The following is a 144,179-nucleotide window of genomic DNA, read 5'->3' on the forward strand; positions in this document are numbered from 1 at the left end:
TGAGTGGGGGATATTTCCCATGCACCTCGTAAAAAAAATAAATAGAAAAGAGCCCTTTGTGTAGAAGAGGTAGTCCTACAGAATCATAATGCTCACAGTATTTCACTTCCTCTCAGTAATTAACCTGGTTAATGAATAGAGATGCTTGAACTGAGAACAAAAATTAGCACTTGTCAGGACAAACGCATCACTAGAGCAAAACATTTGTTTAAATTAATGACAGCCCCTCCCTGTGTGGCAGGAGTTCTGAAAAAATTCATATTTTTGAAACAATAACTTTTAGTTATGCTATTTCTCTAAGTTTTGCTTTTCTTTTTGTTTTTTTTTCTTAGCAAAAGAAAGATAGGAAAGTGAAAATACTGCAAAACAGGTTAACTTATGTTTTTCCCATAATTGTTTTTATGATGGCACTTGAATAATTGCCTTGCTTTTCTTTAGTTTTGCTTATGGAAACATGTCTATGTTTAGAGGAGTTGAGCTTATTTTTGTGAGCAGTTGTAGGTAATTTTAGAAGCAAGCTTGTGAGTTGTGTAAGTAGAAATTCTCGTATTCCTCAAAAAAAAACACTCAACTTGAAACACAAGCTGCGTAAAATGAGAAGAGTAGATGCTTTTCCTTAGCCTTTGTTTTCATTGTCATCAATCCTCACTGGATTTAGCTGCAGTAATCATGCTACTGGCTGCTTCATGCGGGGTCTTTGATCTGGCCATTTTTGTGTTTTTATGTAATTGAAGTGGATGACATTTTTAAAGCATTTTTAAACTAATGAAGTCCTGGTTATTAGTTGGATTTTTCTATCATCCACTCGGATTTTGCCTAAATAGAGATTTATAGAGTAGGAGCCTGCTACATGAGTTGCATTCCTTTGAATTCTCAATGTGCAACTGAATTGATAATTGAATTTAGAAACTTGTCAGTTTGTTTTATAAGGTTATCCTCGCACCTGAGGAAGCGGTGAAGCAGTAGAGTTCCAATTGAAATAAATTGAAAAGCATATTTGATGCTTCAAGGTGCAGCAGCATTGCCAAAAGGAAACACGGTTTCAATAAACCCAGACCTTGTTTGGAGCACCTTTTTCTGTTTTCTGTGTGTGTTCTATTTCGTCTGATTCTGTTTCACTCCTTTAATACTTGGAAATGTGATAAAATTGAATGGAATAGAATGGAGCAAAGCTGAATAGCTGAAATCTACCCGAATGTGCCTGTTTCTTCAAAGAATAACCTGTTTTTTCTAAACCTTGTCAAAATAGTTTGGCTTATGCAAGTGATCTGGATGACAGGAGCTGCCCATGTTAGCTGCTTTTCCTGCACCGGTGCAGTCTATAGTCACTTCCTCACTCAGCAATTCATTTATTCCTTAGTTTAAATGATGCTAGACTTAATACAAGGTTAATCCTGGAGTGCTCAACAGCATCAAGACCTTACAGAAAAGGTGAGAAGCACTTTTGGACAAAAAAACACGTATCTCATTTGTGTTTGTTTATGTGCTCTGAAAATGTCTTTCTTCCACATGCAGCACATCTCAACCCATTGCTTTGTAACAGATGCTCACCACTATAAATTACCACAGACGCACTTTGCTGTGCTGCAATGATGAGAACCAAAGTGAACGTATTGTAGTTACGATCAAAACACGTTGCCCTCTTTGTGGCCTTGAAGCACAGCTCATAGGAGATTGCTTTATTTATATAAGACTAAACGCGTTACTTCTTGTCTAATTAGCAAGTCCAAAAGTGTGTTTTACTGAAGAATTCATTCAAGCTACTGTGAATCAAAGTGGCATCTGCGTTCTGTCTGAATTTGAACAAGTGAACAAATTATCTGTACTTTGACTGCAACTTAAGGGCCCTTCAGACAAATGTCATGTACAGCTACATACTTCCATATGTAACCAAATAAAAGAACATAGACGTGGCACACTGGAGATCAAAGAGCCTCCTGCCATAGCTGCTGCATTCAAAATACTCTAATTTATTTGATTTTGATCCAACTTTATCAAAGACAGTTTAGAATTAGGACGATTTTCAAGAATATAGTGGGATTATCAATCACACTAAGAGAAAAACTAGCACAAAACTGATGAAGGACTGGCTTTTCAAAAGTAATGAACGATTCCATATGAAGCTGTGGCCCTGCTTTGGAAAGAAGTATTTGTCCAGCTAATCACTCAGAATTGGCTGCTTAAAGCCAAACTTTAACCCCTCAGTCTTGCTTAAGAGAAAATTTCACGTCCTAGTAGCTTACTTCAGAGCAGCTATATAACAGTAATTCCAATAATTCTAGGAAGCATTTCTAGAAAGACATTTTTACTTAAAAAAGAAAGTCATCTGATGAGCTCTTTTTCCAGCTGCCCTTTTCTCACTTTTGCTTTGAATTTAAGACCAGAGTGCGCTAATTGTTTGTTTGCTGCACCATGAAGAATTACACATTCCTGCTCTGAGGCTCTGTTCTTTCCTTTCCAAGATTGATGTTACAGCTAATTGAGACAAGTCACTGAAGGAGAAACAGAAGGATGTTGTTTTGCCGTGCTAAGCAGTTCAGCTGACAAACTTCAGTGAAGAGCTATGCTTAAAGTACGTGCAGCCTATGCAGTCATCCCTTGTGGACTCAGAGATAACATGTCTGGGGGGTTTGCAGACACAGTATTTGAGTTATTTGTGGTTGCCAGCTCTGTGTCATTGCTGTTTCAGCTTAGCTGCGTCACTTACTTTTGTTCCAAATCACTTCAACTCTCCTAAGTAGTACATGTGCAGCAATGTTTTTTGTCAGTGTGGTGAGGTATAGGAGGATCTCACTGTTCCCCTGTTACCTCATGCAGTGTTTCACTCCTTTTATATTATTTTATTACCATTTGCTTCATCCAATACCTTTATGTGATATGGAAAGCTCCAGTCTGGGTGATTAAAGAGATTTCAATGCCATACATGCAAACAATGATGGAAAGCTGTTCTCTCTGTGCTCCTCTATTTACATTTTGGAAATAAATAACTACAGTGGTGTACTTTCTGATGCTTCTGCCATTTTGTAAATATGTAATTTTCCTTCTGGAACTTGCTCCAGCAAATCTATGATAAATAAATACAGAAAAGACACATGCAGGCTTTATTGAAAGCTTTGCTAGATGCAGTCATTTCCTTTGATAAAGTAACCAAAAAGTCAAAAGGTACCTTCTGACAGTTGCAGAATTGCACCTGACCTGTTTTTGATGGGTCAGATTATAGTCTGGAAGAATGAAGAATGACGGAAGCAGACAGTTTGGAAACGGTTCTTTTCTGATGGGCTTGAGTTTATACTCTGTATAGTCAGATCGAAGTATTCCCTCAGCCATCACAGTGAATGTGCAGTGTGGATGAGCTAGATAGGTTCAGAAAGCCAATGCACTCACACCTAGAGGTGAAATGTGCAATCACTCTCCTCTGCTTCCAGTGTCCTTCCTTCAAGTGCAAGCCAGACTTCACTACTGCCAGCTGAGCTGATACCAAGGAGTGGGCAGATAGTGAGACCACTTTGAGTAATGGGGCAAAGGAGCCAAGCTCTCCTACCCTGTGTGATATTTCCTTTCCCTTTGCATGGTCAGTGGCATATGACCCTTACAGCAAATCATTCTGAATGTTATTTGTATTCTTGGAAGCAGGCCCTGTAAAGGAACTTTACTGATTCCTGTGCGATTCCCTGATTGCCTTGTGATTACATCTGTGAGAAAAGGATGGGTGAGCTACCTGTAAGGTCCACCCAGAAGGTATACTAGAACTGAGCAGGTTGTTTACTGCTGGCAAAAGGCAGATACTAAGGGTTGTCACCAGGAGGCACGTTGTCTTGTGTTGCTGACATGCCAGCACTGCTGCCACGAGGGTGAGGAAAAAAAATAGGAAAGATTTCTCCATGAGATGTATGCTGAGAAATTCAGAGGTCTCACAACGAGCAGAAGGTGACAGAGATGTAAAGGACTTTAAAATGTGAGGATTTTTGGTGTGTATGTTTTTGTTCGTTTTTGTTGTTTTTTTTTTTCCTCTTTAAAGATTAACTCTAGGGAAAGATACGAAATAATTCCTCTCTCTGCCTAGCTGCAATTGGGGCTGGACGGGGCAGGATGGGGCTGCCCATCAGGTGGCACCAGCATGGCTGCAATCAGCATGGCAGCTACAAGGGATGAGGTGAGGAGGAGCTGCCTCCCTGCTGCCTGTGGGTGCTGGGGAAGCTCCTGCTGTGCTGGGTTGGTTGTAAACCCGGGTCCTGTGTGAGGTGGAGGTGCAGAGGTGGGAGCCACGGTCTGGCTGTTGCTCGGTGGAAGCAGAGAAGGGGCTGAAGGCTGGCACGTTTCCCTCTGTGCTGCTGCTGCAGGGTATGGCAGGGCTGGAGCAGGGGAAGCCACCTCTCTTCTCCTCCCTTGCTAGCAGCACTCAGGCAGTTGTGGATCATCTCTCATGAAGCATGGGTGAGAGTAGAAGAATGTCTGAAAAATGCAAAGGAAAAGAATTGCTGTCTGTTTGGAACTGAAAGGCAACAAGATACAAGAAGTAAGACTTCTAATTGCTTAGACAAACATGGGCATTAAAAAGGTCAATTCATCAGTTTAATCCTGCAACTTAGGCTGGCTAAAACAAGATACGCTGCAAATGTATTGTAATAAATAGATTCATCGTATCCTGATTTATCTTTCCATTCTGTGAGTTCAAAGTGAGATATAACCCATATCTATTTAATCCATATTTCTACCGCTCTGCAATGCTATCTCTAAAATTCTAGGAAACAGCCAGAAAAAGAAATCGTCCTCTTCTCCTCTAGCACCAAGGCTTATTTCCTTGGAACCTCCATCCCTCCCACCAGAATACTGTGAGAGTTGGTTTATGTGTGGAGCTACTGATGTACCATCCTGTGAGCAGCAAATGCTTCTTCCTTTGCTGGAAATTCAGAAACTCACAGAAATGTTTTGCAGTTGCGTTGTATTTTGGTGAATCCATACAGACTGGCATTGCCAAATGAGGCTTTTCATGGTTTCAGTCGGAAAAGCTCACAAGTCCTTTTCTTCCCAGTACTTGAGGCTTAAACATTTCTCCACTGATGACAGCACAGTTTTCACTGTGACCCCACCAAGTCGTCTTAAATTGGTCACTTTCAACCAGTCACAGAGTTTCTGTGAAAAGCTGAGGGCTGAGGAGATGATGGATTTGCTCTCCTCAGAAGAAATGTGTGTGGGAAACACTGCAGGCTTATTTCCTGCAAGATAATGGAGCCATAAGTACCTCCTTTATTACTGACTGATAGCTTGACTTGAGTCAAACAAACCAAGGGGAAAGCAAAGCTTTTCCAGCCTTCAGCTTCTTTGCTGAGGCAAGAAGGATCTGCCATAGAGCGCTGAGCACACATAACTGCTAGTGAAGCCGTTTGGAGATCTGATTTGTAAATATTAATTTAAAACAGATGATGTAAAACTGCAGCCTGTAGGACTGGAGTAGGAGGATGAAGGCTCAGGAGGGTATAATGGAGATAATTTCATTGCCACACCTAAAGCAAACTCGCCGTGTGGCGTAGTGCTGAGTGAACACTGAGGGCAGCACATCTGAACAACACGAAGTGAAGGAGGTCTGTGGATGCATGCTGAACACTTAGGAGAAGATGAAATAATGACAATTTATCAAGGCAGGCTATTCTGTGTACTGTGTGAAATAAACATGTTTGTGGTAGTAATTCATTACGTTTTTATCGTATTACATCTGCATCGTATTAGATCTGCATGCAGGAAGAAAAAGTAAATTAATTGGCACATGCAACCTTAATTTTGGCTTGTTCTAGATTTGGAAGGATTAAGTTTGACACATCTGGGGCTTTTCCAGCATCTGGTCATACATATGATTGCATTCATATGCATTCACTGTGTTGTGCATTCACTAGCTGGCTATTGTGTCACTTCTAGACATTCTCCTGGCTTAAGATTTTAATTTGCAGTGCACTTATGCACTTTGTCCCCTCAATATACTTTGCTAAACACATTTTTTTGAAGATTTTGACAATTTGACTGGCTTTCCTGCTTTCTGGGTACAAAACCAATGCCTTGTCTATAAGCAGTTCCATGAGCTGGTGTTACTACCAAAAAGCAGTTCCATGAGCTGGTGTTACTTCCCTTTTACTGCCTTCTCTTCTGATTAGGTGTTTGTACAGCCACACTAGGACTGGTGCAGGATCTGATCTTGTTGCTGCAATTAAAGCTATCCAGGGTGAACACAGTGGTACTTTTTGGTATCAGCCCCTGCCTTTGCTGTTCTAAAGTGCAATGCAAGCATAGGAGTGAATGATGAGAGCAGGAGGTGAGAGAACTATGTACTGGACATCTTAGTGAGGCCAGTACTGGACACCCCGACAAACCAGAGTGATACCCTGAAGCCTGATGTATTAAGTGATGATCATAAAAAGTTGATGAGCATTTTATGACAGCTGATCACACTCATATTCAGAATTTTGGATTAAGAGAAGAAGGAGAAGTGCCTGGTAATTATGGTAAATATTAACTGCAGGGCACCACTTGTGCAGTCATCAGTTTTGCATACACATGCAAAGAGCAAGGGGGAGATGGGGCCGGATGATATCCATCCTAGGGCTCTGAAAGAGATGGCTGATGTGATTGCCGAGCCGCTCTCCATCATATTTGAAAAATTGTGGCTGTCTGGTGAAGTCCCCAGTGACTGGAAAAAGGGAAATGTTTCTCCTGTTTTTAAGAAAGAGAGAAAGGAAGACTTGGGGAACTACAGGCCAGTGAGCTTCACCTGGAAGCAGAAGAGCAGATCCTCCTAGAAGCTATGTTAAGGCGCATATGAGATAAAGAGGTGATTCAAGACAGCCAGCGTGGCTTCACCAAGGCCAGATCTTGCCTGACCAATCTGGTGACCTTCTATGATGAAGTGACAGCATTGGTGGATGGGGGAAGGGTGACGGGTGTCATCTATCTCGACTTCTGCAAGGACTTTGACATGGTCCCTCACCACATCTTTCTCTGTAGATTGGAGAGGTGCAGATTTGAAGGATGGACTGTTTGGGGGGGAATGGTTTTAAATTGAGATGGGAGGTTAGGTTGGATATTAAGAGGAAGTTTCTCACACAAAGGCTGGTGAGGCACTGGAACAGTTTGCCCAAGGAGGTTGTGGATGCCCCATCCCTGGAGGCATTCAAGGCTGGACGTGGCTCTGGGCAGCCTGGGCTGCTGGTTGGCAACCCTGCACATAGCTGGGGGCTTGAAACTCAATGCTCATTGTGGTCCTTTTCAACTCAGGCCATTCTATGATTGTATGATAACATGAGCTTGTTTTGTAGCATGAAGATGTCAGTGTCTGAGATACCTGTGTATTGTGCCTCGGTAGTTTTTTAAGCCTCCTTCCATGTTTCTTTGATATGAAGAGAATAGCACAAGTGGAAATCCTTGGTTTTCTTGTATGATTCTTTAAGGAAAATCTCAGAATGCATGAATAATTTAAAATAGTGAGAACGATTTTTGTGCTGCTAACAGTTAATGCTAGCAACACTGAAGAGCCAGGAAGAAAAACAAAGTGATTGAACCATGCCAGATCCAAGAGAAGCAAAGCTCTCCTGAGTTTGCACATCTTCAGTTTGAACAATCAGTGAAGAATGGGAGGGAATTTGGAATGAAATTGCTAGGAATTATGAACACGAGTCTTTTGACCCCAGTACCTGGTTTTATTTGATAAGAAAAGCAAGCAGGTTTTGCTCCACTGTGGGTACTTGCTAGCCCTGTCACAGAAGACAGGTCTTGGATCCAGTCCACTAAGTACCATCATCTCTAGTCTGAAAAGCCTGTCCTGGGACAAAAGGGTTTAAAATCAATAACTCCAGAGCTGTTAGCTTTTAGCAGTTGTGCTGGAAAAAAAAAGAAAGAGCAATCCACATTGAGTAGGTGGATCCATACCCTCCTGTTTCGCCGGAGAGAACTCTGGAGCCTGAAGGAGTTGCTGGAGTTTTGTACACATAGGTCACTCAGCTCCTAGAAACCCTGAATTACAGTGGCCTGGTTGAGAGCAAGGGTAGATGCTGAAATTGGTGTGCTGCCTGACAGCCCAGCATAGCATCTGTAAATCCACTGGGAATGAGACTTCATGCAGCAAAAATCCAGAATCACCGAGCTGGCTGCATGCACAACTTTAGCTTCAATCAAAAGGTAGTCAGCCATGGCTCTAAGTGACTTGGGTTTCAGGAGAACGTTTGATGTGTTGCAATCTATATAAATTGTGCCTGCTATAGGTCTTGAAAATTATGCTTAACTTCTTGTGCTTTTTCATATTATCTGTATCATATTTCCTCAGGAAACTTCAGAAACTGCTCTTTCCAGCGTAAAAGTACTTCCCTACGTCAAAGTACTGCCATTTGTATGCTGTATAACTAAATGAAATGCTAACACATGAACCTGAATTGAATTCTGACTCTAAGCAGAAAGGTAAAGATAATGGAATATTGCATTTCCAAAAATAGTCCATTTTTGTTTTTTCTTTGGATTTGGATTGATCTTAATTCTCCTTTCTCCCTGATTTTTAAATGCTCAAGGTAAACTAACTGAAAACAACTTTCTGCTGTCTGTAGACAGCAGCTCTTCTAAGCAGCTCTAAGCAGCTCTAAGCAGCTCTTCCTGTGTTCACTCTTTTGCACATATTGTTGAGCTTGTGTAGCAACAGTGAGTCACTGCCTCACTTGGAGGAATGCTGGTATATAAGCAAGACACCAAACAGGGGCTCTCTCTAGGAAAACAAACAAAGAAAACAAATAATTCCCGCAGTGTTTTGAATGCAAAACTGGCATGCCTACAGTTTTTACCCATAGTCTGGAAAAGCCACTCTTTTCTCCAGTGCTGCTGAGGACAAGAGGGTGAACCTGAAACCTGCAGCTGGGTGGTTCTCCTTGGTGTGATGCTGTTAACTGGGTACAAAGAAGGATGACTTGGTTGGGGGTTAAGCATACACTGATTCAGCAGGCTGGGAGTTACAGATCATAGCTGACATAAAAGCAAAGGAGCAAAGCTTTAATCCCAGCTGCCCCAATGACAAAAGCAGCCATTGGTAACTGCAGGTAACTGCAGCAAGATTGCTCCTGAATATTCATGCAGTTATGCCTCTAAGTGGTGGTGAGTTTGAGATCCTTCTCTGTCAGATGAAGAGACACCTTGCATGTGTGGGCACAGCCATGCTTGCACCCCTACTGCAAGATGGGGTGTTATGAACAGTGTCAAGAAGCCATTTTGGATCTTCCCAGTAAATTAAATGCAGTGTAAAGCCTTGAAGTGATGTAATTTAAGAGGAATTCAAAGTGTAGGCAAAGGTTACGCACTTCTCTTTCAGTAGTACTGTAAAGGAGAATTAAAAAGAAGCACATGAATAAAAAATGTGTGTGGCTGGATGAATAGAATGGCATTTTACAAAAGGACAAAGAATTGCTCTGAATAATATTTAAAGTTTAGTATTGCAAGTTGCTTGAATTAATAACAATGACATTTTTAAAAGGTCAGAGATTGGTTCAGAAAGGTATCTAGTATTCAAAGCTGACTAAAGGAATCCTTTTCCTTCTGCCACCTTTGCTGTGCCACCTGGGACCCTCTGCCAGCTGACGGTGGGGCAGTAGGACCTGCCCTCTTGCCCTGTGGGTTAAGGTGCACCAGCCTCAATGATGGCTTTTTTGGGATGGCCATTAGCAGAAATGATTGTGTCGGCTCAGCCAAAATCAGCAAGCATCTGGGAAAATCTGTCACTGCCACAAGAAAGGCTAAGGGAGAATGTCTGCACATCTGGCATAGATTGTAGTCCAGGCAGTAAAGCAAAAGAGTCTGCCCTAGCTAGCAGAGAAGGTCTACAAGATTTTCTATGGATACCTAATTAGCACTTTTTTTCTTCTGCCCTGCACGAAGCCTCTTAGTGAGGTGCTTTGAGTCACTCCTCTGTTGATGCTGTTGCATACAGCTCAGCTAATTGCATGCTATAGCTTCACTACATACCAGATCTTCAACCAAACTCTTCTGAAGCAAATTCTTAAGTGAGAGTGTGAGGATGGGGCCTGAGAGCTTGTAGTATGACCTTTAGTAACACAGTCAGCAGGCCGAAGTGGTATTTTGAAGTTCTCTGAAGCAGAGCCCTGCTGGCAATGGAGATACAACTGCAGTGGGGCAGCACCTGGCCTGCTTTGAATGCAAAAATGCCAGCAAGAAGAAGCACAACCTTCTCCAGAATTGTGATTCTTCCACCTTGTCTTTGTCCTTGTCTTGCTGCCAAAAAGAGCAAGCAAGCAAGCACAAAAATACCCAATCACCATCATTTGTGTCAAATGGAGCAAAGAGTTCCCTGCCTGTGAGCTGGGTGCTTATGGTGTGGACCCCTCTCCTCTGGAGTTCAACTTCCTGGTGGCAAAGTCTCCATCTCTCTTGGTCTGTTTCACTGGTCTATTGCATGTCGAGGGACTGTGTTGTGTGGAATGTGTTGTCTGTTGCTCTGACCCTGTGCTTCATATTGTCTTTTTATCAATTTGTGAAATTACGAGGCGCAGTTATCTAAGGGCTGAATAATCATTCTGCTGCTTTTAGTGCCTATTAAGTATAGTTATAGAGACAATATCAAACTCTGCTTCTCTAAACCTATTATACTCCTAAGGCCATTTTTGTCACCAACATTTTTGTTGATAAGTTTGAAAAGCAGAGCAGGCATCACCTGCATGCTTGTCCTTGGGTGGCAAGTTGTCAGAGGCTGCAGGTGGGGTGTGTTTGGTTAGCACTAGAGCAGGAGGATGAGGGAACAAGAAGGCTTTTCCTGGATTAACAAGAAAATTAGATAAGATAGTGTTTGTGATCTAATTGCAGTGCAATTGTTGCACTGTCAACGAACTGATGAGTTCACTGCTTAGTTCACTGGAATCTCCCAGACAATTCATGAGCTCTTTGGAAGACGGCAATTTTTTGTTCTAGTAACTTTGAATACCCATATATATCTCCAAAACCCAAATTCTCCATCCTCAGTGAATTTGTCCTTCAGGATTGACAGTGGGATGTTAGGTCAATGCAGTGAACTCATCACCAAATTTGTGTACTCTGGTCCAGTAACAGATGCATGCCGTTAAAAGTGAGATGGCTTACTTTGGGGGCAGAGTGAAGAGATATTGCATTTCTTGTGGAAGGAATGAAGCTGTTGAAACCAAAGAACAACAAATTGTGTGATTTTTTTGTGCGTGTGTTTGTTTGTTTTCATAACCAAGAGCTCAGCTCATGATTTAGATGCCTTTGGTTTGTACACACTATGGTCCTAAGAGTTGTTAAGTAAGTGTACTGGAAACAGCTTGTTGTGATGGAGGATGAAAAAAAGACTAGACAAACTTTATCATTCGGAGTTGAATGACATTTGGGAAATGCTGAATTAACCTTCAAAATGCCTCCAAATGTCTTGTTTGCAGAGGGGAGCGTGGTCAGACAGAAAGACAAAGACGTTCAATCTGGTTAACATTGACAGTGACTAGATGCATGCAAACAAAATCTCTTCAGCACTCATGAATGCATTTCCTCACCAATGGTGTTTCATCAAGTAATGAATAATTTCTGCATCTCTCTTACTGAACAAAAAATTCCAGGTAGCAGTATATTTAGAAGGAGCAATATAGATTTAACCTCGATGTAGCTTAATGCAGAGAGGTTATAAAAACAAAACCACACAAAACAAACAAACCCCCACCCTGAACTCTCATAGTATTACCTTCGTGTGTAAGGAAACTGTTAGATCACAGCCTGAGCCCCTGATTGCTCACCTGGGGCAAGCACTGAGTCAGCCATGGGAGCACAGGTGAAGGCGATTCAGCTGTGTGATGAAGGGTGGAGCCTGGCTGCACCTCTCCTAGCCCCCATTTAAGGGCTGGCTGCCACTGGGGAAGGGTCTCTTGCTGGAGATTCTTCCTTTGTGGGGTCTTTCCTGTGAACCTACATCTTTGGATACAGGTGAGCATTCCTTTGTTTGTTTCTTTTCTCATTTTCACCTTAATAATCTTTCCAGCTGTAACACTGTTTCAATAAGAGGAAAAGAAAAACCTTGTTCTTTATTGTTGTTGATAGTGCTACTTTGCAGTTGATTTTTGGGGTTCAAATTTTGGACTCTAAAATAATGAAATGAAAGTGCAATGAGAAATGTTTGTAGGTCAGCTGTCGTGAAGGCTATTGCCTGTCTACTTTTTACTCACAGGTGCCACGTTGGTAATCCCACATGTGAGTTACTGGTACATGTATTTTGCTTTCAGAGAGAGGCTCTCCCTTGGGCATGGCTCAAGCACGCTGAGGTCCTAGCATCTCTGGCCAGTTCATGGATAGGCTTTTCTCTTCTCGCTTAAGGCAGTGGTGTGCCATGTGCTGAGGTCCTTCTAAGAGGTATCCTCACCCATTGCTGCTTGGCTGCAGGTGTTCTGGCATTCAGACAAAGGCAGTTGTCAACTTGTTTCTGAAGCAGCACATCTCAATAATCACAATGGACCATGGGAACACACTGAAAAGAGTGCCTTCAGGGGGGATTAACACTCAGTAATCCTCCATTCAGGACAGAAAAGTCTCAGGTGTTTGCCAAGAATTTATGAGCCAGTTTTTTTTCTTTTTCTTTTTTCTTTTTTTCTTTTTTTTTAATAAATAAATCTTCTTGAGATTATGAAAGCAGACCAAAGCAATCGTAGTGACTCAGCTGTACAGCTATAAGCAATTCGCAGTGCAGATTAAATTTGTGGTAGGTAATATCATTTTGCTGCACACATGAAAATGAGAAATGATTCCTTCCATCTTTGCTCTGTGCAATGTGCCATATGCAAAATTTTATACCAAGCCAGAGCAGTTTCTAGAAGAGGAAAGAGAGGAAGAGACATTGATAATTTAAGAGACCATTCTCACCTGTGTCTTGCTGTAACAGTACAGTGGTCTGGGCTGGGTGTACCAGCAGAGAAACAAGAAGATATACCCAAAACAAATAAATGACAGGGCATTCATTCACAGCTGGATGTTGCAGGGAATGGGATTTTATTTCTTACCAAATTGTGGTAACTTTTGCCTGGAAATAAAACAATTTTTTTTTTTTTAAACTGTGACTCAACCAGAGTGACCAAAACTGCAGCTGCTGCTCCTGTGCAGTAAAGTATTGGAGAGTTCATACAAGGTTTAAACTGATTAAGCTTTAGCACAGAGTACTGAATTCCAAATACCAGTATGTTAATTAAAATATTACATTTACCATGATTGCTTGCAGGTTTGATTGCCTTTGTAATTGATATTTCTTCTTTGGTTATGGGACAAACTAAATAGGAGAGTCTAGCTTGCTCTGTCTCTCTGTTCTATGTACCTTATTGCTCTCCTTATAAGTCATTTGTCCCAGCAGTACATAAATGGTATCACTTTGTTGTCCAGATTCTGACTTTTTTCCAGGGATACAAAACAATGTCTGTGTGAATTCCTGGTTCATTTTGAAGTCAAAGGTAGAATTGACAGCAGGAAGCTGGAGCTCCTTCACAGCCTCAAAGCTTCCCCCTGCTACCCAGCTGTTGCTTTGTTAGCCCCATCTTTTAACATGCCCTGTTTTTACTGTGCTCTCCTGGGATGAGGTCAAGAATTGGCTTTATCCACGCTGCAAGTACCATATGCTGGTTTTTCTGTGCCACCACAACGTTACCTAAAAGATACCTGGACATTTTACTCATTTTCACTAGATATAAATAATAATAATAATAAATCAGTGCTTTGAGTTTGTTTCTACCCAAAAATATCAAAAATCAGGTTTGGGGGCTCCTAGAAACTAGTCAGCTTTTTTAATCTTTGGTTCTTACACTACTCAATGCAGATAACTATTGCTGGAAGAGTTCATGCAAAGCCATGCAGAAAGTAACTTTGATGTTTAAATATTTCAAAATGTGGAAGGGCTGTTAATTTCTGTTCATGAAATATAAGCAACTCAGCTTTGATTAAAAGGCATTGAAGATGAGCAATCCAGTATTTCTCATGGTGATTCCTTCCACTAGTTAAACATTTTCCCTATTAAAGTGAGATCCTTATGTCTGGTTTGATTTGTAGGTTTCAGCTTTATATTACTGATGCATCATGCCTTGCTCCACTCAATTTAATTTTTTGGCACTTTGTTTTTCTCCCTGTGAAAGTTCTTAGATGTTGCCACTGGTAATCTCTTTCTAAGCAAAATAGATTGATTCTGAAGATTCTTACTGCAGCTGATTTTCTTCCATCCTCAGACTTTTTTATTAATGCCTCTTTGCTGAGAAACTGCATAAGTTTTGTAATTGTGTTTGAGAAAGATATTATATCCACATCTGTTCTTCCCATTGCATATGGAAGGGTATCAAACAGCTTTCTTATTTTCCCTGATTTCATCTAAGCCTCCAATCATACTGAGAGCTCATGCTATGTTGCTAATTTGTTGTTATACTCTCTAATTCCTTTCTAGATTGGGTTTTCCAGCTGCAGAGCCACTATCCCTAGATAAAGGGGGCATGTTTTCCCCTTGATGCATAGGTTGGTAGTTGACTTTACTGAAATGCATTTTGTCAGTATAAGGCTAAGTTATGGAACACACATCTCCTGATCTTGTGAAGATTCAGCCCTCTTCTGCATTTATTTGTTTGGTGTTAGCACAACTTAGCAGAAGAGATTTCATTTGTATTTCCAAATGAGTGGTAAGTGTACAGAATTATGACTACCATGAAACATAAAAAGACAGTGAAATACAGCACTTCTACATGCCCTTTTTGGCCTCTCTACAGGCCTCAGGCTACCTAAGGTTGGTTGCAATGTGGCTGCTGGTGAAGGGGCTCTTGCTGAGGAGGAATTGCCCGGAGCCTGTGTGTCCTTTCTTAGTCCCCTTGTTCCCTCCTGAGATGTCTGTCCCCTTGTCTACTTAGCAAGTGGAGCAGAGGACAGAGTGGAAAGGACTGGATGACTATCAGGACACTATGCTCCAGGTGTACAACATCTTACAAGGAGGTGGTGGGAAATTTCTGATGTGCCCTAAGGGGTTTCTAAGGTCTGTAATAGAGTGGCAGAAGAAAGGCCTGTATGTGAGAGACAAAGGGGCTTAATATGTCCAAATGTCATGCTAAGACCTGTTGGTATCTGAAGTGCTCTGTAAACAAACTTTCCTTGGGGTCACTCTACATAAGAAACATCTTTTTTCTTCCCCTCTCCTGTTCTGTAATGCATGAAATGAGTTACAAGGCTCTTTAGAACAGAAGTGCCACCTTTGCCTCTGTTTGCAGATATCCCACCTAGAATAGTATGAGCCATAGATTACTTTAATAGATAGCAGCAGCAACTTCACAAATCCACGTGATTCAAACTTCAGAGGAAGCTAATGTAGCAATTCAGAGGAGGAGGATTGCAGTCATGCATTTTCTGATTGAAAAGATTATGAACTGAATTCAGGGGTGTCAGTCAATAGAGCAATGGTAATATGTTTAAAGGGATTAATGACTCTGCTCATGAAAGTCCTATAGCTTGATAATTACTTGTGCTTGAGTTAATCATCTGAGCTACGTTTGCTTTGTGAGGCAGTGATGAGAGGTGAGTGGCTTTTGTATGCCGTAGAAATACTAAAATAAGATTGCTGTATCACTAATCTCAAAAAAACAATGTCTTGGCAGGGGAAGTGCTTTCATTTTGCAGCTGGCCTTTTGCTTGTGTCTCTTGGACAACCAGCAAGACAATCAGGCGTGACAGGTCTTTTATCCAAAAGCCTTCACTTTGTTAAAAAGATAGACATCAGCCTTGATTTGACTGTGGCCTGACCATAAGCGTGGCACACATGCAGAGGAAGTGTCCAAGAATGCTGCGGGGTGTGGGAGCATGCAGAGCTGTCTAGACCAGCTCTAAATCCAAAGCAGAGTTGTCAGGATACTGTGGCCCCTGTCTTCCTGTCTGTTTCCACAACCCTACATGTGCACAAGGCTGCTATATGGATGGTTTCATAACTGATAGGCTTGGGTATGGATTTTCACTTGTGAGTAAATCTTTCCCAGACTTTCTCCCAGTCTGCTTCCCTCTCTCCCCAGGCTGGGATGTAGGCTGCAGTTTCCCTTGGTGCAATGAAAGAATGCAACAGTGACTCCTTGAACTCTTCATCAAGGCACTGGCACTGTGGAATACTCCAAAGTCAGATGGTTTTGATCATGGCCTGAGACCAAAGTAGTGAATTTTACTGACTCTAAGACTTTCTGTCTGTTAGGATCTTTGAAACAGATTCCCATGGTGTTTGTGCTGCTCAGTCCCAGTTAAGAGTGAAAAGAAGCAAAATTCATTGGAAATCTTATCTTGACTAGGAAGGCTTACTCTGTCCTTTAAATTGCTTATAGGAATCTATAGTCCCTATAGATATAATTCCAAGCATACTCAGTGAACCAGGAATTATGTTATTTCACTGCTGAGACTATAATGAAACCAAGAGCATTCAGGAAGTTGATGCAGTAGTCTTGTAGTACCCTATGTCCCCATAGTACCACTGAGTACTTGTTTCCAGGCTGCTAGTGCTTTATGATTTCCTGCTTGTAGCGTCACTTGAATCTTCCAAGTGCTTTCTTGGTATCAGGGCAATCTTTCAAGAAACAGGAATGACTTGTGCTTCTAGGAAATGTGTTACTTTTTCACTTCTCTCAATATTCAGGTGATATCTCCCAACCTATTTATTAGGTTTCTTAAATGATTCTGTGTCAGTGTGCAGTATTTCCTCTGTGTTTTGCTTGGCTGACCTGAAAAATCTCTGTGACCTGTTTTTAAAATGTCAGTTTGAATTGAGATGCCAGTTCAATTAGCTCAGTACTGAAATAGTAAGAGCAAACATGTTAAAGGGGTCTTGTGTTCTTGAACAAAGCCCCATCAACTCCTACTAGAAGCAAAAAAAGAATCTACCTGACCCGTGCTAAGTATGGGTCAGTCTATCACTGATATTCACTTGTCCCCTAACAGGCACCGTCTAGCATGTGAACTAAAGTTCATGTTGCTTTATCTAAGCAAATTAAACTGATTAAATAACTTTCAAAATATAGCAACCTATTTGCCTTCAGGCTTCTGCAAATATCCAACTGGGTAGAATAATGACCTTTTACAATTATTCTTATGAATTGACAATTATACCTGGTTTTGTATGGTTGCTGATAGCTCAGAATGATTCTCTTGTATGTTCCTTGATGCATGAATGTAGGCCTCATTAAAAAAACAAACAGGCATAGCTTCAACTGAAAGTTATAAAGCTGTGCTAAGACACAATAACTGACTCCTGGGTCAAACAATTTCTGTGAATGCTTTGAGTTATTTTTTAAGAATTCAGTTTTCCATCCTCGATGAGAAGTCCCAAGGCACACGAAAATCCTGTGGAAAGGAAGGTAGGCTGAGAAAGAGGGGAGAAACCAAAAAAGGATGAGAAAGCAAAAGCAGGCTCAGGAGTGGGTCCACTCCCTTGAATGTGGAGTCGCAAACTGAGCCTGGAGCTCTCACTACCTCAAGGGCCATGGACTTGCTGAGATGCCTCCCCCTTCTGTTTGGTCCCAGAGATGTTCTCTGCAGGGAAAAACCTTCAGAATCAAAGTTATCTCAAAAACAGCGATTTCCTGCAGGAGTTTGTCTGACAGTAAATGTTCCCAGATGACTCTATACCCTACCCCATAGCAATAACCACATTAACAGCCCATTCTCTGAGGGACACTCAGGGGAATTGCCAAGTATTCCCAAAAGAGCGAGTGCATTTATCTTTCCTCTACAAATTATCCTACATTCATGTCATTTCATAAACACTGCAAAACAAAGTCGCCTTTAAATTATTAATTTGGTGCCGTGTGAACATGTCTTTCACCTACTTGATGTCAGTGCATATCACTAATTCCCCTATCTAGATTTTTATAAAGACTCTTGGAGTAATCCTTCTTTCCCAAATAAGGAGATTAAGCTACAGGCTCCAAATGGGAGTCAGTGATATTTTCCCATTTGATCGCTTTAAAGCCTTTTCTCGCTCTATGATAGCTTCATAATGTACCTCTTAGCTTTTAGCATGACCAAGGGAGCCTGATTTCACTTTAACTTTCTGTGTAATGCATTCAAGGGACCCAAATCCTTTAAGTCAAGGACACTTTGTTAATTTACAGCTACGTGGATTTTTCCCTTTGGCATTACTCTGTACTGCCCAGGAAGTACAGTTTTCCAGTCATTTCATATGTAACTGCATGCCAGTTTATATGCTCTTAATTGCTTCTTTGTAGAACCATGAGCACACGTGAAGTTAGCTGAATGGCAACACAGCTGCTGGGAGCCGTGGAGCCAAGCAGTGTGAAAGCCTCCAGCATGGCTGTGGGCTGCTGTGTGAAGTTGAATTGTGTGAATCTCGGTGTCTTGGGTGAAGAGGAGAGGGATTAGGGTTCCGAAAGTAATGCTTGTATAACTGTGCTGTCGCTGGTGTGAGGCCCAACCTGAAAGCCTGAGTATCAGCTAAAAGGTCAGCTGCCACCTTGTGCTTTTCTCAAACCTGTGATGTGATCTGGGAGGGCATGCACGTGTCTGGAGGTTTGTATGCTTTCCCAGCTCCACCAGTTTAACTGCAGAAGACATGAGGTCTCAGAATAAATGTCACCCACAGTAGTGTTCACAGAAAACCTCCTCACTGTACCACTGCAAAAGTAGGGCCATTAACTTGATGCAAAACTAAAGGAATCAGCCACTTCCTCCCTTTCCCTTCTCCATAAAGCACAGAGAATTGTGCCTTACCTTGTTAAATCTCAGTAAACGGCCGTAACACAAAATAGGGTACATCTCTTACTCACAAGATCTTGTTGCTGATTCATGCAATATTGCTGAGTAAGCTGATTTGTGTCTCTAAAATATATTCAAATTTATTCACAGTAAGATTATTCCAGGGGGTGGCATTTGTTGCACAATCGTTATGCATTTTTAGTTGTCTCCTCTCTGTCCTTTCCCCATTCAATGTTCCTGATGTGCTAACTTCTCATTTTACTGGCCCCAAAAAACTATAACCTCAGGTTTCTTTGTTCCGTGTCTCTTTTTCTTTATGCAGAATGTTCTCAATGAAGGCTCACAATAATGCTATTGGAGCCTTAGGTCTTCTAATAAATGCATCAGCAGATGCACATTGGATTATATTAGCCCCTCACCCTGTGTTGTTGTCAATGACTGGGCATCATCTGACCTCTGGATACTCTCAGCACTTTCTCCTCCTCAGACCTCATTTCCAGCTGATGAGCTCCCAGTTTATAGTAGAATTTCTCATGATTGAAGTAACTGATTATTAGCACACAGTATTGTACATAATGTCATGTTTCTGCTAATATAGTTCTAAAGATCATTCAGTTCTTTATGAGAAATGTTCAACTGTCCTATTTTTTTTACTGAATTCATTAAAGATGCTGAATTTTAGTCCATTTGCAGTTGTTTCACTTGAGTTTAAATTAAGAGTTAGGCTTGTAATTATGTACCACTATAAGCAACTCAGTATGAGAATCCAGCAGTGCCTATTTGTAAACCCATGCCTGTGTTTGTACGTCTAACCCTCTACTTCATATTTTATGCGTACTCAGAATAAGATGCCATCAAATGTGACAAAAGATTACCTGATGAACCATTCAGCTCTAACGCTTATCTAAATTGAATGCTGTGCAAAATAAATTGCAGTTTGCTAAAAGAAAATGAAGCACGCGTTACCTTACAGTAAAAATTGCATCTACTCCCCAAATCAATCATTTTTCTGAAGGTTGATGAATAAATGGAAAACTCTGTAAACACTGGGCTCTTGGTTGGAAGATGAAGTCTGATAGATTCTACTGTAGTTTATTTTTATCGTGGAATTATTTCTCACTGGGGAAAAAAAGACACCCCAACAATGCATACATACATCCTTTTTTTCCTGTGCTTTCTGCAATTCCTGTTGTAGTTCTTCTGTTTTCATCAAGTGCTTCTGAAGAGTACATGCAGGGTAAGGTGAAGTGGCAGGTAGTGTTATGCCTTCTGGTTATTGTGTGAAACAAACCTGTACAAACAGCACAGTAATTCCTACTGAAGGTGCTCATAATTTGAGGTATATTGCCAACAAGTGTCTTCCCTGTTCAGAGAATGCCAAGAGGCTGTTCTCAGGAATGTCCGATTGGTGTTGCCCTAAAGCTCTCCTCCTCAGAAATTCTCTGCTGAAGTTGTGTTTAAAATGATCTTTTATTGAGCCATTTGTTCCTATGCTTGAAATAGAGGCCTTTGGTTTAGAAAGGATTTTGCTGTTTTTTCTGTGATGTCTTGTAGTGTCGTGAAAACATAAGGTCCTAACAACCATAAAACCTTCCTGTATTGAAGTACCAGAGTTTGAACTAAAATAAGTACTAGTTTCATGTGTACTTCTGCTTATGTGACCTTCTTAGGGACTTCAACCCGTATGGGTCTGATGCTTGCTATCCAGGATTATAAAACCATGTAAGCCTGTTTCTATAGCCTGATTTCCATTAAAACTATTCATATTTAGGTGTCTAGGTGACTTGTAGAACAGGGACCTTCACTCATTTATGCTTTCCATGTAAATCTTGCTTTTGTTCTGTGGGAGACAGATCGTTCTGTGCCATAGGACAAGTTTTTTTTCTGTGAAATATAGCTGTAAAGAAAAAGACAAGCATATAGAAAATAAATGGATCTCAGAGACAGAGATTTGGAATGGAATTTTATTCTAGAAAACATCTCTTGCCTAAAGAAATGCACTGAGCAGCTGTCGTGCACGGTACCCTGTGTGCACCTACTCCTTCCCAAAGGTAATCTGTTCCAGAAACTTAAGGTTGACATCTGCTTAACTGCAGGTACTACAGAATCCATTTGCTGCTACAAAAATGGAGTGCTGTGGCATTACACAAAATAGAAATGTTAGCTCTCCTGGGAACCCTGCATGGCAAGCACCATCAAATGTTCTGTGTCTCCTATCCTGAAAGCAGGCAGGAATAGGGATAGGGGGTGCCTGTCATCTCTTTTCCCAAGGGCATAAATTGTTGCAGAGGTGAGAGCATGGCCTGTGGTCGTGGGGTGCATGGGTTGATTCAGTGAAAGGAGTGTGTGGACCTTATGTGTTCAGATCCTTGAGATCTGCACAGAATCTGGCTCCATCAGCTACAGTGGATATCATTTTTCTTGACTAGCCCACCATTTTTCTTGGCTGATAACATCTGTGCCTCTAAGATCTCAGCCAGAAGTATGCAGGAGGATGCAAAATGCCTCAGGGTAGGCTTTCACTTCGTTATTCTTCCACAATTTCATTGTGGAGTACTGTACTCCATTACTAGATTATACCTACCCAGTGGTTTGGATCTTAAATTTTCTTGTCTGCATTAGCTTTTGTTCAAATTAAAATGTGAATGGAGTTTTCAAGGACTAAAACAACAATATGGACAAAATACCACTTTACACTTTTTCGCAACAGATGGAAATCTGGACTGGGAATTTAATTTTAAACTGCATCCAGAAATGAATGAAAGCTGAATAGCTTTCTCATTCATATTTTCTTTGTGCCTGTCATGGGGAAGATGTATTTCTTATTTGCTTGAATTACTTATTAGTTTGAAAGCTATACCAGTTTTAGGCTGTTTGGTGTGACTTGTCTGAGGGTTGAATATCTCATTTTCACGATTCCTAGGAATCTATGATCAGAAAGGACTTTAAAAACAGAAGGTATTCTACATCCCAGCAGGCATGCCTGTTGATAGTTACTGTGGGCATGTCGGAAGGATCTCTCAGCTGGGTCTTGAAGTGTCAGAGAAGATGCAACACACAACTCGCAGACTGTCACAGGCAACAACCCGACTGAGTGCCACATTCTTGTGTTCCAGACTCTATCTCTTGGCATCTGGACCCTGGCGTTGCCATTTATTACCTCTCCTGGTTACTCTGGGATCTTTCTTAACAATTGCATCGCAATTAAATCAACAGGTGAAGAGTGGGTTGTGGACACGAAATTAGAAATCCGTCAGAGTTAAATGAATGCCCCCGAATTATTCACTCATGAGACAAAGGACTATGAATGTATTCTGTGGGCTAATGGCAAAAATCAGTTTTTTTTTTAGTTTTTAAGTATAATGCACTCTATCTTCCAACAACAACAACAAAAAAGCATAATATCTTAGCAAACTTGCCTGTGCTACACAGGAAGGAAGCAGGAAGAAAATGAGAAAAATTATTTCTGAATACATGCTCGGAAGGGGTGCAGACAAGTGAAACACAGGAGGGTATTTAAAGAGAAATGTCTCCTAATGGAGAAGGGAATTGCAGTCAGGGCCCCAGGCAAAGTGACAGGAACAACATATAAATGGCACCTGACACAGTAATGCTTGAGAGATACCATCTCTTTGAAAAATAAGTGAGTAATGCCTCTATTCAAGGCTGGATTCCTGCATTTATTTATGAATATGTTTAATTTTGGTGGGCTAATCCATATGCTGACCAAATATATACATTTAGGGTGGGGGGGAGGGAGGTGTGGACGATGACTGAGGCATGTAAGTTTGCAAACCAAAGTACTAATAAAGAAATGTATCTGATTTCCAGGTATTAAGTCTGCAAACTGCATTGAATGCTCAAAAGTAGGCAAGTGGTGCAATTGTGTCAGATGAAAAATAGTACGGGGGGGGGGGGAAAATCCCAACATCATTATGAAGATTAAACCAAGCAGTCCACTTATGGAAATGTTATGAGATGCCTACAAAAAGTTTTCTGGTTCTTATAGACAGTCTATATACATAGGTAGGGGCTGCAAAGGGTGGTGTGGATTCATGGTTTTAATTAAGCTGGTTTTAACACCAACATTTATATGCGACAGAACTTCACAACAATAGAAAGAGAAACCCTACTCATTTTCCTAAGAACATAAAGCCACATGATTTTATATATCCTCTGCTTAGGAAAAAACATTTTCGTAACATAGGTAATGAAGTAAATTTTATTCAGTTCTTGTTTTGCAGGGAATAAACTCAGCGTGAAGCAGCAGCATCATAAAATAACAAAACAAACCTGTTTAAACAGACTCATGTAAGGATGCAAATTTTGCACAGGGAAAAGCAAAACTATGCTGTGCAGCTGGTTAGAGCACATCATCATGCAAACAATTTAAGCTGACCGACAGTAAAATAAGCATTGACGTTCATATCCTTCACCCAGTTGCTAAAACATTGAGAACATTTGTATTCAAACCCAAGGGTTTGAGGGAGGGGATGTCCAGCAGCTCAGGATACTGTGCCACCGAGCGCTGCCTGGTGCTCTGTGAACCCCACAATGAATTTATAAGACTGGAACATCAGCCAGTAATTTTTAAAAATATAATTTGAGTTTTACAATTTAACCCATGCTTTTCTCCAGCTTTGAGCTTCTCTGAAGATGTATACAGTTCCCTCTATGATTTAAGGGACATTAAAGAATTTTGTAGGGAGGGAAATACCTGTAGATATATCTCTTATGTAGAGAATCTAGAGCTATATATCATCTCTTATATAGACAGGGAGAAACACCTTTATGTTGTGGCAAGATTGATCTGCTCTGCTGGAGTGTCCGGTATGGCAAGTGTACCTATGTGGCATAAGCATAGAATCCCCCAAAGGCTGCTTGGGCTTTTGTCACAGGGATGTGAGCAGCAGAGCAGCTGAGGCACAATAGGATTTGGGCTCACATCTTATTATACAGTAGCCCAGAAGAAACTTATCACCCATATTTGTCATGGCAAGTAAAGGTAGGGGAGCCAAGATAAAATAGCAGGGAAGTTCTGCAAGGGGATGGGAGGATGAGCTACAGAGATGGTGTGTATGGGAGGATGGCATGGTGGGAGGGAGGCAACCATCCATCCCTACAGTCCCCTCTTTTCTGGTAGGGCATTGTCAGTGGTTGCACGTGAAGCCAAGACATAAACTTAGAGTGACAGGGGTGTATTCTCATTTGAAAAGTTCCTGGGTTCATTTTAAGCAGGGTACCCTCCTGTAACTACTTGTAAACACTTCACCAATTCTATGAGCTGCATGGTACTGGATGGCTGCAAGAGATTCTTGAAGAACAGAGAGAAGGCTTTGATTAGACACTGTTTACATTGCTTTTTGCCATTTGGAGTATGGATATGTTACATCTTGCTTGAAAACAGATGGCTAAAATGAGCCATCACAAAAGTAGCATGCAAAGCCCTTGTGGCTGGCTTGGTCCTGGCAGAGTGTGATAGCTGAAGGTGCAGTGCTGGTCCCAAGTGCTCGTGCTGTTCAACAGCAGCAAGGCACAGGTTCAGTCCAGTCAGTTCATGCTTGGTGTCTGTCTGTTCTTCGGGGAAACCTCTGCTCTCCTCAGCATGGGTCCTGCTGTGGTTCTGAGGGCATTACCTGTGCTAGATGTATTCTGGTTTGGACAGGACCTGCATCTCCTGCCCTCCATCACTCCGGTCCCGGAAAGTCCCCTCCAACCTTCGTGTTCTTCTCTCCCTAAGGAAAACAAGGAATGGTCAGGATTAAAATGGATGAAAATAGGGGATGAGTTCAGCAGCTGTGCTTATCTCTCCCCTCTGTTTGGGATAGTCAGGGTGAGAGTAAAGGGACGGTACTCAAAGGGGGTGCAGAGGTGGTTGCTGAAGAGGCAGTAGATGAGGGGATTGATGGCACTGTTCAGGGCCGGCAGGTTTTGAATTATCACGGATGCGTAGAAGCGCTCTTTGGTCTCGGGGAGGATGTTGAAGTTGTCCAGGATATCAAACAGAAAGTAGGGGCTCCAACAGAGAGCGAATGCTGCAGGAGAGACAGAAGAGCTTGACATTAGACAGTATGGTTATTTAGGGAGTTAATCACATACGCACAAATAGAGGCTGTCATAATACATAAGTATTTGTTCATGCAAGAGAAATTGCTCCCTACGCAGGGTCTTATTTAAGAGGATAGTTATTAAATTGTGTTTTTATTTGTCTTCATTTTTATTTTAATGCCCATAAAATACATTACGTGTGCTCCTTTAAGTGCTTAGAGTGCTCCCTCTAGATGTATTGAGGCACTTCTGTACGCTGCACACACATAAAGGGTAAATAGGTAGCCAGTTAGAGCATCATCACTTACAGAAAAGCGCTCTTTTAATGGTCCCCTGAGTGAGCAGCCAGTCTAAACGCAGACAGCACCAAAGTGCTGCTCTGTGACAGCCCTGCCTATCACAGCCGCCTATTAAGAAAAGGCTCTTAGGCACCCAGAAGCAAGGAATGACACTTTCACTCTGAATTACAGCAGGCTGACGTACCGTTTTGCATGCAGGATGGAGGTGCCCTGTAGTAAGGGAATGTAGGAAGACTCTACGATTCCTCTACTGCTATTGGAGAAACAAGTCTGAGAGGGCTGCGTCATTCGTAGCTTTTGTTAGGAGGTGGTAGAAAAAGAGGCCATGGGTTTCGCTTTTTTTGCAGGCATTCAGGAATAATTTGTCTCATAAATGCCTACGTCAACTGCTCTCACAAAGAGTGTTGAGCATGCTGGGGCAGGCAGTTCACTCAGCTAAGTTATAGGCACCTGGATAGCCAATGTGCTGGCTATGGAGCTGGGTGCTCAGTGAATGTGCAAGGAAGAAGTAAGCTCTCCTGTTTTCTGGAGTAACCAACCTAATAGTGTGCACACACAGGGGCCGTAGTAACAGCAGTGTGCCCTGTCAGTGCGTGGATCATAGCACTGGCTACAGATCCCCCACTATAGGTGGATTTATGGAAATCCATGAGCATTACGTGCCTTCACTTTCTTGCACAGTGAGAGATGCTGGGTGCCTGATATTATCAAGGTCCTCTGAAATACTGAGCACCTAGGTGAGCTCTTGCCATCTGGAGGCATTGTGGTAGTGACTGTTTCTGTGTTTCTTGCACAGTCTTTCTCTGATGGCCACACAGATGAGTTCAGATGCAGAGAAGGTGTCCTTGGATTTCTGAGAGCTGTGAATCACAGCAGCATCTCTCATGTCCAAGGACACTACAGCTAACCAGTGAACTAAGCACCTCTAGTAGTAGCTATTATCACAGTATCAATCAATCTGAGTTTTGTGTAGGACTGGGAAGAGGAGCGATCTCTCCTGCAGTGCCCTGGGGAGTAAATAGCTTCTGATATCTCCCTGTCTGTCTCCATCAGCTAATCACAAGTGCTGTGTGATGTTGCCTTTATTTATCGAGATTAAATGTCAGCCTCCTAATTCCATCAGGATAATGTCATCTCCCTGGGAGACGGAGGACACCTGCACTGAGTCATCTGCATCCTGGCTGGGCGAGGAGAGCTTGTTGTCCCCACCTCTGCAGGCAGTGTGCTTCTGACATCAAATTTAATTGCTCTGCTTCCCTTGCCTCTTCCTGTTCCTGCCATAATGAAACAGCCTGTATTCTCTAAACCTAAAAGACAACTCATTTGCCAGGTCTTTTAGCAGCTTGGCTGTGTGTATCACTGCATACATCAGGTGCCTAAAATAGGATCCTGTCAGTCATAGGAGGGCAGAGGACAAGGTCAGAAGGCAAGTCAGAGGTCTAAGTAAAACTCCTTTGCTGAATCACTTCATGCCCTTTATTTGCTGGTGATGAAGGGAGATCCCTAATTTCAGCATCTGCCCCAGCTGCAGGCTTTTTTTTTTCATACTTACCAAGAACAATTACAATGCTGTACTTGATGGCTTTCACTTTTGCTCTGGATATGAACCCACGACTGCTGTAGCCAGCAGAGGTTCTGCCATCTGGGGACAGAAGAGTAGAACCAGTGAAAGAGCAGGGCTGATGTATGCATTTCCTGCAATTCATATATTAGCAAGTTTTCTCCCATTAGGCACAAAAAACCTGAGCCCTCTAAAATCAGAAGTGGAAATATATGTATAGGAGATGTTTCTGAAGCACTGTAGCAGCTGCATATCCCTGAGTCTCCACACTTGGAATCGTAGGCAGGAGAAACATTGTAGGTAAACCCAACAATATCAGTTTAGCAAAAACCTCTGGTCATCACAGCTTCAAAAACACAACTGGAGTGGTGTTAGAAGAGATGTTTTCTGAAAGGATCTGGCAACTGTAATTAAAAAAAACAACATAGGATATAGTCTGGCAAAACAGACTACCTGTTCAGTTTTTAACTGCATTTCAATTAGGTGGGTTTTGAAAGCTACATACTCCATTCCCTTAACCTCTTTTTGATGCTTTAGATACAGTCATGCATTTTGCTCTTCTGTTGGACTCAGTAATAAAAGAAGAAAAGAAGAAATGCTGTTAGATTTGCTTTTCAGAAGTAAAATGTGGCTTGAATTGAGAAGCGAAGTCTATTCAGTTTCGCACTAAGGCTGGTTGATCTCATTTCCTCTGAAGTCACGCTAATGTCTCTGAGAACCAATCTCCACATTTCAATGGCAGTACCAGCGTGATTGTAATAATATGCTTGATTTCATTATTCATGACAATTTGCTGTTCACGTTGCCCTGTGAGAATAATTAAGTTCATCGTAGTGAACACACAAGAAGGTCATTTTTTATCAAAACATCTTTTGACTCTTGAAATCCGAGCTGAGATTGAATTTTAATGAATGTCATTGGAAATAACTATGTGTACATGACTTTTTTGCACCTCTTAGAAAAACAACATATCCAGGCTATGTAATCTGTGAGGAAAAAATATAAATAAAATTAATGAGAGCTTGTTATCAGTGAAATATTGTATAGAGAAACTTGAAAACAGTCCATACCTAATAGTACTGAAAATTCCTTGGTTTTTAGTGCAGAATCTATCTCTTGACTGAGAAGAATGACTTTTTTTTTTTTTTTTTTTTTTTTTCCCCAAGGTTTCTGTTCTTACCAAAATTCAAACTTCCCAAGGGCATTTGAAAACATTCTGAAATTTTTATCTGAGTGGCTGCTAGAAAACAAACCATTCTACATATGGACAAAATTCTTGGATTAAGGACTCTGAGTTCTAGAGTAAGGATTATTACCTTCTAATTCTTTTCTTGTAGATGTTTTCTATCCTTTCTCAAAAGGGTACTTAATGTCAAAGGAAAGAAGTATGGAACAGGTATGAAGGAGCAGTGGCAGATAACCCAATCCCGCCACAGTGATGGGGTCCCAACTCAACACCACATATGTGGGCATTCCCAGATTTGATGTGGCTCCCCAAATCTGAATCCTGCGTCTGGAGACACGTGGGTGTTGAGACTCACCAGTGCAGCTGGATATAATGACAGCCTGAGCTTTGCTCTTCATCCAGATGGTTCGAATCACGATTGAGTATATGACACTGCAGAAGGGAAAGAGTCATTGATACTGTGAGGCATGGTAAATTTAACTGACATCTCAGTCATTCGTTCTCTGTGAATATACTTGTCTACGTGTAAGAAGCCCATGGAGATGGCAGAACTTCATAAAAATGATAGCAATAATAATAGAAATAGTAAATTACATATGACTCTACCAAAATATTTCCAGGAGCAACCCAAAGAATTTTCACGTTGAAGTTTGTTACCACTGTCCAGGCTTCACAGATGTCGGCTTTGAAGTCAGAAGCAGAGACATGGTTTTGGCCAACCTCTCCTAGGCAAGAGCTTGTTGGGGATTTTGAGCTGTCTGAGGCCAAAACTGTCTGATTATCAGATCCTGGCAGGAGGCACCTCATCCTGCGCTAGGAAGTGCTTGTGAGTGCTTAATGTGGGAGCTGCAAGAAGGAAATTTGTCCTGAAATGGGGGAAGCAAGAAGAAGGAATTGTTTCAGCTGTATGTCTGGCTCTGTTCTGGTGTTACTTGGGGAATATGAAGCTGATGAATAAAATGGTAACTCAGGGAAGAGAATGGGGACACAACCCATGAAAACATAATGTACCTTAGTGCTCACTCAGCTCTTGAGGTCCTGGGAATCTAATCAAGGAGCACAGAAGTGCCAGGTAGATCGGAAGAATTAGGTAACTTAAAACCGGATTTGTTGCAGTTTGCGTATTTAGAAAGGAATATGCCTGTATCTTTGATGGTAAAGATAGAAAGTGCTCTAGTGCACAGTAACCATGGGTTGTTACAGCTTTTGCCTAGGTGATAAAAACTGTGGGATTCTATTTATTTGACATAGAATAGGTGAACATAATTCCTCTCAGCTGAAGAGATGTTTGAACACACATCTTGGATGAGGATGTTATCATAGAATGGCTTGGGTTAAAATGGACCACAGAGATCATCTGGTTTCAACCCCCTGCTGTGTGCAGGGTCGCCAACCAGCAGCCCAGGCTGCCCAGAGCCACATCCAGCCTGGCCTTGAATGCCTGCAGGGATGGAGCATCCACAGCCTCCTTGGGCAACCTGTGCCAGTGCCTCACCACCCTCTGGGTGAAAAACTTCCTCCTAATATCCAACCTAAACCTCCCCTGTCTCAGTTTAAAACCATTCCCCCTTGTCCTATCACTATCCATCCTCATAAACAGCCATTCCCTCACTTCCCTCAGCCTTTCTTCATAGGAGATGTGCTCCAGCCCTCTGATCATCTTAGTGGCCCTCCTCTGGACTCATTATGTTTGCAGCAACTGAAAGAAAAACAACACACAAGGCCTTGCTCTGACTTCCTCTTCCTCCAGAGAGTGGATAACATTATTATTACCAGAGCTTTCAGACTGATACACAAGCCTTTCCTATAGCACCTCAGCTCCTAGCCATGCTTCCAAAGGCAGCACTTGTGCATCCTGTAGGTATATTTTCTATACAGGTTTGAGAGCTCTGGTTCCCAGGCTTAGAAGGTGAGAGCTGGAAATTCAACACACAGACCAGGTTGTGCAGCAGAGCAGCACAGTTCTCACCCAGCAAGGATTTTGCGCGCCTCTTCCACAGACGTCAGCTTGCCTTCCTTAATCCCTTCAAAGGTCCAGCATGGCTCCCAGCTGACTCAAACATTTTCCTTTTATCTCCTGGCTTTTCAAGAGCCTGTTTATTTATCAGCTGGTTCACTTGAGAGTTTCTGTGTACTTTGCTCTGATAAAAGTCGAAAATTCATGCATCATTTCTCCTTTGATTGTTTCAGTGAATCAGAATGTATTATGATGATGACTGTTGTTATCATGAGAAAACTTCAGCCAGCTCCTGCAAGACTTGTCTCTATTTTATCTCCAGCCTGCTGTCTCTAGCCTGACCTTCTTTATTTGCCATTAGAACAGTGCCCCCTTTGATGCAGATCTTTCTGTGTGCCCAGAAGAACACATGCAGAGTTGCTCAAGTATCAGGATGAAGGAGCTTCGAATACTCAGTTTCCATCCTTCCATTCAAATGCTTCTGCTATTGAATTATGAACCCAGGCTCTTCACTTGCTTTCTGCTGAGGGCTTAAAGGATGGGAATAGATTCACACTTGATGGTAAACAAAGTGGCAGATGAGCAAAGAGTAGAGAGGGACAAACAGGATCTGATGTTCAGATGGTTGGGAAGTCCAGATGTTGTTGGGTTTCTTTGCCTGAATGTACTTAGTGTACTCGTCTTGCAACCCTGACTGTGACTTTTGGATGCCATGTAAGTGTGCTATGGTAGTAATACATACTACCATAATGAAATATTATATGAGTTGTTGTGGCTCATTATTTACAAGAAGGGCACTTATTGAAAGGGAAGAAGAGATCAGATGCAGTGGAAAATCTAGATGGAAAAAGAATTAAAACTTTTTTTTTCAGAAGGAGCCACTCAGGCTGTGATGAAGACCATAGGATAAAGTGGATATGCTGTTCATATGAAAATGCAGTGCTTCTTTTTCATAGCCCCAAGGAGATGCATACGTGTAGAAGTGTCAGGAAATTACAAGAACATAATTTAGTCTAGGGATGTAACTCAGCAAATTACATTCATTGCACCTCCAAAAGCAATTTAGATTGATCCAGATTCTGAAGAACTAAGATGCACGTTCATTGTAGCATGTTATTAGTTAATGGTGTTGGTTAATTTGACTCCATTGGTAATTTTGGCAGCCTTTGTCCTTGTGAATAACCAACTTGAGGTAGCTTCCTACCTCACTTTTGTTTTGGAAAACAAAATGCTTTCTGGTAAAGCTAGGTATTGATAAAAACATCCCTAAGATGCCAGCTCTTCAAGAATGGGAATTATGTTTTTGTTTTAAAATAAATGATGACATCATGTTAGCATCTCACCTGGGCACAGTCTTTACTAACAAAATGAGCCATTGCAATGGCAAAGGGTATACTGAAGCTCCCTGTTAATTGCTTGTATTTGTCCTCCAGCATTGTCTATTGTTTCTCATATTGTATTTGTGCAGAGGGCTGCAGCTGTCCTATGTTGTGTGGTGGCTGATTTGCAGCACTGTTTATCCAAAGACAAAATGTGCGTGTAACTTCATCCAGATGAATCAGTGCAGGCATACATAATGAGCAAGTGAATAGACAGGCAGATAGTAGAACGTACATACAAGGTCTAGAATTTCTTCCTTTGAAATGGAAATTGCAGGCAAAAATGACTGTTCTCTTTGAATCAAACTCAAAATCAGATCTTTGCAATTTTTATTAATACCTTTTTTTTTATTTGATTTGATTTAGTTCTGATAACTCATCTACTCACCATTTCATTATAGAGCTTATATTTCAATTCAATACATTTTCCTTATAGGTTAGGTGATTCTGTTTTGTTTTTTTTTCCCTTCTGACCAGTTTTTTGCTGCTCAACAGCAAATGTTCCCTTTGGAATTCTGATTTTAAACAGCAGATGGACTGTTTTTTTCCTCTGTACCTCAAGAGGAATTTTTTTTTTTTAACTTGTATTTGGAATTATATTAGATGAATGTTTATATATTGTATTCAAAAGGTTAAAACAGAGAAAATGCATCTGACAATCTTGAAGAACAGCTAAAAAGAACAAAACTTTACGAATTCCAAATTTCTGATATCCAGCTGACAGAATTCAATTATGGTGTGGCACAGAATAACAATGCAGGACAGAAAACCAGCAACTTTCATGTCTTTCCATCACAGGACCTGAGAGGTCAGGTGCAAATGCTTGCAGGAGGAACAACTGTAATCTTGATCTGGCCCCTGTTTAGCAGTGCCCCGAAGTATCTTCACCTATCACAGGTATCATTCAGAGATTCACTTGGCTTTATTCAGTGTAGCTGAAATGGCTTTTGTTGTAGCTGTGGATTCTCGTCCTGGAAGAACAAATCAGGAAGATTCCCTTTTCCTTTTTCTGTGCTCTTTGGAGTTTGGTAGGTTAACAATATCAGCTGCAGAAAAAGTGGTAGTGCAGCCCAAATGAGAAGAAAGAACAGGCCAAACCTTCAAGTGCTGCAAGGAAAAATGGGATGTGATGCAGGACACTTAGATCTCCCTGACCAGCACGAAGAAAGAGGAGGGGATCTTTAATAAGAAAACAACAAGTCTTCTTTCCATTTCTCAGCTTTCAAAGATAACCAGGCTTAGATTTAAGAGCCTTTATTCTCTTTCTGATATTTTGGTCTTGTTCATTTGTATTACAGTTGGGTAAAAAAATCACCATTTGTGCAAAGTGGCAGTGGAAACACATCTGTCTGGCATTGAAGTATTTTGTGGTTTTATAGATAGATTGCCTTTTTATGTAGACATTAACAAAATTGAAGAGCAGGTTATTTGCATGTTTTTGCCTGGTTTCCAGAGAATTTGCTCACATTGTGTCTGGAGGGTTTGCTCACCAACGGAAGGGCTTCCCAGGCTGACTGTGAGGGTTATCAGCTGAATTACATCATTTGTGCTGTGGTACTATGGACGATGCATCTCGTCTGAGTTACTTGTAGGCTGTATTGGGAACATGTGAAATCAGCTCTGAGTGCTGGAAGATGGATGACAGAAACTTAAAGACGATGGTATGTGGATTGTAGCAACTGAAAACTTTGCAGCCAGAATGGCAGATCAGAGCCGAATTAAGTTCTGCACCGGAAAAGCAAGATTTTATTCTTTGCATGAGCCATGCCAGAAAAAGTGCTTTCCTAGGTGAAGTGCTTTGCTCTGGATGTGAGGCTTCCTGCAGATGCAGGTGGCAGAACTAATCAAGAGTTAATTCAGGCAGCATCCCACATTGCTTTGGGCACCCACCATGCACTTAGGTTGGAGTGCTTCAGAGGAGAAAATAAAGAAGCTGCACAAGCAAAATGAGTCATTGCAGAAAAGGTCTTGGTCTTAATCTATGTGCTGCCTGCACTGTAAGGCTTGGCTGCTTTGGTGACCGTACTTTGCACCCCAGCTGCTGCTTTATTCATATTAAATTTGTATTTCATACAAGAATTCACTCCATATAGGAATTTAATACAAATAAATCCTTTTCATCCATACTACTATTTGAGTTTTCAGTCGCACATGTATGTATTGTCTCTCCATTGTTAAGTGGTGGTCTTTTTTTGGAACACCTTCACCTAAAAGCCACTAAAATCAGAAACCACACAATACCTTACTTCCTTGACTAAATAAAACCTCTCATTTTTGTAATTAATCTTTCAACTGAATGTCACACACCAGTTACATCTAGACATTGCATCTGTCCTCGCTCACCCTTCTGCAACAGTGTCTCACCAGTCCTGCAGAATGTCCAAAGGGACTTAGTGGAACGTGTCTTTTGAAGGGAAATAGAATCCCTGCAGGAATTACTGGCCATTCCTGGTGCTCTTTAGCTGCAAACTACCTATTAATATGCTGCAGCCACATGAGGTAGGTTAGATTCAACCTCCTGGACTGCCAAGAGGTGTTAAAGGAATAGGTGTTGTGCCTCGAGGCTGCATCGACAGAGGTCTGGCAGATGTGTCAGATGGGATGTTGCAACCTTCAGCTGTATACTTGACAATCCAAAACTTGAAAACATGGTTCAAAAACTAGACAGTTGTTTCCAAAGCATGGGGTATTTGTTCAGTGTGTCTACTGATTTTGTTCTAATGGTAATCTTCTTCTGTGGCTGTAGACATTCCTCTCTGTTATAAAGAAAATAGAATCATAGAGTAGCTCTGGTTGGAAGGGACCTTAAACCTCATTGAGCTCCAACTCCCCCGCCATGGGTAGGGCTGCCAGCTAATAAATGGCCATAAACTAATAAATGGCTCTTACTCATCCTTCCATGATCCACCCACCTCCCTCCTCCATGTGCCTGCCACCACTTTGGACCTGTCCAAAATTTGTCTTGAAGATGAGGTGGGAGCACTTGCACTACATACCCTGAAATGAGAAACTGTCCATGGTTTTAAGTTCCTGCCCTGGCATAAACTTTTTGTGTGAAAGTCACTTAAGGTTAAAGCCACGGAAATTTGAGGATGTTTTATTCATCTCTCAGCTGTCAGGGCAGTCTCATGAAATGCTGCCTTCACCGCCTTTCCCTATTCCCTCCTGTTCTCATTGCCTTCTTGCTTCTGGGGATTTGCTGTAAGTCAAGTCGCATAGTTTTGACAAGGAGGAGGGGAAACATAATGTCAGGAAACTGGAAAAGACTTTCTGTGTGTTTTTTTCTGTTGTCTGTAAACCTATTCATATTCCATGCGAAAAGGAATGGCTGAGCTGTCCTAGAAAATGTGTGGACATGTAAATTGGAGTATGAAGGGGAGGTTTTACACACCTGTGTGATTGATAAGTTGACAGGATACAGGCCTCTCCCCAGAAACACTTAAGGTGCTGGATAGAATTTCCTAATTGCTAACTATTCAAAAAATTCACAACAAATCTCTCCCAGAAACAGTAGCCAGGCTCAGTATTCTCTGAGATAATTTCTATTGCACAGTGAATTAATTTTGTCTGTTTATGTTTATTCTTTCTGCTGAGCTCCTTTTAATAGCAGATTTTATTGTGGACCACCTTTGTGGTCTCAGGCAAATCAATCTGAAATACTTGCAGTTCAAATTTTCCTTTGCAGTGTTTTTTTTTTTTTTTTTTTTATTATATATATTTTGGAAGTGCCTGACAGCTTCAAACAATTGGGAATTTCTTTTTGACCCTGATGAAGTAGCACTCCTCAAATACTATGAAGCTTGAGAGCACTTAAAATTAATTTTAGTTTAATTAGCGCTAAGTGTATTTTCTGTTCTTTTATTAAATTCACTTTTTATCGTATAAGCTAAACATTCATATTGCATTTATAAAGGTCTATTTAAAGCCTGAAGCTGCAGAGATAAGTGGACACACTTAGAGATGCACTCCTTGTTCAGAAATAATGTTCCTGGCTATTACTGCGTGGAGAGCACTGCAAGGCAAGCACAGCGACTCGTGTGCTGTGCAATATGAATCAAAGCCACCGTGAGACAGGTGTGGAAATGAAACCATAATGAGCGACTGAAATTAAAGCATTAAGCTGATTGCATGCTTGACAGCTTTCACCATGCACTTCCAATGGCAGGCTTACCTGATAATGATCAGAGGAATGAAGTACACAAGGAAAGCAACCACCGTCATGTAGGGGACCCAGTAGGAATCATCTGGCCACAGAGCCCAGCACTGCACTTCCCCATTGGAGAGCTGTCGTTTCCCAAAAATTATCAGAGTTGGTATTGAAAACAGGAAAGAGAGGCTCCAGGCCACTCCAATAAGAACTTTCGCCTGTCTTTCTGTTCAACAGATTCAAACAGACATTGTTAGCAGAGTAGGCAGTGGGATTGGCCCTTTGTAGCAGAACTGAGAGAGAGGTGGGGACGGTCTCTGAATAGTAAGTGCTGAGAAGACTGCAGAGGAGTGTGGGAATTTCATCTCTTTCTTGTCCCTCTTGCAAGGGACAACAGACCTGTCCTGCTGCACATTTGTACCTGGGCACAGCAACAAATCAGCTGGTATGGGAACAGATGGAAAAGAAAGAGCCCTTCAGATAGCAGAGAAGGGTTGAGACCAGGAAGGGTTACGTAAAACATAAATGGGTAGGAGGTGCTGAAAAGGAGAAATGACCTCCTTAGATGTTCAACATTTTGCTGCATCTTGTAGTGAGAAGACCTACAAAAGACTTAGGAAAAACTCATCAGCTCAGTGTTGAGTCAGAACTGCACATTCATCTGCCTTTAGCCCTATCTGCACTCCTCAGCATCCCACGCAGACCTTTGTGCTCCCAGAATGCTCAGAAATCTTTGCCAATTCCCAGTGATGCAGTGGGGACCAACCTCATCTCCAGCTGATGGGCATATGCTCAATGATGCTGAGGGTGAGCATCAATGAGGGTGAGGAAATCCTATGGTTGTGCTCAAAGTGCTGAGCAGTTTTAATTGCTGCAGCAGCCAGCAGCTACGAGATTCTTCCAGGCTGCCTGGTGAAGAATGGCAGTTCAAGGATCAAGAATAGGAGTTAAGCAGATTCGTGTTACTGCTTACACCTGGCTTATGGCCTCCTCGACAGATAGGGAGAGCTGGTAGATAACCAAATGATGCCATGTGGCACCTATGGGATGCTATAAAAATCAACTGGTTGGAGCAAACAGCCCTGAAGCTTTAGTTTTCATAAATATATATATCTTTTGACTAAAATCCATGTAGCTCTTGCTAAAAAGTGTGAGGAGGAGCAGCTGATCTGTGTTATACAAGTGATCCTCAGCAGTAGTTATGCCTTCTGAGCCAGATTGCTAGAGGAGCAGATGAGGACAGAGTTTTGAGAGATCTGAGAAGATTCAGCGTTGAAACTATTTACTGTCCAGCCTGCCTACAAAATACCTGCAGTGGCAGTGAAATAGAAAATCACTTTAAATTATGAATATGAAAAAGTACGACTTTCTTCCTTGAAGCTCAAAGAGCAATATGAAAGCATGTGGGAGAAGCATTTTAAAAGTAATTTTATGCTTTATAAAACATCAGTTGCAAATATTCATTTATCCTGCTCATCTTTAAATGCTGCCCACATTCAGCAAAATATAGTCCTTCTAATCTTGGGTTTAGGAGAGCTCTGATGACAACCACATAAGTGAGAGGGTTAGATTAAGTCTATAAATATTGCACTAGAAGAGGAAAACCATGAGGTTTCACAAAGCATAACAGAATAAACTTAGCAAAAGGAATATTAAGAGTTTCACAAAATACTTCCTGACAGAAAGGGCTTTAGATTGTGAGCAAGCTACTTGAACAGCATGCACACAAGCCTCGATGGGACCCACAAGTCTGTTTCTAAGGTGGAAAGGTCACTGTTAGATAACATACCTTACTTTTCGTACAACCTTAATTTGACAAGGAGTAGGCAGCTTGGGTTTGGCAATAGAGTTGTTTTATTTTTGTGTTTTATAAAATATTAACTGCAATGTTCACTGATTTTGGTTTTTAAATGTTCTGTGTGTTTGATAAAACATGGCCTTGCTAGTCCTAAGAGCTTTGCTGAGCAATGGTAGTATCTGGGTAGATTTTTATCTTAATGGATTAATGTTAATTGGCTGCCTCATAAGCAGTGTATTTATTCATTGTAAATGCTCTAAATGCTGGCAAATGATATAACTAGACCATATATGTTATAAATGGAATCAAATAAGTAACACGTTTCTAATACTCTGTATAACAATCTGCATAATATTCTATTTGCCCTGTGTTTTCCTTTCAAAATGATACTGAACTTTAAATTGGGAGTTTTCCATACTAGAATGTTCAAAACCAGCACCCAGCATTAGCAGGAATCTGCTGTCAGCTCTGGTTATTGGCTCTCATAACTGTCCTTTTCACAGAATCACAGAATAGCCTGGGTTGGAGGGGACCTTATAGCTCACCCAGTTCCAACTCCTAGCCATAAGCAGGGCTGCCACCCACCAGCTCAGGCTGTCCAGGGCTCCATTCAACCTGGCCTTTAATGCCCCCAGAGATGGGGCACCACAGCTTTTCAGGACAGACTGTGCCAGTGCTTCACTACCCTCTGTGTAAAGAATTTCTTCCTGACATCTAACCTAGACTTCCCCTCTTTTAGTTCACAACTGTTCAGCCTTGCCTATCTCTAGCAGACCATGTAAAAAGTCAGTCCCTCTCCTTTTTAAAACTCCCCTCAAGGTCTGGAATGCTACAGTGGGGTTTCCCAGGGGCCTTCTCCAGGCTGAACAAGCTCAGCTCCTGTTGCCCATCTTCATAGGAGAGGCAAAGAAGGAAACAATCAATTCTCTTGCCCTGTTGGCCACTCTCTTTGGATGCAGTCTTGGCCTCTTTTGTTTCTCTTCCTTCATCCACACTGTGACAACAGCTTTGTGTACCTTTGCCTGCCCCCAGCCACATCTGGTGGGGAGGCACCTCCCTGCTACTGTGAATGGCGGTGCTGTGCAATCCTTCCTCCAAAAAAATGCCTTTTTAAATCTGGAGAGAACCATTCCAGGATCTCAGTGATCTAATGGACCTCAGTGTTTGCACCCCAAAACAGCAAAAGGGACAGTTTCCATCTGTTCACATTTTGTCTTTTATTTAAGCAGTTCTATTGACTGCTGCTGGTCAGTTTGCACACTGGTCATACGTATCTTCTCAAAATGGTGAAATATTTATGTAATGCGTTCTGTTGCAACTTCTAAGTTTCTCTTTGAGCTTACAATCTTCACATTTTTTAATGATTTGGTTGGTTGGTGCCTCATAGAGCAGAAGTGCTGGCATTAAAAAGTATATATAGCATATAAAGTTCTTCTCCATCTTGCAATTTCTGTGGTCAATTAGGTATTTGCAAAGTGATTATGAAATATTTAACTGTCCAAGTCTATCTTCTTAGAAGCCTTTAAGAAAGCAGCTTCCTTCAAATGTTCTTTTTTTCAACATAACTCGTGTTTAGGAATTAAACATATAATTAAAAAAATAAAGTACAAATTGACATTTTCTAAAGAAAATGTTTGACCTTTTTTTTTTTTTTTTTTTTTTTCCAAAATAATATTTTCAAGGAATGTAATGTTTGAAACTTGAGACTCACCAAGGGAGATTTAGGCTGGATGTTAGGAAATACTGCTTTTCTGAAAGAGTGGTCAGGTGCTGGAATGGGCTGCCCAGGGAGGTGGTGGAGTCACCGACCCTGGGGGTGTTCAAGGAATGTTTGGATGTTGTGTTGAGGGACGTGGTGTAGTGAGAACTATTGGTGATGGGTGGATGGTTGGACTGGGTGACCCTGTGGGTCTTTTCCAACCTTGGTGATTCTGGTAAATGACTTGTGTGTTTCTTGACTGAAGGGTTTTGGAGGATGAGCATTTCATTCTGAAAAAAAACAATACGTGCTACTTGCCACTGATTCTCTCAGGGCTGTTTTGACAGTATCTGGGTTATCACCAGTGACAAAGTTTTGTAAATCATTTTGTTCTTCTACAAGACTCCTGAGAGCTGCACACAGGAAAGCTCTGCCAGGGACAGCTAAGTGCAAAAGGTTAACGTATGCATGTATGTATTCCAGGAAGTTTTAGTGCTGAACATGCCTTCTTAGGCATTCTTATGAATTTACCACTGCTTCCTTTTTCCCACTTGAACATACACAGCTGGTTGTACGATTCTGGCTCCATGAAAGACATCTCTCCATGGTACCAGCCCTGATGGAAGCAGGTGCTCATCAGGGTGCTCATCATGATGAGCATGCCACATCTTAGAAAAGCATCCTGAACCACTTGGGCTTCAGTAAATGTGATGAGGGGAAACAGATGTACTCCTTCAGCCATCTTAGACCCTGTGTTATACATTGAACTGCAGCTCAGCCTCTGGCCATCTTGTGTCAAGTGGTGGAGGAATGGTGTGCTTCTGCACACTGTAGGACAGATGAGGGGTAACATGCATTGTGGTGGAGAAGGATGAGTACTGAGATCTCTTAGGACTGAGATATTCTGCACCCCAACAAGTGTAGGAAGAGTTTAAAGGAGCCTGCATCACATAAAAGAAAGCACTCTTCCTGTGAGAGTAAAAAAAATATTGCATACAATTTGTTCTTTAAGCTAGCAAATTTTCCATAGCAACAAAAAAACAAAGCACTTATAGAGGTTTTTGTTGTTGTTGTTAACAACCTCTTTGCTAAGCCCAGTAGGTACTGTAAGGAAGAAATGTCATTTGGCCTGCTTGGCTCAAGGTGATTCGGGAACCCCAGGCTGGTGGGAGCTGCAGCATGCACTGCACACCCAAAAGCCTGCTCATAAAAGTTTGGTGGCAATCCTCCCACTCTGCAAAAGCCAGTCTGCGTGCTGGGGCTGAACTTCACATAAGCATTTGAAGCTTTCGGGCTTTAACATCTGCCAAGGATGCAACACTGCCTGGGTTGTGATGGATTCACAGCTTTCTGAGTCCAAAGAGGACCACTATTCTGAGCCCCTGAATAGAGCAGGCTGTCAATAGTCGTCATTTGTCCAAAGTAAGAACGATATTTCTCCCTGACTGAAGTGCATTTTTCAGCTGCCATCTCTTTTGTAACCGATCCCCTTCCCCCCTGCTGCTATTGCTATTTATTCCCCCTGTGCAACATACATAACTTCAGACTTTAAGCTGCGTAGGAAAGAAATCGTGTTCTTTAAATTGTGTCGCTAAGCATACAAGGTGTATTTGAGTGCTGCAAAAATGACAAATTGAAGAAATTTTAAGATAGAATCAATGTCCAAACTTAGTTGCTATAGTTTTTGAAGTTCACATCAAACTGTCATATCAATTCTCAATACTGCACTCTATCCAAATTATTTTTTCATGTGAATATACAGGTAATAAAGCCGTTGCTGCTCCTAGAGTCAGTATAGCTGTAAGGGATACCTTTTGCTCATAATAATTTTCTCAAAATGCTGGAAGATAATGAAAACCTCCGTGCCTTTAAAATGTCATTTCATTCTTTGCAAACACAATGCTTATAAAAACTGCTGAGGGCTAAGTGCAGTTTAATAAATCTGGAAATCACAGCTCCTTTGCCATTCAGAGAATGGTAACAGAATCCAGCAGGAATTAATAATTCACAGAACAGGATGAATAATTTTGAAACTTTTCTTAGCAAAATGAAGCTAGCCAATACTATCCATGGCAGTAGCAAGGTATGCAAATGCTCCTACCTCCTTGCATGAACTTCATGGGGTAAACTATGGCATGATACCGGTCTATGCTCAGTGACACGAGGACATAGGTTGAAGCATAGAGGAGGACCACCTAGAGCAGAAGATACAGAAGGAAGTAGTTGAGGCATGTTTACTGTAGAAATCAGTGCCAGATAAAACACTGCTCTAGGAATATTTGAAAACTTACACTACTTTAAAAAAAAAAAAAAGACTTACAGTTTAGACCTATATTTTCACCCAGACCTTTTTCCTTTTCCAGGTCTGCAAAAGGTAAAGGACTTAATATGTTTGAAATAAGATGTGTTTAAGTGTTAGATGACTACTGGCAGCATTTAGCAGTCCTGGTGGAAGCAAAGCATCTGTGCAGCATTTTGTTAGGGTGAGTTCAGGCATGCAGGAGAGCACGTGGTCCTGTACCTGTAAGTAGCGGACGACTCTGCAGACGATGTCAGGGGCCATGAAATCTCCTGTGTAGCGCCAGATGATATCAGTCATTATGTTTATGAGTCCTGTGAATGAATCTGCAAAGGAAAGCCACCGAATGTACATGAGAAGAAGTGCAGTTATGCTGCAGAGGCAGGCAGGGCCCTTGGATGTACCTCTCCTATCACCTGCAGGGGCAGCCCCTGTTGCTGGTAGCATAGGATGCTGAAGGAGCTGGAAAAGTCTCAGAGAGTGCTGGATAGCTGGACTTCTTTGATCTTGTTCATTTGGAGAGACAAGGTGAGATGAATGTACACTTAATGTATACCTGTGTACACCTTCATGCCTCCCCTTAGAGATGAGATTTGGTTCTTCAGCACGCCTGCAGCTTCTCCTCCAACTCCTTGCCTCCTGTTAAGGCCCTCAGCTTTCCCACCAGGAATGGATAAATTATAATCCTGGAGAAGAAGTAGGTGAGCGCCCAGGTACATCTGCTCCAAAAACTGAGATATCTAATGTCTGGTTTTCACTGCCTTTTGTTTCACTGCAAAAAGAAATGCATATCCCTTGAAAGCACCTGGGGTGAAATCCAGATGCTGCTCAAGTTAGCAGGAATTTTGTCAGGATTTTATACACATGCTTAGTTATTTAATAAGCAAACCCACCCTGTCAGCTTGAAGTTAACCTACTTATGCCTGGTCAATCCTGTACACCAAAGTGAACAGACCTCAGGCCATCTTTTATTCTTTGAGGAGATTGGAGAAGATATTCCAGTCTCCATTCTGCTACTTACTGAACAAATGAGCACTCACAGCAATGCGAGTTGTAGAAGGAGACTGCCAAAGCTGTTATTGCTCCTGTGCATGTGGGCAATATTAATTCATGTACCTGAAATCAAAATATTAAGAAAGCTCTTCCCCGTAGGATAGGAGAGTTATTTTGATGTCCATCAGTGTAGTGTTTTGCTGTTGAGATTAGCAGAGCACATTGGTCTTCTTGTACAGGTTACCACAAGGGAAGGGAGCAGGCTGGGAAAGAATTTTGTGCAATTTCTGAGGACAAAAAGCAAAATAACTTCAATTTAAAAAAAAAAATGTAGAGCAGTGAGATAAAATGCTTCATTCTGATGCCACCACTTTGCACGTTGTAAATTCGTCTGTAATATTTTCTGTGATAAAGACATTATAACTCCTGCATCAGAAAGTGTTGCTTTGAAAATGTGTGCTTTTGGAAAAAAGACATTTGAACAATTGGAAAACTATTTTTTTTTTTTTTGGTCAAGTAATAAATGATTGTGACCAGTGCTTTCATGCAAATAACTGTGATTTTGGCAGCGTTTGCTTATTTCAGTCTCTTTCACATTACAGACATTCCAGGTACTTCCAGATCGAATTTGATGCTTTGGAAGTATCAACCAGTTTTGTTTCATTAGAAAAATAGGCTTGGTTTTTTTCTGTATCATTAATCCTTTATCTCCTTTTTTCATCAAGGTTCAGTTCAAAATGAAATTAGAACAGCAATATTATTCCTGCTACAAGTACACCCAATGCTTCCCTACTTACATCTTTATCTCATGGCCATTATTTCAATTATTTCAATATCTTCCAATTATTGCCAGTTTGCACTTTTCTCTCCCAGTATTTCCCAACACAATTTTCTCTCTCTTCTCTCTTCCTCTGCCTCAAAAATGTCCTTCTAAGCAGCATTTCTGTGTTTTCTATTTTCACAGCCACTCAAGGCAACAGAAAATCCTGGTTTGAAGCCATATATTAAATTTTGCTTGTTGATTAGACTAATGGGGGCAAAGGATGATTTTAATTCTCTGATGAGTATTACTGGCTTTAGGACTTCATTGAAGAGACTGTAGGTGCCTGTAATTAAGGTGGTTTTTGAAGAAACCATAGAGTTTAAGTGCTTTAAAGTGAAATGTGTCTAGCAGTGGCTCAGCCCAGCTCTTTCCCTTTCCTTACTCCTGAATTATTGATTCATATTCTCTCTCTCCAGTAATGAAATATTCATTGATTCAAAGTAATACACATCAATAGAGCTTCAGCTCGGGGTATCTTCCAGCTTTTGACAATCTTAGCATCCTCCAAGCAGGCAGTAAGTGGGGGCTCATGATCCCTGGGGAAGAGAAGGATGCACAGTCTGCTCTTCCACCCACCCATCTCAGCGCACTCCAAGGAGAAGGGAGGCAGAAAGTAATGCCATCTTCTCATCTTCCTCTTCACACCAGCATTTTGTCATCCCTTCCTGATACCCTTGGGAAATTCCTTGGACATATGTGAAGGGTCAGTCATATCTGGGATGCTGGCTGTGCACCCAAAACCTCCCTTCCAGCCTGTGCCCATCTCAGTATTTTTGGTTTGTGTTTCAAATGCATTTTAAAACTGCAGTTGGTCTCCATTTCTCTGCCTCATGCCACGAAGCCAAGTGAATGAGCTTTCACTTCAAATGATGCTCGTCCCAGAACTTTTCTCCACTTCATGTGCCTTGCAGCTGTCAGCCAGTGCTGAGACACCATGGGGGCAGTCACTCATCTAATGCGACCCCCTCGAATGCATGGTGTGAATGCCAGCTCCATATCCCTCACTCTTCACTCCACTCTGCTCCAGCTGCACTACAACACCTGCCAGGATAGCTGTAGCTTTAGGTACATTCAGTCAGCTCAAAGCTCTCCTTCCCTTTAAAGCCCTTCTGTTTTTGGGTGAGTGCAGAGGCTTTTTTATACAAGTTTTAAACTTTGCAGCTGCATTGTGCTGGCAGCTGGAACTCTTGCTCCTGTCTGGTAGTGCAAATTTGGGTTTCTGAGTTTCTGGAAGCACTGGGCAGGCGCTCAGCAGAGTGTGTCCCCAGGCACAGCACAGCTCCGTGTGCCAAAGCAGATAAAGACAAATTAGATTTCTCAATTTCCTTTCATTATGGAAACACTCCTCCACACAACATCATGTCCATTGCACTATCATGTACCAGCCAGTTTTTTCCCTCATCTTTTGCACACTGCAGTTTCAGTGCCACACGTGAGACATGTCACATATCGTTGATACCTCTTATGATAAAAGTTGGTATTGAGGATCAGCTCAGCTGATACATTACCCTAAACCCCAGCATCCTGATTAATGCTAGTGTCTTCAGTTCTCCCCACTGAGCTGGGGGCTTGCATGTTAGGTACCAGTGTTCTTTCACCGATGTTTTGTTTCCAGGCCAAATGACACCACCTGCTTTCCTGAAAACAGCACTTATCAACCTTTGTTCATAACTACATGCTAGCTTGTCATTGCCATTGATTTTTTAATACTTTTTTAACCAGGATGTATTTTATGTGCTGCATTTCTTCGCCTGAATTGCTAGGCAACTGTGCGACTACAGGTTCATTTAATTCTTCAGAAAGAATAGTGGAAAAATCAATTAATTACTTACATTCATTTCTGACAGAAATTTAAAAAAATAAATGCAATCATGTGATAGCATGATCCAAAAGTGCGCTCAAAAACGATACAAAATAGTGATTCTTGGTTAAGGAGAAGACAGAAACACTAATATGATAGGAGCAGTGACAGTTTGCTTTTGAGAGGAGGTGGAGTTTCTAAAAATGTAATTTAAAAGAAGAAATCCACGAGACTTCAATAATAAGAAAAAGTAGAGGGAAGTAGGGAGCAAAGGTGGATTTGCCTGGGGTGCATGGGGAGAAAAAACAACTGATGGAGTCTGCATGAGCCAGGCAGCTCCGCAGCCCCTCTGTTCCTTTCTCATCCCCATCACAGCAACAACAGGTCTTCCAGGGCACAGCAAGTTCCTGGCCTTATGAATCCGCCACTGTTTCAAAATCACACATGCAGCTTTTTTAAACCAGCAGTTATTGAAAAGAGTGAGAAAAGGACTGAGAAGCAGCCTGTTCTGTAAGGAGTCTGAACCACACAGAGTATAGCACTGCAACATCTGGGTAATTTGGCAGGTGCTGAAAGCAGCTGTGAAAATCCTAAAAAAAAACCAGTACTTACCAAGTCTCCACTGTGCTCATTAAAATCCCTTTGGACTTTTTGGGGTATAAATGAGTGCAAGACCTTGACTCGTTTTGTTTGAGTACAGGATCCACTTGGTTCCAGGAGTGATTGCATGAGCTGGTGTGGTAGACACTGCCTCACAGGCTGAGGGCTGGAAAAATGGGAAAAAGACAGCATTGCCCTTGGAGGGACAAATGTGAATGTGCAGCAACTGCTGCAAGTGAGAAAAATGTTCATGGCAAAAAAAACTCCACTGAGATTGAAGTCCATTATGGAAAACAAATGGAGGTAATTAGTGATCTAGCATGGGAATACGGACATGTTACAACTGTCCCAGTTAATCTTTTTATAGAAATTCATTGACTTGATGGCATTTCCCAAGGGATGTATCTTGTGCAGACTTCAGGATATTTCTTTCATTATGACCAATGAGGTTCAAACAAAATTCTGTGCTAGCGATGCTGTGAAAAAAGCCCTCCATCATTTGATTATTAGTGCTGACACTGATGTTCCCTTAAGTCATTTCCCCTAAAGATGCTGAAGGTTTTTCCTGTTGGAAGCAAGGAGCAGATTGCTGATAAGCTGCCATGGGTTAAAAAGCTCCACATGTCATCTCATCCCCAGGTTGGTCTTTTTTCCCTCGATGAGAGCAGCCCTATTAAGCTGGACGTAGTGATCCATGACTTTCAGACAAAGCTGGTGGCTGGGGTCTCTTACTGAAATTTCATGCCTCTGTTCACGTAATTTACTGAGCATTCTCATTGTTAAGTGGGATGCCTTGTCTTGTTTTGTTGACTGCACCAGACTATGTGAGGCAAGGCTTGTAAGGCAAGTTCTTCTTCAGGGCTGAGCACCAGCTCGTGTTTCGGGGACATCACCAGGTGTTCCCATCACCTGGCTGTGTGCAAAGAGCACCAGAAGCAGCACATCAAAGACAAGACACCAGTTACATACCTAAAAATGCCATTTAAAGTGCCAACACTGTAGCTCTCAGAACAGTGTAGTGCCAAAGATGAGGGTGGAAGCTGGGCACAGCCCCTTCTCCTAGTGTTGTGGCTGCTCACAGCCCCTCTCAGCCCCTGCAGATCATCTGGGTGCAGGGCTGGAGTTGTGGTTGGGCAGCACTTTGAGCAGGCAATCAGCCGCAGCTCTGCAACGTGCACTGCTGACACGCTGTGCTCTGCAGCTGTGTGTTTTCTGCTTAAGGCCTGGAGCAGAACGCAAAATGTAAGAGATGAAACAAATCCCACTTGAAAACCTTTGAGAGGGAACCTGTTCAGTTCTCCTGTTACGGCTATACGGACTTTTTTAAGTGTCAGAAGTGACGTTTTTCCTTTTTTTTTTCCCCCTCTTTCTTCTTCTGGTTCATAGGAAGAGAGAAGTCTTGTTACAGTGGGTGAGCATTTTATATATTTATTGAATTTCTTACATTTCTGTGCTCAGGTCCCCCACCCCTGAGATGAATCAGGCAAGATGCTAACAGAATGGTCTGAGTGAGGCTCCAGCCTCACCTCAGAGCTCTCTAGCTTAAATAATGATGGGCTGAGACAACCTCATGCCACACAGCATCAACCTCTAAAGATGTAGCACTTACCAGGGAGCAAGAGATCAGATGCTTGACAGTTCATATGCAATGTGTTGCAGCTGCAAGGGGTATTAGGCCTTTGAGTAACCTGCCTTTGTTAATAAATCTCTTCCTAAGCACTCTTCCCCCTCCCCACTACCCCATACTCACAGAGAGCTGGACTAAGGGCTGCAAGGGGATTGTGTGGAGTAGGGCACCTGCTAAAACACTGGAGAGCACACAGGAAGGAGAACTTAGTTTATAGAATTGTTCATCCACATCAGCAGTGGTCTCAGGCTCCCAGAAAACCCTGTTCCTCCCACAAGGGTGAGGAGCTGAATGGAGAACTGAGTGGAGGACAAATGCTGTGGAGAGATGAGTTGATGGCAGTTCTGGGTATCCCCACTTCCCTTGTTTTACTTGCATGCAGAAGAGAGTGGCCTATGAGGTTATGCATTTTTTTATTCAGTGGGAAGTTTCTGCTCCAAGGAGAAATCTTCTGTGGAATGTAACTCCACTCAGGATTTGAACAGTAGACAACATTTCAGCAGCTGCTTAAGCAACAGGTAAAGGCAAACACTGCAAACACCATCCACAAGTTGTGTTGGATGCTTTGGAGGTGGCTGTGGGTTTTGAAATAGGAATCAAGCAAATCTAGGTATATGAACCTAAGTCTTATGCATGCCTAAATATCTAAATCAAAACTAAGAAAGAACAATAATCACTATTATTTGGCTGCTGGGAAAGTATATCTCAAATGCAACTCATTAATTAACTCCCCTTCTCTCCTTCAGGCAAAGCAGAACAGGTAGGAAGAATGAAAGCAGTACGAAGGAAAATTCTAGCACATAGGAAATTGGCCTCATTTAGTGTAAATGCAGCTTCTATAGATCAACAGAGACATGCCTCCTCAAAGGACAAAGAAATTACACAGTTTGTAATCCATTGCTTCTTGATTTATATAAAGTGATGCCTATGTCTCTAATATTTTTCAGGAGAAATATATTTTGTAGGATATCAACTACTAACAAGTCCACTTTAATTCTGTCCTTCCCCAGTGTTTTCTCCATAGATCCTTCTGTTATTTCCTCTGGGTCCTTCTTATTGATCCTTTTTGGCAACACTTTATCTCAAGCATTTTAAGATCTGGTTATCCTTATATTGGTCACAACAGCAGCTGCATGAATTTTCTCATATAAAAATTGTGCACTATTCATGTAAGAAGTTTCTATAATAATTCAGACATTCTGGTCATTATTGCTGTCACTGAGCACCAGCATTTATAATCTTTTCCTATTGTTTCAGATATTGTTGATGTAGCTACTTTAAGTTGATAGGTAAGAGTACAGTTTTTTTCCTCACTTCAAACTGTAAAGCAGATTGCCATGGTGTTCAAGCCATGATATTGCAAGCTGCAGCTCAGTGTTTGTCTAACTGTAGGCTGGCAATTACACAGCAGTAGGACAGCATCCATTCTCATTTTCATACCTGCTTTGTCTCCCTTGGTATTTGCAGATAACACAAATAAAATATACTGGTAAGATTCCCTGGAGGAATGCCTTGTAAAATCGTCACGTGGGAAATACAATACATGAAAATACATGCTGAACTTCTTTCCATGGAGTACACTGCAATGCCAGAATGCACTGAATATTATTTAGCATCTGGATTTCGCCTAAAACTGCCATAACCTATTTCTGAGCTTTTGATCTTATCAGATCATCTAGGTCTCCATCATAGCACGTTATATCATCCACAACAAGTTGTCCCTTTGGTTGGAAGGGACCTTAAAGCCCATCCAGTTCAAACACCACTGTACAAGATGCAGCTGCCCGGGGCCCCATCCAACCTGGCCTTGAATGCCTCCAGGGATGGAGCACCCAAAGCTTCTCTGGGTAGTCTGTCCCAGTGCATCACCCCTCAAGTAAAAACTTTCCTCCTACCATCTAACCTGTAGTACTGCAGATGGGACCTCATGAACATACAGACACATTCATGTTCATATCTTTCATGCAAAATCCAAAGTCCTTTAAAACCTTTGCAAACATTTGATACACAGCTATGCAATGAATTTGAAGGAAGTAACTGTAGAAAAAAAAACAAACTTTAGCACTCGTGATAGAGAGTAGCATGAATCAGAGGTAAGGAAGCATGGAACATGAAAATGCTGGGTGCTTTGTGTGCAGCAAGATGGAGAAAAGTCTGTCTAAAGACAGATTCAGAGTAATAAATGTCACTGCTTTAATATGCAAGAGGGGAACAGTAAAAATCCCTGCTTTCTTAATGTAGCTTTATGCTCTACGTGCTTTTTAGTGCATGCAAAGGTTCTTTCCATTATAGTTTTTTTAGATTGCAGTTAGAAATGCTGCTGTAGAGATGTTGGACTAAAAGGTGTTAATAATATATTTGTACGTCTAATGGCAAAAGTTGAAAGTCATGTCTGTTAACAAGAGCTAATGAGAACCTAAATGATGATTCTTAGGAAAGCATACTCATTAGAGCCACACTGCTGGCACCATGAAATGCAGCCTGTGCTCTGCAGTCATCTCTCCTAATGTCTGCTGCTGGCATATAAAGAGGCCAGGTAGAAAAATCAGCACACGTATCTTCCTTTAGCAACAGAAGCCAAACCTTCATGTAGAGTAACTGCAAAATTAGCATCCCCTCTGTCAGGTGACAATCCTGCTTGTTATTTCTGCAAGGAGTCAAACAGGAATCTGTATAATTTAGAGGCAACCTTTCCAAGGCAATTCAGAAAAAAATCCACTTTCTTCCTTAATGCTGAAACACGGGACCCAAAGGATTACACACCTTGGCTGCGAGCACCTTTCATTACAAACAAAAACAAATGCAGCACATCTGTCACTAGGATTTGAATGTCTAAAACAGGATGAAGGTAGGAAAACCATAATCAGTCCTTCAGGCCCACAGAACAATTTTGGAGCTGTCAAAACCAGAATTAAGTCTTCCAATAAACCAACAGAAATTGACACAGCGAAAGCAGATTGCTGCCAATGTAAAAAACACATCGTTCAGCCTGCTGGCAGCTGAGTGTATCTATAAGGCATACTCAGAACTGCCAATGGGACCTTTGAAAGACTGTCAAAGTATCAGCCATCCTAATGCCTGGTTTTGCTCTGGGGACCCAAAGAAAAGCCCAAGCCCACCTCTTGCCCTTCATGTTTCCACACTGAGTGCACTGCATGTGGCAGGAATATAAAAACAGCCCTTCTCCTTGTACTCTGCCTTGTCCAAAAGCTGGGCTGTTTTGAAGAATGTAATTTGTGAAAAGATGCAGTAAACAGGACCAACATTTTGTTATAGAGAATTACTGATGCTACTGCTCCCTTTTCCCAAACTTGTAACTAACTGAATGCTTCTGACACACATTCAGAAATAAGCTGAAACAGAATCAGTTTCCCACCAGCATCGAGATCCTTTGGATGAGATGTGATTTGTTGTTTGAGGGCTAGGCCCACCAGCAGCAGGTGAATTCACAGTCTCAGCCCAAAGTGACCCACTAGCATGCTACAAACATACAGGTAATAGTGTTTTCCAAATGTGCTGCTTCTCTTCCTGGCCAAAGTGTGATAGAGATGAATATCCAGAAAGTCGGGTTCTCCCTGCAGGTTGTTCAATGAGATCGATGAGCACAGAGACTGTAAACCAACAACACAATTAAAAAGTAAAATCAATTTACTTGTGCCTTTTCCACATCTTCCTAGTGCCATCCTGGAAAAGGTCCACTGAAATCTGAATGATTTCTGAAGTAGTGAATATAATTTGAACTTTCATATTTAGCTACAATTCACACAAGAAATGTAACAGTGGGAAAAGCTCTGTGCAGATCACAGTGGCTTTCCGTGGAGCAAAGAATGGTCAACCAAGGAGAGATGTGAACGTTTTTAGGTACCTACTAAGAATGAAAAGACATAACATAAGCAGCAGACCGTATCAATTCAGCAAGGCAGTGAATGTACAAAGTCACTATCTTTTTGAAAAACTTTTCTGCAAAGTATAAGAAGTGTTGTGGATGCATCATCTGCTGAAAGTGACATTAACCTGACAAAGTGCTTATTTGAAAATGCAACAGTGTATTAATGAGCGAGTGTTTAAGGATTTGGAAATATGATTGAAAATACACAATGCTATCTTGCAAGAGCAGGCAGTCCATTTGTTTGTGACATTTCAGGATGATCAAGTCAGTCCTGAGCAAGAGCGAAATAATTTGTTTTTAACGTTGCTCGCACATAATGAGGTCCAATAAAAGAACTCATAAACGTTTCCTTTTGCAGATCCTTTCACATTTACAGCGACATTATAAACCAAATAAGAGTTATTTATTAGCATACCTTCATGGGGTCTTGTTTTGGAAGCACTGCTCTGAGGCGAGGCTTTTTTTGTTTTATTTGTGTTTTGATGGATCCCGTTGAATTGATTTTTTCCAGTCTATTTGTATTAGCTGTGCAAATTGTTCACAGAAATGCAATTGTGTATTGTAATTTCACTTTGATCACAGTCATTTTCTCCCTTGCGTTATCCAAGCAGCCTTCTAAGAAATGCAGCAGTACTGGTATGCAGCGGTGGATATTGAACTGCTTGCAAATCACTCAGCCAGCTCATAAAAACATTATTAAAAGGCAAATGCCCTTTGTGCTCCTAAACTACGCACACTGAGGTGCTCTAATGCATCTCACGCACTGCAGTGTATTGAGACGTGCTGTGCTGGAGTCAGCATCACTGCTTTCCAGCTGACCGCTCGTCTCCACCTGTCAGTCACAGCTCGATCTGATTCTCACTGCAGTTCACAGTCAGATGTCTGAGCATGGTTTGCTGGGGGCTTTGGTGCTAGGCAGGTGGCACATAGTCTCACCCAACATCTGGCCACATCTCTTTCATTTCTGGATGTGTTGAAGAGCCATTCTCCCACCTCCCACGGTTAGTTTGTTCAGCAGTGTCCACAAACACAGTGTTCAAACCTTGTGTGAGCTTAATCCTTTACCTGAAGTACTGGGAGTAGGTCTGAGGACTTATATTCTCCCCAGACGAGACCCTGTGCGTGGGGCCTGTAGCTTTCCCCAAGTAAAGGAGAGCAGCAATAATTTATTGCCACAGCTTGTTGTCTGAATGAGCATTGCCAGACATCATAGCATGCTTAAGACTTTCCATCTGCAGTGGGTTCAGTACAGTTGTTTCCTTTTTTGTGCTTGTAGGGAGTGAGGAAGCTTCTCCTTGTATAAAGGACTTCATATTTCTTTCCCTAAAGATCCTGTCTGCTGGTGCTTCTTCAGAATATGAAATTTACATCATTTTCCAGGCTGATGTCCAAGAGGGCTGTCAATACCTATGTGAAAGAGCTGAGCTCATTTCTTAAACCACACAGCTTTCCAAAGCAAGCAGCTTTTTATCTGGAAGGTCACAGCACTGAATGAAAGGATGCTGGAAATTTCAGTAACAACCCTTATTCCCTTCTTTTTTCTATCTTGCCTACCTTTTCAAAGCTAAGAAAAAGTTTTATACTGTCTATAAGGTGCAGGTTTTGTAGCCTAAGAAGTTTGCATTTGTAAAGGTTGCAGAAGACATCCTAGTTTAGGCTGGATATCAGGAAAAACTTCTTTTCACAAAGGGTTGTTAAGCACTGGAATAGGCTCCCAGGGAGGTGGTTGAGTCACCATTCCTTAATGTGTTTACAAACCATTTGCTGTGCTCAGGGGCACGACTTAGCAGTGGGTTGCTAGAGGTAGGGTAGGATGGTTAGGTTATGATTGGACTCGATGATCTTTTCCAATCTGAACAATTCTATGATTCTTTGATTCAGAATATGGTGAAAATCTAAGACTACAAGGACTAATCTAGCTAGTATCAAACTGTCAACTTTTTTTTTTTTCTTCATTTAGCCTCAAGAGCTTCATCCCAAATAATAATTTCTGTATTTACATATGATTTCCCCTTACTGGCAAATCATTTTTTTTCTTCTTCTTTTGGTCCTTTAGTGGAAAACACTTCCCCTTTTGTAATGAGTAAATTTTACCTGCCTTTAGATATGGTATGCACTTACAGTAAACTAGTCCCTGAGAGCAATACGTGTTTGTAATACTACTGCTGACAGAAAATCCATATTTGAAGTAGCATGCTCTTATACTGCACCCTAGACACAGTGCAGAACACTTTCATGTTGGTTACTGTCAACCACCCATGTACTCCAAGGCCTCAGAAGATGACTGGTGACAATGTCCCCCCCACTCTACATCCAGATCCTTGGTACATAATGTGCTACGTGCCCACACTACTCAAAACTTCTGTTCTAACAAGTGTTCACTGCAGAATAGATATTAAAAAATAAATAAATAAATAAATAAATAAAACAAAACAAAAAAAGCACTTTGGGAAATACTTGAGTGTAAAAGATGCCACTTTTTAATCAGAAATTTTTCGTTAATTTAGTGCCTTGAAAGAAAATGGGTATTTGGGAGGTACTTGATGAAAACCTGTATGTGGTGAGTGGATGCTATTCCAGTTAACTTGACAATGGTGCAGCACTTACCACTGTTTTGTTCATTTTAGAAACTTTTGTGTTTGAGGGGTATGCTTGTGTAGCATAATATTATGAGAGGACCCTTCAGGGGAACTAATTTGATGTGCAGCTGATGCAGTTGGTCCTTAAGTATTAATATTAGATCAGATATTTTGCTTTGCAAAGGTTTCAAGTGGGTAGCTTTCTTTGCTGTGTTGCCTGCGGTGCATTAACATTTCATGAGAATTTCTGACACAGAGCAATGAGATTTGTCACTAAAAACACTTCGATAAAGAGAAACACATTTGATGTGTTGAGTTTTAGTACTGCAGAGCTGTAAAAATTCATCAGAAGATCAGCATGAAAATGCATGTGCTGCATACGAGTGCATCAGTGTTGCTGTGCAGAGTTGAGGGCTCTCACTCTTGATGCAGTCAGCACTGTGAGGCTTACTTCAAATGGGTGCCATCATGCCAGCCCAGTATTTTAATGTGTCAGACTTCTTGTCTGCCCGTGTGCACTTCTGCCAGGGAAATCCACATATTCAAATGTGAATTGATTGTGAAAATGAAAGATGGAAGAGGGGACATGCTATACTCCCTTTTGTAAGAGAAGCAAATCAAAACACCAAAGAAGTCTCATGCTTTCAAGGTTATGTACAAAGCTGGCCTCAGAATTGGTGATGCTCTTTAGATCCCAGGCTGAGGCTGAAAGAAAATGCTTGTTTTGCTTTTCATGTTTTAAGGGGGACCTGAAACTGAAGTCCATGGGCTTGCACTTCATTACATGCTGAGCACTGTCATTTAAACAACAGAGAATGACTCCTTGATTTTTAAGTACTTCACATGTTTCACAAAACAAAAAAGGCTGGGCAGGAACTGACATTTCTTGTACTGAATTACTTAGTGTACATCACTGGAGAGGTAAGTTCTTAAGGGGCAGTATGAAACAACAGTATTTAAGACAGTGTAACCTGTTTTGTGGGCTTAGCAGTAACATAGGAGTAACTCCACAATACTTTAGAATAGCAAGGTTTATTTGATCACTATCTCTGAGCGTGGGAAAGACATTCTAGGATCTCCAGCTCACTCACAGCACCAGTTCCAGTTTTTATTTCTGCATCTGTGAGCTAAATGTGGAAGTGGGTAGAAATCAGCCCCTTCACTCAAGACTAGAACACCTTTCATAGAAAAATATCATCCTAAAATGTAGACATGTGGTATTTGTCTCCTGAATTAAGGTTATATTAAAAACCCAGAGGATAATAAGCTGTCCTAGCACATCCAGTGAATGGCTTCTAATTTTTGCTTTTAAATTTATTTCCTAATTCATTAATGGCAATTAATTCATAAATGGCTTCATAAAAATACTTTCACATACTTCCAATATAATGATTTTAAATATATATGTATATATTTATATTTTTGTCGTGTTTCTTCAGGTTCACAGAGCTACAAAGCAATTCCCATGTGTTGATTCCCTCCTAGTAAATCATTCTAGTCTACAGGCTTTGGTCATGCTTGGATAATAGTTTGCCTATTGTTCTCTTTTGCTAATTTACAAAAAAAGTACAAATATCTTTGAAGGAAAACGTGTATCATCATCAGTAAACTCCTCAGCTAAGAAATCAGTATGATCAACCAATCACTTCTGCTTCTTAGTGTTGTTAGCCTTCTTTCTTAAGAAGCAGCAAAAATTCTGTCATGGAAGTGAAAAGCTTGGGGGTTTGTCCAGATGTAATTTCCATCCAGTTCTGAACACCCCTGTTCTTGTTAAGCAGATCTTCACCCTTTTCTCTCTCTAGCTATTTATTTACCACCTAGCTATTTATTTACCACCTGCTATTTATGCCCTCATGCTGAATAAGTCAAGTAGATGTGGATAAATGCATGACCTTCTTGCAAGTTTCTTCTACATTTCGAATGTTGTACTGTGAACCTCATTTTAGCACTGTAAAGTTTGTTTGTTTGTTTTCCTCTTGGTGTGCATTAATGTGTGCAGAAATAAGGTGAGCTGCTAAAATATGCCCATATCCACATCACAGCCTTCAGTAATTTCATGCTGTTCTTACTGCTTAGCGCACCAGAGCACAGCAGCTATTTTCTGCATCTATCTGCCTGCAGAGGTTCCACTTAGGTTAGTTGTGCAGCCACAACGTTACTGCACAGGTTTGGAATAACATTTAACGTTTCAGATACACTATTTTTTTTCCTTGATTCTTCTTGAATAAATTGCCTGTTGGTAAGAGGCCAAAAAAGTCTAGAGACGTTCCAGGTGGCTATTTAGAAATATAGATCAGCTGAAAATGATGTGTTTTCCTTCAGATAACATGTTGATATGCATTGCTGTGCATTTAAAAAAAAAAAAAAAGACAAAAATACTTTCTTTTGAAAGCTTTATATTTGCTGATGGCGTTTGATTCAGAGCCTTTGGAGGCCTTAGGCTTGCAGTAGAGGATTAGGTTCTTAGTTGTCAGAGAGGAACATTAATCTTGACGTATTTGATGATGTATGAATGTCAGAGGGATTTATATCGTCAACTTCAAGGGTCTAAATTAGGAACTGAATCCTTCTGTACAGCCAGAGAAACCTAAAGGCAGCTCAGAGAGCTTTCCTCTGTTGGCTACAGACAGATCATAGCAAAAGCAGCTTCCTATCTTACATACCTACAGCGAGGCGCCTAAAATAGATGGCATGAATAATCCCTACTATGAAAATCCGCGTGAAAGAATGCAGTAATGAAAATTAATCCAGCTATCTCTAGGATGGTTACAGCCCAGTGTGTTTCTCAGGACTGAAGTTCAGCCTCATGCTTTCCTCCGGCCCTAGTTTGCTATATGTGAAAAGAAGCTAAGAGATCAATTTATTACAGAATCACAGAATCACAAGGTTGGAAATGACCTGCAAGATCATCTAGTCCAACCACCCTCCCATTCCTATTAGTACCACAAGCACTAAACCATATCTCGTAGCACTAAACCATATCTCGTATTTCCCCTCTTCCTCATGATAATGATGCCTAATAAAGCTGAAGATGTGATGTCCCCAGTAACAGTAACTCCCTCAGGTGAAAAAGGTCACAGATTAAACTCTCTTTGGCTCATAGACTTGCAAACATGTATTATCACCAAAATATTACGCTGCCCAATTGTAAGAGAAAGAATGATATTACACTGCCCAATTGTAAGAGAAAGGATGTTTCTGGAGATATTTGCTTAAGTCACATTTCACGTGAGTAAATAACAAAGCTCCAAAGATCAGAAATTGTTTCAAATATGGTGTGGCTGCTGCAGCATACACAGCCAGCCCACTTTTTGCTCTCCGGCCCTCAAAAGTGCTGTAGTTGGCCAGGCAAACCTTTATGATCTCCAGGCACTCCTACCGTATCAGCAGAGCTGTGATGGCACAGCAATTTAGATGCATAGTGCAGGTTTCAGCACAGGGTTAGAGAAATCACGTTGGTGGTGAAAGAGAAAAAGATGCCACTAGCAAAAGCTGGCTGGAAGGAAATGCTTTCATTTTAGTCACACAAGCACGTAGTCAGGAACTGCATTTGTATGCAAGGTTCTGAATAAATGACAGCTCATTTTAAATAATATAAATGGTAAATGTGGCTCTCCTGCGTGGAAATCTGCAGGTGGGAAATGGAATCAAGTTTCAGCTTTGTGTATCTGTCGAAACGAGCAGACGGTGCCTTTGAATAAAGATAGGGCACCTGAGGTTCATTCATCATTTTTTAATCCTTTCAGAAATGACCTATTACCCAGGCAAAGCAAGGGAGTGACCAGTGGCACCACAGATTAAACACGATCTGAGGTGAATTTGGGGAAGCTGGATTATCACCAGGTGTTCCAGTAATTTTATCTTTTCCACTGTGGCAGTGCCCAAGAGCCCAGGCCTTTGGGATGGTATTTAAAGGCAATACTGGGTGACTTAGAAAGAGAAGTCTGGTGCCTGCTATGATTTAAGCATACATATACAAAGGAACAGTCACTGTGCATGGCACTGAATAGCTACAGGCATACTGGTGTCTGTTTTTCTCTGTGCTTCAGAGGCAGGGGGATTTGTGGGCTAAAGACTATTAAGCAGGAAAAGTTTGTTTATGGAAAGGCTTAAATTCTTTATAAAGGAATCCCAGCCTGTACTGAAAATGTGGTGTGGCTCCACTAAGTAGAAATTAAAAATGTCTTCTCTGACTTGAGAGTGTTACAGTGACTGATACACAGATGAGACACAGACAGCTCCTTTTCGTTGCCAGATTCTCAGGGTTCCAACTAGTCCTGTGTGACAGGAAAAAAGCCACCTTGACATACTTAAACTGGATGCAGTTTATATCAGCAGGCACTGCAAAAATACCACTCTGAGCACCTCTGGCTGACATGAACTACCCCCTGCCAGAGCAGTTTAGCACAGGGTATAGATGCTGTACATTGAGCAAATGGGGAAGAAGTTGTTTTGTTCAGGGCTGATCCTTGTCTGAAGGGCACTATGCCTCACGCAGGCTATGCTGCAGTGTGGTTTTTGCTACCTGCAATGGATCTGAGGACCACTGCTCAGACACAACAGCCTGAAAAATGCTGGTTTAAGGATGCCTGCTTAGTGGGTTGTGATTGCATTAATTACAAACCATGAATCACGGACATTTTGTTCCTGCATTTGTAAGATTAAAGTAGGCTATATAAATAACAATCATTACAGAGTTTTTAAGTGGATGACCATTCTTGCTTCTGGTAGCAAATTTGGAGAGCTCATTATCTTTATTTCCACTAATAGTAGGGACATTTCTTTCTACTGCTAGAAACATAACACCTCAGTTATTTTTGCTTCTGTAGCAGTGTTACTTTTTCCTGCTGCAATGGGCTACAACAGATGAAGTAATAACAAATGGGCATATTGTTTCCAGACCTAACTCTCCAGTGAGCCTTTAAGAAGGTATCTGAAAATGCAATCAGTGAGCATTAGGCAAAATTTGAAGTCTAAAAGTCTGGGTCCAGGGTGGTTGAAAATACTTAGTAATTGGTTCAGCACTGGAAACTGAAACTGAATGAATGTTCCCTATCTACATCTATATCTAGATTTATATCCATATCTGTCTTTCCCTGTATAATTCCTTGCCCATGTATGCAGAAGGCAAAAGCAATCCAGCTGTCTTGCACATCAGGATTACTGTCAGTTCTCCAAAGCCACATTTTCTCCTACAGCCCCAGTCTTGTGGGAGCGCAGCTTTACCTTTTCAGGGGGAAAAGTTTTCCTTCTGCATCAAAGGCAGTTTCTTTACAGCTGCAAGGAAGCTGTGTAACTAGATTATTCATGTGCATTTCTCCATTTCATTGCTTTTGTGATACTAGATTGGAGCTACAAGTTTTCAGGATGCCAGGTTCTCTCTGTTACATCTCTAGTGTCACAATTTCACCTGTGAAACATGAAATCATCTTGATTTTCCTTGACTATTTTCCTTTGGCTGTATGACCAAACACTGTGGAATGCAGGTCCATATCTCCCCCAAGAGACAACGTTTCTCCTTCACACAAAGCTGCTTTCTGTCTCTCACTATAGGTGTTAAAGATCACTCAGTTTCCTCTCCCAGCTTCTACATGTATTCCACTTTTTACCTCATCTAAATCAGGTTTGGAGACATCAGAATAGATACACAGCAGAAACGTTGCTCCACGCAAGAGCCGGTAGTACAGTAAAACTGGAATTATATCACATCAGTGCCTGAGTGATTTATTTTGATCTAGGGCACTACGACTCATCTTGGATGTAAGAGTTCAAAGGAGAATTTTGGTTTTTACAAGGTGGCATTAAATTGCCAGGAATGGCAATGGGTATCAAATGTGGCTGCCATGAGCTGCCATGAGGTAATGCAGGCAGTGACATCACCGCATTTGTCTTGTCCTGACTTATGTCTCAGCCTGGGGGATTTACTCTAAGGAAGTCTCCTGCAGCTTTCCATTTACTGAATTAGTCTTCTGGGCAGCATCAGGATGGAAAATGACTGCTTCTTCTCCAGGCATCTAATGCAACCATGCAATGAATTTTCTTATTCACTCCCAGTCCAGAAAAGTCAACATAGTTCCACAGGATACACTGAATAAATAATATTAATATTGCTGTTCTTACTCCCTGAGATCATTTTTGCTCTTGGTTAATTGATTCTCATTTACTCTGTGAATACAAAATGAGTGGTTTTGTCAAACCTCACAGTTGCTCTAATCTGCAGAAACAAGGTTGGTGTCATCTATTTTTTCCCCTGTTTTCCAAGACACACACAGATGATTTGCAGAGTCATTGGACTTCAAACAGGGTGTCTGATAAACAATCTGCTTCTGAAATGGTGGAATGCAGCAGCTTTTGCATTCTCCAGCAAATTTCAATGTCTGTGCCTGTGGCAATATTTACAGATGCTCTTCTTCCTTCCTGATTTTGACATACACTTTTCAGTAGTCACAGGAACATGAAGTGTAGAGCACAGGCACTCCATTACCAGGAAGTGTTTCATTACCATATGTTAATTACATTTTTTGAGAAGTTCTAGGAAATAATGAAGATAAAAAATGTAGACATCTTCCTTTCAATTTATCAGAGAGCTGTGCAAAGACTTCTCCCAAGTCTTTACTGCAGGAAGGATTCTTAAAAGAAAACAAGAAAAAAAAAAAGCCTCTCCCTTTTTCTTAGGCTTTTTTTTTTTCCTTTTCTAAAAATAAAAAGCAAATAAAAGTGTAAAAAGAAGAGAAAGCCAAGGATTTCTGGGGACTGCTGGAATAAACTCTACTTAAGTTCAGCATTCTACATTATGTTTCTGTGTCTTGGGAGTAAATCAGTGGCAAATTCTAGGCAAGACCCAGCTGGCAAAGTGCAAGTTTTCAAGTATGGCCAGGAACTGCATTGGCTCTTTGGCTGCCAAATCCACCTCCAGTAAGGTGACTTACTGAATTAGAAGCTAACTGACTCTATGCAATTAACTTCCAATGCTCATTATCACTTTGATATTTAAGGTACTTGTAAAACTGATGAATTTGTACTTATGATTTCTCTGAAGTGGGAAAATACAACAAATTCAATTTTCCAGATGACTAGCTGGATTATAATTATCTGTTAATATTGTTCTACGTGTTAATTTTGGTAATGGTTTTATTATATTAACGACTAACAAGTCCTCTTCAGTTCTTCAAGTGCAAGTGACAGGCTGACTCGTCGGGAGTGCGTTTTGCTTCCGACACTTTGCTGGCTTGGTCGGCGTTGTATGAATTGCATGCCGTCTGCAACATTTTGCATCCTTTCTTCTTCATTAGCAGGTCTCGTCAGAGGAGCCAGAGGACGATGGCGTGCAACAATCCAGAGATACAAAAATGCTGTCAGAGCATCCGTGCTCCAGCGCTTGAGAAGACATGGAGGAAGATGGGGTAGCACAACCCAGACAACTACAATCCTTAGCTAGCCCCTGATGATCCAGCACTCGGGAGGGCCTGTAGGAGGATGGAATATCACAACCCAGACAACCACAGTCCTTAGCCAGCCCTCCATGAGCCAGTACATGGGAGGAGCTGTGGCAGCATGGGGTACCACAACACAGACAACCAAAGTTCTTAGCCAACCCACTGTATTCCAGCACACAGAAGGAGCTGTGAAAGGATTGAGTGCTGCTTCCCAGGGAAACACCTTAGCCAGCCACCCATGATCCAGCACATGGGAGGTGATGGAGGAGGACTCTCTGGTGCCTCCAGTTTTGGAGCAGCAGGCAAGAAAAGTGCAGTCTCCTCGCAGAATGCGCTCTCTGCGTTAAGCAGTGCAAACCCAGGTGATGAGCACAGTGATGGACAGCAGAGACTTTTGTAAGTGATGACCCTGTCCCCTGGGAAGCGCTTGCAATGAGCTGCTTAAGTGCTTACTGGCTTCCTCTGGATAATGGAGAGGATGTGTTCTGGGGGATGGAAGCTGGGATGTGTGGGGGGAACCATAGGAAGCACTGAGGTTTTGTTTCTCTTACAGAGCTGATGTGATTTACTTGCGGTTCGATGATACGGTAAAATGTTTTGTCGGACATCTGTGTGTCCAGCAGAGCAACTGCTGTGTCTTTCAAGATGGTTGTAGTATTCTTCAGTTGTTCCCTCTGAGCAGCATCCTATGGAATTAATTGGCATGGCTTTGGCTATTTGAGTTTGACTTTGCTTTTTGCTGTTTGGCTTCTGACTGTGTAATTTCTTTTGCTGTCATGTTCTGTTTTCTAGTGACTGTATAGCAGAAGACATGGCAACCTGGGAATCTTCTGGACAGTGGATGTTTTCGTGTTACTCTCCTGTGATGGGCAAGCCTAATATTTCAGGTCAGTACTGTTTTTAGCCTTGCTGAATGCTGCATGCTGCTACTGTTCAGGCTGCATTTCTATACTTGTCCACACTGCTGTGCCTCAATGGAAGTCCTTGCAAGGTGATGTCTTGCCTTGTGATGCAACAGGGGCATTGGATTATGGTATTTCTTTGGTGTGTTTGCGCCCCTGAAGTTGCACCAGGAGTCCTTTTTGTGTCTCCAAGTAGAACTGGCTTGTCCCACGTGGTGTAGCAAGGGCAGTTTCTTGTGTAACTCTAGAGGGCAATTTTATATTTTTGTTGTATTTCCTTTGGAGTATATTGATTGTTTGCCTCCCTGAAGGCTTTCCAGAGATCTCCCCTGAGAAGCTGTGCCTGGGGTATTATAACTGCAGTGCAAAGGAGAGCACTGGATACTACGTAAGTATTCAAAACAGCAGACCCTTGGTGTGGACAAGTTCAGAGTAGGAGTGGTTACTGTTCTTCAGGTGGCCACTCTTGACTCAGTGAATACCAAACTTGAGGGGATTGTAAGAATGCCTCCATACGTTTACTTTTCTGTGCACCTAGTAGAAAACAGCAGGAGCTGCTGGCCTGAATGCTTTGCCATAACTGAGCAACCTGATCTGGCCATAGGTGTCCCTGTTCACTGCAGGGGAGTTGAGTCAGGTCCCTTCTGACTCAAACAGGTCTACGATTCCCTTCCCTACGATTGCCTTCAATGTAGTTTTCAACAACCCACTGTATCTGAATTTACCAGAAGCTGGTGCATGCAAGGGAATATGAGATAAGTCCACTCAATGCCAAGATGTTTGGCCCAAGTATCTGCAAGGGAATTTTCAAAATGTGTCCCACCATCTGACTCAATTCTTTCTGGAGTGCCATGTCACCACAGGACTTGTTTCTCCAGACCCAGTATGGTGTTTCGGGCGGTAGCATGGGGTACTGCGTACGTTTCAAGCAACCCAGTGGTTGCCTCCACCATGGTGAGTACATAACGCTTACCATCGTGTGTTCGTGGCAAGGTGATTTCATCAACCTCCTCATATTTGTACTTTTGCCATCGTCCTTCCCCCCACAGAGCTTTCACCTCTTGGCTTGTTTAATTGCGGTACGTGTAGCACAGTCATGAATAAGCTGTGCAATAGTGCCCATAGTTATGTCCACCCCTTGGTCTCTAGCCCACTTACATGTTGCATCTCTTCCTTCACGGCCTTAGGTTTCATGAGCCCATCGAGACAGAAATAATTCACCCTTGTTTTGCCAGTCCAACTCCATTTGAGCCACCTCAGTTGTGGCAGCTTGATGTCCTTGGTGGTTATTTTGTTGTTCTTCAGTAGCCTTGCTCTTGGGCACATGAGCATCTACATGATGCACCTTTACACATTCTTTATTTGAACAGCAATGTCTTTCCACAGCTCAGCAGCCCAAATAGGTTTACCCCTTCTTTGCCAGCTATTTTGTTGCCACTGCTGTAACCAATCTCATAAGGCAGTTGCCACCATCCATGAGTCTGTTATTGTAGGCAGATGAACTACTTAGTAAAAAAGAAGCAGAAAAAATGGGAGCTTCTAATGTGTCTGTTCATGTTTAGCCATTGTAGTTGTTGAGTTAGATGCACAAGTTTTATATAGGGAAACTCTCAGACTCTGCCTTTAGTCATTATGGCCAAAGTCATCTCAGAAGTCTGAGGCTAAGCAGCACAGAAATGAAATAATTCTTGCGTCAGCACAGCCTGTCTCCACCTATTTGTTCACATAACACTCCTATGGTTTGCTCTTTGTGTACTGCTATTTTACTAAACACTAAAAATGAGTATACTAGCTTGTGGACTAAAGTCATTTTCCATGGTCCGATTTCCTGGGAGCAAGTGAGAAAGCTGCAAGTGATGCACAGAAACACTTTAAAAAATACATCCTTGTCTTTCCAGTGTAAATTTCTCGTCATTACTTAGATTTTGGTATTTCTTTCACAAGTTAGACTATAGCTGAATATTTTTTTCACATCTTTCTCTTTTGCTTTTCTTTTTGTATGTATTCTACCATACAGAAGTTAGCTGGCATTCTTTTTAGTTTTTTTCTTCACTACAACTGCAGCAATACCTAAATAAGCATGTATTCCTTTCAAATCTGTTGGCCTAAGGCTTATAATTAGGCACGTGGTGAAGTTGCCACTTTATATCTAACCCCAGTAACAAACAGAATCCAACATTCTTCAGATTCTGATTTCTGCTTAATGTTAGGACAAAAAGAGAAATCTCAGAGTCTTCTGTGAGAAATCACCTTAACATTTTCAAATCCCACTTTTTAGATATTTACTTGGGAAGGAAATAGAAAGAAACAAACCAAAAATAACCTCAAACCAACAAATGTAGAACACAAAAACATATACATACACACATTTCTGTAGTCATTAAATCATAAAAAGGAACTTAAATACATTCTCCAGACAGTAATCCTTGAAGTTGAGTGAAGGATACGGTTTATCAAAATCGATCTTGTGTTTCTTGATCCACTTTTGAATTGGTCAAATTACAATAATTTTTGTTGAATAAACTGTTTAGGTAATATATCATGCTTCTTATCCAATGATACTCAATGTAGGAGACTGGTAAGGAATATCTCAAATGAACACGAGGCAATCACCAACACTTTGTGGACAGTTTTGCAGTTGAAAGCATTTCTTTGGAGTTGTTTGCCTTTGAATGGAAGGGCCCAAGAATGTTTCCTGTCTGAAGACTTGCCTGAGAACAGGTGTTTCCAGCTTAAAAAGGAGACTGGGAGATGATACCACTGTATCCTGTGAAGGCATATACAAGCTGGAGTATCCCTGTGTGCTCTTACCTGCTGATTTAAGTTCACAAGGCCTGGAAAATGGGAACAAAGAAGTTCCTGCTCAGAACTCAGAAGTCAGAAAAATTCGCTCCAAAAGAGCAGGCTTGACCACTCTGGACTATAACAGTAAGTACTGTCACTGTAAGCAGTCAACTGACCACCACAACCTTGGATGACCCACCACTACCAAAGATCAGCACCTGACACCAAGACATTGCTAGGTTGAGGAGCGGTGAACCTCTTTGCTTTGCTGTATCTGTATATCTGTATATCTGTACATCCATATATCTGTATATCTGTATATCTGTATGTCTGTATGTCTGTCTGTCTGTATGTCTGTATGTCTGCCTCTTCCGATTTTCTGTATTTTCTCATTTTCTTCTTTTATACTTCTGCTTCTGTAGTAGCCATTGCCTAATATTGTCTCAACTGTAATGATTTTTAACCATAATTAGCCAATTAGCCAATTTTACCTTCAAGTAAAGCATTAATTGGTGTTAAGAAAGCTCTCAGTAAATTGTATTGATATGTATTATTCCTCTGATCCTTGGATGACTCCATCACTGCAGCAACCCCTGCTAACTAGAGGAGGTGCAGCTCAGGAGACAGAAAAAGATTCATCTCCCTTGAAACCCATGGAGTGGGATGAGACATTCAAATACCTGAGGTATTAATAGAAAAAAAAAAGTATGATTGTCAGCTGCTTTTACATTTTGAAAGTAGGGGTAAGGTGGCCTTTCTTTGGTAGAGCTGGGTAAAGTGTCTGAATAAGTAGAAATATTTTCTGAGTGCAACCATATTTCACTTGAAAATTTCCAGCATGATCACAGTGTCTGTGAACTTACCAGTCTGTCAGACCCCACTCTCTTCTTGAACAACTTGGGGAATTCAGTCAGAGGCAAAAATGTTAAAGACTGTAAGGCTCTGCAAGGTATGTGAAATGGCATCAGATAGAGGGAGATGTGAGAGGTTTCCTGCCAGTAGAGATAGCTATGCCACAAGGATAAGTTGTGTTAAACTCAAAAGAAATCTATTTGGGAAAAAGTGTTTAGAAATACTCCCCCCACAGGGTAATCTTCAAAGCTTACACTTTCTGAGAAACTAAATTGCCTTGGAGATAGAAATCTGTAGGAAACCTACCTTTAGTTTCAGTCTTCACAGAAGAGCTTGTTTCTTGTTGGTGGTGAAAAAAAAGCATATGCCCAAAAGCAAAGTGAGCACTAGACAAACTTAGCAATATTACTCTTTGTTAAATTAGCTGACAAGTGATTAGTACTATTGTTCAACCCAGCTGTTAACTCTTAGCTGATTTCCTGGTGCTTAATTCCTAGCTAATTTCAAAGCAATTTATGCATGAGCTAAGAGTTAAACAGAGGCATAAATGCAGTACTGATACAGACATTCTATGGGCACATACTTAGTAAGAAATACTCTCTGAATTAAGTGTTAGCAAGATCTTTACATATCTACATATTCCTGCATCCTCCAGCACCATGACAAATTATGATGTAGTGAGGGATACGTATGAGTCTTATCTGTGAATCTGCCAAGTGAGTAAGACCACTGAATTTTAGTCATCTTGAAAGAAGCCTCAACCAGTTTGCTACTTCTCTTCTCCATCTGGCTTGGCAATGAGTCAAGGAGAATATCAGTGCTCATTTCCTATTCGTGTATTATGCGCAATTTGCTTTGAATGCCTTTTCTATTGTAACACAAAAACTAGACTTTCATTTTATATTAGTGCTATGTTAGTAGGAGGATGTGAGAATTGAGGATGCTACTCAACTGATGAAACATATCTATAAAAAAGAAGTTTTTAAATGGCTTAGAAATGACTGCTTAGAAATGCCTGCATTGATGAAACTGTATTCATTATTCTTCTCTCTTGCTCCTTGGCAGAAATAATTAATATTTTAAGAATTCAAAAATAGATGGAAGTAGTAAGATTGAGTAAGCAGAAACTGATTGTCAGGAGATTAGGCTTTAGTTAGTAGGATTTAAATATGCCTGGCGTGTCAAAGCAATGTGACAAGCCAGTGTTTTCATAATGTTCTGTGTCTACCTCATAACTTGTTGTGAAAGGCTGATGACTGTTGCCAGCTTGCTTTGTTCTTATTAATATTTTTGAAGATAAGGAAGTGAAATGGCTCCATTTCAGGAATTAAGTCATTTCTTTGTGCCAAAATGCTGACAGGAACTCTTGGTGAGGGAAGATAAATTAGAGGTCTGACTCCTGCATCATAAGAAAGAAATCCACACTGCTTGAAAGGAGCCTTGCTGTTCAAAGTGGTGTTAACTCTTCTAACATTGCAGATGTGGGTGAGTTGCCTGTGTGAATTCATTTAATATGAAATGGAACACACTGCTGAACTGAGGCACTTTCAAGGTCTGATTTTGAAAGTTGGGGATAATTTTAGGAAAGAGGAGATTGAAAGAGCTAGCAAGTTTAACACATTGACCTTAGTCAATATGTTAATATCAGCTCTAGAACATTATGTGCTGCCCACATCTAATGGGATGTCTCCTTGTTTTTGTCACTGACTACTGCAGCTTCTTCAAAACTGTGTTTGCAGTCCCTTCTCCTCTCATCATACAGACTGTGTTCAAATTCCCAGCAAATAGCTCTCCATCCAACTCTATATTTGTCCAGTAGAACAGCCTTTCCTATGCAAAAATGACAGAACTACCCAGCACAACACCAATAGTAGTTTCCTCCTGGTGTACCTCATACGGACTAGATGTCTCTCAACTAGTTCTGACCAATACTATCCTGCTATTTCTTTTGAGTTTCCAGCTTAAACAGATACAACAGATGTCAAAGGAGGACTCAAAATTGCTGGGAAAACATGTATTAAATAGCTGTTTAGTAGAAAATTCTTGTAATTACTACTGTTTCTTACAAAAAAGGAAAAAGAAAAAAAAAGGAACAGAAAAAGAATCAATATATCCCATATACACAAGCAATACAACACAGATGCCTTGTAAACAGGGATTAGTAGCAGGACATTGTTATAGAAACTGTAGACTTTTTCCCTTGGGAAACTGTTAAAACTCCATAAATTCAGGCAATTCAAGGCCACAGAGAAACGAAGTACTGACTATGCTCTTGTTCCCATTCCTTGCCATTGTGACATTTTACAAGCCAGGTTTCTGTACGTTCTCCCGTATAATTCTTATTCCCCTCCCCACAGACACAAAACCCAAATATATTCCTCTCTACATTTACATCTTTATACCTCCCTTACTTGGTTAAATCAGACCACAGGAAGTTATTTTCACTCTTCAATGCAAGCGTGCAATTGATGAAGCAACACTTTAATGAAGTACTTTAGAAAGGATTTTAGCAGAAAAACACTAGAGATTCATCTTGAACTATTTTAATCTAAACAGTTCTATGACAACAGCTGGGAACATAACTTTTGGGAAATGTGGATGCTAATTCAGACTGGGAGATAAGATTCAGTGAAAACAATGAGTTGCAGCTGCTGCAACTGACACAGACACTACTACATCTAGCAACATCTTTTGAGATCAAAGGCAGACTGAGCCCTAAGATAAGCACCCATCCATCTGTCTTATGACAAGCTGCAGCTGCAAGTTGGGTGGCAACTGAATTCTTCACCATTCAACTTGCATTTCCTTGTTTATGCAAAAACTTCTTGTCATTTTCATACTGATTTCTGTAAAGCTTAAGTGGCCCTTTCCCTCCCAGACACTACCTGTGATTGCCAGCTGTGTAACAAAGAAGGTCATTCGAGATTTCCGCTTCCTTCTCCATGTAGAGAAGAGCACGATGGCATTTCCAGCAATAGTAACAATAAAGAGGATCCAAAGAGTCACCAGCTGCTCTGTCTGCATCAGAAAGACAAAAAAATGATGTAGGCAGGTGAGTGGATAGTGACTTGGGTTAATCCAATCAGTTAACATAGGACAAATGAGACGAGAATGCAAAAATGAGTGGAATGTAAGTTTTGACAATTGATTTTTAATTATATAGACTAAAAGATATTCTTGTTCTTTCAGAAAATACCTCACATGCATCATCACCAGTGATGTCCCTCCCAGATTGATTTGCAGTGCCTGTATATTACTGCTATATTCACAAAACTGCTATCGATGCCTGTGTTCAGCACTGGACACTAAAATGAGAGGCAGCCATCAGCTTGCTCTTGTTGCTCCAACAAGCTGTGAAATAACCAACTGCCACGCTTTGCAAGGAATACTGATAGACATGCTTCCTTGGAGCAATGGAGGAAATAAATACTTCTCTCCTTCCCGGGCCCATTGAGTATGGGTCACCCACAAGCCCTATGAAATTCAGACACCCACTCCATGATCTAGATGTCTAGCAAGATTGAAAAGTAAGCATGACCCACTGTAAGAAAAAGTAAAATTGTGCAGCATGCAATACATGATGACAAAACGTCCCCTAGTGGTACTGTGTACAAAGAAAAGAAAAATAAGAAGCACTCTGGAAGCATTATGTTCCTCTGACTGCAAGACTAAGGGCATACACACATGCATTTGTTTGCTTCATGTGCATGAGCATACAATTTGCTCCCTCCTTTATGGCCTACTGAAACGTTGTTGGTCTCCTCTAAATGCAGGTGAGTTATTTTTCAGTGCTATTCTGTAGGTTTCTCCTAGCCACGTGGGACTGCAAAATTCAGTTTGTCTACATCAAGCCAACCAGCTTTAATGCCTGAGAAGCACTGAGTCTGCAGAGCATGGAGTCAGCCTGGAGAAAATATTCAGCATTTCTGCAAACTTAGAAAACCTAACTTGCATAATGCATGTATGGCAAGGAAGAAAACAATTCTGCAGCTCTTCTGCAAAGACAAGCAGAACAGACAGCATTTTTCACAGCAAGATTTTGAAGGGCATAGGACAGAGAAACAAGGAAAGGCAGAATTAAGAAGTGCTGAAGTATCCAGCAGTGATAAGTATCACTAGTATTAAATGGGGAGGTCGGTGGCCCTGCATATGGCAGGGAGGTTGGAGATTCATGATCCCTGGGGTCCCTTTCAACCCTGGCCATTCTGTGATTCCATGATTCTGTGATTCTGTGATAATACACATGTTGTTATTACAGCCAAGGGGAGAAAAAAAATACACACGTGGCTCAGCAGCCAGTACACACAGTTCCTTTTCTACTGAGGAACAGAACCAGCTCTGCTTCAGTCTGGTAGCAATGGGACTTCATGACCTATGTGGCTGTGCAGAAGAGGCAGGACCCACTTGCTGTATGAGCAATTCCAGGCTGTGCTCCATGCCTGAGCCCAGGGATTAGTTTAAGCACACAATGAATGCTGTGTTTAGATGGTTTCATTTTTCCCAGCACGATAACTTCTGTTAGTTTAATCTGTCATTTGGGTCACCTCATCTAACTTTAAAGCTCTAAAGAGAGACAGCTACTCTAAATGGTCTTTGCAGTCTAGATAATGGTAATATCTCAGACATGAGTCATCATTCATCTCACCCACCCTGGGATAGCTGTCTCCACTGATTATAGAATCACCTATACAAGACAACCAGTGTGGGCAGGGTGCTTAAATTTTAGACAAAAACCAAACAAGCAAACAAAAAAACCAAAACAAGCAAACAAACAGCAAACAAACATGTTTTAAAATCTAACAATCTCTTGGAAGCAAATTCCCTTTGCAACACTTAGCAGAGACATGGTAAAACTATGCTTACGGGGACACTTTTTTTGTACAGGGATTGGAAGGAGACATCTTTTTGGAAGATAAATAAAGCGGGGGGGGGAAAAAGAAGTAAGATTTCATATCACATTTGTCCTTGAAATCAATTGGTTCTCCTAAGGGATTGGCTTGTCTTTTTCATTTCAGAAAAGATCTTTCATATGTTAAAAAAATAAGGGACAAGACGTGCTCCCATTTTCTCTGATATAAAATTGGGAGAGCATTTTTTAAAAGGAAATTCTGCATTCCTGTATTGTAATGATAAGGCTAACAACAGAACAGGGCTCTGACACAAATCTTTTTGCAATTCCTGCATAAGAAAATCCTCAGTGTCAGCCAAGCCTGTGTTAGAGGGGTGCTTCCTTCCCACATAGGGGTAAGCACACATTGTCAGTCCTCTTGCCAACTTAAAATGAGTGCTTTAAGCTCTACAGAAACGTACAATTAAACCAATCTACAAAAATGACAAAAAAGGTGCAAAAGTTGAGTAAGGAGAGCTAAATTTGAAAGACTGTAGACAAAAGCATATAGACAAAGTTTCTATTCATCTATTTGTGGTAGCTGCTGTTCAGAGAGCAGAGAGAAAGATCTCATTCTTGGGGATTAAGGAACTACATTAATAGGCAGCTTAAATCACTGCAGCCTCTATCAGTCTGAATTAGCTTGCGGAATGAAAACTTCTGTAGGTATTAATGGGATGCTCATCATGATAAAGGCCTTCATAGAAGCTATGGCTGGAATTCAAAACATTCTTGATGAACTGGAAACACACACTTTTAAAAACAGGATTCCATTAAATAAAGGAGCAGCACAGGACACTACGGCGCAGTAGCTGTAATGATTCCAGGCTGGGTGAGCCTTCCAAACATCACCCCCAACACACAGCAGGTGAAGGTTCTCTGCAGGTGGAATACTTGGCCTCACCTCCAGCACTGGGTGCATGTTTGGGCACTGCAATCTAAGGGGGCCTACAAAGATGGGGAAGGATCTACAGGCAAGAAGCATGGGGACAACACTGCCAGACGTAAGGTTTGAATCTTCGGGTGGTCCTCTGTGGAGTCAAGGGTTGGACTTGATGATTCTTACAGATCCCTTTAACTTGAGATATTCTCTAGTTCTACATTGAAAACAATGACAATTGCCATGAGACCAACACGCGTTGCATGTCTCTGCTCCACTGAACCCACTATGTCCACTTTGGGACACTGCACTTCAAGAGAGGCATAGGGTAAGGAGTTGACAGCAGTTCAGAGAATACACCTGAGCAAGAAGAGTGAATAATTTAAATTGCTTGACCTAGCAAACAACAGACTCCAGGAACAAATGAGCATATCTTTGAAGACATGATAAGGCTGTAGGAATAATAATAATAAAAAGGAACAAAATATTCTTCTGGTCCACTGCAGATTGGCCCAAAATCAATGAACCAAAATTACAGCATAGAATTCAGGATGGTTATTTACAAATTTTCATTTACAAAATACCTGTATAGATTGATTGAGTCAATGAAATCTCCATCTATGAAAATAAGTCTTAGATTTGAGATACAGCTGATTGATCCCTGAACTTCACTTCAGCTGCATTGTCCAGAATTCTGTTTTATACTTCACAGTGAGGTGAAATTTTGCTTAAAACTGAATGTGTTTCATTTCATGTCATGTTCATCCGGCAGAAATCGTCTTTTTGTAGCAACCTTCAGCAAGGTGATTTGCAAGAAGAAAAGAGAACCACTGTTTAATAACATTTTACACAGACAACTGGATAAAAAGATAATAACATCTCCTTGTGTAGAAGCTTTCTTCAAGGGCTGCTTTTGTAGTGGGTGTACTAACTACATTACATAAGAACATCATGAGCGAGACCAGTGCCATACAGCAGTTCTTGTAGATCAGAAAAATTAAAAATGCTAGTGACCTAAATAAGGTTATAGGACAAATCAAAGTCAAGAGGATTTCCTTGGATTGACGATTACCGTTGCTTATGCTTCTATTCCACAAGACTGCTGTTTGAAGCATGGAAGTGCTTGGCATCTGGAGCACATATTCATGTTTTGCTAATTTGCTTTAAGATTAAATCCAGCTTTAGCCAATGAAGCAAGTCGCCTCATGGGTGAAATGTAAGCCAAGAAAGCTGTCTGAAAAGTGCATACGTTTTCTTTTGCTTGCGGAAGTGTTTTGTTATTTTGTCTCTCTAACAAAATTTCGGAATTCACAGGCTGCAATAAGTCTAGCATGAGGTGTACTGTGCTTTATGTTTGAAACAAAGTGCATCCCTGTAAGCCTGGTGTACCACTCACTCACCATCAAAGGCAGAAGGGATCCTTATGGATTCTAGGCATCTGTGCTATCATGATGTGATTTGTATTTATCTTGTATCAATGACAAAATTCACCCCTGAGCTCTTTCAGGGTCTCAAGTTCTGTGTCTATGAGTTATTGCAGTGTGGGGAATAGTAGTGGAAAAAGTTTAATATCTTCCCTAATGTTGCTGGCTGGTGTCTTAACATGTCGTTAGGAGGCTTATAGGGAATTCAAGTTGTCACTGACCTGGTGCTTTCCTGCTTCATGCCCTTGGTCTGTTGAGTGATGAAGACACTACTATTCTATGCATCCCTACTATCACAGGTTGGTAGTGATGTAAGTCTCTGAGCAGCTTCTTCTTACTAGGTGATTAAGTTCAGGGAATACGTGAATTATCAGGGGATAATCTGACTGCTTGCATTTTGTTCATTTTAAAAATGATGTAAGAATCGTAACCTATCGCAATCACTGAGATGTACTCATGGAGCAAAGTAAGCAAATTCACAAGTAAGTTCCTCTTAACGTGTAAAAAGGACACATAAAATTGCTTGCTAAACTGGGAAACTGACATACTGAAGATCATGTTCACCACTAGTAAATTGTATTGCTCTGTTCTAAAGGAAGTTTTAAAGAAAAAAATAGACAGAGGGAAAACTTTTTCTCATCTCCTGAAATAAACACTTCAACTGCAGACCATGCAAGCAAATGGAGGACCCCAGGTTTTGCATTATTTTGACCCTGTTGTAGAAGACATGGAGTCCTGAATTTTGACTACTGAAAATACATAAGAGAGATATGTTATTTTAGCTGATTCCACGTAGGGTGGAACACAAGAGGAAAGGGAAAGGAAAGGGGGAAGAAAAAGACAAGGGTAAATTTTTCTGAGGCAGTTGAGTGCCATGCAACTTCACTGATTCCAGCTGGGGATTTACAGAATCACAGAATGGCCAGGGTTGGAAGGGACCTCAAGGATCACGAATCTCCAACCCCCCTGCCACATGCAGAGACACCAACCTCCACGTTTAATGCTAAACTAAATTAAACTAATTTACAGTCAGTTTGCTTCTACTGGACCGCAATATTTAAAGAAATAATAAGAAGACACCAGTTGGAGCAGTTTACATCAGAAAAGGATCAGATTGAGTATTAGGAAAAGATTCTTCACCAGAGAGTGTTCAGGCACTGGAACAGGCAGCCCCAAGCTACCAGAGTTCAAGAAGCATTTGAAAAATGTTTTCAAACATAGGGTTTGGTGGTACTGCATGGAGCCAGGTGTTGGACTCAATGATCCTTGTGTGTGCCTTCCTGTTTGGGATATTCTATGATTCCACAATGCAGTTCACAATGAAAGGATGAGAAGCACCAAATGGAAGAAACTCAAGACATTTTGATTATATATTAGGGAAACAAAATCACTATGAGGATAGTTAAACACTGGAATTGGAGTGCAAAGAAGATGCAGGATCTCTCTCTGAAGATGTTCCGAACTTGTTTGGGCACTGCCTTGAGCATGCTTTTGAGTGGTCAGATCAAGTGACCTTCAGAAGTCCCCGAGCCTGAACCGTACACACAAGAGCGTGCATAATACTCAGAATGCCTATTTTCTTAAAAACTTACATACTAAAAACTAAATTGTACTGATACAAATATGTATTCAGATGAGAGCTTTGCACAAGACATATATTATTTATTTTACACAGAAACAAAAACAACTCAGATCTTTGGGGAATTACAATTTACATCACCCTGCAAATCAGGTGTAAATGCTGATGGGAATGGCACAAACATATCAGTTTTAAGTAACTTAAAAAGTCATAGGTGGTGTTTAGCTAAAGCATGTGCAGAAGTTTGAGATGAAGTATTTCTGCCAGGGTGTGATAGGTTAAGCAACCTATCAGAAGTAATGTGCAATGGAAGTGAAAGATTTATATCTATTGTGATTACCTACATATGGTATAAAGTATCTCCATTCTTGGATGCATTTGAAGCCAGGTTGGATGGGGCCTTTGGCAGACTGATCTAGTGGTGGTAACCTTGCCTATGGTGAGGGGTTGGAACTACATGATCTTCATCAGAGGCATTCTCTGATTCTCTGATCCTGTGATTTAAAGTATAAAAAATGACAAACTTGGTTGAAGTGCCAATAGGAAACATCCATGTATCTTCCACCACGATTTGGATTGAGAAAAAAAACGTCACAGAAATCTGTTTGATGATAAGCCATAGGTGCGTTATACACAGTTTAGTAGTAGCTACAGGTCTCACTGTCAGAGGACAAAATAAAAGGCACCAATAATTTTAAGGATTTTTAGGCTAGAAGTAAGCTTCATACATTAGATGTTAAGCATCTGAATGCGAAAGTTCAGATGATTAATACAAACTACCTCCTACTTCAAATGAATATGTGGGGAGGGGAAAAGCCACAAAAATATGGTTGGATCAATCTTGATTCATTTGCAGATGAACTATGTCTCAGAAGAAGCATGTTAAAGAACTGAAAGATCACTGATATATCTTATGACCTAGTTGTCACAAGTTATGCCTTGGAAACATAGAATTCCTCAAGTTGGAAAAGACCTTGAAGATCATCAAGTCCAACCACTACCTAACCATACAACCCTAACAGCCCACTGCTAAATCATGTCCCTGAGCACCACATCCAAACAGTTTTTAAACACATCCAGGGATGGTGACTCAACCACCTCCCTGGGGAGCCTATTCCAGTGATTAACAGCCCTTTCAGTAAAGAAATGTTTCCTGATATCCAACTTAAACCTTCCGTTCCAAAAAAAACTACTAGCAGAGGATGGTTTCGATCCATCGACCTCTGGGTTATGGGCCCAGCACGCTTCCGCTGCGCCACTCTGCTTCTTAAATGCTTCCCATCTAGCAAGGCAAAAATGAGAAGTTGTTATTATACACAAGACGCTCCTGAAAGTTTTTGGAATGCAATTTGATTGACATCAGAAAACTCTAAGAAAACTTGTGATGAGGTAGCAAAAACTGAGAAATGAATTATTTCAAAGCTAAGTTTTGTATCTTTTTATTTAAAGGTTCTTCCATTGCAGATGAATTTGAGAGGAAGGCAGCAAAGCCCTTTAGGAGTTGAATTTTTTGGTAACTTGGCCTGGAATTGAGCCCAGTTCACACTGCATGAATACTAGCTCAGCTTCAGGTCTCTCTCGAACCACTGATTTCCCATTTAAGCCCTGGGGCTAAAACACAGCTCTGACTGCTATGGACCTTGACTATTAATTAGGCGGTTACTCTTCAAACACCAATATCCTCAAGCAAGCTTAACAAAGAAAGCTTCTCATCCCTCTCTGAGTCAAGCACAAGCTTCGAATTCAGCAGATGCATTTGTCATGCCCAATAGTTTTCCCATCTCCTGCACAGTGGCTGCTTTACTGTGATGATTTCTCACAGGATGACTGTGTTAGCCTTCCAGCACATGGCTTTGGATTATTCTGGCATCTGTTGTCACATGAGGCCTTCACCACATGTCAGAGATTCTGGCAACAGTCACATCTTCATGCATCTTCATTCCAGCATGGCTGGAAGGAGACCTAAGACCATGTTTTCTATTCTGCCAAACTTAGGAAGTAGTTTTGTATGAGTTTGTGTCTGGATGGAATTGTACGTATAGTCTGTGAATGCTAATGTGTTCTACAGAGGAAAATCTAAAATATTTTCTACTTTTTTGGTGCAACGAAAACTATTCACTAGATCAGAATACTTTCCCATAGAAAGGAGTAATTATGTTACTAGTATTATTTTCACTTCTTCTAAAAATATAGCCATGCTCTGTTGACCTTTCTTTGTGAATCCTCAGTTTTTAAAAATATATTTCTTAGCTCTCACTTCACCATCATGGCTGAGGCAGGGTCATTTCAATGGGCAGCATTTAATAAATGTAGATGTGACTGGGGTAGATGGGGATCAAAAAGATTGAAAGTTAATAACAAATGGTAAGAATTCAGTTTTACTGGCTGATAGTTCACATTCACCATTTTGTTGTGTTTTGGTAAATGGATAATAAACAGGGACAGTTCTATTCAGAGAGTGACCAACTGGGACATATAGGATGGGGCAAATGCTTTTAAACCAAAGGAGGGAAAGTTTGGATCAGATGTCTTGGGGAAGCAATTCACGGAGAGGATGGTGAGGTGCTGAAACAGGGTTGCCCAGAAAAGTTGTGTATGCCCTGTTTCTGGAGCTGAACAAGATTAGGTTGGATAGGATCATGGGCAACCTGATCTAGTTTTTGATCTAGCAGTTGGCAGCCCTGCCTGCAGCAGGAGGGCTGGAACCTGGCGATCCTTGAGGTCCCTTTCAACCCAAGCCATTCTATAATTCTATGATTCTATTGAGTTATTTCAGGATTGGTTTTCTTTCAATAAATGTATCATAGAAGCTTCCAAGGAAGGAGTTAAACAGATTTCCCTAATTTTGATGTCATCAAGAGCGATGTATTTTTCATTATGTATCTATTTTTCCTAGAATAATTTCAACAGGAAGAGATAACATTAGGTCACTCAATAGCCCATCCATAATTGCATGATTTTGAAAGGCCTATTAAAAGCTGTGAAACTGTTCCTTCCTAATCACAGAAAAGGGTAAAATGATTAAATGTGCCTAATCTGTGAAATTAAAACAGTTCATAGACTAGAGACACTTTAAGCATATTTATACTAGAGATTCAGACAGATCCAAACCCTACCTGTGGGTCACACGGACAACAGTCAGAGGTGTGAGGAATGCTGGTGTAAAACTGCCTGAATTGGTTGGCTCACAGCTCCTGCATGCTGGGCTGTTACCAAGCTAGCTTCCTTCTGTGCTGCATTTAAGCTAGTAGATGAAGCCAGCTCATCCAAGAACAGCTTTGTTTCACAAGGTGGGCAGCTATTGCCTCCTCAGCACGGCAGCTCAGTTCTAGCAGCACTCCTTACAGCATACTGCAGTGCCTGTGTTCAGGAGTTCTTGACACTGTATTTGTGTAGACTTCATTCTCCTCCTCTCACTCCAATGAAAGATAGCAAAGTCACTTATGAATTATTTGGTTTGCTCATTTTCCTAAAACATACAATTGCATTTACAGAGATTACTCCAGAAATTTGACAGCACCCATTAATATTTTTCTGTTATGTATTCAGGGATGGGATGCTCTGTGCGGTCTGCCTGAAAATCAGAATGAGCAATAATAAAGGCAAATGCTTTTCAGGAGATAAAGAGACTCCTGCATTTGGCTGAAATGATAGGGACACAGATACTGACTTAAATAGGCTCTGAGGACACCTGGAGACAAATCCTTGTTAGTTGTTAGTTCTGCAAAGCTCATCTGTGGAAACCTGCTCTCCTTGCATTGATCTTCTCAGTACTTTGGTGGAAGTGATAGGCCCTGACCTTTGCAATGAAGATTATATTCCATGGATGAGAAGCACATGGTTTTATATTTGTGGTTACACTAGCATGGTTCTACAGTCCCATTTATTATCTGAACTAGCTAGGCTACAAGATGCAGGTACTGGCAATGCTATGGTGTTGGAGGACATCATAGCCACAGGTACACAGTTCTTCCTGGAAAAAAAACAAAACCAAACAAACTGGGAATCTTAACTATTCATGAATAATCATTTGTAGTGGATTTAACGTGCACAGTATTTTTCCAAACAGCTCTTATCCTTCACTACCACTGCTGGGGTGACGCTGCACAGCACAGGGACCACGACTGATGAAGCTGGAGTAAGGAAGACATCAACATATAGTCCTGTTGTTGAGGTTTCCACCTTGCAGCATGGGACAGGGGTTCCCAAAAACTCTTGGGGGAGAGCGACAAAATTCTGTGCTGTTGTACAGATAAAGAAAAAACGAGAAAGTGCAACTAGATGGTGGAAGGGAAGTGGTTGAGTCACCATCCCTGGATGTGTTTAAAACTGTTTGGATGTGGTGCTCAGGGACATGATTTAGCAGAGGGTTGTTAGAGTTAGGGTAGGATGGTTAGATTGGGGTTGGACTTGATCTTTGAGGTCTTTTCCAACCTGACCAATTCTATGATTCCATGATTCTAAGGCAGGGAACACCACCTGTCATTCCTGCCAAAGAAGGAAGAATGCCTGGGACTTTTCAGTATTTGAGTGCTCTTACCTTTACTCTACTGCATCAAAGTAGAGCATCCTATTGTCCAACAGCCACGTCATACATAAGAATCGAGCCCCACTGGAGTCTTTCTAAGCTTTGGAGCAGCTGGGGCTGCACAAAGGGAGGTGCATCTTCCAGCCTTCACAAAGATTCCAGCCTTGTTGGCCACAGGGACTTCTTACTCAGCTTGATGAACCTATTCTGAGATTTTGGCTTCTCCCCAGGCTCTCTACGAAGGCTTGTGGATAGCACCTTATGTCTTAGGCCCCCATGAGTCAGGTAGGCAGAACTGAGAGACTCTGAAAGTAGAGAAAAGTAACAGGCATTCTGATAATGTTTTCTACAGCTCACTGTATTCAGCAAAGGGCATTTGACACACAGAGTCTTCTTACACAGAGATTAAATGCACGTGGAGGAGATTGTAAAGGGATGTAATGAGCTTTCCATTGGCCTGGGAGTTTGGAGCTGTGATTAATACCAATTTGCACATCTGTTATGAATTTGATGCCAGCACAGACAATAGAATTCCTTGCACTTGTGGTTCCAGACAGTGAGCTACCAGCATGCCTCATACAAAGGCCTCAGGCAGAGACACGGGCTCAGCTTTCAGCAATACTTTGCCATGTGGAGGTTGGAACTAGAAGATCTTTAGCGTCCCCTTCAATGCAAGCCATTCTATGATCACAGAACCTGCAGGCGGGGACGAGCTGCTCTCTTTACCACAGAAAGCTCTGGCTCATCTCATGAACTACACGACACACCTGGTCCTGCCAAAAAGATGTGACAACAGCTTTGAGCCCATTGCACATGGAAGCAGCCTTACAGCAGACCTGGGGGTAAAGGCTCACATAGCAGCTGGCCAGGCAGCTATCAAAATGTCTAACAGAAGGGAAGAGCATGTTCCTCCAAGTGGATGAAATGCCCCTTTTCCCAGCTCAAAAAAATAAAAGGAGGGAAGAAAAAAAAAAATTAACTGAACTGGCAAAATGTTTTTTAATCTGAATCAGCATGGGATTCAGTTATTATGTTCTGAAGAGGATTGGAAAGGAAAGAAATTCAAATTGTTCTGAAAGGGGGAGCAGGGAAGCATTCACAATTCAAGCCATAATAGGACCTTTTTTTTGGCACTGAAACGCTCTGAGTGGCATTATTTTACTTTTGTCACATTGCCACCACAATATAACCCAGATATTACCTGGGGGTTGGTACAGGTAGTACTTCTGAAGCATGGGAGGAAAAGAAGAATACAGTATTCTCCTCTCATCCCATAGTTTGAGCAGAGTTTGAGACACCCTACAGAGCTGCCAGTGGATAAAACTGTTAGAAGTCATTTGTGTTGGAACTGCTCCATTTACTGCATGAGCATCACTCCTTGGTCCCCATTTATTGGTTTAGATTATGTTTTCCTATTAAATCTCTTAAGGTAGATAACACAACTCCATATTTCCCAAAGAGAAATAGCAACACTTGCTTGTTTTGTGCTGGATGTACAACAATGTGGCAATCCCCCCCATGCCACAGACACAGCCCCACAGCCACCCTGAGACTTCTGCTTCATGGCCACGCAGGGATCAACCTGCACCTGCATGGTGGCCTTTTGTCAATCTTCTTTAGTCAGGAACAGCTATAGCATGTTTGAAAATCCCAGTTAATGGCCAAAGCCCATTTGCAGCTGTATTTTGAGCACCAATTTCAAATGACATGGGTTTTTAATCCACGCAGCCTGTTCCAAGCTGACCTTCTATTTCTCTAGCTGCCAAACCAAAGCCTTGTGAAAAGAAAGGAGATCCTGGGCATCTTGCTGGAACAGACATGGACATGGTCACCACACAGAGTGTGGATGGTGAAGCACAGGCAGCTCTGTCAGCACCTTCCACACGTGAAGCTCTCATTGAGAGCTGAAATGGCTGGCAGAGAGCCCTGCCTTGCATACTAGGTGTCAGCAGGTCCATTATTCCTCCTTCCCTACAACAGCAACACCAGCTGTCACTTGTCTCCCGAGTCAAAATATTTCTATGCCTATCAGTAGCCAGTAATTGATGTGAAATCAGTGAACCTCCTTGCAAAGTTCGTCCTATATTTGCTAAAGCTAGACATCAGGCAGCAGAGTGCAAGTCTAATGAGAAGCTCTCAGCTAATAAAATCAAGTTTCCTTCAGCAATGGACGAGCACGCATGACTATCCATAGTATCCTAATTATTGTAATTTACTCAATCTGCCCTATTAAGAAGCATTTTTCTGCCTGGGGACTTTCTAATCATGGAATTAATTTGTCATTTTTACCATTATAAAATATTGCTCCCATGACATTGTTCAGATTTACAGCCCTAAGTGTGGAGAGAAGAGAGGAGATAAGAAGAAAATTGTGAAAAAAGGTTTTGCTCCTCACTTCTCTGCTTTCTGAAGAGCCTTTTAAGCGTCTAACACGGGGGGGGGGGGGGGAAGAAAGGACTGTTGTGTTAAAAGAAACTCCAGATAATGAATTGTAGGACTACAGATCAACTTTTTTCATAGAAGAGGTGAATCCCTGTTATAATTCCACTGATTCCAGGGGCAATGTATCAGAGTACTAACAACCTCCTGGAAGTCAAAAGTGCATCTGAATACATCCCCTGATTTCCAACAGATTGCCATACGATGCGAGTGCCTGCATCTTTCCATCTGGAAGTGATCTGCTTGGTTCTGAGCTCCGGAGGGAAGGCGGGGTACTTCTTGTTGTAGCTCCTTTTAGTAACTTGAGCACAACTTGTACAGTGTGCCACTACAGCATCATAACACATGGCACGCAGCATAAAGCTGAGCAATGACAACAGACACGGAGAGCTGAAGCAAAGATGTAACTCAGCACCTCTTTCATCTGTTCTCTACCATCGCATACTGTGAGGGTGATGTTTGTTTTGGGGAGATGAATGAATGCACTTCTCACATCATTCAGCGGCTTTCAATCCTGAATCGTTTGCTTGCTACATTCTAACAATGATCCTGCATCCTCCTCACAAGTTTAAAAGAAAACCAAGCCAATTAACTAATTAGAGCTAATCCCTGTTGTTGTTGGTTAAGCACACACACACACACACACACACACACACACAAAACCTTTTTGCTTGTGTGCAATGTTTGTTGCAGCTGGGAAATTGAAAAGAAATTCCTTGTGTCAAGAGATGGCTAATAAGAAATTACACAAAGGATGTGTTAAACTACAACACACTTTTGATTAAAGATGCGCGTATATCTGCAATGCCACTTTAGAAAAATATTACCACCCCCTCTTGTAAGGGAATACGATTGCTAAGATCTGCAAGTCTGAACTCCAAAACCTGCAACTCTTTGTTTTCCAGTTAAATGCCTCACATATACTGTCAAGTGTCTTCGCAGGGCAAATGCCACCTATATCTGGGATAAAACATCAATAATCCCAGCTGCCTGCTTGCAGAGGCACTGAGATGCACTAAAGCTTGTGAGAAAAGCAATGCACCAGCTGTACCTTAAAGGAGTAGTAAAAGGATTTCCACTCCTCTTCCTCCAGCACTTCGGTGAAAGTCACGGTGTCAGTGCAGGTGACAAAAGTGACATCCAGCCAGCCGGTGCCAGCCGGGGAGCTGCTGCTGGCTGCTGTGGGGCCAACCTCCATTGCCAGGCTCTGCTCCAGCTGCCTGGGCTCTTGTTTTCCTAGGAGTTAATGCAGCCAAGCCTCTCCTGTAAAAGCACAGCAGCAATACCAGCTTCTCACTGCTCCACCACTGGCTACCAGAGGCATCGGGCTTCAGTGCAGCTGAGTGATAAGAAAAAAAGCAAAGTGAAGGAAAAAAAAAAAAACCAACCCAAAAACCAACAAGCTGGAGTCGTCCCTTTGAGCTCTCCTTCAGTACAACTCTGACAACAGCCATCCGCATGCTCTTTCAGCAGCAGGACCAGCAGCTGGTAAGAAGTCAGCACATACAGAGGTGTCCATGTGCATTTCAGCCTGCCAGGCATCCACAGCTGCCACGGCTGTAAAAGCATAGACCTGAAGAGCAAGTATGCATTTAGCGCATCCAGAACTTGTCCAGCCTCATGGGCTGCTCTGCCTCAAGAGCAATACACTCCTAAGCAGAACTCGATCTGTTTTCACAGCTATGCCCTGTGCTGCTATGCTACCTGAACCACAGGTGTAGGTAGATTTAACCAAGTAGAGCCAAGTTCCCTGATCTGAAACAGAAGCCCAATAAATGTGCATTCTTATAAAACACTGAGGCAGTCAGCATTACCTTCAGGGATGGAGCCTGTGGGGACTAGAGAGACCTCTGGGTGTCACGGAATGTCCAGCCCTTGGCCTGGGCCAGCCAGGGGAAGATTCTGTTTCTGGCCCATAGAGGTGACTGGTACCATTCACAGTGAGAAAGAATCAGTGCTAACCCATATGCATCAGTAATAGCTATTTAAACAACAGAAAATTGTGCATCCATTGGAATACAATCAGATAAAACATAGTTTTTCAGAACAACCATGTTGAGCTGAAATCAACAGGGAAAACAGTAACTTACATATTGATTATCTGAAAGAGAGGAGGACATCTCTTTGAAGCCTGTCCTGAATGACTGCTCAGGTTGGCTCAGAACCTCTGCTCTGAGGCATTCAGGCAGCAACCAAGCTTCCTGAAAGCATCTCATCTCACTGTCTCTTTTCTCCTCTCACCTTGTTCTCTCCTATTTGGGGAATAAGCTAAAACTTCTTGCATTGACTGGTTGGGGTTTTTTTTGCCTTCTTTTCCCCACGAGCATATCACAGGTGCCAAGAGGCTTCTCAGTAGTTCTTACACTCCTGCCTCTGAATATTTCTTTGTTGCTGTCACTGCTCTTCTTTGTTGTTGGCTGCTTTGCTATAAATGTTTTTTTTGTTGTTTATCTTGTATTTATTCTCAGAATCTTAGGCTATGGGCAGTCTGTGATACCTATATATCTATAATTAGATGTCTATAATTCAACTAATTATTTAGGAAAAAAATACTTATTTTTTTTAATCCTCTACAAAGGCGTGCTTGCTCTCTGAAATTTCCCTTTGGGTTTTCTCCCTCTCCCCTTGCCAGTGTTAAGCAAGCTATTTGAATACCTCTGGAATGAATGGTGAAACAGCAGACTTTTCTGATTGAATCTCAAAAGCCTGTAGCAGGCAAGATCAAATCCCAGCGATTCCTCTGTGCAGAATTGATTCCTACAGCTGACTTTGTTTTCCCCTGTCAGGACTTTCAGAAATCTCTAAGAATTTCAGCTTGAAGAGATTTAGGTAGCTTTACAAAGGGAGAAGTTAAGTTTCCCCACTGTTTTAACATAAAATACTCTCAAATTGTTATGCTAACACATATTTTTTCTAATGCATAACAAAACACGATAGCGCTTTCTTAACCTAAGCTGTTTCTTTTAAGTCTCACTTTGGTAGCACACCACAGTATAAGCATGCTTCTCAAATAGGAAAGATCAAACAACTTTGAGATAATCCTTAAGCAAAGGAAATGGATTATATGCAAGAAGAACAGGGAGGGCTTCTTTAAGAAGCCGCTTCATTGGCCGTTCTCTTTACCTTGGACTCAGAAGCCACACAAAATTACGTTTCTCAAATCTAGCTTTGAATCAGAGGACAAGAGAACTTGAGAGCACACAGTGGGGAAACCTGCAGCACATCTTGACCCCACAGCTGCGCTGTGAGACAGAAAACAAAATCACTTCACTGCTGTGCACCATGTTGATAATTTCCCCAGATTTGGCTGATATGACTCTTCTGATTTTTTTTTATCTTGTTTAAAAGAAACAGGTACATCTGAACACACATCTACTTAAAGCTCTCTCTATGTGTGTGTATATATATAATTTTTTACTGAGAATTTACTTTGGAGTTGACTTTTCTGCTTTTATTCAGCATCAAGAGAAAAATGCCAAAATATTACCCAAATCTGTATCTAGTGTCCTTGGAAGAGGAAGATCAGCCTGTTTATCTGGAGCTTCCCCAGCATTTGCAGCCACCTTTTTTAGCCACTCCAGATAGAGACAACATCAAGTTTCTAGATCTTTTAAGACATGAAGTGAAAATGATCTTTTAGGATTTAACTTGTGAGTTCTGAAGTTAGAGGCTGGCAGCTGGAGTAGAAGAAACTTTCTTTTATACAGAAAAATTTGTTTGACTTTCCTTCAGAATCTGTGCAGACTCAATTTTGATACATTCAAAGACTTCAGGGAATGAGATGCCAGATCTCTGTCTGCCTGGGCCCAGCCTGATCTCTGACCAGTCAGCAGCTATTGAGCTTTGGATTAAATCTCCAGACTGTCAGCATGTGGGTTCTTTCTACCAGTTGCACTTTTGGATGGAATCTTTTGCAAAAATCTGAACTTCACCCTCAGTAAAGAAGTAAGGGCACAAAAATCTCAGTGATGAAATCACAGAAATCACAATGATGAGCACTTCACTCCTTTTCTATAGATAAATGAGCTTTAAAAGAAGGATTTTTTTCTCATCTCCATTGCTGTTTGTGATCTAAATTCAAGGTGGTCCATTTTACGAAAAAAGATTCTTAGCCATTTATCTGTATTTGCAAATACACTCTTGCAGAAGAATAAGCAATTCCTAAGGAAATGTCTTTGAGAAGAAGTGGATGAAGAAAGTGCATAGAAAAATGCTATTAAATCTGCAGACTACGTTAGTAGAACTGTCAGCACCATGGAATTTATAATCTCCTCATTCTCTTCCCCTCAACATAACCACCAAGATAACCATGCATTTTGCAAGGTCTTAATTCTCCACTCTCTCCTTCTGCTGTGCATTAAGATTGCTGTTCAGGGACAGAACCACAGGTAGCTTTAACCAAGAACAGCCAAGTTCCCTGGTCTGAAACAGTAGCCCAATAAATGTGCATTCCTATAGAATATTGAGGCAGTCAGCATCCTATCGTTCACTGTACAACAGAGGAACACTCCTGCATTTTAGGAGCTGAGCAGCTAACTGTCACTAAATCCTGCCCTGATTTAAGAGCTGCTCCCCCATTGGAAGGCAGAGGCTGCCTGGAGCTGATGAACCTCTTTCTTCCTGTACAGGGGATGGAGAATAATCTAATGGCTAAGCCACAGGCTTGCAATTCAGAGAAGATATGCTCCTTGCTCCTCTGCAAGTTCCCACCTGCCTTTGACTAAGCAATCCCTTCCCCATAGCTATGGGCTCTGTCTGTGGAATGCAGGTGGTGGAACATACACAAAGAACTTGAAGAATCCAGCTATATGCTTAACTATTGTTTTTGATAGAGCCTCTACAAATAGGAAGCTAACCCTCTGCTAAAGAGGACTGAGCCCTTGCACCACCACGGTCCTTGAGCGTCCAATCCAAACCAATGAAATCAGAACCAAGCTCAAGCTCCAAAGCAGGAGCAAGCAAACCCATCACTGTATCTGAGTTGTTCATTTCAGAGCAAACTGCAGATCTGCACTGAATTTCTGTTGGATAGCAGATTTAAAGAAAAACAGTTCTAGATGAAGTTTAAAATGAAAGTTTAAAACTTGGCAAAAAGCAACAAAAAAACCCCCGAAACATTAGAACAAAGTTTCAGACTACATCACCAACATAATTCTCAGCTCAAATAGTATTACAGAGGCTACAAAGAGAGGAATGGGACATCAAGGAAAATCAGACTAATCTATCAATGCTGCAAGCTTTGGAAAAAGTCTGGCAAAAACCTCAATGAAGGGCAAAAAACAGGGGAACCTCTGTGCCCAGGAGGAGGAGGATAAAAGAATTTAAAATGCCTGCATTCCAGTTCTCATTTCTGTGGTAGCAGTTGTGTGTCTGAAGTAATGAATACACTCTGTCTTCTGGCGATGAGCAGCAGCCTGGAAGTGCAGATTTACAATGGAGGTGGAAAGCTGTTAGAAGCATTGCAGGACGTTTTATTGCCAATTACGATTTCATGGCAGGGTTATTATTTATTAAATATAGAAGCAGTCAGCTGAATTCTAACTGCTCCTGAGCTTAATTCCACTTATAAAACAGCTGAAGAAATTATGTAGAGCTAGAGAAAAAATCCTTTGCCATAGCAAGCGTGTTTCTCTCATGGCCTTCAAGTCTGCACACATGAACACACATGGAGAGTAAGAAAGTAGACCACACTTCAGAGAGGGAATGGGCTATGCTCTATTTCCCTTTAATAATGCCCGAGATGCACTAAACTGAACTTATTGCTGGCACTAACAGGCTTGTGGGGGAAAATTTGGGCTGCATAAGTTCCTTGATCACCAAATCTCAGAGTTCAAGGCTCTCCTGAGAAGTACTTCACCCATGGCTCTCCACTCCAAAAGGAGCATGCAGACAGAATGAAATTTGATCACAAATGGAATCTGTCCCACAGCAGACCTGCACGGTACTGGTCACAATATACAACACACTGAACAAATAGAACCATTTGGTTGTCATAGAATCATAAAGGCTGCAAAAAGACCACTATATCATCTAGTCCAACCATCAGCCCACCACTGGCATTTACAGTAAACATGTCCCTCAGTGCCATACCTACACTTTTCCTGAACAGCTCCAGGGATGGTGACTCTACCACCTACATAGGAAGATCATTCCACTTTCTCACCACTCTGAGAAGAAATTGTTCCCAAAATCCAATCTCCTGGTTCTAATCCAATGAAGAAAGAGTAGCAAAACAAAACAGCTCACCACAGTACTTTGAAGACAGAAAGGATGTTCAGAGAAGCCAAGCCAAAGAAATATACAAAATTCAGCAACTGTCAGAAGATGTTGGAAATACTTGATGTAAGTACTCATACTCCCTGGTGACCGGACATTCAGCAAGTTGTGACTGGGTCAATCAACTCAGCCCATTATCTTTGTCCCTACATTTAAAGAGACTTCCATAACTCATTAACCTTACTGGCATTTCAAAAAGATGCACACAGTCTTGTATATTTTATGCTAGTGACTCTTCGTTCACCACTGTAAGTATATCACAACACAAATGTTCAACAGATGTCAGAATGGGCACAATCACTCATCTAACCACATTGCTCAACCTGCAGTGAGTTATGGGCAGGCTGTGCCAGGTCCTCATGGAAATGAATGGGGTCAACACTTCTCAGCTCACAGATTGCGCACAAGTGTGTGAGCTGCTGATCTGGCTTTCTGGTGCTGCCTGTAGGTAAGCTATTGATATCTTCATATGTTCACAATGAAATTCTTATATGTATAAGCAGAGCTGATTTTCTGTTTATATGGTCAGATAAAAAATTGCAAATCTGTGTCCAAACATACCGCTGAATAAGGCTGTATTGTTCTTGTAATAAAGCTAGATAGAGTAAAATGCTAAGTATCCACATGGAGTGAAAAAAGCTTTCAGTGCTTAATAGTGGAATGAGCAAAATAGCACATACAAACCATGATTTGTTTGTCATCAGAAACAAACATGGGATCATCATGGGATGTGTTGCTTCCTGTTGCCCAAAACCATGTTTTCAGCATTTCTAAAAGGGCTAAAACTGTTCAAGAGTTCTTTGGTTCCTCTCTTTGGAACAGCAAGAAGTTTTGAAAAAGAATTTTCATTGCTATGCATCCACATACATACCAAATTAGGGAGAGACTAAATGAAGGAAAAGCAAACTAACTCTGCACTTAAAGCATTCATCATTCTTTGTAACACAATTTGCTTTAGGAGAATATGATGTTTTCTGTGGTTATGAAGATGCAAAACGATTCTAGTCTTTATATGAACTGCTGCTTGGGGATTAGAGGAGGATTTAATATCTTTCTCAAAGAAAGGATTAATTAAAGTGTCTCCTCCTTGGGAAGGTGATGAGCAAAACAATACATTGAGCTTTTGATTTATTTCTCTACAGAAATAAAATGTGCATGATGACTTTTCATTTCATTTTCTTTAAAAAAGGAATCGTTTCAGAAATTTATCTGGCATAGGAGTTGCTTAAGGGATTTTAACATGCTTTCAAAGTGTCAGCTAAAACTGAACCATTGGGTCTCCTTTAGAAAACTCTGACAATCTGTTGTTACAAGCTGAGGAAATACTGCTTAAGCTTCACTTGGGATCTGTCCTTTTGTTTCATTTTTCACATCCTTAAGTGGAATTGATTGGGAAGCCTAGTTTGTTGACAGCCCTCCCTGTATTTTGCAGTACTATGACATCTCACGAAAAGTTTTGTTATACTTTTCATAAAAGACCTCCATTTTAATCAAAAGCTGAAGCATGAAAAAAAAGAAACAATCATTTTTATGCTGGCAAAGATTTCCAGTTTTCAACTTTTATGATTTTTTTTTTTTGTTAACAGAAATGTCAAGGCAACCTCTACCATGAAAAATACATTTAGAAAAGTTTCATCTACTTCTGCATAATTTTCAGCAGGTTTCTCTCTCTTTTTTTGTTCTTCCCATTGTTCCTTCTAGATTTAGGAATTTGCCCCTGGGTTCTTTAAAACTCTGGTACAATTTGGACTTCTATATCACTAATGCAGAACTGCTTATTATCAGCTCACAATATTTGCAGAATCTGATAAGAATAATGATGAAAAAGTGATACTGTGCTTAAAGACATAGCTGTGATTTCATTTAACCTGGAACTACCAGTGGGATTAATGATCCCCTATATTCAATATACTATGGAAGAACAGCGGTACCTAACGGTCTATAACTCATTTATGTGCCCTGCTCCTGCATTGTCCTGTCAGCAAATTGAAGACAACAGAAACCCGTGATATTTGGTCCGAAACACTTGCCAAAAAATAATGAAACTTTCATTCAAATGCATCTACACTATTCATGCCTGGATTAAAGCACAGCTCATAGGATAATTAATGACTCCCTTCTTGGATAACTCAATAAGAAAATGCAAAAACTTAAGTAAAGATACTGGAAAGATCATCAAAAGTCAGATACTGTAGACAGGTGGGGTTCATTTTCTAGAGCTCAGATTTAATCTGTACATAGATATATGAGGATAATGCATTCCCCATCAGCCAAAGCCCTGAGCTATTACAACAATGGCATCCAACTTCCTATTCTCACAGTAGGATTTGTGTTAGCAAAGTACTGTTTACACATTCTCTGTAGCCAAGTCACTACTTGCAGGTTAATTAGAAATCCTTTATAGGCTTCACTAATGAGAAGAAATGCCGTGGCTGCACTGAACACAATTTGGTGTCAAAGCATCTAATATATTTCACTCAGTTAACCAAGAGCAGGTGCAAAGGATGCTTATCCTGAAATACATAAAATTCAAGGGAATGAGAAAAAAAAAAAGGAAGAAAAGACAGTGATAGGCTGCTGAGAGAAGCAACACTCATGGAAGGAAAAAGCAAGGCTTTCTGTGCTGACTTACTGTCAATCTGCAGTTTCAGCAGTCCACGCTGCTGCTGTTTAATTGTGTAAATGATCCCCATCATGAAAGAAGATCAGTGCTTTTATTAAAATTAGAGACATACTAAGGAAAACCTTCTCTTTACTCTGAGTCTTCCATTCCAAAGATCTTTATCCAAGGTTTTCTAAGATGCCCTTTCCATTACCATACTTACTGCTGCCTAACAGCTAGCAGCCCACACTATCAACCCCATGTGAACTTCAGGCACAATGCCTTTTGCCAGCCTCTCTCCAACTTACAAGAAAATGAGACATTACACTAACTCACAGGAAAGAAAGAAAATATATTTGCAGGCCTTACAACTGTTGATCTAAGGAACTCAAATGAAAATGCAATTAGTCTGGCCTACCTCAGGGTCTGAAAATCTGGAATGACTTTCACCACTGTGTCATCAGAGCATCTCAAAGGAAATCTGTGCTCGGCCCCTTTCTTCTCTCCCTCCACAAAACAGAAATTTAAGGCAGTTGTAGTGAAAAAACTAGATCAGTAAAGAGAGCAAAATCATTAAAGAGACCAAAATTTCTTTTTCATAACTTTGTTGTCAGAATGATTTGCCGTCAAACCAATTAATTTTACTCAACCCTGACAAGCATTTCTGTGAAAGTTATTTCACAAGGATAACTTTTAATATCCTGATATGAGGAGTTCAACACTAGCAATTCTTAAAATATACTTTTTTGTTGGCTATTTTTCTGACAATGTATCTGGCAATTTTTATACATAATTTTGTGTTAAGTATAAACACGTTAGGTGAACCACTGTTCTGTTAGACTAAATTTCAGAGCTGCATATTCTTATGAAGCCCAAGAAATGTGAAAGCTAAGTTAATTTACCAAAACCAGAAGGACACATGGGACATCAGTGCATATCCCATATGGGATATGGGGAAGAGGTGATGAATGGCAAAGAGAGAGTAGGCTTTAAACTATATTTGAGAATACATGCTCAAACAAGTAACTTCACAACCTTTCACATACAGCTGCTCTCCTGTAAAAGACCTGGACCATGTATGGATTTTCATGCCCCAGATGCAAGCTGGTCAAAGCTTGTAGACCTTGCTGCTTGATGATGAGCACCAGAAGAAGCACTACTCTCCCTCACCCTGGAAGGCACAATCTTTGTCCCACAGCACAGGTCAGAAGAGAAAAAGAGGATATCTTCATGCAGAAGAGCAACCCAAGCAGCTACCATGTTGTTTGCATTCCAGGGAATGTCTCACCACTGAACTGCAAGAAACATCAGCTTGAACTTTATAAGCAATCCGATCCCATCATTTTAGCACAGGTATTTCCCAGTGCTGAAGAAAGGATTGATGCCAGAAGTTTTACAGTCTCTGTCATGGTCTTGTAAGGTAAATATTGATTAACTGTCCTGGATTCAACACTCAATGCAATTAAATCATTTTTTACAGGTATGGAAGTGTGACTTTGTCATGTATTTTAATTGTGCTTCAAAAAATGTCATGTCAGCATCTAATTTGTTCTGTTCAAATCCTAACATGCTCTGAAGATAAATGTCTTCTGTTTGAAGAAGGTTAAGATAGTCCAGGGAGCAGATCAAATAATTAGGCATAGGTGAATTTAAAATCACTGTTCCAGACTGTCAAACAGATAAGAGTTCAAAGGCTGATCAGTAAATTATACATACATAAAATATACATGTACGATTTCTCATTCCATTTTTGTAATTGAATAAAATTATCTATGTTATATTAATTCATCTGAGACTTTCATGATATTCGGTTGTAGGTCAGCAACTACATCAAATAAGCTGTAACGAAGCCTTCGGGATGCCTGTACAGAATTAAATTGGGATTGGAGGTGCTGGTCGACAACTAGCTGAATGTGAGCCAGCAGTAGGCCCAGGTGACCAAGAGCAACCTGGACTGTATTGGAAATAGAATGATAAAAAAAAAAAACAAACAAAAACCAGGGAAGATTTTGTCTCTCTGTACTCAGCTCCAGTGAGGCTGCACCTTGAGCACAGTTTCAGCCCCTCACTGCAAGAAGAGTCTGAATTGACATGAATGATCAGGAAAACAAGACCTATGAGGAGAGGCTGGGGGAATGGGGACTGTCCAGTCTGGAGCAGAGCAGGCTCAGGGGAGACCTCATAGCTCTCTGTAGCTATCCGACAGGAGGCTGTGGTGAGGTAGATGACAAGTGATAGAACACAACAGCCCCAAGTTGCACCAGAGGAGATTTAGATTGGCTAAATCTCATGAAGAATGTCATGAAGAATTTTCTTCATGGTGGTCATGCATTAGAACAGCCTGCCCAAGGAAGTGAAGACCCCATCCCTGGAGGTGTTTAAGGGATGTGTGGATGTGGTACAAGGAGACATAGTCTAGAGGTGGGTTTGTACTATTAGGTGGATGGTTGGACTTGGTGATCTTGAAGGTCTTTTCCATCCTCAACGATTCTATGATTCCACATCATAGCAAACCTGTAGCTCAGCCTAGCTGACATGCTGTATGCACATAGCCTTCTACATTAGTTTTTGGAGCTATAATACGTAATAATGAGGTGAGGAGGTGTCAGCTAACCAGTACAGCAAAATGAAAACAAAAATTCAGCTTTCTTGCTTCAAGATAGATCTATAGTATTTCAAGATTTCCAAAATGAAGAGAATCTAGTATTCCACAGAATTAGTGCTGAAGTTCTAACTTATCTAACCTTTTATTTTAGCATTCAACATCTTAGCAAAGTTTTAGCTATCTGTGAAGCCAAGTGGCCATAAGGCTTTACGGCACTGGCTTCTTACTGATTCCTACTGGTTAGCCTACACTCAGGCTGAGGTCTGTGCTATGTGGCATCATTAAAAAGCATTAAAAAGCATGAACCTGCTGCTCAGAAAAGAATCATAGAATGGTTTAAATTGGAAAGGACCTTTAAGAACACTCGGTTGCAAACCTCCTGCTGCAGGCAGGAACACCTCCCACTAGACCAGGCTGCTCAAAGCCCCATCTAGCCTGGGTGGGGGCATTCACTGCCTCACTGGGCAGCCTGTTCCAGTGTCTCACCACCCTCACAGTAAATTTCTCATCTGGACTTGACTCCTTAGCTGTTTTTACAGAGAAGTTCACCAGTGGCACAGAGACTCAGAATCATAGAATTGTCAAGGTAGGAAAATACCACAGATCATCTAGTCCAACCATCAGCTCATCACCACTATGTCCATAAACCATGTCACTCTACGCAAGATTCACCTTTTCCTTCACAGAGCATCACTGATGGCAGAGACAGCCTTGTGGAAGACTGCTTCTCCATTACTTTCAGTGCAGGAACAAGTGAAAAATAAGTGATAATGAACAATGTTGATGTTCAAAATCAGCAACGGCACCCATCCATCCATCCAAACCTGTGGCCACTGTGCAACCTTTCAAATTTCACATTCTGAGGGATTCAGCCCGTGGAGAAATCCCTGGTTAGTTTTTGAGAAGTGCCACGTGAAGGACCTCATAAAGCATTTCTTGCCCCTCAACCCTGCTGTTCCAGTCTTCATCTACATGTCATCCTGTCTCTATGACACTGGTCTGGAGCAATGAGCTCTGGGCTTTTTCAAAGGACTTGGGCCCTTGAGAGCCAGGGCTAGTATGGCCCATCCGAAACGTAAGAGGAGTCTGCTGAGCATGATGTTAGGATTTAACTAAAACGAATCTTTTCTGTCATCATCTCTCTCCTTCCCTTTCTCTATTAAGTACTTACCCTATTAACATCACTCAGAAGGCTTGGGGTATTTCCCACACACCTAGGAAAACCAAGCTGCCCTCCTCACACTTCACTTTAGCATAGGAGAATATGCAGACCTTGGTGTGCAACACAGCTCCTCCACTGCCGTTACCCTGTATTTTTACTGGTGGGTATCTCAGGTACTTGCCTGCCCTTTCACACCCTGCTCCTTGTCACTGGACCACATCATTCCCTGCCATCTTTAATACATCCACTTGTAGTCTCCACAGGCTCAGTATTCCACAGAAAATATGGCTAGTTGTCTCAAGTTTAGGCTGGCTGCCAGTCATTCTTAAGCCAAAAAAAGCGGTAACTGTCTTTTACAGTGAAAGGCAACAGAACTTTTTACTGATGCTCACACACGAGGAATCTCCTACATTATTTAATGTTATTCATCTTCAAAAGCCATCTTCAAATAAAAGCTTTAAAAGCATCTGTCACTATTGCATTTGGGTTCTTCTCTAAGCATACTCAGCTTGTAAACCCCTTCTATCCTGTGTAAATAGCAAGACTGGCTTTGCTGGCATTTCTCACAGAACAGTGAAGCTTTATCAAAGCCCTCTGGGGCCAAGAGCTCCATATGTTATCCACAGGAATGAGAAGGAAATCCCCCACAGAGGTCAGAGGCTGCAGGAAGGTTCTCTTGAGGTGATTACAGGTGTCTAACATACTAGTCCTGCCCTTATAGTTTCTGTAAAGTCTTGGAGGAAGGATGAAACCAATAACAAATCACATAAAGCTCAATATGGTGTTAGTCACACTGGTGCATCACATCTGTATCACTGAATTTTCTGCTGTCTCATATCCAGGAACATTGTGGCACCTTCAGGTGTTCCCAGCTGCTACACAGACATATTTCAGTATCCTAACTTAAAGTGGAGAAAGCTAAGAAGAAAGGCTTCTAGCTCATGGAGACTTATTTCTCCTCACTCCCACAATCCCCAGTCTTCCAATTCGCCTTTCCAAACTTTTGCACAAATTGATAAATAGCCCATAGAGAGCAACTGTCTGTCAAGGACCAAAAATTCATGAGCCTTTGGCTTACTAAATTCAGAGACTGTGTGAGCTCTGGTGTGTTTCTGCAGGAACTGCTTGGGATTCACAAGAAACACACCGAGCCTGAGGTGTATTAGATCCAGTACTTCAAATAAATCCCTGTCTTTTGATAAAAAAGAATCCTGCTTTCTACTTCACTAGCAGCTGTTTTTTCAAGTTCTGTCTCTCAGTCACTAACGATCCTTTTTACTGCCTATAATTTGTCCATACCATAAATTGCAGTGTCTCCTAAATGAGGGGTTTTACCGGGAGCATCTGGTCATTTATATATTGTACCCATCACAGTGATAAAAGCAACCTTACTGGGACAATTATGAATTCACCAGAACTTAGCTTTTGCATCTCTGTCCTCCATCATCAGTACGACAGCAGCTAATGCAGCAGAGAGCACTGATTCAGCAGGTGGGCTCCACATGCACTGTGCTGGAAGAGTCAGGTGCTTACAGCACAGATTCTGCAAGTCAACAGGAAGAATGAGAGAACACGAGCTAATGAAGAGCAATTGCAATGCTGTCTAAAGCCCTGCTACGTTTACAAGGACGCTGTTTTCAGCTGCCAGCAGCCTGAAAGTCACAGTCCCTCCTGCAATTGTAGGAGAGCATCACAGCAATTCCACATAACCACCTGAGTTCTCCAACCAGAGGGACTTTGCAATAGGCAAGAGAAAAAACAAGAGAAGAGCGTTGTCTCTGTTCAGGAAACAGCCACAGCTTTAAAAGCCTGGAGCTTTTGCAGCTCTAAAGCAAAAACCCTCTTCTGCGTTTCTGCGTAGCTGATGCAGTTACTCCTCCAATAACATTTTTTCCTTAGCAAAAGAAAAAATAATGCAAGTGAATAGAAGACATATTACATATAATGTGAACATTAGTTAGCACCTCATTTAACTATTAATCTTTAACCTTCACAGATGTACTGACAACACACAATGGTATTTGCTACAGGCAACTGTTCTTTAAAACTCACACAGCAGCATTATTTATAGCACCAGTACACATCTGAACAACAAAGGAACATGAAAGGTAGTTATGAAAGATGTGTTGTATGACAAGCAATAAATTAGACAGCAATGGACTGCCAAACACTAAAGAAAAAAATCCAGTTGAAAGAAACATTAGCAAAAAAGGTGTTTAAAAAGTGCTTAATACAAAGCAGATACTTGTTCCTTACTGAAGTCAGTGAAATTTAAACTTTTATTCAGAATTAGGTGTGTTCCTGATTCAGCAAATCAGTTAGAACTAAAAGAGGATGAGACACGAAGATTTCCATCCAAGATAGACAATGTTTTCAAGCACATCTCAGTTGATAACAATGAATATCACCGACAGAATAAATCCTATTATCATTCAATCCAGATAGAATCAGAAGCATTCCTGTAAACATTCATTTTTCAGTTCTCAATAAAGTGCTCGGGCTCATGAAAATCTGCTTTAGGAGGCTCCAGGGTCTGCTACAGCTAAACTTCCCTCCCTTACCCATTATTCTCATGCAGCACCGGGGCAGAAATTCAAGAAAGTCAGGAATTAAACATCAAATTCACATCTTTGGTCTCTATCTTTGAGGACTTCCTATGATTTTCATATGCGTGGGATGCTTTAGTTTGTACATAGGTCACTCCAAAAGTAATGCCTCGTTTATTTCCATGGAAACCACAACAGATAAGAAGAATGCAATAGCACCATTTGATAGAGCAAACTCTCAGTTACAAAAAGATTTTCAGCACAGCCATCACCAGCAGCTGTGCATTTTGGCCACAGTGAGGAAAAGCCTGCATGCTGCACTCAAAAATCTGCACAAATGGAGGTGACCCATTTTTGCTGCCACCATTGCTGAAAGCACCACCTACCACCTCACTGAGCTCATATCCACTGCTTGGTCTCCATAAACGTTCTGCAAGTGTTGATGATTGTCAGTGGGTGCAGTTTTTTTCTGCATGGAGAAATTCACTGACATTTTTGCTACAGATGCACTTCCATGTTTAGATGCCATTTGGTCAGACTGCCACTCTGCTGCCATCCGTCAGATAACAAAACGTAATGGAATATTAGCAACAAGGCTCAAACTCTACTGCAATACCACCAGCACCCATCTAAGATCTTTTGGGCTGCCAAAATAAAATAGGAGGCATTATTTTCAGAGCAGCCTTCAAATATAAGTGTGTGCTTGTTATCTTAAATAATGACAACATAAACATTTAATAAAGATATCCCCATATTTATCCCTTTCCTTGCAGAAGCACTGTTCTTTAAGCCATTAAGATTAAGTATTTTCTGTATTTAGCATGATTATTTTATTCAAATAATTTTTAACTGATTTAAAATAAATTTAAAAGCCTTTATAAAAAAAATAATCAAAAGCTCAGGGTATACAGTCCATGCAAAAACACAGAAAAACTGTTTAATCGTGAGAGGAATTGAATGAAGAAAGACATAGAAACAGTCTTCAAATCCATCAGCATAAGATGGGCAAGACATAACAGACATATGCTGCAGCAAGGATTTTAACATGCACATTAGGAACAAAAAAAAATTATAATTACAAGGCAAAGGACAGCTCTGAGATCAACTGCCTGCAGAGGTAATGGAAGCCCATTCCAGGGGTTCTTATTTGATTAATAAAAAAAAAAAACCATCCACCAGAAAAGGTTTAGGAATAAATTTGTCTTGTCAAAGAAATAGGAGACAGGTCTCTCGAAATGTCATTCACATGTGTTTCTTCTGCTTGTAGGGTAAAATCTAAGTAGAAAGTATTTGAAAAAAGAGGAATGGAGGAGAAAGCCTGATCTAGTGGTTGACAACCCTGCCTGTGGCAGGACATTGAAGCAAGATGGGCTTCAAGATCCCTTCCATCCTACGCCATTCTGTGATTCTATGATTCTATGACCTCAGCAGTAAGAAACAACTGCCTACATGCCCTCAAGTCTACAAAATACCCCATGGGGCTGCCATAGGTTGAGGTAGTTTTCACAGATTATATTAGAATGGAATTCTAATAGCACCAGGTAATTCCATCTATTAAGACAAATGCAAATGCACCTGCTCTCTCTCAGTGGAATTTTATTTTTTGTAAAAGAGGATCATTGGCTTCATTCTCATATTCATATACATACACGCTCAATATGCAAAACTAGCCAGTGTTATCGGTGCTTGACAGTGCAAAGTAATGTATCTGACTGTGAGAAGCAATCTTTGATACAGAGAACATCCTCAATCACTAAATTAGTTGCAGCTTCAGTTCATTATAATATGGCAGTGTTTTTGGAATGAAAGGCATTTGACTCATACTCTCCTTAAATAAAGAGAATCCGAGCGGCCACAAAGGTCGTCATCAAAGCAATGAGTCATAAAGTGAGTTTCAAACTCTGTTATGTAATGAATGCAAGCATATATTCTCCTCTGCTCAGAAATAAAGCAGAACCTTATGAAAGGAATGAAAAATGCCCAGAAGGTGAAAACAGTTTTCTATCCTTTGATGTAAGTCACTGGTCTTTTTCATTTTGAAGACCCCATAAAAGTTTTCCATTGAAGCTTTATATCCTCCTCAGTGAATTTAAGCCTTTGCTGATAGCTTTCCCTTGCTCAGTACTCCTACTGATCCCTTAGATGTTGAAAAATACAGACATGTGAACTCATTGAATCCAGTGAAATTTACAAGGGAAGAAAAATGACGTTCTTTGCAAGCACGCCTGAAAACATTCATAATTACCCAGCTGTTCTGGTTGCAGTTAAGTAAAGTCCAATCTGCTTTCTGTAAACAACCTAAAATGAACAAATTTCTGCCCTGAAAGTGTTTCAAAACATGTATCTCACAGCAGATAAGGGCATATATATAAGGTGTCTAAGGTGTCTGCTGATCCCTTTTCTAATGTCTTCACCCTAAATTAATTTCAGAAGACTTTCAGGCTACCGTTCCAACTCCCACTGAAGTCAATAACATTGTAATTAATGAGGAATGAAAACCTCATGCACTGCAGTTCCAGCACGTTTCCAGTTTTCTGTGAACAAGTAACTAATGACAAAAAACACTGGACACCTTTGCACATTTACTCTGTGCAAGGTACTTACGCAGATATTATTCCAGCTGCAGCAAGACCTAGCCTGATCTTAAAATTATTTCTCTTAACTTTGTTTAATTCTTCATAGAAACACATAAGATTTTGGCTGTCGATGCCTGGAACGCTGTATGCAGCTTTGGAACTAAGCCAGTACAGGATTGCAGAAGGCCTTCTGCAATGAACAGAAACCCATCTCTTTGAGCATCAGCCCTTATCCTTCCACCAGTTGGAGCTTTGTTCAGGCCATTACAGAAGCAATGCGAAACACAGCAAGGACTACATGATAGCTATTTTTACGTGCTTTGAACATCTGCACAAAACAACACTCTGCAAAGAGAAGACAACGAGATTTGCCTAGCTTTCATCTGAAGCTTTTAACCACTCATTTATTATTTACACCAATATGTAAAAGTGAGCTGTTCTTGGCAGGCCTAACAGCACTGAAATCATCTAGATGAAGTGACACTGTGCTCAGCAGTTGACCTTCCTGCAAGTGGAGCATACCTGATGCATCCTGACTAATAAAACACAATAAATTGTATTTTATTTTCCAGTTGGAAACACATAATTCTCTCCAGCTGCATCTTTAGATACATTTTATATGTGGTTCCATCCTATTTAAGTGTCACAGCCTACGCAGATACTTGAGAATTTTCACCCAGAAGCAGCACAGAAATATTAGAGATAATTACAGAAGTGCTGCATTTTTAGTAGCAGCATTGTTGATAGCAACATGCTAGGATACTGATCCTTCCATATCAAATTTCTGTCTTGAACTGAGATGATGTGATTTCCCAATCCTCCTCTCCTCACTTTAGGCATTCAATTCAAATGTATTTAATTTAGAGCTTTTCCATTCACTTTCTGGGTCAGGTCTAAATGGAACCAACTTCCAGCTTCACATCCAAGGCATAAATTCTACTCTTAAATTCTCCATCTTTCCATATGTTTTTATCCTCCAGCAAATAACTTTTAACAACCACTTCCTTTCCTCCAATTCAAAAAAAGCTAATTTAATCCATGGCACCAGCTAGATCCTTTATTTTTAAGCAAACTTCCCACTTATCTTCTTTTCATCTATGAGGTTTGGGGATTGTTTTGGCATGCTTTTCATTATCAACTTTTTCTGGAAGACCTAGAAACACAAAATTCTCTTCTAATACCAAATAAAATGTAAAGGCCGTTTCGGAATTTATAGAAAACCTCTCGTCAGTTTCAGCACAATGACAAGGTCATTTTTGAGGAGAACAGCAGTTGTGTTACTAGTGATTTATATCACTGCGCACTAATAAGATATTGCATTCTCCGACGGCACAAAGAATCCCTTCTTCATGTACTTAGATGTAAAAAGCATTTTTATTGAATGACCCACTGCCTCACTCTGTCTGGTAAGAGTGATCACCCTTAAAGACCTTTACATACATCTACTGCTGCACTGGCATTCAATATCCTTTATGTGTGCATCTCCCACACCAAAATCTTGGCATAAACATCAGAAAGTCCTAATTTCTAACCTCATTCTTGCCAGTTCCTCATTATTATCACTGTATATTATGACATATATCGTATTCACACTAGCTAGGGGCCAGAGTTTTCCATGAGAGTCATACAAGTTGGCAGGTGCAGGTTTCTGACTGGGGAAGACAGCTCAGGTAGCATTTCGATTTTCCCTGAACTTACACTGATTGCAAGAGCTGCAGTGCTCTTCATCAGAGACCTTTCATTTGCCATGAAAGACAGCGATCCTGTTCTGTGCAGATCTCTGTCTGTGCAAGCTGCCATCAGAATAAGCAATCACCCATATACAAAGTATCACTTGCCAGCAAATGATATATATTTGAGTATTTCTATGGCACTTCTTGAATTGTTTTGATTTTGCAACACATTTTTGCACATTCCTGACAACCATTCTCAGCTGATCTTCCAAGACAGAATACAGCTTCCCACACATACCTTTCTCAAAGAAGATACACTGTTATTTACCTTCCATTTGCCTATTTTGTCCTCCTTTCCTTTCTGAAAAGTCAGAAAGAAAGTGAAAGAGCAGAGCAAAAAACAGACCGACAGAAAGGCATTTTATTTTTAAAGTAAATTGCATTTCTGTCACTAATTTAAAACCTACCTTGTCATAATTTTAAAACTTAATCCACATCTTAGCTCTTCAGTGTCGTATTTTTAGTTATTTTCTTGACCAGTTCCTTTCAATATGATTCTTCAGTAGCTAAGAAGTGGAAGGAAACTTTAAGGTAAGTGCAATGCTCTCCTGCAACATCAACAACAACAACAACAAAAAACCAACGAACACCTACCTGTCTTCTGTCCAAACGTATTTTTGGTGTTTTTTCAAACAAACACTTGTTATACCAGGCACGCTGTGTTAAGAACACATTCAAGAAGCTTTTTATTTCCATGTTTTTGTTGTTGCAACAGGTTTGGAGGCATTTGCTTTTCCATTCTCTTCCCACTGTACTGCTGGTTCAGTTAGGGAGAAACAAAAGAGAAGAAAACACATTGTTTCAAACTACAGCTTTGCAACTCTTGTCATTTATTTACTAAAAGTCTTCAAAAACCTCAAGCAGTCAATAGCCATTTAATCTCTGTAAAAGCAAAAACTGTTCAATTTCTAAGTTAAACTGACATGCCCAATTCATCTTGGGGTAAACAAAGCCAAACTCAGGAATCTCTAAAATCAGCCTTTCAGAGTCACCAGACTTCTGATCTCTTTAAGTGATTTGCTCAGTCCTGTTTCTAACAAGAAGGATGGGTTTTTCAGTGAAGGAGCAATGGGAATGACATTCAGAAGTCTTCAGCTGAACTGCCTTGGTCTGGGAACTATGACTCTGTAACTGCAGAGTTTCAGACTGCAGCTGTCTCAAAATTAATCTTCTCAAGATATATTTAAGGTGAACGCAGAGCATTCTAGTTGTGCTGTATTGTCATGCAAGTTTATCGGAGGTTGATTATGAATGAAACAATCTTTAGTAAACTACTGGTTTGTTTTTTTCTTTTTGCAACCAAAATCAAAATAACTGGTTCATTATGACTCTCTACTTTGTTTTTTTTTTGTTTCCTCAAAATTCACAAATAAGAGTTAGTCAGTAGGTAATTCGTGATGGCACAAGAGCAAGGGATGTAGACAACTCTGCACTCCTTACTACGTTTCAACAGAGTTATTCTCCTCTTTCAGCTCACAACACTACCAAACAGATTTTAGAAAATACAATTTTCAAAAGTTTTCAGATGAGTACTGTTTGTCTCTGGGTAACCCTTCTGTTGTGGAACTTCTTGGGGCATTTACTTCCTCCGACATGGACACCATCAGCTTCTAAAATTGCCATCATGTAAAGCTCCCGAGTTTAATGGCCTCTTTTTTTCAAGGGTACTTGTTTTAACCTGGCTCTAAATGCCACGCTGAACCAATCTGCAGTGGCACATGTAACACATTTGTCCTTTCAAACAGCACATTCCCACCAGCATGAAAGTAACAGAAACGCACAACTTTCCAACATCTCTCACAGACTGTTTCTAATACTCTGCTCAGAGAGAGAAGCATGTGAACATGATGAAATGGGTGTGTTCTCCAGGACTGAGCTACATCCAAGCTCTGAGCAACTCCCTCATTCCCTCCAGCCCCCCAGCACCTGGTCAGGGATGATCATTACACAAATCCTTCCTTCACCACACCACAGAGAGTAGAGTAAGGGGTGGAGGGATTATGATTTACCTGAAGATGTCTCTTCATCTTCATCCAGGAGAAGCCTGGAGCTGCTTTGATTATCTTTGTTCTGAGCAGTCCCCAGTGCAACTGCAAAGGTAATGCTGGGTCTTTGGTTGCTTGCTGTTCATTTGTTTAGATTTCTTATAGTTAAAGAAGATACAACCTAAGCAAATTGGCTTGACGGAAAGACAGGCAAATTAATGGGAAAAGCCTTTTGAGCAAGTTGTTGAAGATCAGCTATTCCTAGTTAGCACTGTTCTTTTTTGTGATTTTTTCTGTTGTATGTCCCTTCAACACTTTGAGAAACAGTTGTCCCCCACCTATGATGGAAAGGAGAAATTCCTGGGATGCAACAAAAGCACTTCACTTCCATTCTGGCATAGTGTGCATAACACAGTGCTTCGGACCCTGCAGGGAGATATAATAACACCAGATGTGCTAAGCCTTTCGTGGCCCTGCAGGAGAAAATCAAGGGTCCTTCCTGAGTTATGATGAGTATTTCTGAAAAGAAATATGGTTAAAATAGCCTTTAACTTTGTGAGAAGCAGCTGCACTAAAATTTTACAAGGAATTTAATAGAGGCCTCAGATATAAGATCTGGCACATTGGTATGCTTGATTGAAGGGACACAGGCTGGACCAGCCAGGAGGCACACTGCTCTGTTAATGCATGTTACTGTTGCCAAGTAACATAAATTCAGTGCAACATTCAAATACTGCCATAAGTCATCAGCTCTCCTCCAGCTAGTCATCAATCTTGGAGTAAGTTCTTGAGATGCAAACGTAACTGTTTCATCATTTCTATACAAAGGAATATTGTTTTTTTTCCACCTTGCTTTCTCCTCTCCATTTCTTTCTCCTCCCAGCCCACTATGGACTAAAGATAACAAAAATGTACACTGGTCTGTGACCAGCATTTATTTAATACCCATTATAAAGTCAACAGCTACTGCTCTCAGTTCAGTTTCACTCCCTAATCAGCCCAACAAACCCAAAGTCAGGACTTCCAAGAGTTTCATTCTCACTCCTGCTGTGGTTTACCAAGCCACTCTTGCTCACATGACCCAGAGTTTGTGCAAGTTTTGTTCAGAAGTCATGATGCTCCATAATGTACAACGAAGTTGGAAGAAGAAGAAAAGATGCCTTCCTGGACTGCAGAGCTCTTTCCAAATTAACTGTTGCTGTAATATACGTTGTAAGTATCATTTAATGAATTAATCAGAGACAAGAAGAAATGCCTGCTTACATAGTCCCAGAAATGTGAGGATTTTTGAAAAGCATGGGAGGTCTGAAATGCTACTCAGTGGTCTTGAGACACTAGTGATCCATGCATGGCCATTATACTTTGAACTCCAGTGCTGTATACAAGATTTCTACTATCTTTGCATGGCCAAGGAGGAGGACTGAGAGAAAAAAAATTTTCCCTTCCCAAAATGGCAAAAGGCTGGCCATGTTTTTTCCATATATCCCCCATTCCATCTGTCATTCCTAAAATAGCTGTATAAGGCACTCATCTTTACTGTTGTTTTTAGAAGAAAGATATATTTTCAAGCATAAGATACAAGTAGGTTGCTCCAAAAGTAACACCTCCTATTTAAACAGAAACTGCAACAGATCCAAAGAGCACAATAACACCACTTGATAGAATAAAATATCAGCTACAGAATTATATTTTTCAACATAGCCATCACCATTAGCTGTGTATTTTCACCAGCAATGAACAAGAGCCTGAATGCTGTGTTCATTAAAAATCCGTACCGGTGGAGGTGACAGTGTTTCACAGCTGCTATAGTGGCATTGTTGCTAAGAAAATGTTGCCCATGCAGCCCATCTTTCATTGGCCCAAACACAGAAATCAGAAGGTGCCAAATCCAGGCTACATGGTGGATGTGCTAGGATGGTCCAGACAAGATGGGCAGTGTGATCTATGGTATTCAAACAGATGCAGGGCATTGTCATTTTGCAAGAGAAAGATTGTCGTCTTTTCTGGTCTGCTTCTGAACGTTCAAGTTTTCAGCTTAATGAGCATCGCAACATAGCGTTCAGACTTGGTGGTGGCGGTCTGAGTTCTAGGAAATCCAGCAGGGTCACCCCTTTCCTATCCCAAAAGGCAGTGCACATCACTGAGAGCTTTTTCTTCAATGAGGAATTCACCTTTCACCAATCCACGCCTTGCAGCTTGCAGAAGCCTTACCCGGTTAATGCACTTGGCAGCTCTGTTGTAGTGTTCCTTCTGCCTCAGCAGCTCTTGGCACAGCCCGGCCTTTTCATCATCTGGATTATTTTCCAGCTGCTTCCTCCACTCTCCAACTCCTCCAGCAGCTTTCTGGCAACACAGTCCCTTAGGGTCCCTGTCCCAGGAAACATCCTTCAGATGGAAGATGACTGCAATAAAATATTGATATTGTCAAAGTCCAACAGCTGCACTGGGCCTATTGGGACACTGCCACCAAGTTCAAACTTCCATCTCAAGATCCAGCACAGTGCTCATCTGAAACCAATACAGAAGTGTCATGTCATTTATTTGCTTTTTGTAAGCTGTGTTAAAATTTCCACATGATCACCCTACTAAGCTATTTTAATCAGAGGGGTGCTTTCATTAACATGTTTACTGAATTGGTTTACGTTGTTCTCCAATTACTCAAGTCTTATCTGTGAAGAATGCAACATGCTAGACTGTATTTCCTTTAGTGTCAGAGGTAACAGCTATTATCCTCTTCAAATTGGTATTTTTTAACTCCTTCCATGGTATGTTGTGAAAGATCTCCTCAACATGGATCAGCATTGTACAATCCTCCCTGCACTGCACGTGTTTTGAGTTATTCTTCCCTTGAGACACTAAGAGTTGATAGAAGATTCTGAGAACATATGACTGGAAGAGAATGCAAGAAATATTTTATAGCACTGATGAACACCCAAGATGCACTTAGAAGCTATGCAGGATCCTACGCCCCACCTTTTTCCATGGGTGCAAGGACCCCAAATACCTTTCTCATGCTAGGCTGCGCTGTTCTCTTTATCTGCATTCTCAGCAGCAGCACGGATGCACTGGTTTCAGTCCCCAGAGTAGCAGGTGTGGACAGTCTGTTTTTTGATTCCAGTTTCTGGTTCCAGCTGCTTGGAAAGAACATTGGGTAAGTACTGTTCAACCAGCTGTTCGTTTCTCACTCTTAAGTCAGTAGACTATTTCTCCTTCTTCTGAAGGAACACTTCCTGGTAAAGACACAACCACAGGTTACCTTTAAATAACATGCAAGCAAGAATCCTCTCAGTTCGCTATATAATACACAGCTTGTTAACATGGCATGCCACAGTGTGTTAACCCATGCTATGAAATTTAGCAAAATCTTTCCAAAAGGAGAGTGAATGTTTATGCTCTTTGATCCATCTTAATTCCCTTCTGTTGCAGGTTAATGTGAGATCCCACAGGTATCACAGGGGGCAGGAAAAGCCATCTTTTAGTGTAATCTGCTCTTAATAAACTGACTTCGTGTTATCAAATGATTACCAATTTTTAATCAAATCCTTATTATTAAATTCTCCTTTTTAGTGTAAATCTTTCCCACAGCGTCTCTTGATGCTCTGGAATCCTTCAAGCCACAAAAGCTGTGTAACGGAGGCTGTCTACCCACTAGCCACAATTACACTAATTATCTGCCTTTTCCACTGACAACCGATCCCATACTCTTAGTCTGCTTTAGGCACAGTCTTCTCTCAAGACCATCCACACTGCCCTGTTTCCTATATCCAGTCATTGTGGATGACTGTGAAACAGTGAAAGCCCTTGTCTGGACAACATCTAGCATGTTCTGTTGATCAAAGAGCATCTAGCTGGAGCCAGCTGTAGCTATCCAAGAGAAAAAAAATATCAGATTATAGTCTTGTTTGCAAATATTTAATCAAGTCTTCAATAAATGCACATCCTGTACTTTCCCTTTCATTAGAATGTTTAATTTCTTTAAGCACGCAATCGAGTCTCAGTCATTACAAGCAGCACGTATCCAACTCAAACTCCTATTGCTATGCTTGGACATTTCCAACTAGCATTTTCTTGGATTTCTACTTAGCTACAAAATCCTGGTTGTTAATCTTTTATCTGCCTGCTCACCAATTTCACGCCTTCATTACCTCATCCAAGCTGCTATAATATTTAGACCTCCTGCTTGCAGGCACAGATAACATTGCTACAAGATGTATATACTTCAAGCAAAATTCCAGGCAAGTGAAAATGAATGAAATATATCCCAATCTAAAGCACATGCAAAAATACAATCATTATTTGGCCTCTATATTGGAAAATGTACTTCTATCAGTAAAGATTACAACACTGCCTCTATGCTTTATGTTGATGATATTTTTACAACATCCTCCTGAGGAATAATCCAAAGTTATTTATCTATAAAAATATTCACTTTTACAAAAGTTGCAATTTTTTTTTTAATGTGTTCCAGCAGCTCAGTGTCATAGCACAGAAACTGAAGGGACATCTTGAAGTGTTATTAATCCATGTCCGCTCCTCTTTCAGGCAGAAAGTCATACTGCTCCTAATGAAGTTTTATCCACTTCTGTCTTAAACATGCTTTTTGCCCCCACTGCCATTAGAAGGCTGGTCCAGGACCTCGCAGCTCTGATAGCTACGAATCTAATTTCTAGGGAATATTTCCTCATGGTTTAACTTTTATTTTTCTTTGTGTGTCACTCCAGCCATTCCGCTTTTAAGTGGATCTATCGTTCTGAAAGAGAAGGGAGATTTCTCAAGTATTTCCAGCCATAAAACTCCATCAAGTTAGTACTTCATTTGAGTAACCAAACCATGCTCTTTTAATCTCTCTTACAAGATTAGGATCTCTGTCACTCCCATCATACTTCTATGACTGTCCCAGTCTGAGTTCATCTTTCAAGAGGAAACTGGAAGTCTGCACAGTTCTCCTGATAAGCCTTTACTATGTCTTGTTCAATGACCCAAGCTACATCTCTGTCTTTACTGATGAAATTTACAAAACCCCACTGAACTGCAAATAGGGAAATAATTTCACATTCTTAATTCCCAGAGGTTGCCCTTCAGCTTCCTTCCTTAACTCAGGCTACAACACACAAGAAACAACTTCTGCAATCATGTTCAAAACTCTGGCAAGCTCATTTCTTACATATTCAGGAGGCCATACTTCACACTTGCTCACCTTCAGTTGAAAAAAATACCAAAAAAAAGAGAAAAAGCACAACAAAAAACAGATGGATTTTATTGAATAACTTCAATAAGAAATGCTAGTAAGTATTTGAGCTTTTGCATTTGCCCTACAGGTAGACCCAATTAAATATGATCCATCTGCTTCTTGATCACAGTATCACATACCTTCTCAATAACCTCACGGCAGAAACAGCGTTACTGAAAACATAAGCCGTCTTTTTTTCCTCAAGCAAATTGCATTCAATGCAGATGATCTTCCCTGGATATCTTGAGATATTCCTTCTATTTTCATATGCCCATAATGACACTCAAAAAAAAAAAAAAAAAAAAAAGAAAAGCAAGTTTGCTTTCAAGCAACTCTTCTGTGTGGGCTGCTAGAGTGCATTAAAACAGCCTTTTCACAAACCCCAGCACGTGCAGTGGTTTTTATCACCAGTTAAATCATAGAATCACAGAAAGGTTTGGGTTGGAAGGGACCCTTTCAGGTCACATAGTTCCAAACCCCCTGCTATAGGCAGGACACCTTTGCTCAAAGCCCCATCCAGTCTGGCCTTGAATGCTTCCAGGGAAGAGGCATCCAAACCTCACTGGACAACCTGTTCCAGTGCCTCACCACCCTCACAGTAAGGAATTTCTTCATAATATCTAGTCTAGATCTATCCTCTTCCAGTTTAAAGCCATTTCCCCTCATCCTGTCACTAGTGCCCTTACAAGAAAATACACCACTTGAACCAAGACTGCACCTTTGCCAGAGCTGTGATAAGAAGTAAACATGAGATCTCTTTATTTCTTTCAGGTTTATGGAGAAGCCCACTAATCTACTTACTACAGGTCCAGGATGAACTGGAAGGATTACAGGCACTTCTATGTTAGCATTTTAGTTCAGGAGTGTCCTTCTGAAGTGTACCTCCCAGTCACACCCCCTTACCTGGTTCATACAGCTGAGCAGTCTCAGAGAGCACAAACTGAACGTCCTCCTGAAATAGTGTATCACGAATGTAAGGTCTTCAGGATCAACTGTTTTGCTGTACAGATCCACTCCCGCTGGCCCACAGCGCTGACAGCTGAGATCAACTAGAACATCCTGTTTCTCAGGCACCTCCTCCTCTCGCTTCATTTCATCACTGTGAAATTTCAGGAGTTTCAGAGTTGGAATTCAGCTGTGTCTCAAATAATTTGGATATTTCTTCAAACACATCTGTGCTTCTTAAGGCAGAAAAAATGGTCTAAAAATATTGTATGCATTTACTCACTTGCCAGAAATGTGGTGTATCTGTTGGAGGTAACATAACGCAGACTTTTCTGCTGTTTGAGCAATTCTTCTTCCATGCCTGGCTGCAAACCAGTGTGAAAAGGAATAAACAAAAAGTCAGAAGAAGAAATAATCAGCTAACATCCCCCACTCAACTAAAATGTGACTCTTAGTCTGAATCATGATATGGCTCTGTAGTTTCATTGCATATGCCTGTTCTTATTCTGGCCCCAGATGAGAAATAAACTATTCTCAGTGTAGCCTGTTCCTGTGCTTTACCACCCTTTGAGTAAAAAGTTTCTTCCCAATACCTAACTTAAATCTCCCCTCTTTTAGTTTAAAACCATTCCCCCTAGTCCCATCACCACCAGACTGTGTAAAAAGTCAGTTGCCCTCCTGTTTCAAATCTCACCTTAAATACTGGAAGGCCTTTAAGTACTGACTCAGTAACTAATCAGCCAGTTCCTTCAGGACCCTAGGGTGCACGTTGTCCATCCCCACAGACTTGTATACATTCAGCCTCATCAAGTAGTCTCAAAATTGCACTTTTCTTACAGTGGTGGGGATCTTGCTCCCCCAGCCCCTGTCTAGAGATTCAAGGATGCAAGAAACATGGGAATCCTGACTGTCAGTGAAGAATGAGGCAAAGAAATTTTTAAGTACTCTTGCCTTCTCCATGCCTTGTTGTTTATCAGTGGGGGTACAATCCCTATGGTCTGTCTCTTCTGACCAATGTACATGTAGAATCCCTTGTTATTTTCCACATTCCTCACCAATTTTGATTCCATTCACACCCTGGCTTTCCTCATGCCCTTTCCGCATGCCAAAGCTCTTTAAGCATACTTTTAGATTGTTCTGAGTCAGTGCTTGAACAGCAAGGCATGGGGAGAAGAAGCACAGTACATTTTTAACGCGACTGATGTACCAAATTCAAAATAAGGGCTTACGCATTGAGGCAAAGGAATACAAATATCATCACGCATAAGCAGCCCATCACTATGATTTCATCCTGTCCCGTCTCACACACAGAGGCTATGGCTACATGCATCTATTCCTGCCAAGAGCAGTCTCCAAGGAGAGATTATCGTGCTATCATCCTACAATGCATTAATTAGATCTGGGGAAAGTATTAACAGTACCCAACTTCTCTATAAAGTTTCAGCTTTGTTTACTTCCTGTATGTTACCAACATACACGCATAAATGCCAAACTATTCATTGCTATGGGAGGGTTGCTAATATTACAGTTGGTGCTAGGCCTCCAAGGGCATGAGTAGCCCTTTCTGCCCTTGGTGGCCTCTCCTGGGGACGTCTCTGTTCCTGCCCACAGCTCAGATGGCTTCAGGTCTTTGGCACAGCGCTCCTCCATGAATATTGCTGCCATAAATGCATTTGCTAGGACATTTTTGCAAGATGATTTACACAGCAGGGCCATGTGTTCCTCTAAGCAGCATATGACAGACTTTCTTAAAATAGCTATGTTAAAAACAAATGCATGGATTTATTTGCAAAACACTGAAAAGGCAAACACAAACTGAAGTCAAATTCAAGGCTCTGGGTCCAACCAAATATCAACCAGATGAAATAAATATTGGAACTATTGAAAAAAATAAAAGCAACTCTTTCACATCTCAGAAGCCACTGTACAGTGACAAGGGAGAAAGGAAAGCTTTCCACAGATGAAATTTGGATGTCAGTTCAAGGAACCTGGAGGAAAATGAATACTTCTGTTTCCTCTTCTCAGCCTGAGCTACCTGGAAGCAGTCTGTAATAGAATAAGTTACTTCTTTGAATTAAGTCATATGATTTTGTGGTTTATGTTGTTGCAGAACGAGCTGAAGCAGAAGTTCTCAGCTCTGTCGCCCTGCGTAGCCCTTTCCTTGGCTGGTTAAAACCAAGTTAAGCTAATCACTAGAAAGACAGATAGACAAATTATAAGGAATTAACATTTTCAGGTGTGCTTACATAAGAAGTAGGCTTAGAGACAGTTCAATTTAGTTAAGAAATCATCTACTGAGAAGTCTTTAAATGGAACATTCCGTGAAGTAATTTGTTTGGGATTTGATAAATGACAAGGACTGCACGGAAACTTCTGTAAATGCTAAGTCCTATGTAATCAGAAGGGTAATGCTTTATAAGTGACCACAAAGCATGGGGTAGTTGCTGTTCACTGAGATGGTGACCCAACTGAACAGAAAAGCAAACCTAGTGTGATCAAGTCTGCTGTAGTTTCTCCCTTTTACACAGTTCAAGAAGCTCTCCAAGAAGTTCTATGAGAGTGGGTCGTCTTAAAATGTCACCCTAATGACAGGATGCAAGCAAATTTACTCTCTGAATGGTAGAACCACTAATTTAGTAAAATTTGTATGGATGCGTAATCTTCTATCAGCTAATAATGTATAAGAGTGGCCTTCAGCTCTGCCTGGCCTCATAGACTCCTGACAGTGGCAAGCACAGAACAATATTCAATCACTGTGCTCCTCCAGCTTCCAGCAAGCTGTAGTTACAGCACTTGTTCAAACACAGGTAGGGTCAACAAGAATGGCAGCTCCATGAAAGCTGTCTGTTTGCATATAATATGGATAAAACAAAGTATTCCTCTCAGAATGCTGCATGTGAGTTTTTCCACAAAGAAAAGCTTTCTACAAAGTCTGCAGGATGATGCACTCCTAGAAAACATATAGCCTTGGTATTAAGTAATCACGTTTGGTAAGTGGTGAAACAGATGAATGTATTAAAAGGCTTGAGAGGAATCAAAGACCAGTTAGCTGATTTCCTCTCAAAAATTTAAATTTGTCCAATGATCTCCATTGTTCTGATGTCATAATTAGTTTTTCTAATTAGAAAGAATCACAGAATCAAAAGAAAATATATGTCATTAGTAGATCAGCCACTTATCAAAGCAACTGTAGCTGGGTGAAAGAGCTGGCTTTTCCCACTCAAGGTCCCTAACCTCAGTCTGGAACCAGCTGAATCCCTACAGTCAGTCAGGCTCTGCTGTAGATGCTGTTTTTGACATGGTCTTTCTTCCCACCCAACTCCTGCTTCCTGCTTTTCTCAGGGAATTCCTAGCAGCATCTAAGGAAAAATATCTATCAGCGCATTCTGCAGGCAAGAAAATAAGCTGTCCTTTAAACTGTCTCTGACATGATAATAGTAACAGAAAAAGAGTCTTTAAACAGAATACAAGAAATACAGGAAAGAAAGTTAGTTGAAACCAGAACGGCATAGTGGGAAAAGCATGCTGGTATCAGCTTGAACAATGCTGTGCAGCTCCTGTGAAGCTATTCCCAGCCAGATAAGGATCAAACAAAAGGTAAATAACTTTGGAGCAATCTGCCCAGCTTCCATGAAATCAGAGAGAGTGAAGAGAGGACTCTACAACATGTACAATGTCTCCTTTTCACTTTGTCTTTCCCTTAGCACTGAGTGCTGATGCTTTGCATGCTTGGTAGCTGACTGGGTGAGATCCTTTCAAAGCTTGATGCCAGTAGCACTGCCCTTGCTGTGCAGTTGTGTTTGACAGCGTGACTGAGAAGCGCTTTGGCAGACCTGAGCATGCCAATCAGAAGGAAATGCAACAACTTGAAGGTAGCCCATGGGAAGGCAGGTAACTTCTCTAGTAAATCCACATCCAACAAGGCTGCAAAGTCAAGTCAGAGTATAAGTCCCTCATCTTTTTCTTCAGTATGCATAGTACCACTGATGTGCATGAAGTCAAGCAGCAAAACACCAGCCAAGTTAAAATACTGTCTGCATGGCATTTGGTCCATTCACATCCATGTTCAGAAACACTTTAGGATTTACAGAAGGTAAAGTCATTCACCCAAAACAGGGTATCACTGACCACAGTCCTAAGATTCATATAATTCATTCGTGGAATGAAGTAGTTTCTCAGGGATTACTGATTAAACTCTCTCAGTGTTAAGAGTTGCTATTTTTTAAGCTTCACTTTGAGGAGACCACTTGAAAAATTTACTGTAAGCCCCACTATGAACATAGGAAGAAAATGAGATCCATCCTATACAGTGTCCTTAACATTGAAGTAAAGCCTGCTAAGATTCAACATGCCAAACACAACGTAGTCTATCTGATAACAGAATTGAATACATCTAAAAGTTATCTGTGAAATTACCCTGGGCAATAAAAACAACCAAGATACTTTTCAGGCAGCTATAAGATTATCCAGCGTGTACTCTCTTCATACAAGGATGAATTACATTTGCAGGAGTTACATGAAAAGAGATACATGGAGGTAATACACCTTCCTTGCTCGTATTCTCCATAACCACTTATTCTCTTCTCGTAATTAAGTCCATGAATTAAATAAAAGGAAAGAAAGAAGGATTGGGTTAGCAGCCAGCTAACAATGTACTGCATTTGGGACTCATTTTATTTGGAAGTTATGGGCTTCATTCAGTAATGACATTAGATTGAGCAAAATATAATTTGCTATTGCTTCAGGCTTGTACATACTGTTGTATTAACACCAGAAACAATACTGCCATTACTACTACAGTAACTCCAGCTCCTGATCATGAATCAAGATCTCAGATCCACATGTAAATTCTGCCTCAAAAAAAAAAAAAAATTAAAAAAATCACAAAATGACAGAGCAGGTGAGGTTAGAAGGTGCCTCTGGAGATCCCCAGGGAAGACAATCCAGAGCTGCTTGCCCATGACCATGTCCAGACAGCCTATAAGATCTTCAAGGAGGAGACTCCACAGCCTCTGAGCAGCCTGTCACAGAATCATAGAATCACAAAGTTGGAAACAACCTATAAGATCATCTAGTCCAACCATCCTCCCATCACCATTGCCACCACAAGCACTAAACCAGATCTCACAGCTCCTCATCCAGATTCCTCTTGAACACTGCCAGGGATGGCAACTCCACCACCTCCCTGGGCAGCCATTCCAGTGCCTGACCACTCTCTGAGAGAAAAAGATCTTCCTAATGTCCAACCTAAACCTCCTCTGGTACAACTTGTGGCCATTTCCCTGGGTCCTGTTCGTTGCCTCTGAGAAGAAGCCAAACCCCTCCTCATCACAACCTCCCTTTCAGGCAGTTGTAGAGTGCAGTGAGGTCTCCCCTGAGCCTTCTCTTCTCCAGACTGAACAATCCCAGCTCCCCCAACTGTCCAAAGTGCAGGACCCAGCACTTGTCCTTGTTGAACCTCATCCCATTCACCTCATCCCAGCGATCCAGCTTATCCAGATCCCTCTGAAGGGCCTCCCTACCCTCAGACAGATCAACACCACCTCCCAACTTGGTGTCACCTGCAAACTTACTGAAGGTGCACTCAATCCCCTCATCTAGGTCATCAAGAAAGATATTAAACAAGATGGGCCCCAGTACCGACCCCTGGGGGACACCACTTGAAAAGCAGGACGCCAGCTAGACCTGACTCCATTCACCACGACCTGCTGGGCACAGCCCTATAGCCGGTTCCTTACCCAAAGAAGGGTAGATCTGCCCAGGCCACAGGCAGCCAGTTTCCCCAGAAGAATATGGTGAGAGACCATGTCAAAGGCTTTGCTGAAGTCTAGGAAGACTATATTAACAGCCCGTCCCTCATCTACCAGACAGGTCACCCAGTCGTAGAAGGAAATTAGGTTGGTCAAGCACAACCTGCCTTTCATGAACCTGTGCTGGCTGGGCCTGATCCCCAGGACATCACGCACATACCACGCCACAGGCAGGGCCACCAACCTGCTCATTTAATACCAGCCCAGGCTGCCCAGGGCCCCATCCAATCTGGTCTTGAACACCTCCAGGGATTGGGCATCCACAACCTATCTGGGCAGCTGTTCCAGCACCTCACCACTCTCATAGTAAAGAACTTTATGCCCATTGCAGCACAGGATACCAGATCAAACAGGAAAAGCAATCTGATAACTATGCAGTGCTAGTGGCACAGACCACAGCTTCCATTAGTCTAATTCATGTGCTACTAGTGATAATCTAACAGATAATCTATCTTTCAAATATCCTTCCAGAATGTAGCCCTTCCTTTTCAAGTCAGAATGCCTCAAGTACATGAATCTAAAGCAACAGCTTGAACAGTCGTCTTTGTTGACCTCTGACTGTGACTCTTCTTGCCAGGTTTAGTACTGAATATCACAGATGAGCCTTGTTCTATACTTTTTCCAAACAAAAGGGATTACAACCAAAATTTACTCTGAATAAGTTGAGTTATCATAAAAAAAGTTTATTCATTCCCACTCCAGGCTCTAGTAGCTGTACCTAAATAAAGGCAGATAACCAGTTTGCATGGTAATCTTTATGCTAAAAGAGAGCATTTATGGGTTAATAAGCAAGATTTAAAAGCAGAAATCTTTGGGAACCAAGGAAATAAAAGTCAATATGTGGAAATACAGGGTCTAAATCTGTCATATGAACTCAAGTCTTTAAATGCTAATCTACCTATCTCCGCATAGAGTTTCCTAATACAATAATCTTTTTTATATGCAGATTGGTATGAGTCAGGAGGTAACCAAGGGATACCACTCAAGTGAATCTGTCAGAAGGAGGTAAATGCATTGCTGATTCCTAATCTTGACTACCAGCAAGGTCCCTCTGTGAGACCACATTCATACACAGGAGGAACAGTCTGGTCTTTCCTGGGTAGCTCTTTCTGTTTTTCTAGATGTAGAAGAGCAAATGTGACAAGTGGATGCAAAGGTACTGTAAGGGCAAAGGAAAACTTCATGTCCACAACAGCAAACCATGTGTCCCACAGGGGCAGACCTGCAGGATGAAACACTTTGTGCTGAGGACCCAGTTTCCAGACCATGCTGTGTTTGTTTTTATTTTCAGACTAAATACACTCTGGCCTCCCAGTCTGGATGGCCATTTGCGGCTGAAGTGCTGCACTAGAGCACATCTTCCAACTTCATTTTCCTCTTAAAACAGCGTGGTTCATGAGCTCTGAGACCACTCCACAGTACAAAAGGAATCACAATAAATGCAGGTATTCACTTCAGAACTGCACTCTAAACCAAGCAAAACATTAATGTATGCGCACCTTCAGTGATTAATTGATGCTATCAAAAATGCAGTTTTAGTCCCTGATGCACACTGCTACTGAGGGAGTGAGGATAGAGGAGAGAGACAATGGAAAAGAGGAATCCACTCAGAAGTCTGGCCAAATTCAAAATCTTTTTGCCAGGAACTGAAGAACTAATCAGCTAGGTCATAATGGTACCATATATCTTTTCTTGTACTGAGCTGCCCAATATTTTTGTTCTTCTCATTTATTACATTGCCTATCAGTTGTGCTTTATATAGAAAATCACACCTGATTTCAAGCAGTTGAAGGTTATAGGGCGCATCTGTGAGGGAATAAGATTACTTTCAGTAATCTCACTAGAGGAAAGACATGCATAACTCCCCACCAGAAAGAAGAAATTTTAAATGAAAAATGAAATAGGAATAAGAGCAAAAAGATACAAAATGGTCATAAGTAAGCAGAATGTGGAAAAAGAGAATTATAACCATCAATATGTTTGGACGGTGCAACTACTTTCCAGCAGAACACAAGAGACAGATTTTCAGATGGAACTCAATCATTTTCTAGAGGAAGTTGCTAGAAATATCTGCCTACCATGGTGGACTACATTCAACAATCTCCCTCCCCATTCCATAAGGACTAGATCAAATCTCAACATTGAGGAGCGCCATAAACATCATTCACCCCAGTGCCACAGAAGTTAACCTCCTGCTCTCATAGCAGAAGGATGCTGGGTTTGCATTATCTTTGGATGAATGCTAGGGATAGTCAGAGCAGCAGCATTAGACAGAAATCAGTCTCCACACGTCAAAAACCACTGCCAGACCCTGTCTTTAGCATATAGAGTTGAGCCCACGATCATCTATCTAATTTTAGACATCACAGATCTTTTACCTACACAGCATTGTGCTCCAATTTGCCAAGCAGAAGAGATTTCTATCTTTGGGAAGGATGCATTTCGGTAAACATGCAAATGCTTGGCCTTATAAACTGTGCATTCTAACACACCTAGTGCTGGTTTGGAATAGTGAGTGCATACCAGAGCAGTGACCTTCAGTACTACCTGCATTCATAGTGCCTTCAAGCAATATTGCCTGAAGTTACTTCATTCCCAATATGTTATTTGGCTTTCAAATGTTGAGATTCTGTTTTTAACTATATGGAAAACTATTAATTATTGCATATAGTGGTTTTATAGTGGATGTAGTAGGTTTGTGTGTGCATATACAGAGAGATAAACAATCTTTCATCAAGGATTTGTTCCAAAGTGCTTTGGAAATGAAAGATCTACTTCACTGCATTAAAAATATGCACTGGACTGTTGTTATGGAAATGTTTTACCCTTGTAAAAGCCAGTTATATGAAAACAAAAAGAAAGCTGAAAAGACTAGAAAATGATTTTCTGCATTATAACATATCAAAGGGCTACATTGACAGTCCCTGTGAGATAACAGAGAGCAAACCAGGTACAGCTAATTGCTAGGGTGGGCCCACAGTAAATATCAGAAAGGACTCAAACCACAAAAGTTATCAGTTAAACCATCAGGAGCATCTACTTTGCTACCTTTCTTTTCAAAACTGCCCCCTTTTATTATCATCTTTGTTTAATTCAGGTTAATACCTGTTAATTCAGGTATTGCATACACATGTTCAGAGCACATAAGACCTGAATTTCATGTTCCAGCCAAGCCCCCCCCAAAATGAAAATATATTACTATTACTCATTTTCCTTCATACAAAAATAAACTTTTTAATAATAATGAGAGGTGCCTGTTACTATTTCAAGGTGCCCACTCAGTGCAGAAGAATGCTGTTTTGAGATGAAGTATTGCAATGATTTGATTTTAAAAGATTCACACTTCTTCTGATTCTTTTTTTTAAATCTGTGCAGCTAATACTTATCGTTGGCTTCCTCAGAAATTCTTTCAAGCAGACTGAAAATAGACTTTAGAAAAAAATGAATAAAGGTATTTGTACCAAAATAAAATCCTCAAACTCTATATGGACACATCCAGTGCTTCTCACAAACTTTGTTTTTACAGATTTTACCATTCCTTTGAGAGCACATCTTGCATGCTTGGCAATCTGTAGCAAATAAGCAATTAGCTATGGTGATATTTCAGTCCCTTTCCTTCTCTCTGTTTTGGGGAAAAAAAAGATTTGAGGTTGAAAACCTGGCAGATGGCTTCAGTCACATCAGAACAACATAATTCATTGGATAAATAATTATCATAACTATGATTTCATTCATTAACTTCATCAACACCCTGTGTCCATTTGTGTTATTAGTTAGTTGAATTCTGATAACTTTGCTTGTTTCAGATTGCAGATATGCAATATATATGCAATATACTCAGATATGCTCACACTTACCTACTTACAGTACAGTTTGCTTTTAACTACCCTTTCTCCCCACTTCCATAACTGCTTATCATCTATCATTCGTAAAACTACTTATGCTTTTGAGAAGTTACAGAGTTCACTGGCACCGTTAACAGCACAACTTTCTGTCTAGCATTTACATTTGTATTTACAGCCCAACATTTGTTTCACTCCCTGCGGTAGCAGAAATACCATATGTAAGGCAGCTCCTGGGGGAGAGAAAAGGATGAGTGCACCTGTGTGGATGCATTTGCACAGGCAGACTTCTCACAGTCCTCTGTCCAGGGTACATGCAGAACTTTCTGCCCACTCTGGTAGATGATCTGCCTATTCCCATTGACTACACAATCACATTTGTCATGATATACACACAGCTTACAAGGCTGGGCACACACATTATGGCCGGCCATGCTAAGACAACTCTTCTCGCCTCTTGCAGTGGGACATCTCCAAATACTTTCCAGAGGAGATGCTGTGCCAACAAGGAGCAGTAGGGTACCTGTGGTCTTTGCCAAGTGCTCGGATAAAACCTTGGCTCTTCTGGTGCCCACTTCCATGCCTCAAGTGCCAGGTCATGTCACCCAGCGTTAGCTTCAGGCCACTGGGAGAGTCTTCAAACCTGAGGCCCACAGCTCCTCCGGCAATAGCATTTAACCAGAGGAACTCTTCATTGTGTTCTCAAAACAAATTCAGGTGTTTTCTTTCAAATAATACAACATGCATTTCCTTTCCTATCCCTCACACACATACAGGCACAGAACTCCAATCAATCTCTGTAACATGTAATTATCCTTCTGATCAACCAGAAAATAATCCTTTTTTCCAGACTGACTACTCAAAATGAATGCTATACGACCTCCTAAAGGTCAACACCACTCATATAATCCACAGATCATTTTAATGTCAAAGCAGTCTTGTAATGTTTAAATAATGAAGTCTCATTTTCAGCAGTGACATCATATCAGATTTGTCCTTCCGTGCTTAAAACCTCACATATGTTCCTATCAGTCTTCTTTGAAATAAGAAGGTACATATGTCTTATTAAAAATAATTGGAGTTGAGCATACTACTACTCTGAAAATATTTTCTAAGTACTTGCTTGTATCTTTAAGTACCTAAACACTTTTAAAATATGGGTTGCAGTGAACACAATTTGTCCACATTTTCTGTCAATCACTGTTTTTATTCTGAATTAAAGTGACAACGAAACGCTATGTTTGTTGATCCCTCCAGTCATTCTGGTGATCAAATGCCAAAAATAATAGGTTCTGAATTAGGGCTGTGAAGGTTGGATGGAGCATCACCAAAAACTTGCCTAACGACAGCCTGTCCTGGCTCAATACCATCAGGGTATGTTGCAAACATAGAAGAAGGTAGAGAGACCCCTGCCTTGTTAACCTATCTGATGCAGCCCTGCAATGTGCTGGGGTATCACACAAACCTTAACCAGAGTCTTCAAGCCTGCTGATGTCAGAAGTAGGGCAGATTGCCTGGTCTTCACTGGTAGTCACGTTAGTTGTGCCCATGTATCTTATTAATGGCACAGATGCATACCTTCAGGTTTTTGGATTGCATTACAGAAGGATCATTTGAGAAAAGTGGTTTACTTCTAATTTGCTTATGCTCAACTCCACCAGCACACAACCTTGACAGAGTATGACTGAGATCTTTTTCAGAAGGCAGAACTGCATTTATTTTTAACAAATAGACTTCTTGGTGCAAGAAGGTTTCAGTGAAGTTGTTTGTAAGAGCTGTATTGGCAGCACACCTTGCTCTGAGACTATACTAAAATCTAGAGGTCCATGCATCTAGGCTGATCCAGAAGCACGTAAATAGAGCACAGTATTTACATTAGTTTATTTTAAATTATCTTAAATACAAATTCTTTAAAATGAAGGTTAATAGATTGCATTATGCTAATATGCTAATCTCATTGTTTAGAATAGAAAAAGAGGTTAACCTCTCTTTAAGAAGGAGGCAAAGAGTCACTTTACAGATGCTGTACAGAGGCAGTACAGCATGCTCTGTCAGAGACAACAGGCATCTCCAGCTATGTCATAATAACCTATAGGCATTAGCATTTATTATTATTATTATTATTATTATTTTTTTTTTTTTAAGAGAGTTGGTCTTGGAAAAACATCAGATTGCCTTTCTGAGTTCTTGGCAAAATCCTGTCTGCACTCCTCCCTGTTCCCAACATGAAGAAAATACTACTTTTTTTTTTTTTCCATAAGCAAAGTATTCAACACCAATTCCACGTGCTTCAAAGCCTTGGCAAATGCAAGAAGAGCACAGACAAATTACCACAATTTTGTTATTTCAGAAGTTACAAATATATTGATGAAGTGGTTAGATGCATATATCCCAGTTAAAACTCGCTTTCTCACTGCACAGCTGTTCAGAATAGTCTGGCTGATGAAGGACTAGCTCTGTCAGTTCTGCCTAGAAGCAGTGCATCTCCAACATTTGTATATCCCTACTACCTACCAAAGGGCTTTTAGACTGGACTCTTAAAAAAAATAAATTCATTTCAGCCTATAGAAGTGGATTTGCTGAGAACTAAGTTCAGATTTGTTCCTCGAATTTCCCAATCATATTAGTACTCTAGTAGTGAGACAGATACATTTTAAACTAAGCTGATATCAATGCCAGTCCTCTTACCTGCATTTCAGATACCCTTCCCTGGCTACCTAATGAATTCTGGATGCTCTACTTCCTATGAGCAGTAAGGCATATACCACAGTGCAAGAAGAAATGCAAAACAAAGCATTAATTCTCCATATTCTGAAAAACAAGTACATAAAATGAACATATGTTTCTGTTCGGAGACCTTGCGGCTCACTTCATTACCTCTGCCTCTATTCTGGGTTTTAAAAAACATCCACCCAAGACATTCCAGTGCACATAACTCACAGCCTGTAGTGTATCCAAATTCCCACCTCTCAGAGGGCTCAATAAACTACCCCTATCTTGTCAGGAGCAGACCAACATAAAGAGACAGACATTCTTCTGCTGCAAACAACAAGTCAGTAACGTGCTAGGGTACCAAATGCAGATCTTAAAATAATTACACAACTACTCACTAAGCAATGGCACACCTGATCTCTTGCTAATCACAGAATCACTAAGGTTGGAAGAGACCTCCAAGATCATCCAAGTCCAACCACCCACCTACCACCAGTACCCACTAAACCACATCCTTCATGACTACAACATAACTACTAATCCCTACAGCATCCTCTACTAGGAGAAAAAGGTAGAGTTGAAAGCAAATGTTGAGATTCATACAGCAGACTGCAGGAAGATGTTCTAGGCTCCCTCACCTCTGAGGCAGCCTGAGCCCAAACCTCCATCAACACAGTTTATGTACAACAGACTAACACACAGTTACCAGAGAGATGAGGGCTGAATAAGCATTCTATACACCAGGTTTCACTTCAAATGCACGCCTGCTTTTCTCTCTCACAGCCCTGTATCATCCAATAGAAGACTGCTGAATTGACTTAACTCTTTTTGTATTTTTTTAGTATATTCTCTGCCAAAATCTCTGCATTTCACTATGAAGTCATCTCTACAGTTGTGTGAAGCAGCCTATCAGACTTCCTATTGTCATCTTTCATATGGTTTTGCAGTATTTTCTCAGCTTCAAATTATCTACTTGCATGAATACTGGTCAGGAAATTCATTTCTTACTGTGTATCATTTTAGCTTTTTAACACAGCAGAAACATCTACAATTGTTGTTAATATACAGTGCAGAAGGTTTTGAAAAAGAACAAAATACTGCCCAACGGATTCCTCAACTCTAATAGCTTTACTTTGGGAGTGCAGGTACTGATACAACTGAAAAATACAGTGGTAATATTTGATCGCTAAAAGCTGCTTTTGCATGAGGAGAGAGCAAGGGTAAGAGTGCTGTGCTGAAAGGACTTTGTGATATGCTTGTTGATGAGTTTAAATAAATCCCTATTTTAACTGCACTGATGAAAGTTGTGGTGCAAGCGCAAGTTAAACTTGAATTGAAAATCATAGAGATTCCCTTGCTTTACTTTTCTTAATGTGATGTTTATTCTTCCACTAATGAGATCAACACCTTCAGTTTCAGCTAGGACAAATCTCACCCAAAAAGCTGCATTCCCTGGGATTCACTGAAGGGCTGAAGGAAGCAAATAGGGTTATACATCCATCTTCAGAAGATACTGCCTCTGAGCAGGACATTCATTCTGTCTCATTCTCTAGATTAAGACAGTCATGGCTTTCAGTAACAAAAGAGAAAACTTCACAGCAAACCTTCCTATCTCTTCCAGAATGCATTGGATCACGTTCAAAATTGCTTTTCTCTCAAGTCAAAGGAAAGAACCTTGATGACAATTCAAAGTGGATGCATAACTAACACAAGGAAGGCTCTTCCTTGGAATCACAGCAACTCATTTTTGTCAGGACAGCAGAGGAAAGCAATATCCAGGCATCTCTCTCAGCTGAAAGGCTGAGAAAAACAGAAGAGAAGCTAACTGCTGGAAGGAAAGACCCTTACCAGCTTGGTCTACTTTCTTGTTTCCTGTCTATTCCATGGCAATATTGATGGAAAGACAGAAGAAAAATACTGAGGTCTGCTATAAGAGAGAAGGAGCAGATGCTTCACCACTGTTGAAAGGAGAGCGCTGAAGTAAATAAAGAATGGAAGGCTATAGGATTCATATAAAAATAGATATATTTTTAAATTTTCATGTTCAGTCTAAATACAAAGTGCACATTTCTGTTAATCTTCGCTTCATCCTGCAGTGATGCAGCTGTTTTACCAAAGCAAACCACCTGCCAAAGGAAATGGACTGTGTAATCTCCTTCCCAAAACAAGGTTTAGAATCAGAAGAAAATGGCTGATGTCCAACTGAAATCTCTAATTAGGCGTCTGCTTCTTTAGCCTGGAAAGGCCATGGAGATGCAAGTGACAAACACACAAACGCTATCAGAACACGGCTCCTTTCCCTCTGCACTGACTGTGAGAACATCAGAGAGCAGTTCTACCAGAAAAATATGAAGATAACTGGCTTCTACCTACTGCATCATTGAATTTAATATCACATTTTGGCAAATTAAGCATAATCCCCTCAATTTAAGCAGGTAGCAGATGAACCCCATTCAAGAGAATAGCATCTGAATCTTGAACATCTGTGTTTCCCAGGTTACCTTGGTAAAACATAAGAGTGTACGGGCCATTTATGCAAGTAAGAAGTGTTTCCTTGGTTAGAGACATTGCAGCTGCCTCGAGACTACCTAGAAATTAACTGTTCAAAATTTGGATGACATTAATTAGCCCTTCAGAAAGGAAATGTGTAATCTACCGCCACAGCCATGAATGGGAGACTTCAAGAAACAGCAATTTACTCAGGGCTGCAGCTGTAAACATAAAAGCACCAGCGTATGCACAACACATGCTTTCTCCTACAAACAAACAAACACTTGGGTTTCCTATTTTAAGCCTTTGAACCTCATCAAGACACGCAAGCAGCATCATAACACTTTCAATAGCTCAAATTATTACAGCTACTTAAACTGATTGCAAGATTTGCTCTGAAATTACCTAACAACATATTGCATACTTAAAAATCACAGCTGAAGGTGGGTCACTTCTCCTGGTGTACATGGAAACACGTGAGGGCATTGCACTGTTTTTAAAAGCCTCCATGGGTTTTTGGAAGAGCCCTGTGGCAAGAAAGGGCAGAGAAGAGCAAGGGAGAACTCAGCTGGGCACCAAAAGGCTTGCCTGATGGCTTTGTTCCTTTGTGAATGTGTGATGCATCTGAGCTTTTTGTTATGGGGACATTTTAATGAAAATATCTTTGTGCCATGATAATTGGACAGAGGTGAGGGTTTGGACAAAAACTGCCCACTGTGATTTGGGTGAGAGAAAATCAGAAGCGCTGCTAAACTCTCTGGATCATTTTTAAAGAGTCATGAAGCAATTTTTTTCTGACATAAAACTTCCCAGAGTTCTGGAAAGAGGGAATATTTGGAAATGGTATAATTGAGGAAAGGAGTTCAGCCTTGTGGTTCAGGTGATGATTTTAAGTTGCGATCCCATTTTTGGGTATTAAATGTAATTATAATTTTAAAAATAAAATTGCAATTTTAATCATCTGTAATTATGATTGTAATGTTGCAGTATGAATCCACCTGCTATGTTATTTAGAAATAACATAATGAAATACTACACCCAACACCAGAATACTAACGGTCTAAAATAGGGTCCCCCAAATCTGTTCACACTTATTCTGGTCAGGCTGCAGCCATAGCACTGTATGCTGTCAGGAGATCCCTCTGCTCCACAGTTCTCATCTCTGAGGAAGTTCCTTAGCAAGAATGTGCCAGACAAAAGTTCCTCTTTAAAAGAGATGCCTGTGCTGAATATCTGCAACTTTTTCATGACTGATCCACCAGGAAAGTGTTTAATTAAGTTCCTGTGCCAAACTCTGAACTGCTATCTAGTCCAGGAAGGATATTATGATCTTATTACAACAAGATGTCATATTTTTTTTTTTTCCTGAACTCAGAATAACCTGGCAGTTTTATATTATAGATCTAATTTTACAGAAGAGCTTCAGAACATCCACATTTGAGTTAGACTGTTCAAAGAAAATCTGCTACTGCCCATGTAAATGAATTAAATATAAAAATTAATGAAATCTGGCACTTTTATCTCATCATACAGAAACCAAGTCAAAGAAGGTATGTCAATCAGCATGAATACAAGCCTACTTAGGATCATTATTTCCCATTACATTATTTTTGCACCCGTGCAAACAGTTGGAGTTCAACAGAGTTAAGTTAGCCAATGACATAATACAATGAAGAACCAAATTCCCTTGCAGAAGCTGCAAATATAGAGACTGCCTCCCCATTTGTGCAGGTCTGGGTTGTTCCTTATCAGAGATTGTTGCCACAAATTGCTCTACTGGCAGCATTCAAGGTCCAAAGCAATAACGCTGAATGGAGGCAGATGTTCGAAGCAGGCAAAAACCCACTGAGGAGCTGAACCTTAAGCTCTCACCTCATCGCGCATTCAGGGCTGTGTTTCCTTCTTTTCAGTGTACAAGCAGAAGTTAATTTGGTAAGAAGTGAAGGCATGAGATGAGAGTGTCTACCTGCTGGAAGCTAGAGGAGTACCAGGCTGTACTGGCCTTCACAGGGGCCACCTGGAGCAGCAGGGAGCTAGCTGAGGTCACTAAAAGCATGCCACAAACGTTCCATCACATGGAATGCATGTGATAACATTGTGGTCCCTGAGTGATTCTCTGATGACTGTGGCTCATGCAGCTGCTAAAGCATTCAGTGCCATATCTTCAAAGTTGAGTCAAGAGGAAGAGGTCTCATTCCTACACTGCATTTCCCTGTGACGTAGCAAAGGCTGTTTCCTCTTTCATGCCATCTGGAAAAGGCTTTTGGAGACTGAGCATGACCTTGTGAATTAATGGTGGTTTATCAGAACACTGAACTATGCAGTGTAAAAACACCCACATGCACGCAATACCACGCCTTGCACTTCAGTCATTAAAAAGATGGAATGTTTAATGATTAAAAGGAAACTTCTAAGATTAAACTACGTTTCTTTAAAGAACTCCAAAAAGAAGGAAATAACAGATAATAAACAGAGAAATGTTTCCAACTGTCCCACTCCAGCATCCTCTCCTTGCCCAACATTGTACAACCTGATATTTATAAGCACTTCCAAACACATGGAACTGCACTCACTAGAATAGCAAACGTGAAAACACTATTTAACTGAAAGCCTTCCCCTTAGTTCATTCTGCTCATCTCTCTGACTACCAAGTCCCCTTTTACTTGAGTTTTGATGCATTTTGCATGCATGGAAAGTCATCCTGGAATTAGAAGGGTGTTCATTGAATTGAATCTGCCTGACAGATGTGATACTGTGAGATAATCAATACACAGTTGACAGATGTCTACACTCGTGTATACACATATTAGGAATGAGGGACATATATTCCTCATATGGAAGATAGAGAATGACTCCGACACTCACTGGAGCTGAGCTCAGAGATGTTGCAGATCTACTTTATTTAAGCTAATTATACACTTTGAGACATGGTGAATTTGGGGAAAGCTCCAGGCCACTGGCCGAATGAATGCCCTTAGAGACCAACCATTGCTGTAAATACCATCCACTTCCCTCTTCTGCCCTCCTATAGCCCTAGCAGTGGCTCAAACTCTGAAGCCGCTTCCCACACACCTACAAACACTAAGAACTGGCTGGCATACTGCAGACTTTGGAACATATAAGCAGCAGGGATCACTGTGCCACTCTTATTTTGTGCCAGTAAGATGTCAGGCACAATCACAGTGCCACCAACATAAACCGCTTATTTCAACCCCATATTTCTTTGTGCAAACTCTGATGCTATAGGAACTAGGTTCAGGGAAGGACTTGAACATTTTAAAACACTGTGAACAACAAGGTAGGGTCCCCACAAATTTCATCCAAATTTAAATGTTCAGATGCAAACTACCAGGTAAGTATGATTATCACAGTCCCTAGTAATAACATCACTGCTTTACTTCTGAACAGTAGTGTTTTGACTCACGCTGTACAAAAACTATGCCCACATACTGTGAGTCTGTTCCTCCTTTGGCAGTGCATCAGCCTGAAACTTCCTTCAGAACACTTCACAGGACTCAATTCCTAAGCCAACTTACTGCGCCAGTGTCAAAGGCATGAGAAACTTGGACCTTCTCCTAGAGCGCTCATTGTTCAATTGAAATTGAAAATTGGAAAGAAATTAAAAGTGGGGAAAAAAGCCACGTCATTCAGGTCTGCATCTGCAGCAATTAAAGCTGGGGATTATGTGAACAGAGCCTGTGGTGGGCTGGCATCCTTTCTGTATGCTTCGTGGAGAGGATCTGACTCAATGCCACTCATGTCCCCATGTTCCCAGTGCCCATCAGCCTCACAGAACCACAGCAATGAACTGCCAGAGGATTGCACAGCCCCTGTCTGAGGAGATGCTGGAGATAACAGGTTGCCTGTTTCCTTTCATCCCAGATGGAGCATTGGCCACAGGCCTTGCAGAAGCCACATTAAAAAGCATGGAAGCTTCTAGGGCCATTAGTCATGTGTTTGAATGTTCCAGTTCCAGGCAGTGAGATATAATGCAGTCATGAACAGCAAAGTCCTGGACAGGGACTTGTGAGTCATACTGCTCAACTAGATGCTAGGGAGGTAGTTGAGTGTTTCTCAGATAATAAACAAGCACATCCTTCTGTAAGGATTTATAAATCCCCTTAAAACAAGCACATAAAAGAACAGAAGCTAGAGAAGAATACAACCTCATCTTCTGAAAAGGAAAATAAAAGGTACCAGGCCTTTTTGAGTTCAAAACTAAACCTGTATCACAGCCTCCCTCATAAGCCAATCCTTCCTCACACCATGTCTTTTTGTCTCCTCTTTCCCCCATCTGTGGGATAGAGGGAGACATTGCCTTGTGGGTTTACTCTTAGAGGAGTCCTCTCTGTGGAGCAGTCCAGTGGGACAGCATGCCATCTGGAGCTAAAATGGTGCTGGGTCCATGCTAACAAGACATAGAGAAGTATTTTACACCATCACAGTAGAAACACAAGACTTAATATCAAGAGAAGGTACTGAGACATCTGTATGTATGCTTATATAGACACAAATATGTATAGATATGCATAGACAGCAGTATTTACCCTTCAAAATGGATTAAACCCTGAAAGTCTGAAACTCAAACCCAAATCCCAGTTAAACTGCATAATGGAGTAACAGTTATTTATTAACACTTTCATCTGCAGGCATTTGTCATGGTTTCCTAGCTGAGGAAGATGTAAAAAGGCTAATACAAAAGATTGATTGAAGTTTGATTATATTTGATCATAAATAGTTAAATTCAAGCTTTCTCAAACCTACAGATCCTACGAACATCCAGAATGTTGTACTAGACCATTAGGACAATTAAGATGGTACAGCTATACAAAATGAAACAGAACCTCAAGCAAACTGGCACATTCTGTTCAAATTGCAGAAATGCTGAATAACGTCATTCTAGATCTACTTGTTGAACTGCTACACAGCATCACTTTGTGCTGCTTAACAGTAGCATCTCAGAGTTACTTCATGGAGGTCAAAGAGTTTCCCCAGCCATCTCCCAAAATAATGCAACCGTTCCTCATGTCAGGCACTTTAACATAGCAAATACAAGTGAGGTATTAATGATGCAAAGTGCACAGAACGTGACTGCAGTCTCTAAAATGTTTTGGATGTGTTTTGAGATCAGTAGAATGGAAAAAAATCTAAAGCACTCCACATAATTGCTTTCAAGGCTTGGCAGCATCCAGAATTAACATTACGCAAAACTCCATTTCATTAACAGTTTCTTAAGTTAGAATCTGATAGTAAAACAACACTATATGATAAAATTTATATACCATAATAAAAACCTATGCAGGCCTTTTCCACTGCATTTCCAGAAAGGACTTCAATAATGTTGCCATGCGTAACAGGTTGTGGGTGGCTTCTTTTTTTTCTTTAAATATTTGCAAGGATCACTAGAATTCTTTTTATAAACGAAGCATTTACACAAAACAGTTCTAACTACATGCTTGGTGAACACATGCAGCATTAGAATATTCACTGAGCATTAAAAGCTTTATAATGAGGATTTTGCAAGTGATGAACAGAGATGCCTTTGGGCTTTCTAGAAAAGTTAGATGATGGCAAAATACAGACAGATGAGTTTTTCTCTCAGAACTGTCCCATTCTGCCACGAGCCTGAGCCTTAAGAAAGGTGAGCTCTACTCAACTACTGAATGAATTTGACAGGCAACAGACAATCAAGACAGCACCACAGAGAAGAAAACAGTGAAAATGGCAGTAGCCAGACTTGCAAACACTGGGAGATACCACCCAGACGATGCCTGTGGTGGCTAGTAGCACACAGTGAGTGGGCTCAGAGGCACTCATTTCTAAAAACACATCTCCATCTGTTTCTGCACTTGAGCACTGTAACACAGGTACCTTCCAGCTGTCGATCTTGGCAACCATTCCGCTTGTCAACTGGAGGTTGTGCACCTGGTGCTGAGAGATCAATTAAAAATGCCTGCATGCTGTCAACTGCCAAAATTTTCTTGTCAGTTGTGAGAAATGCAACCAACATCATTGGTTTTTTTTTTCCTCCCTATTTCAAAATTTATGTTTTTTATTAAATAAAAGCTACAAAAGTAGTGAATAGGATAGAAGGAAAAGCTATAGTTTGACAGCTACAGTATCCTTCCTCCTTTCCCCAGTGCAGGGTAGGTTTCTCCTACTTCAGTTGAAATATCCAATTACAAAAATCACAAGCCTATGAAAGCAATAATCATTGCTACAGTTTTGCTACTCAGAGTACACACTTATATGTGCTGACCACTCACTTCACATATAATAATATAAAATACTCAAATAACTGATTGAAGGATACTAGTCCTAGATGAGCTAGATAATGCTGGGCTTGCTGCTCCTGCTGTTGAGGAGATGCCTGGAAGCAGTTACCCACATGGTCTATGCAGAAAGGGTTAAGGTATTTGCAAAAACATAATGAAACAACCTGGCTTATCACCTCTATCACAGAAACCTCTCATTAGCCTGAGTAAGTCTTTTAGCATGTTATTACAGATACGACAGAGGTTTCTATATTCCAAGAGTAACAGAGAAAAGCATAAAAAGTCAGTGGAAACCACAGATGAGAGGAAAATACAAAAATGAATTATTATTATTATTATTTTTTACAAAACTCTGAGAAGAAGAACAGGAGTGTTACAATCAGAAAGATTAGTGCAGAGGAAAGGTGATACAGGAGTGTAACAGCAAGGGGACCAGTGGGGATGGAACAGTGTTTCAAAGAAAAAGTACTCACCCATCTCTGAAGATCCAGGCTTGCAGAAAAAGGCTCCACAAAGGAGGAATCTCCAGAGAGCCTTTCCCAATAACAGCCAGCCCTTAAATGAGGTTTAAGAGAGTGCAGCCAGTCTCCACCCCTTCAATCACACTGCTGAATTGCCTCCACCTGTGCTCCCAGGGCTTACGGGCCTTTTCACAGGTGCTCAATCAACGGTTCAGGCTGTGACTCGACATTTACCATGTAAGTGGGCAGAAACAAGCAGAAACTTGCTGTAAAAAATATTATTAGCTTTTTTAAGCAGTATTTTCTTACCTAAAATTATCATATTATCTATTAATTCAGTGTGTGTGTGTCCTTCTTGCCTGGATATTATTATTGTTTCTGCTAACGTCCAAGTTGTGCAAAACAAAAAGATATGGAAAAGATGTGGACAAGATTTCACTTAATGTGTTGCACCAAGGAACATCAGTTAGGCACGCACATCTAGCTACAAAATTGTCATCACCTTAAGTCCCAATTAAAAATCAACTGTATGAGGCTTCTGTTGTGAAGGCAGGCTACAATCTGTCTGATACAAACATCAGAGAAAAAAGAAACACAAGAAAATGCTTGGTTAAAGACTAAGGAAATTGCAAGAAGAACAAAGAAGTAATTCGAAAGTCAGGGAGAAATCTACGCAGCATTGAAGTAGCCTCTGTTATATTGATTTCTGTACATACAATGCTGGTGCATTACAGTTAGGCTACTGAAAGGTCAGCAATTCGTACATAAACTTTTAATAGCTGAAAGATATGTAAATTGATTGAAATTTCCAAACATTTAGAAATCCTCTTCTAAAACCTCTTTTTATCTGATGAATGAGAAACAGGGGAGAAAAAGTATATAGTACAGCAATTTACAAGGATACAAGAAGAGCACTTGATTTACATGTCTCTTCTGCAGAGGCATCAAACAATGCTTCGCCACTGAAAGCAATGGAAAAAAAAAAGTGAAAAAGATTGAGGGCAAAAGCAGTCAAAGTCTTCACTTTTCTTAAGAATTTTTGTGTGTTAAATCACGTGCACAACTGCTGTAACAAACAAACAAAAATCAATACTCTTCATGCTGAGATGCTAATCCTTAATCCTGTCAAACCAGCTGTCAGTGAATTGGACAACTAGCCTCTGCAACATTCTGGTAGGAAAATTATTTTCTGATAAACTGCAATTTACCCAATTACTGCCATATTTGGGAAGTCACAATGTACCATTTCAATAAAGAAGTCAATTCCCCAAAGGCTGCAGTCCAGTTGTAATGATAAAACAAATAAATAAGGAAAAGAATGATTCAAAAACATTTGAAGCATTTCTCAAGCGTAGAAGAACTTTAATGAATTATAGTTTAATGAGAACGTATATTATGGCCTATTTATGTTACTTAATGATAGCAATAACAAAAATGTTCTCTGAGATGAGTGTGAATACATATTTCATTGCTCCAACACTTTTTCAAAAGAGACACTTATTTCTTCCAAGTCAGCAAAGACTCAGAAGTCCATAATAGATCTTCCTAAGAATTTAATAATATCACAGTGCATTTACAGTGTGTAGGAATAATCACTGCCACCATATACTGGTAACCTCAATGTCAGCTCAGAGCAGAGAGGGGAATAAGTCTGTGGCACTCTTCACTTTCTATGAAAGGAGAGACACCACTCCTTTAATTGCCGAAGGTCCATATTAAAATAAATCACACAATGATCTACTTAACTGCTAAACGTCTTCCCCACTTCTTCAAATGACTTTAATAGAAAACAGGAAATGTGGCAATATTGTTTTTTTCCTTTTTTAATAGTGCTTTTTCTTATTCAAGTCACTATTAGTGGAAGTTGACAAGAATAGAAGACTTCAGTAAACAGACAAGATTTTTATGCTTCTAATCAGTACATGGCAATATTTCTGTTTTACTGTAGGTGGCTTAGTCTCTGTTAAGACATTCCATCTTCCAGACAGTCTTCAGAGTTTATCTTCACTTAATATCCAAATCTGCACAAACTCAGAAGTTTTCACTTTCAAACCCTCCCAATCTGAACTCACTAATGACCTTGTAGTATTGAGCTATCTCCCCTCCAACAGCACAGTCCTAACAAAACAAACTACAAACTCTTTGGATTTGGCATAACCTGATCCAGACATGAATACAGACAGTAAACTCCTGGATAACCAAATTTGTTTTTGCAGCCAAGTTATCAATCACAAACTATACGTGTGAAGCTGGGGGTGGCTGTGCAGCAAAACTCAGCTGTGCTTTCTTATGCTATCAGTCTTAATGGTACTCCAAGTATTCGCATGCAGCAAGCTTGAGGCAGACATGCTGGCTCAAATCCCTTTTCAAGTACAATGCTGAAAGCCAAACAGTCTGTTTCCACTTGCTTCTCTCTAATTCTATACAAGTTTATATTATTAGCTCAAGGAAACACTTGAGAAAGAACAATTATATTAGCTACACTATAATTAATAGCCACGTGTGTCAAGAGCAACCACCAAGTCCACTTAAGTTGCACGTGTGTAAACTTCGTGTTAGGCAAAAGGTAAGTGCTCTTGTTTAGCTTTTGAAATTTCATGGAGACATCAATTTGTGAAGCATACACAAAATAGAATCATAGAATCACTTGAGTTGGAAAGGACCCTCAAAGGTCATCTAGTCTAGCTTCCCTGCAATGAACAGGAACACCTACAGCTAGCTCAGGTTGCTCAGAGCCCCATCCATCCTTACCTTGAATATCTCCAGGAATGGAGCATCCACCACCTCCCTGGGCAATCCGTTCCAGTATCACCCTTACTGTAAAGACCTTTTTCCTTATATCAAACCTAAGTTTCTCCTCTTTTAGTTTGAAATCATTTCCTCTTATCCTATTGCAACAGACCCTGCTAAAGAGTCTTCCCTCTTCCTTCTTACAGCCCCCCTTTAGGTACTGAAAGGCCACTATCAGGTCACCTCGGAGCCCTCTCTTCTCCAGGCTAAAAAGCCCCAGTTCTCTCAGCCTGTCCTTGTAGTAGACAGGCTGTAGAGGTGTTCCATCCCTTGGATCATTTTTATGGCTCTCCTCTGGCAGTGCTCCAAAAGGTCCATGTCTCCCTTGTACTGAGCTCTCCACATCTGGACACAATACTCCAGTTGAGGTATCACAGATCCTGTGGCCTGCAACATCGTGTATTACAGTTCTCTTTGTCAACATAAAAACCTGCTGTCTTTCTTTGAGCATGGCTATTTCTATTTTTTTTAGTAAGCTTTGTCAGCCTGTTACTCTCTCTAGAACAAAAAACCAAACAAACAACAAACACATAGACCTGGACATATATACAGCCAATTTGTAAGGCATTTACTTTACTCTGGTAAATGTTGTTCTATTAAGCAACAGGAAAACTGAACTACTGCCAGTAAATTAAGAAGAAAGCTACATCCCTCCCCTGTGCTATATATTATTATTCATTGTAAGAGGATCAGCTGATAAAGAGAGACTGTAGTACTCGTGATCCTCATCTCACTGCTTTTAAATTTACGAGTAAAGAAAAAACTCTCAATTAGAAATGACATTGTAATTACTTAACCTCTTGAGATTAGAAATTGAGAATATAAAAGCATGATCATTAAAGTCATTCTGGTAGAAAATCCATTCTTCTGCATGAACTTTGCGTTAGGGCTGAGAGATTAGAGAATTTTTTTTTCTCTCATTGTGAAACAATACCTTTCCCAGCATTGCTAAGGACGTGAAAGATACCAGTCTCATTTGCAAGTTGCAGTACTGTGCAGGACTTACAGCACACTTATCACACACTTATATCACCCTTGTCCTCCATCAAAAAGAAGAGGAAACAATCTGAAACTGCATGAAAAACAGCGTAAATAAGTGCTTGAGAAACATGCTCCTTCAGCTTAACTTTTCATATCCTTATAGTTATCTTCTTAGAGACAAAGTCAGGCAAGAGATGTTATGCAAAAGCTACATAAATCCAGAGCCTTAAGCCTGGGCTTGGCAGCTGGTCATGAAGTTACTGAATATTGCTTGAGCTGATCTGTATCATTGTATGGCCACTGACTCATCCAGCCTTTCACCAAATCAGTTCAGCCTGATTAGGCAGAGGAAGGGCATCCAAAAAACAGTGCAAAAGTCCCCCAGGAGTTAAACCACTTGCAGGGATGGCCTCAGGTGCCCCAGAGCCTGAGAGATTTTTTCCTTTTCTTCTTGCATAAGAACTAATGGAGAGCATAATTCTCAAACCAAAGAGGGTTTTCAGAATTGAAAATATTCCCTCCCAATGACTGTAAAAGCTCAAAAATCTATCATGTATGTAAGATAGATGGCCACACATGAGGCATATGCTGCAGCCCACATGCTTTACCGTCTGAATGTGAACATGGCTTTTTAAAGACTTTCTTTTTCATATTATCAAGCCTTAGATGCATATTTTGCTGATGAAGGACTGCATTATACACAGCTCCTGCAGCAGTACCACACTTAGGGCAGTTTATGCCTTTCACTACTGCCATGACATATTTCCTACGCTTTAAAAAACTATGTTTTATTCTGAAATTAAGACAGCTGACATGTGACAACTGGTATTTGGTTGAATACTGTCATATTTTATAAACCCAAAATTCCAGTCTCATGACATAATAGAGAAATACCTGTGGCCTTTAAAGATTTATTTCAATTGTATTAGCTTGTACTAGATGAGAAGCAAGGCTCTGAAGTCCTTGAAAGAAAGTGCAGTGCAAGGAAAGAGACATGTTCATGATAAAGACAAACCCATTGCATGCATTTCCAGGCAAAGATCCATCCATGCGTCTGTGCCACACAGGGAAGAACAATTTGGAAAGTCTTCTCAAGGGCCCAGTCAGTGGAAAGAAGAATCAGGAAGGACTGGAGAGAAGACCAGAGTGGCTGTGGATGCCCCATCCCTGGAGGTGTTCAAGGCCAGGTTGGATGGGGCCCTGGGCAGCCTGGGCTGGTATTAAATGGGGAGGTTGGTGGCCCTGCATGTGGCAGGGGGTTGGAGATCCATGATCCTTGAGGTCCCTTCCAACCCTGGCCATCCTGTGATTCTGTGAAGCCTACAGGAAGATAAAAGAATGGTCACATGTGTGCCTGTGAGGATGAAGAAAATTCTGCAAGTTGCTGGATTATTTGAACATTCACTAATACATTCAGCAACCCAGACTGCACTTTTTATTCACCAAAATCCTTATGCTCAGCAGGAGTTTTTCATCCCATACCAGCTTCAGATTTATTTTTGTTCTGAACTTCGAGGAGACCGTGACTAACAAATCATACTGTTAGAACAGCAAGCCTTCTAAAGCAATCCTTTTAAACACTTCTCCAGAAGGAGAACTGGAAGACAGCAACTAAATCTGCTGGGAAAGAAGAAAGCAACTACAACAGGAATTATGAGTATGGGCACAAAGCACCAGCGTTAGGCATTTGATAATCTCTTGGTTTTGTTCTGAAAATAGATGAGAGGGAGTGCTTCTGTGCATGACTAGTTCCAGAGCAAATAAATTCATTTTTTAAAATACAGCTTATGCACAGATGGCTGCAGAATGATTGCTACCTATTAGCGCTTTTCATTCTGTATGAAAATTCTGACCTGCCAGTAACTCCCTCTTCTCCCACTCCAAAGACTCGACAGACAGACCTTGGAGAGATTTTATAGCATCATTAGTTCAATAATTATGGCATAGTTGTGTTGTATTTCACCTTGTTTTAGTTCTCCAAATACAGAATAACTCTCTTTTCAGTTTCTTTCATCCAACAAAGTTACAGTCTTCTTCTGATAACAAACTAGGGAGTCAGATGCCATCTGGCCATACCAATCTGCTTGCTGCCTGCACATATCATCCAGACAAAACGAAATATGACAGCAGACAGCCAATCTAGCTGAAATTTAAATGGTAGATATTTCGAGCTGCCATACGTTAACAGCAGCCTATACTTTTGGTACATGTACCATTTATTCAGATTGACAAGGTATGCTCAGGCTGCAGTAAAGACACACCAGCTACACTCCAAAAAGGATTCCACTTCTGAGAACAAATATACAGCAATTCTGACAAAATACAGGTCTGACACGCAAATTACAGTCCCTTCAACTCAGACTGGGTTTACAATCAGGGAACAATTACTGACACAAGCAGGCTTGGAGTTACAGATTCGATTTCTTTTGTTCCCCTTTAAGAGCTGTGCCAAAAGTGATACTTTTCTTTTAACACAATAATGCCATTTAATTTTAGAACACCTCACTTTCTAAGTGAAAATGTAGAATTAGTTGCAAAAACATATGTTCAGTGATGAGATCCTTTTTTAAATTCAGTTTGCACTCATCAGGACCTGTTCTGGGCACATAATCAAGGCATGTCAGTGACTTCTTTGCGTGTCTTCAAACTATAACTGTGCTAAGTTCTGTCTGCCCCATCTATCACGTTTTTTCCCTTTATAAGTTATTGACACAAGGACATTTATATATTTGTACATTCATAAAGCCACCTGGAAAGTGGCATCCATTCCTTCTTCTTTTCAAAGCTTTTGGAATTAATGTTGTTTATGGGAGGTTTGGAGAAACCCACAGATGACGAAAGGTCAAAGGAACTGGATTTTTGCAGCCTAGAGAAGAGATGGCTCAAGGGGATCCAAGAGTTTTTCCCAAAACATAATTGTAGCAGAGATGTAGGAACTCCCTCCACAAAGATACGAGGTGACAGAAAAACAGCAGTGGGTGCAAACGGCTTTAAAAGTCCATCTAGGTAAGGAAAGGAATGGTACAGGCAGAAAAAAAAAAAACCAACACAAAAAAAGGATTGGAACAATTTGTCCTATGGGATCTCTGACTGGAAATAACAAGACCGAACAGGGCCCTGAAAAGCACAACTTAAGGCACTGCACACAGCAGGACTTTGTGCCATGCAGTCCCCAGAGGTCCCTGCCCTCCTGGCCTTTTGCACGATTTAGCAGTGCTATGCAGACCTCTGGCTGGTCCATATTCAGCCCTGACAAAAGTGAGGGAAAAAGGGAAGCAAAGCTTTTGGTTTTTGAATGGATTACGAAACAGGATTCACAGCAAGGCATCAAATTAAGAAAAGACAAGGAAGAATGGGATAGCTAATGAAAAAGGAGAAACGACAAAAAGTCCTGGAACGGACTGCCCAGGGAGGTGGTGGAGTCACCGAGCCTGGGGGTGTTCAAGGAAAGGCTGGATGTTGTGTTGAGGGACGGGGTTTAGTGGGAGCTGTTGGGAATAGGTGAACGGTTGGACTGGGTGATCTTTTAGGTCTTTTCCAACCTTGGTGATTCTATGATTCTACGAAAAATTCTGAGGAAATTGCTCAAATTTTTAGCAGCTCATTTCAGTTCAATCTAAAGGCTTTTGAAGATTTGATCATTTCCTGTGTCACCAACTACTAAAACAAATTCCTATTTTTTTTTTCTATAATATCAGCTATGTGTTTATTCTTAATATTCCTCTGTGTTTTATGGAATGACCAGCTCTTTGAAGTGTCTGTCTCCTTCTGAAGGGTATCAGAAGACAAGATGCTACAGTAATGATTTAAACAGGTTAAAGAGATTGTTCCACATTACTAAATCACTGCTTATACAGTTCTTCTGACTGCTAGCTTAGAAGAACGGCCAAAAAATGTATAAACGCCTGTCCTGTGAAATAATTTATTGCTATTACTCAGGCTCAGTATTATACTAATAAAATTGTATTCCAGAGGGTTGGAATTATAAAGAAAAACACAGCAGAATATACCCAAAGTGATGTTATAGCTGTGGGTCTATAAGATTCACACTTCATACAACTACCAGAAGATGGAAAGAGAGGAAAGAAGTGGAGGAGTAAAATAAAATGTGGCATGCAAAAATAACTCTTCTCGAAGTTGCTGCCTCTGTGGCTTATGACAAAGCGTAAAGAGAAGAAACACAGTGACAGCTACTCATCCACCAGCTCAGCCCAGCTGACTGTCTCTACTGAGTGGTTCCTATTCAATGTCCTCACTTTTACAGATCCTGTTTGGTCATTCCTTACCCTGAGCTTAGGCACTGCACAGTGGACACTATTTTACCCCAGGGCCGGGCACACATATAACAACTCAGGCATTGTAACACCTATGTCCTTTCTTCAGTCTACAGGTTCTTTCAACACTGGAGAAAAAATGTATGTGTATACATATCCACACAACTGCCAACATAATTTTAAAGTTCAGCTTTCAAACTCCGCTTGTGAAGACCAGAAGGACAATAGATTCATATGCAGGTTTTTGGGTTGTTTTTTTTTCCATCAAAGAAAGCAATTCTAGTCTATCACTTAGTTATTCGGAAGAGCAGCTGAAGTTCCTTTTATCATTCAAAGTGCTCTTCCACACAGCCTTTCTTCGGAATTGTGTATCCAGAGTGTCTCCAGAGCACTGAGAGCACTCCTGTGGGATATCCGAAGGGTGACTGAGTGGGCAGTGGGGCACTGAGCAGCGGCAAGAGCCTCTGGATCCCCAGGAGCCCTTTCCTTTCCTAGTGCCCCAGGCTCACTTGGATGCTACTAATGCGATCTGTTCACATCCTTCAGCGTTAAAACATTATCACTGCTCCCTCTAGTGTCTGTCCTGATTGCAGCAAATGCTCCCCACTGACTTCCAAGGCCATCGGTTCAGTATGAAGAAACGCACGGTGAGAAAATATTCCAAAGGTGGGACGTTTGTGGAAACAAGTCATCTGCTCTGCTCTGCAACTCGTGTTCTGAATGAACAACAGGCACTATTATTTGTCCAGATTTACTGCCCATAGATGAAATCCTGACCGGTTTAAGTGACCAGAGCCAATGACAAAACTCCCACTGAAATCTTCGCCTCCTCATTAAGAGCAAATGATGACACAAAGTGGCACAAAACCAACACCGCTAGCTGGAAGCACAGTATTGATTTGCATGATCATTTTAGACACCTTCTAACTGCAGCAGCATTTTAAATTATTCTTCCCCCCTCCAATGGGAGAAGAATTAGAAAAGCATGCCATAAGCAGAGCCCTTCTGCATGCAAATCACTGCCAGATGAAGCGATGGAGGCAGTTATTGATGGACATGTTGCGTTGTTCCCATGTTGTGTAGAACTACGGCTCAGACCAAAGTTCTGATGAAAACATCTTTCAAGCTGATTGACTGAATAGTCTGTAATGACATCTGAAAAAGATGCTCGGTTTAATAGAGTTTAAGACATGCTTTTAGAACAGGAAAAATGACAGGCTATTTTTAAACAGAGCCATATGAAGAACATACCCATGTTCATTGACATTTCAGTGTTAGCACGGCAATATCTCATCACAGAAAATGCCCCTAAAACTAAATGCATTGAAGGTGACGTGGTTACATAAGCTTAGTATCTTCTGATCCCTTAAAATTGAAGAGACAAAAAAAATCTCTCTGAAATTACCGCTCAGGAAACAGTCTCCATTTCCCTGCACTGCTGCTGTTCTGTTTTTTTGCTTATCTCACACCCCCTTGCCTATCTTAAAGGACTTTGCACTTAATAGTGTCATTTGCACAGCCAAAGGCCCATTGCAGATAAGACCCTAAGAGGACATCGGCACTTGAAGATCTCTCATACTTCCCATCTCTTAAAAATGAGATGACAAAATTCCAGATACAGATACTATCTTCATTCCCATGTCAGTGGCTGTCTCAGCCACAATTTCAAACACAGACATAATCTCTTTCTTTTCCAGTCACCCCTAAGGAAAAGACTGCACAATTTATCTGACCATGAAAAATGAGAGGATACAAATATTAATATCTAAAGCCACAAAATTTCACATTAGAGAGCTGATGAGCCTACACAGCAGTGATGGTTGCAAGAGGAAGGGAAGATTTACCATAAACCATTGAAAAAAGTTGCTGTGCTTGTTTATATGAGAACTGTAGGAAAGATGGCAAAACAGAGATTAAAATAAACCATTAAGAGATCATCTGAGTTAGCAAGCAAACAGAAAACAAACACAGAAATGAAAGATGTTCCAAAAATCAAACACAGAGTCTTTCAGTCTTTAATCATGCTAATTATCTGGCCATTTGTCCTTCAATACTCATTAGCCAATTACCATAATACCGAGCTCTGATTTTTGATTACTTTTCAAGAGCTACAATTCGAAGCCGAAAGACATGAAAACCATTACCCTTTTGTTCCAGTGTTTTTCAAATTGTCTTATGCTGGTACGTACAGATGTTGAGCTAGGAAGGAAAAAAATCACTGTTTTTGGAAACAGGACCTTTCAGTTTTAGAACTGTGGCATGGTTTTCCCTCAGCAGGGCTCTGCAAGCTCCCCAAAATACGCAGCCCTGGACAGCAGGAGCAGCCCTGCAAGGAACCAAGGCAGGAGGCAGCAGGGGCCAATGTCCAAGGCTGCTGCTGCAGCTGCTCTGCTCCTGCACAGGAGAGGAAGTGATCCTCTGGATGGCCCTAAAAAGGAGAATAATTAACAAAACTTCTTTTAAAATATATATGTATTTATTGAAACATAAAAAGAGCATCAAAAACATAAAACTAGTAGGATATTTGACTTTGTTTTTGTGAAACTAATGCCTCACCCTGGTTTGATGGCAGTGGCTGCCATTCTCAGCGAGCTCTCAGGATGTTCATCATGAGATTTCTGATGAAATGTTACTCTCCTGTATTTCATCCTTGAAAACAGTCATTCACAAATGTATGAACTGCCAAATAGCAATGGCATGAATAAGGTGTGACTGAATGGAAGGATATTTCTCTTTGGTCAGAGAGGGGGGTACAAAGGTCAGCTGAAGCGACATAATCAGATTGTTGAGTTGAATGCCTGATTGCAACTCCACGCGCTGCAGTTGAAAATTTGCAGATAATGTATTTATGTCACCTCAGAATGGAGTCATAACTACAGCAACAAATTTTTTTTTCAATCTTGAAACCTGCTCTCAAATTGCTGTATCAGGGACAGCCGCGGTGTGTGTGGCGCAGTGCTTCTTCCTCTGGCTAGAAATGAGGGGTTCGTTCCTGTTGGGTAGAAACAAGGAGGGGATGCAGGAACCTATGTGCAAACTCTACATTTCCAAAAAAAAAAAAAAAAAAAAGAGAGACAACTACAGTTTTTATAAAAGAAAAAAAATATGTTTATTTTGTGTTTTTATTATTTGAATTGTTATTTTAAATTGTTGGCTGTCTAACCTTGAAAAAAAAAGTCCACGTGGAGCATCTGGATTGGATCTTCCTGCTGAAGTTCAGCGCTTCTTCCTGTCTGAACTAAAGTCTGCTTCTCCACAGGTACAGCTGTCACTTCTAATCCCTTCTTTCCCTTAAGAAAGGATGAGGAAGGAGGAAAGGAAGGATGGGCTCGTAACAGCCTTGGCTGTCAAAAGAAGAATTACCAGGAAATGAAGGCTCCATGTGAGCCCACGGGATGACCTTGAGCTGGGGCTTTCCCGGGTTATAATAAACCTATGGGATGGGAGGATCAGCACCTGCACCGAGGCAGCTGTTTGGAGGGAGGCATATTGATCCCAGCGCCCCTATGATAATCTCTGGGGCGCAAATCTCTTCATAGTTGGCCTGACAGTGATGGCTTGGTGACCGGTCTGCTCCAATGGAGGTGGATCCACTTCCATCAGGTCATTCTCCAGAGGTTGACCCACCTCCATGTGGCTCTTCATCACTACCAGGTGAATCCACCTCCATGGGCTCGATGTCATCACCCATTTCCATCATCTGTCTCTCCTTGAAAGGTGGGTTCCTCATCCTCATTCCAGGAAATAAACTTCTTAATATATCTCACAAGTATCACTGGCTGCTTCAGCTCAGCAACTGGTGTTCTGTATGCAGGGTCCCCGTATTTATAGGGCTTGAAACAGAAGGTGGCCATGGCAATAGGATTCTGAGTGTCCTGTGGTGAACAAAACACGGCTGTTGGGAGTTGGTACCCATGGCCCATTCTGTGAGATGGTTGCAGGAAGGTACCAAGAGGATTGGAGAAGGGGGCTCTCAATGACCCTGCAGCCGCATAGGGTGAAGCCATCCTGGTGCCAGACAGCAGCAGAGAAGAGGCAAAGCATACTGACATCACGCAAGCAGCCAAGGAATATGCAATCATTAAAAAATGGTTGACTTTTAAGGGTTCCATCAGCTGCCCTTTCCCTCCCTCACCTCTGTATCTGGGTATGAGAAGGTGGCATCTCTTCTGCCCTGATTCCAAAGGAGAATGATGGGGAAGAGGGGGCCTGGCATCCTATGGGCTGTACTTAGATTGCAAGGGGTTCCTTGGAGGGCCTGTGAGGTCCTTGGGCCCTGGTGCTGGGGTTCTCCACCCTGAGAAGGCCAATTAGGGATTGCTGTCCTCAGCCTGTTCTCTCCTTGTCCCATTGACGCTTGCTGAACTTCCATGGGGACCAGTGAATGGAAACTGCAACAGAGACAAAGCACACAATAATGCTGTTTGATAAAGCAAATTCTCAGCTACAAAAAAACTACTTTTCAACACTGCCACCACCAATAGCTACGCATTTTCACCAGTGACAGCCAAGAGCCTGCATGCCATGCTTGTAAAAATCTGCACCAGTGGAAGTGACTCAATGTCAGTGTCATCACTGCTGACACGCACCACCCACCACCTCACCGTGCTCAAATCCACTGTTTGGTCTCTGAGAATGTTCAACAACCGTCAAGGAATGTCAGCGGGTGCCATTTTTTGTGCGCAGAGAAATTCAACGACACACCTTGGTTTCATACGCACTTCCATGTCAGAGGCCATTTGGTCAGACCAGGATATTTGGTGGGAAGGTTCAACCTGTCATCCTGGGCAGTGCTGATTGCACACCGCTGTGTGGTTGTTGTTGGGCCAGGCCAGGCTGCTCTGTGGAGCAGAGCTGCCACCATGTTGGCACATGGCAGGGAGAGGCTGCAGGGAGGGCTGGGCCGGGTCACAGCAGGGACATGGCTGAAATAGACCGTTTGGAATCTTTTTTCTTATTATTAAACAGCAGTTATACAAGCTATGAAAAGTGCATTTACTATTCAGCCTGCACGGTAGAGATGCTAAGTTTGTGAAATGTTGTAAAACACGTGTCAGCATGTTAACAAGTCTGAATGTCAAGAACCGAGTAAAAATAGTGCAGTTCCGTGAGAAAGTGGTTATGATTATAGCATCTCTTATTAATTACAAGCCATGGGGCTCTTTTATGAAGCTAAATGTGTCAAATAGTACAATAGTACTTAGGCCTGGAGTCACAGAAAACAAAACAAAGGGACCAAACTAGCTGAGCAACAAGAAAGACGTAAAGAAAAGTAATGCAGCCTTAAATACAGTTTTTTGTCTTTCCAAAAAGCCATCCTTCAGATATTTTAAAGATATCTATACAGTTAACACAGATTCAAGACTGAAAAAAATAAATAATAGTAAATAATAAGTAGTAATATAATAGTATATAATAAAATAATAGTATAATAATAGAATAATAGTAAATAATAGTAAATAAGTAATAAAAACAAAAACTAAACTAAAGAAACAAAGTGGGGTACAGTCTCTACCAGATCTTCAAATGATTACTTTTTACTTCTTCCTCGTGACCAAGGAATTCACAGCAAGGTACAACCCAACTGTATGCTGACATCTGAAAAAAGATTACCTGGAAGGGTTTCACAGCAAGCAGGAGGCTGGACAAGTAGACTTCTGAACATTAACAGTACAGAAACAGACTGCGGTCTTCCAGGTCCCCTATGCTCCTAAGAAACAAATCACAGTCACCCAGGATTAACTCAGACCGAAAATGT

General features: G+C 40.9%; 1 protein-coding gene, 1 long non-coding RNA gene and 1 other non-coding gene across 3 annotated transcripts in view; all 3 read right to left on the reverse strand.

Moving 5' to 3' along the window:
- Window positions 1-22,862: 22,862 nt before the first annotated feature.
- NPSR1 (neuropeptide S receptor 1) lies at window positions 22,863-101,329 on the reverse strand. The gene is made up of 10 exons (XM_052692665.1): window positions 101,221-101,329; window positions 82,178-82,465; window positions 68,274-68,406; window positions 41,325-41,428; window positions 40,905-40,998; window positions 35,331-35,532; window positions 28,179-28,255; window positions 26,629-26,718; window positions 24,584-24,764; window positions 22,863-24,464 (listed from the first exon to the last, which is right to left on the reverse strand). Exons 2-10 carry the CDS (start codon window positions 82,322-82,324, stop codon window positions 24,371-24,373), a joined length of 1,122 nt encoding a protein of 373 aa, XP_052548625.1. The 5' UTR covers window positions 82,325-82,465; window positions 101,221-101,329; the 3' UTR covers window positions 22,863-24,370.
- TRNAM-CAU (transfer RNA methionine (anticodon CAU)) lies at window positions 75,353-75,424 on the reverse strand. The gene has a single exon. It is a non-coding gene; the product is annotated as a tRNA-Met (tRNA).
- Window positions 101,330-141,535: 40,206 nt separating the features above from the next.
- Window positions 141,536-144,179, reverse strand: part of LOC128085405 (uncharacterized) — a 5,561-nt gene continuing 2,917 nt past the window's right edge. Inside the window, exons 2-3 of the long non-coding RNA XR_008208947.1 lie at window positions 144,035-144,131; window positions 141,536-142,812 (exon numbers count right to left, since the gene is read on the reverse strand). This is a non-coding gene — a long non-coding RNA (uncharacterized LOC128085405). The remainder of the gene's footprint in view (window positions 142,813-144,034; window positions 144,132-144,179) is intronic.

The sequence above is a fragment of the Tympanuchus pallidicinctus genome, unplaced genomic scaffold, assembly GCF_026119805.1.
Source record: "Tympanuchus pallidicinctus isolate F22 unplaced genomic scaffold, pur_lepc_1.0 scaffold3, whole genome shotgun sequence".
Taxonomy (NCBI): domain Eukaryota; kingdom Metazoa; phylum Chordata; class Aves; order Galliformes; family Phasianidae; genus Tympanuchus; species Tympanuchus pallidicinctus.

Bases quoted from the DNA above. Each gene is read 5' to 3' on its own strand.
- NPSR1 (XM_052692665.1), bottom strand. From the start codon at position 82,324: ATGGAGGTTGGCCCCACAGCAGCCAGCAGCAGCTCCCCGGCTGGCACC. The intron at 41,429-68,273 runs GTAGTGTCTGGG...TTTCCTTTGCAG, and splicing joins TACACAGCTGGCAATCACAG to ATTCATTCACAGGACTCATA. The intron at 40,999-41,324 runs GTACAGGACCAC...CTTCTGCTCTAG, and splicing joins GAGTCGTCCGCTACTTACAG to GTGGTCCTCCTCTATGCTTC.